This window comes from Candoia aspera, chromosome 3, assembly GCF_035149785.1.
Source record: "Candoia aspera isolate rCanAsp1 chromosome 3, rCanAsp1.hap2, whole genome shotgun sequence".
NCBI lineage: Eukaryota > Metazoa > Chordata > Lepidosauria > Squamata > Boidae > Candoia > Candoia aspera.
The window spans coordinates 29335219-29479394 of record NC_086155.1 but is presented as its reverse complement, the minus strand read 5'-3'; the positions used below and the strand labels follow the sequence as shown (position 1 = coordinate 29479394).

The following is a 144176-nucleotide window of genomic DNA, read 5'->3' as shown; positions in this document are numbered from 1 at the left end:
GGTTCAACATGTAAGTCTACCATATTCTAAAAAAATGCTCTTCATCTTTCCTTGATTCACAACCAACTACTACAATGAGCAGAAGCCAAAAGTAGCCTAATCAAGGGTGAACTACCTACGCAGAGGTCTTCTGTGGTCTTTCATGGAGCTTGGGCCAACTCTTCGATTAAGCAGCGTGAGATGTTGAGAGAGAGGGAAAGACTGAAAAGTGCATACTGTCTGGCACTGTGTGCACTGCTTAAGACTACTACCTCCAGGGGCAGTGCGCTCTGTTACCTGTTGCTATGGGTGAAGTCAGCATTCAACATCTACATATAGGATGACCAGAATCATAGTTTGTCCTTCATCCCAGGGAGCAAAAAATATATTGAACTTGCTTTGCACACAGTTAATATCTGTATGAAACATTTCTTGTCTGTTTCTATACTCTCACAAGGGGGGACTGTAAGGGAAAAATGATTGTTTTAAAAAGGAGCTTGTATTTAGACTGAAAGTACCTATCAGGTAGATTTGCATTTTGTATTAAGCCTCCATGTGGTTTGTGACTGAGTTTGACTTAGTGTGGTGTCCAAACCCTGCCATTACGATTTCTTCAAACCCATACTTAAAACCAACTAAACACAAATGTGAACCCAAGAGATTCTAACTGCTAGGAAGTGTTATTCATTGTGGTCTCCACATCACCTTTGTGGAAAATGTGGGAGACCACTCTTATTGTACAACTATTGCTTTTTCAATAGTATCTTCTGGGCAGCAAAAACATATTAACTTAGAAGTAAGTTGTCCTGATTCATCAGGCTTGTTCTTAGGAAGGAGTCCAAAGGATTGCAACAATGGGTTCCTATGTGCATGCACTCAAAAATAAACCCCATTGAGTTCAATGGACTAATGTTCTTGTAATGTATAATACATGAATGCAGTTTCCTGAATTTTTCATTAAGAATTAAACTGCAGTGATCTTTTGCTAGGATTATAGTAGATCAGTTGTCCCTGACCTGGTACCCCCAGATGTCTCAGGACTGCACTTGGCCAACATGGGGAAGGCTATGCTTGACACTGCCCTAGAATATGAGAGTAATATAAGTACTTGTCTAGCAGGACAACAGTCCAACATAGCTTACCTGATGAAAAATTAAACTTGGTTTTATCTATTTTATCTATTTTCTACCATGTCCATCTACCCCCTCCCAGCATGCGTTACAAAGAAGAGAGAAAATTAAATTATTAACAAAATGGATGTGGGTGGAGAAAAACCTCCTTTGAAAGAAAATCAGGGAATATTTAATTCATTACATTAAGAAACAAGTGCTGCAAATGATGCTTGTAAGGTATGGTGTATCTGCTTCCTGCCTAGAGGCCTAACCAGTTTTATCAGATACTCAAAGCCTTCCTTAATTATCAGGAACTGACAATGAAATAGGATTGCTACCCTTTATCCTCAAGCTCAGCAAACTAAAACACGAGCTGGGCTTATATATTGTACTGTATTAAGCTAAAGTGCACTTAGTTTTTAGCTTGCTGTGTCCCTGGAACTTTACCCAGCATATGACAAAAAGAAATAGGTAGTTTCATGGGAATTCCAGGGCAGTAGGGAAATCAATAGAAGTTTGCCAACTATTCCTTTGCTCAGTTCCTGTGCCTTTTATAGCAGAATGGCAAGCAGAAATTAAACAACTGCCATTTCCCCCTCCTCATTCCGAGGTGTAACAGTATACCTGTTGAAATTCTGAGTGATATGCAGCTGTAAAAGATAAAGAAATGGGGCGGGCATAATGTAAACCAGGATCTGCCGGCAAAGCTTTTTGAGTGATTTCTAGTACATTAACAAGGATTTCTGATTCACAATTACATACCAATAACAAAGTCTCTCCACCTTCCCAACTTCAATTGGAAAAGAAAGGTAAAATAAAATCCAAGGTTTAGGAGCTTTTTCTGTGACTCAGTTCCTGAAACAAAGATATTTCTAAGCTAAGCATCTGCTCCACAGGCAGGCTGGGTTCACATATCACATGTGATTTGTAAATATGGATTAAGTGGTTGTAGTTAAGGTTAACAAGCCACAATTTCACAGGACATGAATCTGGGGCAAACTTGTTCCTTAACTCTAAGCATATATATTCTTTGTTGGGGATCTTGGGAGTTTTAGTTAAAACTCTGTTCACAACAATCTTCAAAGCCACATTATTTACTGAATAAGCCACGTAGCTGGGTCCTCACCACATGCTAAGAGAGAAATTAGCAAATTGCATTTTGGCTTGGTGTGTCCAGAGAACCCAGCTGCCAAGGGAATCCCAGAAGTCTGATCAGAAGCTGCTTTCAGAAAGCTAGTCTGATCCTAGGATTATTCTCTAGGAGAATCTGAGCATGGAAGGAGTTCTTCCTTTGAAGACGACATCCTCCTCACTGATTTGTTTATCAAGGACCCCTGAGGCAAAAGGTTGTGCCCAGGGCTGCTGACTCATCAGCCTGTAGTGGATGGAGGGAGGATTCTTGTCTTTTTGAACTAGTGTTTTGGGTATGTAAGAAACCAAGTCTTCTCCTAAAACTCCTCATTGGATTAAGATGGATTTTTAGGTTGTTTCAGAGCTGTTGTGCTATTTGGCTCAGTTTAAAACTCCGGCACCCTTATCCTAATACCTCATAATGGTAACCATGTGCCCTGGTGGAGGCTCAGCTGCTATCTAGAATAAATATTGAACACCACTGATGGCCAGAGAAAGGGATACATCCAAGGATTCTTCCCTTTCAGAAACTTACAGGAACACACCTGGATTAACCTCAGAGTTCAGCTGCAATTTGCTGACCATGAATGGATAAAGAGAATGCAGCATTATCCAAAGAACTGAAAATCAAGGCAAGTGACAATAGTTTCAAACTTTTTTTTCTCTTTTGAAACTGAAATTTATGTAGGCATGGCTGATAGGGAAGTACAGAGTTAATTAGGTGCAGCAACTGGATTCTGTTTCTAAAACTAAAATGGGTATGTGTGGAATAAAGTTTTGACTTGAATTTACTTGCAAAAACGTTATTTTTACTAAACTAGATGGAATGTGCAGAACTTTGCAAGCTGGTGCTTGGTGTGTATGTCCATGCATCTAATTATATTTAAGTTTTACTATTATAAATGCATCTTTTGATAACTGGTTGCCTAGAAGTTTGAAATTTCAGAGCCAAAGTTGGCTACATTCCAAAATTCAACTCATTATCCTAACCTGTATCTCTGTTAGCCTCTAAGCATGTGATAGTGAAATAATGTTATGATCATGGAGAAAATCTATGTAGTCACCAGGAGTGGAAAATGACTTGAAGGCACATATCAATCACTGCAAATGAAGAAATAATAAATATTGCAGAGACTCATGTGTGGATGAATTAGCTTTTCCCTGGGTTCAGTTCAGTGCTTCTAAAATTTGAATAGTTAATTTGCTGAAGGAAGGATATTAGCTGAAGTAAGATGTAAATGGACTGACACTCTTTTGTTAAACTTTGCATAAGACCTTTATCTTCAAACCATCAGTCCTGAAGCAGGTGATAGGATTAATGCACAGTAAGGAATTTGAAGCTAATTGAACTTAAATGGGTGTGTGAGGCAAAAGACTGAAACACTTTTAAATGGCCATTGGGAAAAAATAGTGTTAGGATGATTGTTATTGAAATTCATGTTTGGATTGTTAGATTGGGTAATGACAAGATCCAGATTGTGTCATTTGAAAGTGGTAGGATAATTATTATTGTTACACCTGACTTACTTTGTTATCTTAACCCTAAAGCAGCTCCAATTTTGAGCCTCACAACTGTGGAACTGAACTTCCTAAAATTCCCACTTAGCCATGGCCATCTTCACTTCAGTACTCTGGGTAGCACAGAGAGATTTAGTTTCTTGAATTTCACTAACACTACTTTATATACTAGTTATCTCAGCATCACTATTTCAACCGTTGGGTAAAATGGACAAACCAATTAACCAACAAACATCCACAAGTATATCCTCCTTCAGCTTAGTGTCCTGGACTACAACTCCCATTATCCAGCTGGGAACAGTGATATAAATTTTAGCCTAACAGTTCTTTAGGTTACCAGATTGGGAGAGGCACGCAGACATCATGGTTGTTTCGTATTTGCCCAATTTGAACTAGTGTTAATTTGAAAGGCAACCACTACAATTGTCCAGCATCATTAACCACAAAGAAGCCATCAGCTGAAGTTGAAGTAGGATGGATGTAAAGAAGAAGTATGTATATACCTTAGGTCCTCTGTTTGCTCAAACAGGAGATTGGAGCATCCCTATGTTGGTTTTTTTATTACAATACTGCTTCAGCACAAATTTGCTAAGGGATGCTGCCAAAACTTCACACTTCAGTGGTGAAAGAATTCTGTTCTAATATGCAGAGTGCCATGAGTTCATCTTCCTTATATTTTAATGTCTATAGCTTCCCAATGAGTTAACTGGAACATATGAGATTCTGGAGCTAGGTTGGAATCACAAACCACAGAAACATACATATACAAAAGACAATACATGTATTCCTGTTATTATCTGGCCACCTCCTCATATCTTCCAATTCTTTAATCGGGTGTATAACTTGAAGCCTTAGGCTGCATGTAGATCATCAAAGTCTTGGGTTTGGCCCCCAGAGTTCCTTCAAGAGTGTCACTGAATTGTATTTTTAAAGTGGTAGAAGGAGGGATTATGAAATACACTAGAGATGTTATGTTAACTAAGTTTAATTTAACTGAAATTAAACTGAAATTTGTTTTTGACTTGACCCATTGTGTTATGTCTGCACCCATTTTTTTGAAGTGTGGCTTTTGACAGGCAACTGAGGTCCAGGATCAGCCCTTGGCAGCGAAAGGTTGTGAATCTCAGCGTTAAATGCTAATTTCCTTCACTTCCTGCAGCCAATTTGCTTCCAATCTGTTTTGACTGTAGCCCCTTATGTAATCTTATTTTTTGCCTATTAATTTCCTTTGAAAATCCATGGGTGTCCTATATGTAGAATAATCAAAGAATCTCTGCAAACCTTGAATTTCTTTTGTCTCAACCCTTTAATTCTCTTTTTTAACACTTTGCCTTACATCTATAGCTCAGAGTCACTGATTAACTGGTAACCCTGCTATCTCTGTCACCCAATACCCTGTTAGTTACAAGAGGTCAGAAAGCAAACAGATTTTAGAGGCTGACTTATCTACCAGCTTGATTGGAGAGAAAAAAGCAAATGAGCAAACACAACATGGCAGTGGTGGCAAAACCAGATCAATACTCCCATAAGTCTGTTCTCAGACTAGCAGTAGGGCAGGACTTATAAAAAGCCCATTTTTCTGTCCCCAGGTATTTCTTTTAAATTATCAAGATTGACATGAAGGTAGATATTTTGAGGAAATTTTACTACCCTTTGTTACCTTCTAAATTAAAGAACTTTCTTAAGTTAGTGAGGGGAATTAGCAGCAACACAAACACAGTAGAAGTTATACTCAGAGTTAGATGCTTTAACACGTGCACCCCTTTGAGACTTAAATTCTAGCATCTGAAGTATGGTTCCCCACCCCAGGCAAATGAAATGTTTACCACCTGGGTATACTTGTAGAACCAAAACGGGGGGGGGAACCCTTTATGATGTAAATTAGTTTTTTTCTTTAGTGTTTTCTACAAATTCTGAAGGAAAATTAAGAGTTGATAAACTAAACAGGCTAAGAAACCTTGGAGTGAATTGACCAAGCTTACTGATGAGCAGCAGTAGAACTTATTGGAACAATGTCTTAAAGAAGACAAAAATGTGCAAAAAGGAAAGGAGTTTTCTTTCGTTCCTGCCTTTCTAGGTTCAGGCTGCAGTTTTATACTCGTCTTCTTCAGCCTAGCAGCTTTCAGATGTAAAAGGCATCAGATTGAAGAAAGTGGCTACACACATTTATATAGAAGGAAGTCCCGTTAAAATGAATAAGAGTTCTGAAGAGGCATGAAAAGAACCTCACTGTTAAAATTCATGGTAGGTAAATAATATGGCCAACTCTCAGTCAAGATGCCTAAATGTTTTATGTGTACCAACAATGTATGGTATGTCTCTATGGGTAAATTACTATAACATTTCCTAGTTCATCTGGGGAAAGCTGTTTATGCTGGTTTATAATGGTGGGAGATATCATCCTAAACTGGGCACAGTTAACATCTCCCATGTTATGTAAAAAAGGAACCAAATGGTGGGAAAAGCAGGTCTTATTAAGCAGCCCCCCCTCCCCTTTTAGTTTTTAGAGAATCCAAACAATGCCCCCACCCCCATTTTCAGCACAGTCCATTATCAAGGCACCATTTTTTCCCTCTTCTTCCCATTTGGGTCTTAAAACTCAGATATCCCTTTGATAATTTTCGTAGCATGAAAGGGTAGTGAGCATGTGTATAAAAGCTGCGTTTTTAATGTTGGCATCCTCTCCAACTCTTGGAGGCTTAAGGAGCATTGATCAGGGAGACCTTGCAGCTTTGCAAACCATTTTTACGATCCAACAAATTTCCTTTTGCAGAGGATGGATTGATAGAGATTCTCCTCTGAACTGTTTTGTAAATTCCTGGAGTTGGATCATTAGCAAGTGAATAAAGGCTGTTCGTTGTGTTACGGTTAGCTTTAACAACCTTGCAGTAAGCATGGTGTGTGTAATTTGAGGTGGTCTTGAGCAGCAAAGATATAGTAGCGAATTACCCTTGAAACAAATCCATCATGGGCTGAAGGTCCATCTCATTGAGGATTTCCTCCTCTCCAGTTGGCAACTCTTAGAATTTTCAACTAGCATTGAGGGTACCAATACTGACAAAAACAGATGGAGGACTCTTCTGTGTTTCCTTGGGGCCATTCTAGAATGTTGTTACACTTCTGATTCAAGGCATGTTTATGTTTTGTTTAATTCTGTTTTTGTCACAGCAGACATACACCGTTCCTCCTTGTCTTTTTTCTTCCTCTCTTTTTCTGGGGAGCTGATAAACAAACAAAAAAATATTAGTATAGTTTTTCACTGGAGAATAATTACTGTCTGAATATAATGCTAATTAAAAAGATACTTATGACTGGGTTATCTGTTAAGCCAAAGTTACTCAAGCTGCATTATGTCTCAACATATTCTGTAAACCAAGCCACTATGATTTGTAAGCCATGATTTATGGCAGAACATGTGTGAACTGAAGCATTTGTAGTTCATCCAACAAACCACCTTCAAGCAAACCTTGGCTTACTGCAATGCAGTAGCCCATTCTAACTCTTGGGGATGTTATACCCATTTAATATTGATTTTCTACAGCTGCTTTAAATGAAATTTGATCATTGACCATCTAGCTCAATAATGAAAGCTGTAAACTCTACAGCATCTTGGATTGGGTCTGCTTTCTCAACTTTTCTCCTAATTTTAATTTCCATTTTTGTGGTGTTGGGATGGAAACCTGGATTCATCTCTAGGGATCCAAGTGCATAGTTTATTCCAGAGAACAATCCCTGCCAGTTCACCATTTGAACAAGGTAACGTCTAAATCTGGAAGGGCAGATTTCATACTAATCAGAATTACTTCATTGCTTTAAGGTCCTTCAGCATGAACCAGGTTCAGATTACCTACCCTCACAGAGCAAGCCTCTTCATATTTATGGACCTTTAGTGGTGGTGAATCCGTTGGGTGACTGACTTTATTCTGAGTATAACAAAGCCAGACTCTGCAGTATCAATGTGTCTTGTGCCTCTATATTCTCTGCAATTCAGTTCTAAATGCAGCACTCAAAGACAGCTATGGACTGCATGTAAAAACACTAGTGCCATAAATCTAATAAATTAATAGACTGTAAATGTAATGAATTGTTCAATATCGCAGGGAGCAGCAACTATGTATATGTTATTGCTTCAAACCTTTGTTAAATTTTGAGCTAGAAGTAAGAGCTGTCATGACAAGGAGGAAGAATAGAAAAGTGTGCTGACAATGCTGTGGCTGGATTTTTTGGCCCAGAATCCACTCTGGATTGAACTGACTAAATTCAAATTAATCCGTGCAGTCACTCTTTCCCCGCCACCCTCATCTCAAAAGAGAGACCCTCTTTTTTTCTGCCTCACTGAGGACAGTTCAGCTGCTTTAGTGACAACAGGTGTGCAACCTAGTTCAGTGAAAGGAAGCTTAGACAGGATTGTGGCCCCTTTCAGCACAATGAGGCTTCTTCCAAGCAAACTTGCACAGGATCAGACTACTTTGAAAGGCCTTGGAGTACCATCACAGCTATGTTTCTTATTAGTAGTCTTTACTTCAACAATTGAAAGCTCTTGAGTCTGTTTAGGTCACTTGCTGCTGAAAAGATGAAGTACCTGAAATCTACTTCATCTTCACTGGGCATTATCCAGTCCATTCAGCTCCGGTTTTCCTACTAAAATGATGGGAGGAGCATAAGAAGGTGTGTGTCTCCCCTTAACTAGATCTCTGCCTCTTTCAAGTCTTTCCTAGACTTGGGCTAATTATGTACCATCCTCCCTCTAGTTTTGCCTAGATTTATCAGCTTCCACAATGAAGTTAATTAACTCAGTTCACACACCCCAGGAAGATGAAGGCAGAATCTAATCCAGTTCCCAGACCAGCCAATGTCTTTTCCCCAAAATAATTACAAGACAAGATGAGCCAGGATTCAAGAATTGTGTTTTCATCTGTTTTCCCTCCCCAAAAAGTGATTGGTGGGCTTGATTCTCCTGGGACTTCAACCTGCAAGTAAGTGATATTGTGATTTTTAAAAGTTCTATAGGTAAAGAGTCCCTTGAATTGTGTTGAATTCCTTGTGACCACATAAATTCATCTAGGTACTTTTCTTAGCAACAATACAAAAATGGTTTGCAATGGCCTTCTGGAATATTTCTTTGACCTCCCAGTCTAGCCTATAAGGATGGCATTTCCACAGGTGACATGTGCTTTGTTTTCTATCTATTCTTTCACTGTTTTAGTTTTGCTTGTCTCTTTTTAGTTTTGTATTCCATCTGTTCTGTATTCTATATTTGATATTTTAATTATACTTTGAAAAATTAATTAAAGCTTTAATAATAAAAAAAGGATGACATTTCCCAGTGGTCTCCCAACCAAATGCTAAGAGGGTCCAAACCTGCTCACGTACATACAGATCGAAGGAGGAGCAAGACTGGAGAATATGATTCCATATGGTCTAACTCATCATTTAAGAATTAATCCTAATCCTGAAATTGAAGAATATTATATGATTTTAATAGATTTTATTTATTATTTATAGATTTATAATGGCTAGAGTCACCATTATCCTGGGAATTGAGGACAATCAGCTAGTCCACGTGCGAGGTATGCAGTCTGCAAAGCAACTTTGGGACGCTTTGAGAGACTTGTATGTAAAGGCAACAGCAGGGAGTAAAATTACCCTGACAAAAAAGCTGTACAAAGCCTACCTTGCAGAAGGAGATAGCCTTCCTGAGCACCTGCATCATATTCAGCAGCTGTTCAGTTGCAGGAGAGAGGAATGGAATTTACACCTCTCACAAAATCCTATATCCTCCTGTCCTCACTGAATGAAACGTGGGACACTGATTTGTACCCTGGAGGCTATGCCTGAAGCAGACCTCACCCCATCGTATGTTACACAGCGCTTACTCGCTGAATGGGAGAAGAGAGAGGAAAGATCCCCCCCCCATCTCTTCTGGAAAGCTGCAGTACCAGAAAACAAGGGAAAAGAAGGGAAAGGAAGCTGAGGCCACAGCGCTAGCCAGCCAGTGATGCTTCACTTGTGGTTCAGCTGGACATTTGCAGAAAGACTGTGCCTTGAGACCCAAGAGTAGAAAGAGAAGAAGAACACAAGGGCAACACAGAAGAAGGCTCTTCAGACAACCCAAATTGCACAGGTTGCTGAGAAGGGTAATTCTGATGTATGGGTGTTAGATTCTGGGGCCAATTGTCATTTATGTAATTGTAAAAGCTCTTTTGTGTTACTGTCTAAAACTGAAAGACAAAGTGTATCTTTGGCTGATGGGTCTGTGACCAAAATTATGGGACAAGGTGACTTGTATTTATCCTGCTTGGGAGAAACTGTAAAAGGTGTGTTGTATGTGCCAAATTTACAATCAAACCTTTTATCTGTGGCACAATTGGCTGCAACAGGGTATGTCATAACATTTAAGAAAAATGGTGGTGAGATACGTAAAAATGGAAAATTGTGTGCTACTGGTATATTAAAAGACTCCTTGTACATTGTGCGTGGGACGCGGTGGCGCTGCGGGTTAAACCACTGAGCTGTCGATCGGAAGGTCGGCGGTTCGAAACCGCGCGGTGGGGTGAGCTCCCGTTGCTCGTCCCAGCTCCTGCTCACCTAGCAGTTCGAAAACATGCAAATGTGAGTAGATCAATAGGTACCGCTTCGGCGGGAAGGTAACGGCGTTCCGAGTCGTCATGCTGGCCACATGACCCGGAAGTGTCTATGACAATGCCGGCTCCAAGGCTTAGAAACGGAGATGAGCACCGCCCCCTAGAGTCGGATTCGACTGGACTTTACGTCAAGGGAAACCTTTACCTTTACTGTACATTGTGCAAAATGCAAGGAAGCCAAGCTGCAAGGCTGCAGTTGGCAACACACCATATCATGACCAATGTGTACACCTGATGCACAGGAGATTTGGTCATGCTAATTTCAAGTATATAGCACAAATGCCACAGCTGTGTGCTGACCTAAAGATAAAACCCTGTGATAAATACTTAGACTGTGTAGTTTGCAAAGAATGCAAAACACTAAAAGCTCCTGTGAGTAAGCACAGTGACAGAGTTACAACTAGACCTTTGGAAATTGTACACTCTGACATTATTGGTCCTTTTGCTCCAAGTCTTGGACAAGCAAGGTATGCAATGACCATCATTGATGATTTCTCAAGATACACATTTATCTACATCTTAAAACATAAAGATGAGGCATTTGAGAAATTTAAGTTTTGTGACATGGGTAAATGGAAAATTCCCTAGGCCTGTATCTGCACTCCAATGTGATAGAGGAGGAGAGTACCTTTCTCACAAATTCAAAAAGTTCCTAGTGGAAAAGGGGATAGAACAAATTCTTTCTAACCCTTACACCCCTCAGCAAAATGGTGTTGCTGAAAGAAAGGGCAGAACCTTGCAAAATGCGATGGAATGCATGCTTAAAGATTCTCATTTATCTTTTAAGTATTGGGGAGAGGCAATATCTACTGCCTGTTATGTACAAAACAGATTGTATAACTCTGTGATTCAGGACACTCCATTCCATTTGTTTTATGGTGTGAAACCAAAGCTAAACCATCTTAGAGTGTTTGGTGGTACTGCTTGGGTTCATATTCCAAAACAACGGAGAAGGAAAGGAGGCCCCACAACAAAGAAAGCCATCTTTGTTAGCTATGAACAAAGCCAGAGGAGCTACAGGTTCATAATGGGAGAGAAATTAATAATTAGCAAAAGCGCTTCTTTTGCTGAACAAAACTCGGGGAGATTAAATTCTAGCTCTCCAGTTGATCTGACCACCACAAGAGAACAGCAAGGACTTGCTGATGGTGATCTTTTGCCTGATGAGGACATTAAACCAGAAAAGCAAACTGAAGATCTGTCTGATGAGACAGATGCTTCTCAGGAAAGTGATAGGAGTCAAAATTTAAGCCCTGTATTACCTCGCAGATCTCAGAGAAGTAATGAAGGCATTCCTCCACGTTTTCAGGCTGAAACAGTAAAGGCTTTTCACATATTCACAGAACCTGAGTCTTTAGAACAAGTGAATGCTTTACCACCTGAGATTGCACAAAATTGGCATTCTGCCATGCAACAGGAGTTAGCATCCTTGAAAGAAAATAAAACATGGAAACTGGTAAATCTACCTCCCAATGAACGCTGTCTAGGTTGCAGGTGGGTTTTCAAACTGAATAGGGATGCTGATGGCAAAATCCAAAAATATAAAGCAAGGTTAGTTGCAAAAGGGTTCACTCAAAGGAAAGATTTAGACTTTGACAAGACTTTTGCACCAGTTACTAAAGGTGAATCAATTAGATTACTGTTAAAAATTGCTGCACTCAAAGGAATGTCAGTTCACCACTATGACATTCAGACTGCATTTCTCTATGGTGATTTAGATCACAAATTATACATGCAGCAACCCCCTGGCTATGAAAAAGGGGAGAATCTAGTCTGTGAACTGCAGTTCTATGGGTTTTAACTTGTTTTAACTATGGGTTAAAACAAGCTGCTAGATCCTGGAACCAAAAATTAGATGAAAAACTGCAGAATTTTGGTTTTGAAAAAGGAAAAGCAGATCCATGTGTATATATAAAGAAAGACAAACAAGGCTGTATGTATCTCTGCATTTATGTTGATGATTTGCTGCTGTTCACACCAACAGAAAAACAAAGGCTTGATTTTGAAGCCTGCATGAAATGCCATTTCACATTAAAAAGCCTTGGAACTGTAACAAATTACCTAGGTTTGGAAATAGGAAGAAGGATGGTAGCTTTCTGTTAAACCAAAGGGGAGATAATGTTAAAATATTGTGAATGGAAAGACATACAGAGTTGACAAAGCAAATTGGTTTGCATCTTATTCTGTAGTATAAAAAGGGGAGTGTTAATATGTTTTCTGCTACAGATTAAAGTTACTATGGTAACTAATTTTGGGGTGAAGAGGTTGAATTTAATTGTCCCCTTTTCACGTGTTAATGGTTGCATTGCCTAAGGGAGGAACTTGCCTGGACTTGTTTTAGTTTCAGTTTCCCTTCTGTGTAGGCTTGCAGAGAATATGCAGCTGAGAGAAATCTCTCCTCTCAGCAAACAGCCTTTAAATATGTTTGTTTTCTATAAATAAAATTATTTTTATAGAAATGCCTGGTGTGTGACTTTTCTGATCTCTCCTGGGCCAAATGCTTTCTAGCACTCTGCCAACAATATTCAATCATTAAATATTAATATTTAACATTAAATGATATTTAATAATTTAATTCTATTTTTTTGTTTCTTCTTTAAATAGGCTATTTTTATATATACCTAGAATTAGTTACAATTTAGGTAATTTTTTTTAGTTTGGTTTAGTTTTTTTAAAATATGTTAAAAGTTTTTTTTGTTTCTTTTCTGGGGGGCAGTTGTCTTTTTTTCCTTTGTCTTTCTTCCTCCTTAGGCAATTTAACATACAGGGTTTTTTTCTTTTTCTTAAAAAAATCCTTTCCATTTTTTTTCACTGTTTAATGTTTTTCAAAGTGTATAGTTCTTTATACAATAGTTATATAGTTACATTGCTATTTAATTTATATATAATATAAAGTAATAACTAAGATTCTAAAAGAAATGTTAATTGTAACATTTTAAAGGTAATATATATACAGAGTAGAATCCTAAGTTGGAAGGGGAGAACTTAGTCCATCAAATCTTTTCCTTGTTCAGTGTAGAAATCCAAAATGAAGCAATGCTGATAGACGGCTGCTTAGCTTCTCTTGAAGGAGAATCTTCCACTGCTTTTCAGGATAACTAGTTCTATCATCAAACTGTTCTTAAGATTTTTCTAAGTTTTTGCCACACTCTTGTGCTGAAACTTAAATCCATTAATTTTTGTCCTGCACACTCCAACAAGAAACCAGGTCTTGACCTTCTATGGGATAGATCTCCTTTCAGGCATTTGAACTGTGCTGCTGTACTCCCTTTGAGCCTTCATTTCTCAAGGCTAAATATTGTCAACTTAGACCTTAGTCTCTAGATCATCTTTGCTGACCTTCTCTGAATCTACATACTACTAAAACTCTTGCATCTGTCTGTCTGTCTGTAACCTTCAACTGGGCGAAACGGTGCATCAAATGGGCTAACTTACAGAATGCATTTACAGAATGCATCCAAAATCCCATCCCCAAATTTGGCGAAGTTGTGGCCATTTCAGTGCCACTGCACTTCTGCGGTCAGCCACAGCCACGTGATCGTCCTTTCCAATGCTCCCTGACAGCTTCCCACAGGTCAATGAGGAAGCCAGCAGGAAGACTGAACTTGATCATGATTTCTGACACTTCTTGCCATGGGGAGAGGGAAGGAAGGAAGAGGAGGGAGGGGGGAAGGAGGGAATAGGGAGGTAGGGAAGGAAGGATGGAAGGGAGGAAGGAAGGAACAGGGAGGGAAGGAAGAGGAAGGAAGGGAAGGAGGAAGAAAGATTTCCAATGCTCCCTGCCAGCTTCCCACAAGGAAACTCAATGGGGAAGCCAGTAGGAAGTTGGAAGTCGCTTGTGTTCCCATTGCTTTTTTCCATCTGTGGTCATTCTGTTTCTCTGTTTAGATGAGGAAATATCTCTGAAACGATAACCTAACAGGTTATGAGTTGTCTAGTCCTTCTTAAAATGGGGTGCCCAGAACTGGAAACAGAATTCACAGAGGGGCCTGACCAAAGTAGAACAATGTGGAACATTGCATCCTGGGATTTGAAATAGATGCTTATATTTGCTTGGCTTAAAATTGCATTTCCTTCCTTTGCAGCCCCATTACACTGCTGGCTCATATTCATTTTTCAATTAATTATCTCCCAAAGTCTTTTTCACGGTAATAGTTGTCAAGCCAGGCATTTTCTCATTTTATACATGTGCATTTGATTTCTGTTTCTTAAGTGAAGATCTTTACTCTGCAAAAAATTATTATTTTCAGCCCATTTCTCCAGCCTATCAAGAAGTTTATTTCTGTCTTCTAGGGTATTAGCTATACCGCTCAGTTTTGTATAATGTACAGTTGTGACAAGCATTCCCTCTACCTCTTCATCTAAATAGTGAAACTACTAATGATTAGAGAACACAGATTAGAGCACCTTGTGGCATTCCACTTAGACCGATGAAATACCATAGATGAATACTATTTGAATACCTCTCTCTCTCTCTCTCTCTCTCTCTCTCTCTCTCTCTCTCTCTCTCTCTCACACACACACACACACACGCACAGTAATGGCCATTATAAGCAAATTGTATTACCAGTACCACTCTGTTAGCTTTTTAGCCCCATTCTTAGAATATTGAGTATAGTTTTCTCCATCCAAAAACCTTCCATTTATATTTGGACTAAACTTTCATAAATTTCATCATTATGGCAAACTGATGGGAATTGTGGGATTTACAAGCTAACACTTGAAAGAGCACCATAATGGAAAAGACTGAGTTCAGACAACATATTATACCATAGTATGGTTTTTTTCTTTGACAGTATGTTGGATTCATCAATCCTGGTTATTTGAACTCTGCTAGTTGTGGTTTCTTGAATAAATCTTGGTTAATCAAACTGATTTGGTATGTTAGTAGTTTTTTTCAGTGGGCCTAATATAGCAAAAGGGATTGCAAATCTTGCATCTTGCATTTCCCTTTGAGCTTCAACAAAATGGTTGGATACCTTCTTTGATGCAGACAGTGAGAATTCCCAAGTGGGGTTGTCAGCTGTTATGTGAAACTTGAAATGGCCCAAGAACTTTATATGATTAATTTTCTACATACTAGCAAGTTGCATTTCTACACACATGCTACAAGTGGGTTACTGTATCGTGAATACAAAGTAGCACCCATCAAGAAATTAGCCCTAACACAGGAATGTTAGAAGGGTAAAACTAATTCACATGTAGTGAGTTTTATATACTTTCTGTTTGGATTCAAAACTTTACTGAACCCAGATTTGTTTAATCATGGTTGACTAAATAAACCATAATTGGTTTATACAACATAGCTAGTCCATAAACCTACTGTTTATAAGCCATTATGGCCAAGGAAGCCAAGTCCATAGATGGTTTGGTTAATATAGTATGCCAAGCCAATATGTTTTGATTTTGGCTTAAATGATGTGTGAACCCAGCCATTGTTTATGGTCTAACTTGTATGGACTGCTACAATTTATTCAAAATGGTTAAATCATAACTTAGAACAATGCATGAACAGCCTTTGAAGTAATCTAGTCAATAAACTAGAGATCTTTGTTAAAATCAGAAATGGCAAGAGCTTACTTCTTAATACTCTGATTATTTGTCTTGACTTTATGGGATTATGGAAGAACTTACCTACGTACTCCTTGCTACAGATTTCAGATAGTTTAATCAAAGCCTGTCTGAAAATGCATTTAGGTTTATAGTATTCTTTGAAATGTTTATAGGGAAAACATTTGTTTATAATAATTTTTATTAAAGTCTAAAGATACAAAGAAAAAAAAGTAATATAAACTAAGAAAAATATAAGACTAAAAAGAATAAAGTGCAAACAAAAAGATTTTAAAAAGATAGCAAAAAAAGAAAAGAAAAGAAAAAAGATATATAAAGAAATGACTTCCCCCTTCATCAAGACAAGTACAAACAATTCCTGTAACTTACCACCACCTTTAATACTACCACAAAACTCTTCTTCCCATATTTCATCGCTAATTCTTAAAGCCCCATCATTCAGAACTCAGTCGCTCAGCAAAAGTCCATTAAGAGTTACTAGAAACAACAACATATCTATTTTAACCTCAGTCAAATAAAACAACTTTAAATTTCTCTCCTTTACTTTTAACACAGTAACTTTCGCTAAACATACTACACAATATCTCTTCCCATATCTCATCTCTTATCTAAAAACAAATCTTTAAAGCCTTGTCATTTGGTCCTGGTCAGCAAAAATCCAATAAGGGTTACAGAAACAACAACATATATATTTTAATCTTGATCAAATAAACCTACTTTATATTCCTTCCCTTTGCTTTTAACAATCTTGATCTTTAATCTTTTTAAATAGTATCCCAAAACTTGATTTCTTTTCATTTTTTCTTTGTCTCTTCTCAGAAACTCCTTCAAAACTTTAACACATCTCTTTTGTAAATCCAAAATAAGAAAGTTATGCAAGTCACTCTTCTGGTTTGTTATTTGTATAACCCTTTTAATTATTAAGACAACAGTTGGCTTCATTTGCAAATTCAGTGTGACATCTTTTTCCATATAATTCTTGTAGCCTGTCATTTTAAAATTCACTGTGAGGTTTCAGCTGACTCTTTCTGAGTCAGAAGGGGAAACAGAAACTTACCAGGTAGAAACCAGGAAAGCAAAACCCAGAAGTGACTCAGCAGTGCGGGAGAAGTTACAGATGCTGATTGGCCAGTCTTCGGAGGAGGATTTGAATCCTCCAGTCAGCATGCAGGAAAGGTGTGCAGAAAAGCATGTGAAGAAGGCAGCCTGATTGGCTGCAGAGGGTAACAGATGCGCAAGAGATTGCCATAAAAGGCAGACACACGAAGAGCAAGCTGTGGGAGACAACCAATCTTTTGAGCTTGCAGCCCCAGCAGAAGAGTCCTTACCTGCATCAGAAACCTCATCTGTAGCTGGAGGGGAATCAGTGCCTGCATTTCCTATCATGGAGGACCTGTATTCTGTACCCGCTGCCACAGAGGATCTTTTCCCTGCCAATTCTAACAACCTCAGCCTTGCGTTCAGTTCCAGACCTCACTGTCACCATTCAGTGCATTCAAATGCATTCTCAGCCTTGTTCCTAGCTCTCAGCCTAGTCCAGGATCTCTAGTCCAGTTTTGTCATGCTCCAAGCTTCCAGTCTTGCCCAGAATCTCCAGTCCAGTGTCATCGTGCTTCCAGCTTCCACCCTTGCCCAGGATCTCCAGTCCAGTCTAGTCGTCCCTTAATCATCCAGCCTTGCCCAGGAGGTCCAGTCCAGTCTTGCCATGCTCTGGGTTCTCAGACTTGCCCAGGACCTGCAGTCCATTCTAGTCATGTTTCCAGCTCTCAGTCTAGTCCAGAGTCTCCAGTCCATTCTAGTCATGCACCAAGCTCCCAGTCTAGCCCGGAGTCTCCAGTCCAGTCTTGTTTCAAGCTCTCAGCCTTGTCTTGAGTCTCCAGCCCAGTGCATTCTGGCTTCCAGTATCCGGTCTAGCCTGGATTATCCAGTTCAGTCTAGTTTTGCCTCCAGAGCCAAGCCTTGCCCAATAGTTCCAGCTCGATCTTGCCTAGCTTCCCTCTGTCAGCCTAGTTCGGGTGGTGTTCCAGATCGTGGATACTGGCCTCCAGTTCCAGTTTTGCCACATGCCCTAGCCTCTTCCAGTTTCCCAGCTCGGGTCAGTGAATCCTGCCTAGCTGTTTTGCCAGTCTCCTCCTGCAACCTTGCTGGTTCTCCCGTCGTTGCCTGGGTGGTCTTGATCAGAATCAGCCTACCTCGTTAATCACTTGGACTTATTATTATAAATAGTTGTATTAATAAAGAGTGGTTTTTGATAATAACCCTGTGTGGCTGCCTCATAGTCTGAACAGGACATCCACATTTGAATCAGCCTCAGTCTCTATTGTGTCCAGTAAAATCTGTTCCTCTTCTATAACCTCTTTTAAATCTATTTTTAAAAGAGACAATCTTAAGAATAATTTCTGAGTGCATTGTTCCCAAATATCCTTGAATTCTTCCAAAGTTAGATTATTTTGCTCCATTCTGTATTAGTGGTTCTCTTCTCCTTTAATTATAATATTTAGTTCTTTCTGGTACCTTCTAGTGTCCAGCCTTCAAAGTCCCATCTTACATTTTTTTCTAAACAGCAGCATTTTCCCACAGGAAGGTTTCTTAATTTTAAACTCTTCATTTTTTAAATAAAATTCTAAACAACCCACAGGAAGGATTCCTGTAATTAATTTCAAACTCTTATTTCAAATCCACCTGGCCCCCTTAGTCTGATTATAACTTTCCAAAATCAACATTCTAATCACCCTTTTGCTGTTTATTTCAAAATAAGAACTTTTTAAGTCCTTAAACTTGCATAAAACTTCTTTTGCCAAGGATTGAAGGAAACTCACTCAGTGTAATGAAACTTGTTTTTCTGAAGGTTCTTAATATCCCAAAAAACATTAACAAGCAATTTCCCAAAGTGATTAAGAAAGGAAGTATGCGAATCCAGTGTCCTTTTGAAAGTGCCAACCATGGCTTAGGCAAAGATGGCGATCCCCCAGCTCCCAGAGCTCTAAACCCACCAGAGACTGCTGTCTTACAGTCTCCTTGCAAGGAGCTGCTATATGGAGCATGCGTGGGCAATCCCGAGTCCTCTCCTTGTCTGGAGAGGAATTCTGAGGAGCAGGTCCATTCACTGGCTCCTCAATCCACCACAGTTGTCAGCTCTACTCTCAGTGGAGCTGTCTTCAGTTCACCATTCTCAGGAAAACATTAAATTTTAAAGGATGCTTTAGTAGCATCCTTGCTTACTAGGGAAATGAAGCAAAACTGTGTTTGTTCTGTAAATACTATTCTAAAAGCATACCATAGTATTTTACAGAAGTGAGTGAACAGATCAATTGTGGATAAAGCTGTTACTTTTTTCATGGATAAAGGGAGCATGCTTAATTGTTTATTTATTTTTTCCATTACAGGATTTCCACATTAGACATAAGTCTGCAGGCTTTCAGTCAAAAGGGGAATAACTGAAAGTCTTTAAAAAAAACTTTGATGTAATCCTAAATGTACATATTTCAATCAACGTCCTGTTCTCTGCCCTTGAGGATATCCTGGATGGCTTTATACAACATGCTAAGCCAAAACCAAACAACTCATATTATAGTTTAATATGATGTGTTAACTCAGCTGATTATGGATTATTCAGTAAATTGTGTTTAAACAAATAATGGCTCAGTATGTTATGTGAATCCAAACACTTTATGGATGGTGTCTATCCAGGCTTTTAAACAGCTACTCCTCTTATCTCCCAGCCACAAGTAGAACCACATATTAGGCTGATGGCTGCATTCATACTGGCCCTTATAAGTGGTACAGACCTCATTACTTTTCAGCCTAGCCTTAAAAAAAGGCTTGTAGTGAAAATCAAATAGGCAAATCTCAGGTTCTTGAAAGAAAGTTGAGATAAAATTTAAGAACTAATACAAGGGCCTACTCTGCAACTTATAAATACAGACCCTCCCCAGTCCTGTCCTTACATAAAGTCACTTTTATGCATATATTTCATAAGTACCTCTAAATTATTAAAGGTGTGAATGCAAAGTGTGCACTGATGAATACCCATCTTATGCAAAAATTGGTTATTCAAGGCTTTTCAGAACAAAACAAATACCTAAGTTCTGTAGTGCCAGAGAAATTCTGCATTTTAACCAGTTTTCACAGTTAAATTTGATGAAAGAGAATTTGCCTTAGTCATTTTTTTTCAAATAAAAAATATTTCAGAGAAATTATTTTGGGTGGAATATGGTAGTCTTGTTCTTGTTTAGCTAAGACAGTGTTTCTCAACCCTGGGAACTTGAAGATGTGTGGACTTCCAACTCCCAGAATTCCCCAGCCAGTAAGCTGAAGATGTGTGGAGTGTGGAGTTGAAGTCCACACATCTTCAAGCTGCCAAGGCTGAGAAACACTGAGCTAAGAGGTAGCTAAGAAGTATGTTTGACTGCCCCACCGTTCATTACTCAACAATCTATATCTATCTATCTTTATTTATTTTATTATTCTTATCTTTATTTATTTTTATCCCACTTTTATGTATTTTTATAAATACCTCAAGGAGGCTAACATACCTAATACTCCTTCCTCCTCCTATTTTCCCCACAACAACCCTGTGAGGTGAGTGTCATGCTCCCCAATCAAACGTTCCTGGAGCATCTGATTGAACTTTCATGAATGAAATCAACACATGTCGAAACTTGTGAGTCGCTGGAAGTGGGAGGGGGGCGAGCCAGGAGTGTTAAACCATCTTGTTTGGACTATCTCTGGTATTCAGGGTCAGGCTGCTGGGAGCCGTTGGAGACATCTGCATGGAGTTGAACGAACTGGCACAAGAAAGGGGGGCTACATACCAAAAGGGGGAGCAGTTGGGTTCATTAGACTGTTTAACCTGGGGAAAGCACAGGAATTCCTATTTGCAACATTTTCACTGTACTGCGCACTACGCTCCATTAAAGAGATTTCTACTTTTACCATGTATGAATCGAATTTAATAGGACGCTGAGTAGGGCAGTCATCACATAAAGTTGCGAATATCAGTTCGACTCTACCTGGAAACGTACATGCTCAGAAGAGAGTCCGGATTCTATAACCATGTCAAAAGCTACATCTGAGAGCAGATTCCATCAATGGAGATAGAAGGGACAATGCTTCAGTTGATGGCACCGGAGGTGGTGGCGGAATCGATGGTGAGATTGGATGGGCATTTGGAAACAGAAAGAGCTGTGGGAATCTCCCTACTGCTGCAGAGCCGTACTGAGGAGCTAGACACAGAACTTATAACTCTGGATGTCACTCAAGACTCCAAGGTGACCACATCCTGGCTGCAGCCATCAGGCCACCCAGATCTCAAGGGACTGGAATGGATGCCACCTAGAGATCAACAACGGAGCACTTGAAACTGGGAAGAAGAGACAGAGGGTGAAGTCACACCGGCTATTCGCCTGTCAAGGGATGTGTGGCCAAAGACCACAAGATCCAGTTCTAAGGACTCTGAACCTGGACAAGGAGAAGCCCCGGATTGAATACAGCACTTAGAAGCTCGGGTAGCCTCCATGGAAACCGTACTTCGAAACATCTCGTCACTAGATCAGGCACTAAATCTGCTGGAGGTGAAATCCATCATGTCATCTAGAAGATCAACACTGGAGCCAGGTCCGCCACCAAGACAACTCTCTCCAACCCCAGAGACCAGGAAAAGCAACGGACCCTCGGTGCCATGGGGAGAACCACTGACTGGACATCTTCATTCCCCTAAGGGTGGGCACCGCGAGCTGCATGTGAAGTTTAATGGGGACCCCCAGCAATTATCCTTCTTCATTACTAATGTGGGAACTTATATGGAAGAGTTTGGGGACACCTTCCCAACAGAATACTCTAGAGTAAATTTAGTGGGGTCCAGATTGAAGGGGCCAGTGGCAGACTGGCTAGTGAAATTGCACAATGCAGCGGCCCCTGAACTCTGCAACTTAGATGACTTTATGAGAGCACTGAGAGGACGCTTCAAAGACCCATTAGCAAAGCTATGAACTAAAACAACTCTCCAACAACTCAGGCAAGGATCCAAAACTGTGCCTGAATATGCAATGGAATTTAAAGCCTTAGCCAGGAAGGTGACTGACTGGTTGGAATCTATTAAGGTGGATTACTTCAAAGGCGGACTGCAGCTGGAGCTGCTGTACTGGGCATTGGGTTGTGGAGACCCCAGCATGGTGAAAGAATGGATTTGCTTAGCCGGAGAAGTAGAAAACACTCAATTCCAAGTCAGATGGCAACTGTGAGCTCAAGTGATGGAAAGGAACACCCAAACCCCAGCCAGCTTATCGACGGCAACGAGAAAGCAAAATCGCCCGTGGGAAGAAGAAAGAGAATGGTGAATTAAGAAAGGACTTCGTTTCAAGTGTGGGAAAGATGGCCATTGAGCCTTGGATTGTCCTCGGGCGGGTTTGACCATGACAGCGAAGCCTGGGACCAAAGTGGCAAAGGCCCCGCCTGTCAAGTGCAAAAGCGCCATGGCCAGTGCAACTGCTTGCAAAGAAGAATCCTTGCTGTTTTTGGAGGATTCCAGGAGGGATTCTGAAGATGAGACCCCCCAGCCAGCAGGAAATGAGGCACACCTGCTCTGAAGAGCTCTGACAGACAGATGGAGGATGATGGGTATGAGGACCAACTGGTAAGTGATGATTGTTGCACATTGTTGGTAGGGGTTCAATTAAAAAATTTAAGGACTAGATGCAAAGCTGACTTAATGGCCATGCTAGACTTGGGGTGCACAAGATGCTTAATTCATCTGGTGATATTAAAGAGACTAGACCTCAATGTGTGGAAACTAAAGCAACCCATAATATTTATACAACTAGATGGCTCAGAAGCCCACGGGGGCCCCATGGAATATTATACGGAGACTGAGCCATGCGGATAGATACAGAGACTTTACAATTCATTGTGGCACCTATTGCTAACTATGCCATGATTTTGGGATTGCCCTGGTTACTGAGCTGAAAACCCCAGGTGGATTGGGAAGTGGGAAGCGTGCAATTTAAAGATGGCTTTTATCTAGGACTGCTGTGAGAGGTTCTATCCATGAGAAGTTCTATCCATGAAAAGTGAGTCTGCTGGTATCATGGTAAAGGAGAGAACCTCTCCTTCCATCAACCCCAGTCTATTGATTCTGTCATGAGTAAGGATGGCGAGCAGGGGGCTCCCACCCAGATTGTCAAGCGCATGCGTAGCACTGAGGAACTGTTCAGCCATTCAAAGAGACACAGATCGGGACCGCCTTAACCTTTGGGGTTTATATGGCTGGGTTTTCCCACGCCTTCTCAGTTTGTTAGGATTCTTGTTAAGTACTACTAATAAATATTAGAGACCAAGTCCTCGTCTCAGTGTGTTTCCTGGTAATCAGGACAGATTCCAAGCCAATACAAGGAATTCACAGATCTGTTTGATAAAAGAGAATCAGACCAATTGCCCCCCACCCCACCCCCAGAAAGACAGACTGTGGAATTGAAATTGATCTGAACGCCAAGTTCCCTAAACCCAAAATGTAAGCAATGTCTGAAAAGGAAAAGGAAGTCCTTAGAGAGTTCATTGACAGAAACCTAGCATGGGGGTTCACTGAGCCTGCCAATTCACCAATGGCTGTGCCTGTCTTATTTCGCACCAAAAAGGATGGCTCTTTAAGATTATGCACAGATTAAAAGGTAAAGGTTTCCCTTGACGTAAAGTCCAGTCGAGTCCGACTCTAGGGGGCGGTGCTCATCTCCGTTTCTAAGCCTTGGAGCCGGCGTTGTCCATAGGACACTTCCGGGTCATGTGGCCAGCATGACTCACGGAACGCCGTTACCTTCCCGCCGAAGCGGTACCAATTAATCTACTCACATTTGCATGTTTTCGAACTGCTTGGTGTGCAGGAGCTGGGATTAACAACGGGAGCTCACCCCGCCGCGCGGTTTCGAACCGCCGACCTTCCGATCGACAGCTCAGCGGTTTAACCCGCAGCGCCACCGCACAGATTACAGGGGACTAAATGCTGTCTCCACCATGAATCAGTATCCCCTCCCATTAATGAAAGACATGCTGGCGCATCTTTCCAAGAGAAATTTCTTTTACCAAATTAGATTTGAGGGAAGCTTATTTCCGAATTCGCATTCAGGAAGGGGATGAGTGGAAAACTGCCTTCAATTGCCCTTTGGGGTTGTACCAGTACAAGGTCATGCCCTTCGGATTTTCTGGGGGTCCTGAAGTATTCATGCAATTTATAAATGAGACCTTATGTGAACACCTGTACAAAGGAGTTTTAGTGTATTTGGATGATATCTTAATCTATTCGCAAAATGAACAAGAACATGTTAGATTGGTTAGGAAGGTGTTAACCAATCTTCATGAGGCTCAGTGATATGCCAAACTGTCAAAATGTGAATTCCACAAAAAAGTACTGGACTATTTGGGCTATAGAGCATCTAGTAAGGGGATCAAAATGGATCTTGCCAAAGTTCAAGACATTGTTGCATGGGAACCCCCTTGCACCCGTCACCAATTGCAAAGTTTCTTGGGATTTGCAAATTTCTATCACCAGTTCATCCCTAACTTTGCCCAAATTTCCCTACTTTTGATTGATTTGTTGAGGACAAAAGGGAAAGGAGAAACGCGAAAGGTTACAAGTCCTGAGGCAAAATTGAATTGGACGGCCGAATGCCAAACTGCTTTTGAGCGTCTAAAGACACTTTTTACAGCCGAGCCCATATTAAAACATCCTGATCCTGAACAACCATTCATAGTTCAGGCAGACGCTTCAGATATGGCAGTGGGGGAAATACTTCTCTAAAGGGACCAAGTCGTCTTGTGCCCTTGTGCTTATTTGTCTCGTAAATTTACTGACACTGAGCGCAGATGGCATGTGTGGGAGAAAGAAGCATTCACAGTAAAAACAGCCCTGGTAGCTTGGTGACACCTTTTAGAGGAAGCCCAACACCCATTTGAAGTATGGACTGATCATAAAAATTTGGAAGCTTTATGCACCCCCCAGGAAATTAAATGCTAAGCAGCTTTGATGGGCTCAATTTTTCAGTCCACCTGAAAAAAAATGCTTAAAATATGAGAATTAGTAAAAGGAAAAACAATATTAAAATGAGAAAGGGTTTTGATGAGTTAGTAAACTAAGAAGCAGGCTTGTTGGGGTATTTCTCATGGAATCTTTTAAGCAAAAGAGGTGCATTAACAGGATAACTGTTCACAGTATAAAACTGGTTGCTTTCTTTGTTCAGAGCCTTCCATTTTTCAATTCCATTTGAATATTATGAAAGATGTTTCCCACCAATCTTTGCTCAACATTTTTCAGAATCAGGAAACTCCACATGTCATCTTTGTAGGCCATATAGTTTCCAATGAAGATTTAAAGTCCAGTATGTGAGCTCAACTTTTTTTTTGCCATAGTTTTTGCTTGAAATGGCAATATTACTTCCAAATTATGTGCATCCACTGCAATATTCTAGTCATGGAAGCCTGGGATCAAGTGACTGGAGGATTAGAGTAGAGAAAGGATCATGACTTTACTAACATATAAATGTTTGTTCAATTTAATTCTAAAGCAAGTTGTCCATGTAAGTAGGCCTGCTACTTATTAAATAATAGCTCAGGGTTGAACTGTGGAGTGCTTGGTGCTTTCTGAGCTTGGTTGCTTGGTCTCACCTTTGTGGAGACACACCTCCCCTCCTTTGGTGGTAGTGGGGAATCTGGAGGAAGATCTCACTGGAATATTGTTTGAATATTTTGTTAAAAGCACAGAACTATAGTAACCTGATGAAACTTTAATTCACGTATCAGATTCATACAAAGACTCCTTGATCTAGTACAGAAATAATGCTAACCGTACTTAAGGCTACAGTCCCAAATTACTTAGTGTGAATAAGATCCCATCAAGTTTAATGGGACCTATTTCTTACTGAATACACCAAGAATTAACATTACTATTCATGCAGTTGTGACCATGGGCAAGCTTTGTAGTTTTCCATTGCTGCTGCTGCTGTTAGATCCATCTTTTTGATTTGGGACTTCATCTTAATGGAGAATTTTAAAATCCCCTCTGTGCAATATTCCTTTAAATAGTATTTATTTCAATTTCTTCAATTCATTTTACCATTATTTCTGAAAATCACAATTTACCCGTCCTTCACCGCTAGGCTAAAATGTGGTTAGTTTGTGGTTCAGTGTGTCTCTTGAGTGGGTTCTGCACAGGACTACAACCTTGGCGAACAGGATAGGAAGTTAAGATACTCCATTTCTTACATGGTGAAGGAAGAGCATCTTTTAAAGAAATGCTGGATTGATGTGGAAAAATCAGTGGATGGAAACTTAGAGACGAATTTTCTTTTTGATTACATGACGAAAACCCTCCTTTTTATTATACCGTTCTGATCACCAATCCGCCCCTGCGCAAATCATTCTCGAAAAGCAAGCGGGGGGGAGGGGTGTCCGTTTGTACGTGTGTGTCTGTTTAAAATGCAAACTTTCTTTGAATAAAAGTTTTTCAGGCGTGCAACTTGTACCTCCTTTTCCAGGAGTTGCAGCTTCTGTTTTTGTTTCTGCCCTGCCGAGTCCCACCTTCCGCCCGCGACCCCTCCCCCGCATTTCAGATTATCTTGGGGAGGGGGAGGGACCCGCGCCCTCCTTAAACGGGTGCCCCCGCGCTGCACTCTGGATGCGCGGAGCCGAGCAGTCACTGGAAGAGGCGATCTGACGTCAGCCGGAGAGGTAGTTTCCAGACTGAGCTGTCAGACCGTGTAGCAGGTTAGGTATTAAAGGCACATCTAACAGCCCCGAGACCCCTCCTCTTGCGCGGCCTGCGCGCACACAAAGAAGCCCCATCTCCTCGTCCAGCGAGGACCGCGCAGCATCAGCAACTAGTGCTCGCGCCGGTCGAGCCTCGGAGACAAACGCCGCCGGGAGCGCGGCCAGGAGGGGAAGGGGGGAGTGGGAAGCAGCGCAAGAAAGAAAATGAAACCGTCGAGGAAAAGTAAGTGGCCGGGACGTTTCTCGAGTGTTGGGGATTTCTCCCTCTCCTTCCCTCCTCTGGCTAGGTGAAGCCAGATTTTGTTTTGATCGTCAAAGCGTGCAGGAAGCGCTGGCAGGCTGAAAGCGCCGGGCAGAGAGTCGGGGGCGTGCAGCCCGCCTCTGTTTTGCCAAAGGCACGCGGGGGAAGTTTCGCGTGCGTGTGGGCGTAGAGAATGGAGCACCTCCTGGAGAAACCGGGTGTGTTTTTGTGTGCGCGACCTTCTCCGGCGCTTGCAAAAGCTACTCAACTTTGCCAAAAGTGGCGCTGGGGAACAAGCAGAGATTGAAAAGCACGAGGGGAGAGGGGTGGAGGAGGAGGGCGACGGAAAAAATGCCTTCCAAGCACTCAACTGTGCCGGGGGGGCGAGGGAGCGAGGAAGGGAATCTTTTGTTCGGTCCCCTTTAGTGCAACGGTGAGGGAGGAAAGGCAAAGCAGACCCAACTTTGGAATCGCAGAAAGAGAAAGGCAAGATCCTGCGACCACCTGAACCTCATTGATATCTTTAAAATACTTTCAGAGGTTCTTTTTCTTGACTTTTACGTGCTTTTCTTCTCTCCCAGTCCCAAAATGGCAACTTTCCCAATTTTCTATTTGGCAAACTCCTCCTCCTCCGCCCCCATTCGTATTTTGCTCCCTCTCAACTCACGAGTTTGGGGATATAATTTTATTTTCCAGAAAATTTGTTTTTTTTTCCCCTCGCCGATTTGCCGAGCTTGTAAAATGACAGCTGGGGAGGGGAGATGTGTTTGGTGCAAAACCGGGGTAACGCGTGCGGGGGGAGGGGGTGCAAGTTCCTGTTTCTTTTGGAACAAAGAGAACTCTGTCTCGGCATCTGTCACTCAGGGCAAGAGACTCCGGAGGAAACTTTTTGTGTGCGCCTTCCTCGGTCCGTTCTTCGCGTCCAGTCCCCGGGGGCCCGGGAACTCTTTTATCCCGGAGGGGAAGGTCTCGGCTAGCCCCCAGCCCTACCCCTTGGTCCCTCCATGGAAGGGCTTCGGAGGAGGAGAGTTGGGGGTAAGAGCGGCGATGTAACAGGCAGAAAACATGGAGTCCCGGTTGTGCGTGCGTGCGTGCCTGCTGAGACGGGTAGGGGTTTAAAGAAAGAGATGGGGGCAGGGTTGAGCTGAGGTTATCTTTGCCCTCCACTTTACTTTCTTTTCTCTTTTGGAAACTCTTGCGCCGAGTCCTTGGTCGAGCCGCTGCTGGTACGGGAAACCCGGGAGTTCTATCGTGTTTGAAAAGCGTGCGCTTCTTACTCTGTAGCAAACTTCTGACATCTTGAATTCAAACGGAAAGGGAAAAAAATGTTATCGGTCTCCCCACCCCCCCACCGTTCCTTTCCGCCCCTGTTCGGGGCTGGTTTCAATGGCATTCCCTTTGTGTAGGAATGGACACGGCGACTGCCGCTTGTTGCCGTTTCAACTTCCTTTCTGCTCGCTTTTGGTATTGGTGGGTTGTCCTGTTTTGTTTTGGGTTGAAAGTAGGCGGTTTGGCGGAAATATAAGCCGATCAAAAAACAGGGCTTTCGACCCGAGCCTCCTCTGTCCTTCCTGTATTGTTTGCATTTTTAATGGCTCCCCCCCCGCGCTTTTTTTCTTTCTGTGGGCTGGATTGTGCCGTTCCCATGTGCAGCTGGTGGTGGGTAGCTCGCGGCTAGGAGGAAACGGCAGCAAAAAAGGAAAGAAAAGGCACCTCCTCCTCCTCCATCATCCTGATGAGTTACAGACTTAAAACAGAACGGAGAATGCCTCCCTCACGTACCCAGCCGCTCCTCTAAGCCCCGTGGCGCTCGGTTGCCTGCAGGAGCAGGACGAGGATCCATTTGCTTTTTTAATTAGGCACAAAGTCTTGCCATTTTCTCTTGTTGTTGGGGGGGGGGGAGAGGAAGAGCGAGAGGGAATCGGGTTTGCATTTCAATGGACTTGAATTTGCCTGCTGTTTGTATGCCTGCTTGCTGGGGGTGGATCCCGACGTGTTGATCTTTGAATGCCTTCCTAGAAACAACTCAACCGCGTGTCTGGAAAAGGGCAGTAAGCTAGCCTTGAGCAAACTGAAAGTCGATTGTTTCTGCAGACCATTTTTTTTTAGTTTTACATGTATAGGTTCTCTCTGTCCTTCCCTCCCTTTTTCCTTTTGAAGTGGTGGAGAATGCTCGGAAATGTAACAATCTGTACTTAGGGGAAGAAACTTTAAGAACAGAATGTGTTCAGTCTTCAACACCCTCCAGAAGCAATGTGCCCTTTAACATCTTAACATTTGGGCTATGTTTCATCTGAGGAGCTAAAAACTCCAGTGCATGTTGGGCTGTTCCTCTTTCTTTAAAAAGTTTTAATGAATGCATTTTAGTTTTATGCATTTTATCAACTCCAGTGATAAATACAAGCATACACTCCATGCCATAAAAGGATCCAGTCATCCCACTGTGGAGAGATGGTTAGCTGTGTCAAGAGTTTGCTATAGAAGAAATGGGCCATATTTGGAAAAGAATAGTTATTAGCTTGCTGTAAAACTTTAATTTCTAAGCAAAGAAACTGCTGCTGTTGCTTCTTGGAGTGTCCTTTATAACAGAAGGTGAGATTTCAAAACTGAGGAACACAAAGCATTATGTGTGTTTGACAGAGTGACTGGATAGATCTAGTCATGATGGCTAATGGTTCCTTGACCTCATTAATGTGAAGTTTTATGCCCTATTTTATTAGAACGCAAGGCTGTCAAGAAAAAGTAGGAAATTAATACACCCTCTCCCCTTTGCTCTCTACATCTGCAGAAACTGGTCACATAAGGATGTTGCATGTAACGTACACTTCTGTTGCTTCCAGGTTTGAACCAAGACAAATCTGCCAACAGTTCCACAATGTCTGACAGTGACTTTGGGGAAGATGATGGGAGCATTTCTCAGGACCCATCCCAGCCGGGCAAGAGGAAACGAAGGGGCAATCTCCCCAAAGAGTCTGTGAAGATTCTGCGGGAATGGCTGTATGAACACCGGTTCAACGCGTACCCTTCTGAGCAAGAGAAACTCAGCCTTTCAGGGCAAACAAGCCTTTCTGTTCTGCAAGTAAGAAACGTCGGGGTATGCTTTCCCAGAAGGTGGCCCTGAAATTAAGGTGGGGGGGTTGATGAGGAGGAGGAAGGTGGCACAGTGGGGAAGTTCCCATATAACAGCCTGGGTTATATGCTTTCAGATTCCTGATACTAGTTGGCTTCTATTTACAGAGTTTAACACTAAAAGTTAAACTGCAGGATTTCCTTATAGACTTTTTTGTCCTGCTTACTTTCTTAAAAGGTACACAGGTTCTTATTACTGGCATCAGGTCTGCAAAACTCCTACACCTTGTGTATTCTGAAGGGAAAAGCAATATTTTTCTGCCTCAGTAATGTTTGGTATGTCCTAAAATGTGTTCTATCCAGCTTGATCTTTCCTAATTAAATTAAAGTTGGAGTTTTTCATTACTATCAACAGATATTCAGTGTAAACTTGTTTAGGATATAAATAGCAAAGCATGCTTTTATAGTATTTGGTGCTTAGGTCTAGTACTTAACAGCTTTCCCTCATTGAATTGAATTGACTGGTTTGTTGTCCAAAAGAAATCTAAGTATGGTGCTGGTAATGAATTTATGATTGGGATGGTACAATATCTAAGACTCATTAGCAATCCTGTGCTATAGCAATGATATCACTGGTGGAGTTGACTTCTGTCCTGTGCTTGTAGTAATGTAGTTGTGATGGGATGCTAATACAGAATGTGGTTGAATATTCAGGGATATTTCAAACGATAGCTTCTGTAGCCAGACTGTTCAGTGACTCATTAAATAATCAAACATCTGAGGCCCAGTTCTCCATGAGGTGGGATATTTCAAGCACATGTCAAGATCTAGTATATAAGATGCATCCATTCTTTAACGCTGGCTAGGATTTCATGGCACAGTCATCCATCACAGATCCTCTACTAGACTAGAAGAGAGTAAAGTGCTATAGGGCAAAAATATAGGCATTGATTGGGCTGTCTTTGCAGAACCAGAGACACTGTTAAACTCTCCTGTTAATGTTACCTTTAAAAATGACTTTTTAATGATCTTTATGACTGGAACACAAAACAGTGGGGGGAATAGATGTCTGTGATGAGATTTTTTGACCAAGTAATTACAAGGAATTTCTGGAACCTAGATAAGCAGATTTTATATCTAACTGTATTTAAGGTGTGACTTAGCCAGCCAAAGCCACATTAAGGCTGTACGGTGCTTCAGTTTTGAAGGCGAAAAGGTACATTCACAGTGGTGTGAATGTAGCACCTGCCTGCAACATGTGTGGGGCTGTGTGGCAGCTGCAGAGAGCAGATATGCAATGCATGGAAAAGGATGTCTGCTTTAAGGAGTTGTAGAAAGGTGCTGGGTGTGTGCCCTTGCAAGCTCTGAACCACAACTTTTTCTTCACATCTGAAGTACAGCCTTACTTTTTGTGTGCTTTCAAGTCAGTCTTGACTCCTGGTGACTGGATGGATCCATGAAGTTTTCTTGGCAATATTTTCGGAAGCGGTTTGCCATTACCTTCTTTCTAGGACTGAGGGAGAATGACTGGCCCAAAGTCACTCAGCTGGGTTCGTGACTAAGGCAGGACCCAGTGCTTTCAGCACCAACCTGGCTTTTAGAGCCTTTCTATCAGGATACAGTTCAAGCAAATAAAATGGCAGTCTTGCACTTTGAAGTGGCCGTTTTTTTGCTTGTCCTCTTCCTTTTCTCCTCTTTCAGCTACACTGTGGCCTGAGATTTAGGGTGGCAGGGTATGGGCCTAAATAACTGTGGGCTCAGTTCTGGGAACCAAATGGTCTAAAGATAATTCATTTTATTTCTTCGTTGTAAATTTTTCTCTGTGTGTCTGTGGTTACGGTGGGGGAGGAAGGTATGTAACTTAGAAATGAAGGGAGAATGCCCTTATCAAATCAAACCCAGATGCAAGCAATTTCAACTTAAATGCAGGGAGTGACACCCCCTGAACACCTGATCTGAATTTAGCTACTACTTTTTCTGAAAACTAGCATCCTGAGACAGTTCTAATATGCTGCCTGCTTCTGCTTGTCACCTTATATTTTAGCAACTATGTGCTGATCTTCAGTCTCTACAAAATAAACCTCAAAATAAGCCTAACTTTCTTGAGTAGTAAGGCCCTTTCAAGGCTGTTCTAAGCTTGTTTTTGAGGAGTTGGTCATCATAAAAAACAGTAAATACTGTGGCGGCTTCAGTCTAGGGATATGAAGATAAGAAGGCATGAATTCTGCCTTGTAGTACAGGTGGGAGCTGGCAAAATAATAAGTGTACAGTTAAATTTTCTCTGCTATAGTACAACTTTTTAAAAAATAAAGCTAAAGAAATACATTTAAACTCTGAACATAAGCCTGGAAATTATTTTAAAGGCATTTTTTCCATGTACATGGACATTTAAATTTTTGGGTTTGCACTAGGGAAAGTATCTTAATGCCTCATGAATTAACATTTGCTTGATCCAACAAAGTAGAGACTGCCCCAAATTAATTTTGATGCTTAATGGTTATGTGGATGCATCCATGTAGATTTTTTGGCAACAATGCAGAAGTGGTTTTGTTTTGTATTTTTTTTTTTAACTTCTCAGCCCAGTCCTGGGATTTTCAGCTGATTCTTGGTCCCCTTTTGTGCTTGACTGGTTCAGAATCCAATGTTGTTGCAAGAAATAATTATTTCACTTGTTTTATGCTCCAAAGCAGTAATTGTTAAGTTTTCCAGAACAGAGTGGACAATAACGTGGTTTTCTTTTCTCTGAGCAGAATGTAATGGTGTGGAAAAGCAAGTTCCATTGATGGAGGAGGAAGGGGGCAATTTCTGCTCTTCCTTAAAACACTCTTATCCTCTGTGTTGTATAAAATAACTTTGCTGTTGTTGAATGTTACAGAGTAGATTTTGAGAGTGCAGTGATGGCTTGGCAGGAGGAACAGGAGTGAAAATCCTGCTATGGGAGCAGACTTAGGATTCTTCAGCGTTGGATTCAATCTTTGGTGTTCAACAAACATGTTACCATTTTGGATTGTAGATGAGATGGCAGAATTGAGTTTGTCCGTAATTCTTGTGAGCCATCCAGCCAACAACTGTATTTATTTTAATTTGCACCCTGCCTTTCTATCAACCATTGTGGCTAAAAGAGGAAATAAATTGAGCTAAAACCCTCAATCCAGCTTAAGCATGGCTGAACAGAAAGGTTCAGGCTCCTTTCTTAAAAAGGGAGAGAGTGGGGAGGCTAAGTGAAACTCCTAAGGGAGAGCATTCCAAAGATTGGGAGTGACAGAGGGGAAAGATGGCTTCTTCATGCCCCCGGAATGGTTTCTGAAATCTGGACAGATTCATACCAAGATAGGAGATCTGTCAAGATAGTCAGGCCCTAAGCTTCAGAAGACTTCAGAGGTTAAAACCAATGTTTTGAATTATGCCTTGAAAGCACTCATCCAAAAGAGATATTTCCATAGGGGTATAATGTGATCCCCAATTCATGCAATCTACTAGCAGCCTGGCAGCTGTATTTTGTACCCACTGAAGTTTCTGGGCACTTTTCAAGGTAACTCACTGCAGGCACTGAAAATTACTTAATGGAGCCACACAAACTAAAATGCTTCAGGCATGGACTGGTATATTACTAGGGCAAAAGCCAGATTTTATTTCTTACTCTGCAGTAAAACTACCCCCCCCCAAGAGAAGCTGACTAGATCATGGTTTAAAGTGCTAGCACTTCCTAATGGGTTATTGCAGGAATCCAGTATTTAATCCTGTTCTGCCAGTACTAGTCATATTATACTGGATTACAGAAACTTGTGGTTGTATAAAATAAAAGGTGGCCTAATTTGTTCATGATACAGATTTTTAGGGTGGCTGAAGGACTATGAAGAGCTTTAAAGTTGCTTTCCAGACTGGTGGAATACATATAAAAATGGCAAGTGCAGTTCACAGGAAGCAGTGCTTTACATTCTCATATATATTCTGATAGGATGTGAAATGGAGTGCTTGACCAGAAAATAAATGTGGTCGTTGTGGTAAGCATCTCAATAAAAAATCAGCCTGGGAAAGGAATTAAAAATGAAAATACATCATCATAATTTTGTTCAACAGAACTGCATGCAGCACCACTTACGTTGGTTGGAATTACCGTGTTTCATTGCAAAACAGGTTGTTGGGGAGCTGCAAAAGATAGCATGAAGGACAATCAAAATGAGCAGCTCTCTAGAACGCCAAGAGAGAGAATTTTAGTTTTCTCCTGCAATGTTACCTTAACTAAAAAAAAACCTTAATTGTAATTCATGTGATATATTTCTGTTTGGGATGTCCAAGTACAAAGAACCCTCTTCAACAAATAGTTTGGTGGTAGTCCATCTTAAGTTGACTATCTTTGAAAGTCACAGCAAGTTTCAGGCTTGACTTAATAAATGAAAGTGGGTACAAGCATGCTAGTAGGATATATGCGCAGCACACAGAACACTCTCCCTTGTTACGCAAATGGGTAAAAAATGATGCCCTTAATTATACTATCCTATAGGTTCTCAAAGTGTAGGTTGTGGTTAATTGCTACTAAATAAATTGGAATCTCTATGCCAACTTTTAACTCTGATTTAAATTGGCTTTCTGTAATGACATGCCTGGAAGCTGTTAGCTACAGTCCCCAATCCAGCTGCAATGTGGATTTCATATGACAGTAAAACTTACGAAGGTTTTCTCTAGCTTTTGGCATTTTGTGATGAATAACCTCTAGAATGAAGCTTTTTAAAGCTGTTATCCTCTCTGCTAGTTGCGAAGTGGAATCTTAGCCTTTGGCATTTGCTTTCTTGTTCTCAGTCTCTGGTTCAATGAAAAGTATCCATCGGAACTGCAAATAAATAAATGCAGGTAGAATTGGGGTTAGGTATAGATATAATGCTATAATTTGGTTTATTTGGGCTTGATTTCACAAAATGTATGAAGCCAGCTATTGGATTTTGCAAATTATATTTCATGGCAAATTTATTATATGATCCCAACCAATTGTAACCTGTTTCATAAACCATAGCTTAGAATAATGTGCAATTACGGCTAAATTGGCTGTTTCATGATGTACAATTTATATTGGAGACTTAAAATGGACAATGAGCTACTTATGCAGACTATATGACAAAATTGTTAGCTTCAGGCAAGACAAGCAAGAGCTAGCATGTTTAACTTGTATTGATTTACCACTTTTGCCTAGAATAATACAATTAATGGTTTATGCTGCTTGGTTTGCTAGGAAAAAATAACAGCTATCATTCCAAGGAGCTTACAGTTCCTCAGTGAACAGTAAGAAAAAACACAAGGTACAGACAAAGAGAAGACACATGAATGTGGGCAAATTCTGTTACGCTTATTTAAAACTTAGCTACTCTGAGAATATGAAATAAAAAGGGTAAGTCAAAGGTTACATGAACAAGGTATGTTTTGAGATGAAACTTGAAAGGGAAATATGACTTCTTTAAATCTTGCTGTATCGATTTAACTTTTAGCTTCCATCCTGTCTGGCAGATCTTTCTGCGATCTCTGTATTCCCTCACTTGCTTTCTATTTAATTTAGATCAGCAGGGTTTAGAATAACTTCGGAGCTGCAGTAAGAAAAATGAGCTGGCCATCATGATAATGTACCTTTAGTAAAAACAGTCACTTTGTGTAAGATATAAACTCAGATTCAGAGTATGACAAAGCCTGGTCCTGGTTGGCCTGCCTTGTTTAAAAGCTCTTCTGAGATGGTTGGGAGAGATGTCCTATGGACCTCATCCTCCTCTTCCTGGTCATGTCCCAGCCAGCATCCTTTTGCACATATACAAGGCAGTCTGACAAGAAGGTTCCCACTTTTTTGCTCATTCACACCTATATGGGTAAACACTGAAAATAAGCTGCTGCTTCTGTCAGGGCATGGACCGTTTCCATTGGCCAAAAGGGGAACAGCAGTCAGTCAAACCATCCTAGTTGAACAGCATAAAAAGATGCCATTTGTTCTTGTTACTCTCCTCCCCCATTAACCCACTGGACCAAATTAAATCAATCCATAAGATGCTTTCAGTCAAGAATCATGCAAACTTCATTGGATGACAGTATTACCTGTATATAAATCTAACGACCAAATTTCTGATACAGAAAAAAAAATTATCCAGTAAATCTTTGCTCACAGTTGGATTAATGGATGTGATGTGCTTTTCGTGCCTCTTCACGTGCCAACTTTGGCAAAGGAAGTGGGGGAAAAGGCAACACTTTTTGCTTTTGGAAAGAGAAAGAAATCTCGGAGATGGGATGAAGCAGGTATTTCTACCTATGGGAAGTCAGATTGCACCTTCCAAGGGAGACTGCTGTTAACGCAGAGTTTCTTCTGAGCAAAAATCCAACCACTTAACTTGTGGAGTTAAGAGATAATTGGCATGACTTTCCAAGGTAGCCAGGAGCCCCACAATGTTATAGGAACACACAAGGGTAGAGCAGATCTCAGTTCGTGTGTGTGTTTAACTAGTTTTGCCTCGTCCCTGAGCAACTTGGTATCTCAGCGTCTTGGAGACTTCCCTAGCCTAGGCATAGGAAGAAAGGGGTTGCAGCCATATCTGAGTCTTAAAATCCCACATTTATCGGCAAATAGTGCGAGGTGAATGGATGGAGGAGAAACATTCTTTTTCTTTTAAAATTGTTTTTCTAAATGTTCATGGGTATTAAGGTGATTTTCTAAGGCTTGTGTTCGCCTACACTCCGTGGCCAAAGTCGGGGACCTGACAGGCTGTCTTTCATGTAAACCTCGTTGTGTCTACTTCTTTAGTTCAAAACATTTTTGTATTTGAATATGTTCCTAATAACAGCCCTATTAGGTTTCAGATAGTTGTTAGCCTTAATTGTTGTTAGTGATGAATGCTAAACAAATACAGTTCTACTTAAGAGGGAGTACAAAGAAAGGGATGTGAAGGCCAGGGGGAAAAGTGGAAAATATAATTTCAATTTTTTTTCCATCCCAGGGGGGAGAGTGTTTCATTTCTCCCCATTTTTTTCTACCTTGGTGTTCATGACTCTAGAGAAAATGAAAAAAAAAATAAAAAGGCAAAGAATGTTGTGATCGAATGAAGAGAGATACTCAGATTGTTTTCGGTTGCTGACCCTTGTGAAAAGCACACAGTGTCCCTTAAAAATGCTTATGATCTGCACTGTTTGCACACGCTCTCTTTTGCAGCAGACAGCTCTCTCCATATAACGTGGTTGCTTGGGGGTCTGACCTGCTGAGTAGCCAGCAGTGTTCCTGATGGTGTCCTGAGCTTCCTTTGACAGTTTGTTCCCACCTTTACCCACTGACCAAATCTCAGCTGGGATCTGACTGCACAGGAATGCTTATTCCAGTGTCTCAATCTTAGCCACTTTAAGATGTGTGGATTTCAACACCCAGAATTCCCAAACCAGCATGGCTGGGTGGGGAATTCTGGGAGCTGAAGTCTACACATCTCAAAGTGGCCAAGGTTGAGAAACACTGCTTACTCTGTTCTGCTTGGCTTGGTGGGAGTACAGATACTCTGATAACAAGTTGCAGATCTTGCTTGTAGGCAGAAAAAAGAGTTTGCTTGCCGCAAACTATTGAGATAGTCAAGGTCACTTTTTGTAATTCTAAAAGCAGCATAGCTGGATCTCTCTCTCACTTGGTACAGTAGATATGTGTGGGTGGGACTGAACATAACAGTAACTAAAAATTCCACGTAGTGGGATGGCCCCTTTATTTCATGCCACAGTTTGGATTTCAAGAATATACCACCTTGCAGTTTGTTTAGCTATGTAGATTGAGAAATTGACCTCCAGATTTGCCGCTACTGCTAAGCCTTTGGAAAGTAAAATAACTCCTATTTATTTTGGAAGCCTTGTAACTTTAAGAGTGCTACAATAGGAGGGTTGGGTGAGGGGTGCCTGAAATATGTGAGAAAAAATGTATGGTGGATAGCATGGGAAGATTCTACTTTGGCATAACATTTCATTGGCAGTCCCATCGTAGCGACGTCTTCCATGGTCACCTTACATGAAATACTGATCTAATGCTACTAAGAAGAGATAAAATATATAGGCAATTGGCCACTTTTCTTATAGTGTACTGTCAGCCTTTAATTTCCTGCCAAATGTTGCTGGTTCATTGTCTCTAAAGCAAGATGCCTCAGGAGCCAAAATTTACAGGGATCTAGATTTGCGATTCAAAAAATTCTCCTTCCATGTATATAGAGGCTTAAAAGAAAAAAAAAAAAGAATTCCCTCTTCTTTAAAAGTCTGTCTTCCAGATGTGTTGGGCTACAACTCCCAGAATTCTAAGGGAAAATGGCTAATAACTTGGAATTCTGGGAAATGTACTGCCAGCCTTTGGTAGGCCCTTCTTTGGGGAAAGCTTGAGCATGTGCATGCTAGGGTCCTGATTTCTCTAAATCATTTTTTAAGATTGAGGGAAATAAGTTTTTTTTCCTCTGTAGCATGTGGGTGGGTATGTGGAGTAAGGGGGAGAATCAACCATGGGCAGCTGATGACTGCATTGATGGCTTCTTGGCAATAAAGGAAGGGGGACCTGGGAAGAGAACTCAATTTTGTTACCATAAAAGTTGTGGCATTTTCTAAAAACACAAGCACGTATTTGGAACCTAGAAGAAATGAACTGATATAAACTTGCCAATTCTTGAACTGACATAAACTTGCCAATTTTTAAAGCATGCACAACCCTAGCAAATGTGGCCAGTACTCAAAATAAGAAATTTCTTATTTTGAGTATTGGCCACATTTGCTAGGGTTGTGCATGCTTTAAAAATGATGTAGAATTTTGGGTTTTATGTGAGTAAAGCACCTTTTTGCTATTCATAAAGTAGCCTAATTTTTTTCAAGCTTCTGGGGAAAAAGAGGTACTTGCTTTAAGAATTAGAGTATTTTAATGAGTGGATTCCTTGTGGGGAAGCTTGAAAAAAAATGGGCTGCTTCAGTGAACAGCAGGGAGGTGCTGCGCTTGTCAAGCCATGTGCCTGGAACTCAGAATGACCAGTTCATCTTCAAAACGGTATAGTTTTGAAAGTTTATGTCTTTGCGGCTGCATAATATAATGATACAAGAGGTGAAAGGGAATTTTGTGGTAACATGTGCCCCTGAGGGAATATTTTACAGAGCTGTTGATTTGCAAAAGATAAGTCAATCTGCTTGATTTATATTTCCATAATTGCTTTCTTTGAAGCATGCATGCATTTCCATTCTGCTTTCAAGAGGAGAAAAATTTGTATTGCACCCAAACATATGTATGAAACAAATTGCATAACTAGCTGCTTTGCCTCCCAAGATACTGTAATTCACTTCCTATGGCATTACATAGGACTTCCTGCTGACTTCTTGGCAATTGATCCATAATTTTACTAGCTGGCTAGATTGAACTATGATTGATTGTTTCAAAGGATACAGTTGTGCATGCTTCTGCTGTTCAAATTTATATGTAGGTAGTTCACCACTGTAAGCAAATACAGGGATTCTGTAGGAGCTTGTTCCAATCTGAGATAGCTTTGGCAGTACATAAGGAGCTGTACCATGGTTTCTGGTACAGTCAGGTTTAGTATGTTGGAAAAAAATAGAAAATCACAGCAATTCTCATAGAAATGATATCATGCCTTTTTATATTTGCAGCCTGGGAGCTGCAGTCCCAATACATTTGAAGAATGCCAAGTTGGGGAAGGTAAAAATGAGTGTGAGCTTCAATTTGGTGGGCTGATACTCTGTATCTACCCTAGCTTTTCCTCTGACTTTTTTTATTATTTTTTGCAGAAGTAACTCAGATTCTTGAAAAAAATGTCCATTGTTCATATTGTAAATATTCATGACTCTGAAAGAAACAGTATGAAAACTAATATTCCATCTCACAGGGGAATTGATGCTTGGGTCTCTTTGCTTTTGGAGAGTCTTGGCCTTTTATCCATTTGCTGTCCACTTGGATGGGTTTAATGGACTGATGTCCTGCCATCTGCCATTGGCTGGTACTCAGGTGGCTCAGAATTCTGTGATGTGAAAGAGGCTTTGAGCCAGGAACATACTTGTAATTTTGGGAGCCTGTGGTGAGCACTCACAAAATGGCTGCAATGGATGATTCAGCTGTTCACAAAATGGTGGCAGGATGGCAGACCAGTCACAAACAATGCATTTACCAGGGGGTGAAATACCACTGAGCCCAAGTATACTGTATATACATGAAATTAAAGTGAGAATAGCTCTCAACTCAGGATTTTCAAATATATATAGAAAACCCACATAAGCACGCTGAGAGTAAAACTAGTGTATACAGCAAATTCAACATGATCTGCTGACAAGAGAAAGGAAGGACTCAGCTCAAACATATATTAAGATTCTGCATGCTCTGCCAGTGGGACCATAGTCAGGCCCATGGGATTGATGCAAAGAAAGATGATGCTAGAAACTGTTGTTTTGCTTTGCAGCCTGCCAGCTTCCTCTTTGATGGCCTCTTTAAACAAACCCCTTTAAAAAGTTAGATGGGCAGAGAACATGGTGGGAGCTTCAGGGAAGGAGTTTGGAGGCATGTTGATGACCCAGATAAAATGTGTGATGAGTAATGTTGAAGTCTTCCAGAAACTAATACCATTGATTTATATCAGCCAGTTAGCACACTTTAACCCTGTTTTGTCTCCCTGTAATAATTTAAACTGGCTTTACTTACATCAAATTACCCTCTTGGGAGGGAAACCACCCAGGAATGTGACATCAAGAATATGACATCTGTAGCCTTTCTCAATCTATCTCTGAGAATTTGGGGAATGGAGATCCCATTACATGAGGAGGGGCCTATCTTGGGGAATGCTGGTCTTACATACAAGACAGAATATACAAAAATATCCTGCTGTTGAGTGGGTGGATGTAAAATAATCTAGTTAGCAGCATTTTTATTATATGCCCGAATAAGAACTATTCTGGTTCAGTTTGGTAAGAATAAACTTTGCTCCAACTAGCGACAGTTGTAGTTTCATAGTACAGTGCTCTTTCTATCAAACGAAAACTGGGCTTTACTCATAAGAGCATAAATATCTTAGTGGATCTGCAAATGGTACACCAGTCTATGTACTCTGTGTCTTACAGTGGCCAGTCAGATGTCTTCAGGAAGTTCATAGGTCTGGACTGGAGGATGATAGCACTTTTTCACTATTACTACCTAGCAGCTGGTATTTAAGATATGCAAGAGTTAGTTTTGGTGGCTGTTTACTAATAGACATTGGTGCCAGATTCTTTCCTGTATCTGTATAGTCCATGTTTAAAATATCTAAATAGGTGTCTGTCACCCATCTGATGTTATATCACACTTTATGCATTCTGTAACAAACTACATTGTCTTATCAGTCCTGAATTACTCCAGTTTTAGTTGCACTGAATGAACATGAATTCTAAAAAAAACCCTTTTCACTATTTACACTTCCCACGCCATACACGATCTTACATCATTCTTATATATCCCCTTGCCCACCCTTATTCCAAGCTCAAACCCCCTAATTTCTGTAGTCTTTCACATCAAGCTGACCTTGACTGATCTCAAAAGCTTACCAAGGCAGACTTACCTCTCCCAAGAATTTCCACCAGGAAATGCCAAGACTGTTGGCTAGTTTGGCTAGATGGAAACAATAATCTGGAAGCAGAGTAGACCACCTGCAAATTGCTTAGATGCGTCCATGAAGTCACCTGGCATTGGGCTTGATTTGAAGAAGGATTTACCATTGAAAAAAGGAATTGCCCTACAAGTTCCTTTGATCTTGAACCAATTAAGGAATAATAATCTCTCTGCAGAGAAATTTTATGAAGCAAACTTTGGGTAGGCAGTTTTTGTTCTTACAAAACCAGCCTTTGCCTGAAAGTAATAAATAAAAAAGTTGCCAGATTGGAACTAAAAAGAAGTAGACTGGAACTTTGAAGGTGTGTGATCATAAGCTAGAACATTCTGGCCAATACAAAGGAAACAACCGACATACTTTCTGTTCACTTTTCAACATATCTGGCATGAGAAAAGGTATGCCAGGAATCTTGGAAGAAATCTTCTGTACTTTACCCTGTGCAGGCTGGGCAGATCCCAGCTTGTAACACAGAAAGGAAAAATCCAGATGACAACTGAATAGCCCTATTCTTGCCCCTCAAAGTGAAAACAGGTGGAAGGAATGCAGGATGTTTTTAAACCTGCATGGTTTGCCTTAGAAGCATAACTGTGATGTTGTAAACATAAAGCCTATTTCTGCCCCGAGCTTCACCTGAACTGAAGCATTTTGCATTTTCTTTTGCAAAATTTCTTTCTGTTATAAGCAATCATGAAGCTGAGTTCCTAAAGCTTTCTTGGATAAAAGATAAATTGTAAATGGCTCTTGTCAGTTAAATGTCTTTTTTGGAACTGATGGAGTTTTATGTATCCTTGCTTTGAATGTGCGCATTTCAATTTTCTTTGCCACTTTTTGAAAGGGCCTTGAAAATGTTCAGTAGTGGCTCCCTTTTGGGGATGGGATGAAGGGAGAATGGCATGCATGAAATAGGGAAGACCAGTCGCCAAGTGATAGTTGGACACGGGTACCTCTGTCATGGTTTTGAAACTGACTTTTTGTGTAGTTCTGGCCAGAACGGATTGGCAAGGAAGGGGGGTGGTGTTTGAGAGAGAAGGACCCTGTCAACATCTGTATTCAAGTAAGCTTTTAAACAAAATTTGATTTACTTTTAATTAAAAATTGCATGAATTAAATATGGTTAAGTTGATCATTTCATATAGACTTAATAAGTTCTGGATTTTTATCCCAATAAAACATTTCTAGGCTGAAGGCCACACTTGTTGTGAAGGTGGTTGCATGTCAAAAATAATGAATGGGTCCAGGGTAAAAATGAATACAGTAGGGTTTAACTTACCTGTTCTTATAAACAGATAATATTAAATAATTGTCCATTTCTGTCTCAATTTTACCTGCCTCAGAGGGCTGTTGTAATACAAGAAAGAAAAATAATCCAGTGCTGCTGAATTCTCTCTACCCTTTCCCTTAATTTTTAAACCTCTCTCTCAACTATAGTAGTTAATTGTTTTACTTTAATTTCTCTGTACAGCTGGTAATGTTTGCTCCCATTCTATTGGTAGAAAGGAGAGAGAGAGAGAGAAGAGAGGTCATCTCCCCACCACTACCCAAGATTTGTGTTCACATGGGTCTTCATCCAGCTTCAGATACATCTAATGCCACCCTTTTGATATTTCTCTTCCAGATCTGCAATTGGTTCATCAATGCCAGGCGCAGACTTCTCCCCGATATGCTGCTAAAGGATGGCAAAGACCCAAACCAGTTCACGATTTCTCGCCGAGGCACCAAAGCCAGTGATGTAGCACTTTCCCGTGGAGCTGCTGCAGGTTCTGGACTTTTGATGGTGCCTCCTGCTGCTGCGGCCACTACGTCCAAGGTGCTCTCCATGTCCGTGTGCCCCCCCGTGATCTGCCAGACTGCTCGGCCTCTGGCTGGCAACTTGACTGTGATGACCGGTGACCTGGAGAAACAGCCCATGCTCCAGAGTGCCACAGGCAACACGCTGGCTCTTCTCACCCGGGCGGATGCAGCCAGTCCCACCAGCGGACTCTTCAACACACCCCCTCCAACACCACCTGAGCTCTTTGGGGAGGACTTCAGCAGCTTCCAGTTGCTGGTAGAAGTGGCTCTGCAAAGGGCAGCTGAGCTTGACTCACAGAAGCTGAGTGGGCAACTGCCTCCATCACCACAGAGAGAATCTTCTGCTCCTTCCAGAAAAAACAAGTAGCTTCCTGCAGCCTCTGGCTTCCTGTTGGAGGCAGTCCTTTCTTTTTTCCAGGATTTCTTTTCTGTTGGCCTTTGCAGTGAGAGCTCCCCTGTTAGAAGTTAATGCTGTGATACGGTTTCTTCTCAACCAGGAACCATAATGGTGGAAGCTTCCATTGTTTTGGCTTTATGCTGCCAGCTCACCTTGGAAACAAGGCACCCTCAACTTTATCTAAACACACTCTTCCCTCAAAGGAGGGCACACTACATCATCCTTTGGATTAGCATCATGCTATGGAGCCAGTCAGCATCTCTCTCAAGCTACCTGGAGGAGGTTGTCTGTTCAGGGATTCCTGACTCCAGAGTGCTCTTGAAAGGGCCCAAAACTTGAACATCTTCTGAGAAGATGTAATTGCTGGTTGATGTTTTTATGACACTTGACTCTTTTTTAAAAAAAATGCTGTGGAGGATTTAGGCAGTAGTTCTTACCTACTTCCCCTCCCACCAAATTTTCAAAGCTCACTGACGTGGACTAGGATAAGAAAGCAGTTCAAGGGAATTTATCAGAAACAAATACTTTCTTTTTTCTTTTGGTAACTGAAGACAAGCAAAAAGTGATTTCACCACCATTGGCTTTCTTATACATATTTTTAATTTTTTTGGAGGGGGCAGGGAAATGTCCCCCCCCTTTTTTTTAAGTTGTACCATGTTGTAGCATATTGTTGATCTGGTGTGAATAAGTGGCTGGTCCTTGCATCACACCTGATGGGAGTCTCCCATAATGAACAAATGAACTGGCAGCCTTTAAAATACATGGCATTCTTCTTTCTGTTGGGCAGGAGGACCCATGAGCATCACCTTGTGAATGCTGGTGCCAGTAAAAGAAACAAAAACGTATGGTGCTGTTGGACGATCTACTTCAGGTGCTGGCAAGAATTTAGCTGGCTTTGTGATGCAGTGCATTCTTCTGCCTACTCTTTCTTACATTTGTCCTGATAAGTACAATGACAGAAGAGAGAGAGGACTATGCTGGCAGAAGGCTAGCCATAAGCCGTGGAGAGGGCATTTCAAGTAAGAAACTAAAAAATTTCGACTGTGAAGTTGCTTTAAACAATGCTTCCTCCTTTTTAATTTTGGATGTGAACCGTATCTCTGTAACTTTGGAAATTTTACAGCATCTCTTACGGATGTGCTGACAAAACTACCTATGCGAACAAACGAGTGCATTCTGAGTTGGGTATGCTTGTATCCTTGCTTTCATCATGCTGAATGTAGTTGCTCCTTTGCTGATGGAGCAAGGGTGCCCTCTCATGGCCAAGAAGGGAAGTCAAGCAGAATCAGGGCTTCCATTCTACATGCTATTCTGATATCACTCCCATGTGTGATGTTCATGTGTCCCATATATCTGTAGTCTTGATGGACCCAATAATAGTTTATTATTCAAAATTAGAGAAAAGGGGTACACCTTGGATTTAGGTGGAGGGAAACCAAGGCTTGTCTGTTGATCAGTTAGAATGCAGATCTTTCATTCCTCTTTTGTCCTGAGATCAAGACCTCGCAGAAGAATGGCGTACCCTGGATGATAGGATCATCCACCTCTTTTTGAATAGTGCTGTTTCACTGTAAATGTAAGTTAAATAGTGATCTATTATATACACCTATATATCTATCTTGAGAAACACTAATTTTAGAGGGTGTTAGCCTAATTGTTATGTTGCATGAATAGTAAAGATAAAGCCCAGCAGAACACAACCTTTCTCAGATATCTTTGAGCCAGGCGTAGAAGCCGGTGGTTGATTTCATGGGAGATTTTGGGAGGAGAGTAAATGGTTTGTAGGAAAACTGGAACCCAAGTGGGAGGCCTTAATTGCTTTTACCAATGTTGAGAGTGCCTTCCCCCTCAACCTTCTCCCCCCCCCCCCAGGAAAGTGCAACTAAGATGAGTGAAACCCACAATTGCTGCTGGACACAGTCTTGTCCATTCCCTTCTCTTTTTGGTGCTCTTTGACCATTAGTCCCATGTCACTGATGGGATGTAGTGAATTGTGCCTAGAGAGCTGCCATTTCAATCCAAAGTCATCTTTAAACTAACCCAAAGGTACTTTTTTCCCTCTGTTAAAAAGCCCACAGAGCTGCCTTGGAAAGACCTTAAGCTGTTCATTTTTTTGCTATTTTGTCTGAGGGCATTCATCAGTCATGTGTCCAGTTCTCATCCGTATTGAATTCTGGATGGTGAACATATTGGTCCTTTTATCTTTTTCAAACCATTTAAAAGGAAACCACTCAAGGTTTTCTAGAATGTGACGGCAAGATTTCATTTTGTTATTCTGTTTGGAATTGAGCATTATTTTAGTGTACTATTGAAATGGAAATTCCTTGAACAGCTGTATTCCAGGTCCCTCTTAAATGTATCTTCCGCTAGTAACTTACTTGACTTTAATGGTACATAACATCACTGATTTCCTTTAGAGTGGGACCAGTGTGATTAAATAATACACAGGATATCTAATGGGCTGTAGAAAGTGCCTAAGCAGATCTGAAACTTTAGCATAAAAGAAAATGTAAAAATCCAGTTCCTGCAATGCACTGCTCTTGCTATACTGCTGTACTTTGTCCTTAATGATGCAAAGATATTGTTTCAGGTGGGATGGGAACTTTGCAAGAGAGAAAATATTCTTTTGCCTGAAGTTTATGGAGCAGAACTACTGTAAATAACTTTTGGATTTTTTTTAATCAATAAAGTTTTTTTTAAAAAGTTACTGTGCCCAGCATGTGCTTCAGTACTGAAACTAATGTCTGAATTGGATGCTATGAAATTGGATGGCATGAAAAGATTTAATTTTAGCACCATTTTCCTTTTGTTTAATAGACTTTAAAGAGATAGGAGTACCACCACAGTAAGATCCAGCAGGCTAATCACAGCTACACTTCTGGGGTCTATAAAATACTTTTGAGTGTTTCTCAAAATTCTAGTGGTTGCAATATTAAAGAGGCTGTACCTGGAAACCTTTTGTCTTCATAGCTGGGAGGAAACTGACTTCTACAATTTGAAATTTCTGTGAAATTAGCTATCCTGGTGATTATTTTTCCAAAGAAGGACAGTTCCCTAAAACAGGAACAAGCATTGCTTTTTACAACCACTTCTTCCAATTTGTCAGGACAAGCCATCCAACTTGACTTACTTTGTGGTCTGGTGTATTAAGAATTCAGAAAACACATCTGTTCACTTTGGTGGGTGGAAGAACATCTGGTGCTACCAAATGAGCACTGAAAAGATTAGTTCTGTATGAGCAGACTAGTTGAGCTGGAGACTTGTTATCCAAACCGGCTCTTTCCAGATTAACTTTTAAATTACATAATTTATTATGTGATTTCACTGAGATTCCAGACAGCTTTCATCATTTGGTTGGTGACTAACATTTTCTCTCATATTCATGTTTTTTCTTAATGGGGATAATCTTATTGTACAGGCAGTCCCAGATCAAAAGTACAAGTGTCAGAAAATGTACATGTTCCATAGCACTTGATATTTTTCTACCTGAGGTGATCTCATGAATGTTGGCATTAAAGTTCTACTTGGAATAGTTTCTTTCACTGTAGCAAAAACCAGGAATATTGATAATACTTGGAGTACTCAGAAAGGAGCATGACCAAGTAGGTCTACTTTGTGTTTCTAGAATTCTGGTGTAAAAGTGTAGTTGAAAAAAATGCATCTGTGCATGTACAGTATTTGTAATTAATTGTGTTTTAGGGAAAGCAAAAAATGTGGACAGAAGAAAGGTTGTACAAGGCAAGATAAATTAGGTGTCCATGTGTTATGAGTGTTATAATTCACTCACTATTGAGGATGGGATATAGTAGGGATAGATTCAGAAGCAAACATGGGTGTCAAATAGGTTGTTCTGCAAGCTGAAAAAAGTGGGAAAGCTCCAATGATGCAAAGAAGAGTTACATCTGCAAATAGCCAAAATGGAAGCTGGCTCTGAAATGTTTCAAAAAGCCAATGCTAATTTTTCTATTAGCAAGGTAAGGTAGGCAGCAAAATTCAGGAACAAGGCATTCAAAATTTAGAAAATTTTTAAATTTCTCACAAAATAGTGTCACTTGTACAAAGGTGTGTCACACCAGGACTTCCTGGGAGAGGGTTCTTTGGGAAAATGAACTGTGCTTTGGTTCACATATTTACAAGAGACACTATTTTTCCAGGTCAGCCATTGAAAAAGTTCTCAAACTTTTGAACATTAACACACAAGAGGCAGGCATAATTTAGCTGTACATGGAAAGACTTAATACCAGCTGCTTGTATTACCTTCAGTTGATTATATTCATTTCATCTCAATGCGTATTCCCGTTGGGCTTGATCTGCAACTCATGCTGCATTGCAATTAATCGTATTTATGCCATTTGCAGACATGAATGTGTTTTCTACCTACCATTTAGCATGAAGATCATGGTAATCAGTATTTATCAAGAAGCATTTCCCAGAAAATGGTTTACCACCTTGATAGCTAGCTCCCTGGAGACAGGAAGGATTTTAATGTTGGATAAAATAATGTGTACAAAGACAATCACAAATAGCACAACTATTTTACTTATTTATCTTACAGAACATAGGTGGAATAGGTCTGCAGCTTTTTAACCTATGAGAAAAGGTGGCAAGGCCTTCTTGAGCCTATTCAAGTTACAGATTAACACTATCATTTAATCTCCATGAGAACAAAAGGCTCCTTACTGGAGCCTTGGCATTCTAGTCAGCAGCTTATTTCTAGATCAGTACTTTTCAGTTATGAGGGGGTAGATACTCTCAGGCATAAATCTTCCCTATTGCCTGCTACGTTCACTAGGACCTTTCCAAGGTAATCACTCTACTTGCATTGACTTTCCACCCCTGATGTACTCGGTTGTATAAGCTAAAAATATGCAGATAATTACGGTGAAAAAGCTTTAAATCAGGCAACCCTCTCCTTTCTGCATTCTCACTGATACCAGCAAGAAAGCCCACACCACATCCTATTTCTGACCATGAAATTGGGACTGTTAAGCTGTGAGCTTGACTCATTTCAACAAGAAAACCATTTGCAAGATTAATTCAAATGAAGCAAAAAATCTGGATGTTATTTGAGCTTTTATCATACCTGAAAAAACATTTACTAAAGTAACTTTGGGAGTGGGGGGAGAGTGGTAATTCCACCAAGTGAACCTGAGCAAATGAAGTTGACGCATGAGCCAAACTCTACAAAATAGGATTGGATGTATTTTTAAATGGAAGGGGGGGGGGTAGAGGTATTCACTGACCTTCTGCCCTTCCTTTTAGCCACCCACAACATAGACACATTCAAACTTCGTGCCATTTGTTTTCAAGGTAAACATTATGCAATGTTTACAGCTTCTAGTTTATAACAAGACGGTTCATACTTCTCCCTGCCTTTCTGATCTGGAAAGCTATCCTTCCACCATGCCCGCACACCTCTTCACACGTTTTTTAAGACTGCTCATCTTTCTCATCAGCTCCATCCAACCTTTCTCAGTCTTCCCCTATTTACTCCTTAAATCTTTGATTTACAATTCAATCCACCTTTATTATCAAACAAACACTGCTTGATTTATATCCCTTACTTTTTTTCAGGAGCTCAAGAGCAACAAACAGTACTTCCTCCTTCCCCACAACTCCATGAGGTAGGCTAGGCTGTGTGTGACTGGCCCAAAGCCATCCAGTGAGCTGCTGTGGCAGAAGATGGACTTGAACCTGTGTCTCCCCAATGCCAGTCCAGCACCTTAACCACTACTGGCTGTACCTTCATATTGGCCACTCATGTTTGCAGTCAATGCATATTTATTCTTGACCTTATCTCGTTTTACTGCAACGGAATAATAAGGGATGAGCATTTATGTATTTATTCATTTGTTTCAGAAGCCCTAATAAGAGAAAGTCAAACTTAATCTCATACCACCACGGGTCTGTCCAAAGGAAAATGCAGTTGGACAAGACAATAGTTTGACATTTATCTATCCCCATGAAGATTGTTTGTTCTGGTGGATAAGGTGCTAGACTAGGAGCAGGGGAATCAATGCAATGGCAAACCACTTCTGAAAAAGTGCCTAGAAAACTGCATAGAATTGTCCATGTAGTTTCCAGGAGTTGAATAGCATATATGTAGTTATCTACTATTTCCATGGCTTTTCAGAATCCCCCTGCCCCAATTGTTACCATTGGTTTCAGAACATTGTCTGGGCCTCATAAATTAAATTCCACAGAACGCACACGCTCAACATGGTGAGAGAAAACTAACCGGCAGAGAAAAAAATGTTCCAGAGTGAGTAATACTGAACACTACCAGGGACAAGCCAGCCCACTAATTATGGAGTTAGTGTCTGGCTGTGGGACTTCTGCATGGTGGTCCATAACAATTTGATACAGCTCAAAATAGAATTCAGGATGTGGAAGTCAACTGGTCTAGTAATCAATAGGACAATAAGAGTAGGTGATTTCCTTTTTTTTTTCCTAGACATTCTTTTGGAAAGAACATTGATAAGAGGATACTGCTGCTAGTAGGTAGTAATGCATATGTCAAACGGGTGTGTTGCATCTACAGCATAAGTAGGAAGCTGTATCAGATGTTGGATTCTACATGGGATGGGAGTTGTACTTCAGTAATATTTGGACAGCCCTTTCTTCCCTAATCTAATCTGCATGTTTTCTACCCATTGTACTAGTATGCAACACTATAATTTAAAAATCTTTTGCTGTAATTTAAAAAGCAAATATATAACAGGCGCATTTAATTTAAAGAGTCTTTCTATACAGGTATAATCTCTTCAGTCTGTATAATATTGTGCAATTAGCCTGGAAAGAGGTATGGAGCCTAAATTAATGAGAATAGAAAAAAATCAGGTATAAGATGTCTGCAAGAACAGAGTTTGAAATTCAAGCTTAACCTGATAGAGAATGTTGCTCACCTATCCCCAGATCTAAAACATTTGCTATTCTATTTTAGAAGTAGCATGAAACTAGAAAGGGATGGAATAGGTTGCTCAGCCCTCTACTGAACCATCTTGTTCATGTCAGTACCATACAATTTTATATTAAGGGCTGGGAGAAAATACAATTCTTCCATTTAATTGCTCAATACTATTTCTTTGGGCCACTAATGCTTGTAGGAACATCACTATTTGAAGCAGAGGAGTATTTATTCAGAAAAGTTAATGGCAGAGACCAAATGGTCAAGATACAGATCTATCAACCAAGTGACTCATTAGTAAGCTAACATTCAGCTGCTAAATGATATCAAAGCAATATAAAAAGACTGCAAATGTTTGACTGTGGAAGCATCTCATTTTGTGGCTAAACTTCAAAGGAAAAACCACCATTCCCAGGCAATAAATAAACATGGATTTGGAAAATGTTCTTGCATATTTTTGTTCATTTATTAAAGACAAATTTGGTCACTCTCTAATGGATGACAAAAAAATTACTCTAAATTAAATGTCTTGGTTGTTTTCAGATACACTTTCCCTAATCTCACCGATTTTAGTTTTTAGGTCTGATTGCTGGATCCAGAACCTGGAGCTCATAAAGATCAGAGATTGCAAGGAGACAGGCATAAGAGCACCAAATAGATCCTTTTGTTAGTATATTTTACAATGGCAGCAAAGCTCACATTACAAACTGTTGGGCCACAGGTCTGGTACAAGACTTTCATTTCCTTTTTCCTAAAAAAAAAAAAAAACCACCCAAGCCTGTCATGAATTTATCAATCACAGTCCTAAGCAATCTCCCCCCTCCCCCCGCTTTATTTCCCCTGCCATAAAACTAAGAAATATCACTTAGGAGGACAGATTACTATTACTCTTCATGGTTGGGAGGAAAAACGGGTTATCAAAGTAGTAGGTACATTGCTTTTCAAATCACACAATTAGGTAAATACAACTAGGCAAGCATATATGGAGCACAGTTCCACCAAATGGATTTTTCAGAGCAACTTTATCTCCGGCTCTGCTGTTGAGTTCTCTGTTGAAAATCAATGAAACTAGATAGCATAATCAAAATACAAGGAGCAGGAAAACAAGCATAAGGCATCCTGTTTGTTCCACAGAATTATTGCTATTAAGAAATTAAGTCACCTAAGCACTTGTAGCTCTGCCACTAGGTTCAGATCTATTGGGTGTTTCCTTGAATTGCATGAGAGAAAAGTTGAACTTGGCCAATTTTATAAATTCAGTCAATTTATAGCTGAAGTAGACTATTTAAAACTGTAAGGGATTTACAGTGAACAAGACTCAGTGAATGGAAGTCAAGAGTAGATATTGGATGTATTTCCATTACATGAACGCAGATGTCCTTAAATTCCATTTAATCCATCCCAAAACATTCAGGGCCCAGAGAGGCACAAATAAAATGTCCTTTAGATCAATGTTTCTCATCCTTAGCAATTCCCAAGATGTGTGGACTTCAACTCGCAGAATTCTGTGAGTTGCCAAGGTTGCTTTAGATGTTTGTTGCCAAGGTTGCTTTAGATGTTTGTAAAATGCAGTTATGTCATCCCTACAAGATGACATACAAGATCTGGATTACAAAGAGGCACAGCACTGTGATGAACTATGGATGCTTCATGAAGAAGCAAGCTGTTCGCTACCTTATCACTAACATGGACCTATAGATGGAATAAGTCATTTTTGTGAAGAAACCTCTGGTACAGCTGGAGGAGATACCGAAGCAAGGGTGACCAACATTTCAACCCCTGAAGTATGCATACTTCAGCTAGTGTGTCATTTCATTCAAGTGACACCTATGGAAACTATTCTCAGTGCTCTTTTGAGGATCAAGAAGTTCCCACCAAGGAGGCCTTTAAAACAAAGACTGGGGAAGAAAGGTCAGTGCTGTCAGTTTGAAGCAGGGCTTCTGACATTCCCTTGCTTTTAAACCAGCTGATTGTGTCTTGCTTTGATCTCTCCAACCAAGTATGATAGCCCATAATTACCTCCCAACAGTGGTTAGCAATGCTTGAGGCATGCTGAAGACAGGTCCTTGTGCTCATGACCCCAAGCATCTTTCAGGACTGTTTCAGAACCCATGGTCTTTACTGTTTTTATTGCAACAAACTAATGAAGCCAGTTCACACAGGGGTACATATCAGCTAAAAAAGCCCCTTTGTAAATACACCTAAGATGTAAATGGATAAATATATTCAGTGTATATAGCATGTAAGTACATAGACCAGAGAAAAGCATGTCTACCTTTTCTCTATGTGTAATTTGGAAACAAACCTTTCTCTAAAACTGAGAGACCTGTTTTGCTGAATTCACATATATTTAAGATTTAATCCTATTGACAAACTGCACGCCGAAACACGTACCACTGAAACTGAGTCCATCAAACAAGTGCCCTAATTGCTGACACTGCTGCTTTTGGAAATGCAAGTAAAAAAAGTCACATTCCAAGCATTTCAAATTTTAATAGGAAGAACTGTGAAAGTCAGCCACTTGTTTCAAAAGTTAGTCAAGCACCCTCTAGCATCAAAGTAAAGTTATTGGAGAGGGGGAGGAAAATAGAATAAATCAAGTCTCTTTTGAAGCCATACTCTATATGGCCAAGCTTTCACAGATTACAAAATTGTACATTAAGTGGGCAGGTAGGAATCTAACACTCCCTATGCATGGACACCATATACAGCATTCACTGATGTGATCTTCAATTCATTAATATACCAATATAAAACTTCTTTTGGGTTCTGGTCACCTTAGGCTATTCACTGAATACCTTTTCTCATTCTCCCCAAATACAGTGCACAGCTTTCAGAGAAATGTACAAGTGGAAAACAGGGCAGTGCGGAGGGCAGAGGAGAAACTTAGATTTAGCTATTTGATTCCTGGCTCCACCAATTAGTTCAAAATAGGTGTGCAGGGGGAAAGAGGAAGGTCAAAGTGTAATTTCGTGATGGTTCCTCCAAAAATATGGGACACAAGGGGCCAGAATGGCTGAGAGAATATGCAGGGTATATATTTTTGCACACACTTTTACACACAACTAGCTATAGTACATGTAAAAATATATGCTATACATATACCCACCCTCTTGGAGGTGCTTTTTTAAAGACACCATCTGAATGTGTGTATGTGTGATTGGCTATGTATGCACTGGTATGTGTTAAATTTACATATTCTACTAAGTGTATATGTGCATATGTACACATACATACAGGTAGGCAAACTGCCAACCATCTAGTATCTCTCTTTTTCAGTACAAAAACCATTGTCTTTCACTGTAGAACACATACCTACAACTTTGAAATAGTTTCCCCCCACCCTTTGTATAGCAGCTGGTTTCTTACACATTGATCTTTGCACACAAAATCACATACAAAAAATTGCAAAAGGGGAGAGAGTGTGGGAAAAATAAAAGTGTGTGTAGCAACACGTGAATCCACCTTGCTGTGTTTCTTTCTGGGTGCCCTGGATGGGAAATCCTCCTTTTGCAGCACTTTTCATGGGGGTGTGCAGACAAAATACTTCTCTTATTGCACATTTTTTGCTTCCAGGCTATTATAACCAAACACATTGTTTATATCCCACAGATCGTGCCCTCTGTTTACATCATTGGACTACAAGATATATTAACTCCAAAGCCTTACTGCCTCCCCCAACCCAACCCTGGCCACCCGCTCCCAACCCATCTATAACAAAAATAATACATAAGAAAACCAAAGGCTGCTCATTAGCAGAGTGCAAGAGTACACACTGAGTACACAGGTGTCTTCTTCTGGAGCACTGTAGAAGAGTTTACCTTTAACACAGTAAATGATGCCATGCAGAGAAAAGGATGGCAAAGAGAAGAACTATAAAATACAAGAAAGAACAATGAGGGTGGAGAGAAAGAGGCTCTCTGGAGCAGAAGACAGAACGGATACCCGAGGGCGAGGGCGGGGGGAGCACAGCATGGCAAGTGCTGAAGGCGGGTGGAAGGGGGCCGTTTGTTTCAATTTAGTCTATTTCATGTAAACAAGCTAATAATTCTCATTAGATTGACGAGTAAAAAGGCTGCAGTTCCAAGTGTAAAGGACTGTGTTTCCAAAAGTTTGTTCAGCCACACCACAGCCAGCGTGAAAGATGGGGAGGAGAAAAACCAAACCACAGAACCAGGAAAGGTCTAATTGGGAGCCCTTAGCAGGGTTGGCTCTGGTGTCTCTAGACCAAAGAAATCACACTACTGTTTAGTGAACCTTTTTTTTCTTTTAATGGCGTGAAAAAAGTGTTTTCTTCCTCTTCTCTTTGCTCAAAGACGGGTCTGCGCTTCAGGAACATAGATTTCAATGCTGTCCGCGCTCTCCGTGGCAGAGTTCTGTCGAACAGAGGCAGCACGCTTGGCTGCCATGAGGCGTTTGCGAGCTTCCTGGCGCTGTTTGTCTACCGAGTCAGATGCCTTATCCCGGTTTAGCTGAGATTTCAGTTTAGCTGGCTTCTTTGGCACAGGAGGGGGAGGTTTCTTTTCTTCCTTCAGGGAGGAACAATAGCAAAGCATGTAGAAAAACAGAAAGGCCTTGTATGCATAACTCTCATTATTCCACAGCACAGGCAGAAGAGTAGTTTTAAAAATGCTGTTGCTTGTACATCTATGTATCAAAAATCCCATTCCTGCCTCATTTATTTTATTTCCTTTCCCCTTATCTTTGGTGAGTTTTCATACACCAAGTGTAAACTAAGGAATGCAAACTATTAATTAAAAAAGCTAACAGTTTTGCTTCTCCCCAAATAACTTACAATCTACTTTGCGTGACTAGATTTCAACCCTGCTCTAAAATTGCTTTCAATGATTACAATGTGAGAAAGAATTTTTTTAAACAAAATAGAACAAAACATTATTTTCTTGTCAAAACACCATCACTATTAAACTGGCTTAAGCCAATAAAATTCAGGCTCTCTTGAGCCAAATTTGAAATAAACTAACTAGCTTGAGCTCCAGTTACATTATTCAAAGCGACAGAATCAGCATATAACATTTACAAGCATCAGAGTTAAATTTAATCCAGTAATACAGAGGCACGCCAATGGATTGGACTAAAATGAGGAGCCATGGATTGTCCATACGCTGTATTACCTTTTATTAGGGATATACAAACTTGTGAATTTAGGAACAGAGAATCAACAGTTTTAGGAAGTAACTCCTCCAAATCAAAAGTGTTGCAAAATGCCATGACTTTGGGACATGGCTTCTGGACAAAAGAAAACTTTGTTTTGGAGTGAACCACTCCCAGGACATCTTGAATTGCTTCCAGATCAGAAAATTTATTTGTGAAAATCATCAGCCCCACAACAGAAAGGTTCTGTGCAGTCTGTGGATGGGAAATAGAATATTCAAAGCTTCTCAGGAATATTCTGTTTCCAAAATGGAGTGTTTTCCACATCCCTACCTTCAATTTTAAATCTAGCAGAGAGAAAAAAATAGTTGAAGTCAGTGGTGTTCACAGCGGGAGTAAAAAAAAATCAAGATGGTGATTGTGACTGTGTGGTCATATACCAAATGGAATCAATTTTCCAGGGCAAACTACCTGTTTGACTTGATAATTTGAATTGAATCAGATGGAAGTGATTCACACTCAGGGAACACATCAAGCTATTTATAATATACAACATGGGTAAGAGCAGAGTAATTATACCAAGGTCTCTCCAAGTTTTACTAACTATCTAACTGTTGTTATACCTTTTTGAAAAATAAAGTAATATTGGGGGAATAATTGAAGGACCCCACATTTTATGTTAAACATTATTATGAATGATCAGAATAACATAACTGCTGTAAACAAAACCTTGTCAAATTCAAGCATAACAGGTGGTCATTTGAGTTACCCTGAGAACTGCTGGGAAAAGCAACATTTCAAAAGAGTGGTGGGCGGAGGACTCCTAAACTTGAAATTACTGTACTGTATGTGTGGCTGCTTTTGAAGACATTAAAAGACATGCTAAAAGAGAGTAGCTGTTACAGTGCAGCAGGTCATTTTGAACCATTCACTCTGGCTCTTGAAAGAACGGCACAAGCTTCCAGTCCTTGCAAAGCACAATTTGAACTGTGCTGGTATGAAAAGCTAAGTAGGATCAGACCTGGTTAGTACTTAGAAAGGAGATTCCCCAAGAAATACCAGAGCTGTAGGCTAACCTTGGGGTTGGTCATACCTCTGCACTGTTGCCAAAAAGCCCCATAGACATGTCCATGAAGTCAGCTGGAATCGAGCTTGATTTGAAGGTGTATTTATTTACATGAAGTTCTGCACAGTTTAAGATCAAGAGCCTATTTTTGCTTCTGAATCAACCTGTGTTTTAGGTCACCTTTAGAAAGGCTCCTTCTCTATCCAATGTAAAGCAAATGACAAAGTGGTGCCCTGTTTATGGAATTCCCATTACAGAGATGTTTGACTTGCCCCAATATGCTAACTTCTCAGTGACAAGCAGGGTTTTTACTCTTGTAACCTTTTAAATATACAATGATTTTAATAAGTTATAAAATATCGTATTGTATATTGATTTCTATAGGATACTCTGGAAGCATGGCGTAGGGTTAGGGTTAAGGTTAGTATTTGTGCATATTTGGATATAATTTCACCAGATAACTAAATCTTATTTCCCTACATTTAGGATCAAGCTGTAAGTTGTTTAATATGGACAAGAGACATTCAATATACATCCATAAAAACTACATAACCCATACTACAGGAATTTGGCTTTGGTATTCCTGATGCTTACCTTCTTCTCCAATGGCTCTGTCACCTGCCAACCATTTGCTTTTAGGTGGTACAACTCATCAAATTTCATGCTGATGTCTTCAATGGACAACTGTAAGAGATCCCAAAACCCTGCAAGGTCCTGTGCTGTGGGCCTAGGGTTGGAACTGGGGTTCTGCAGTGAACAAATAAAGCATATTAAGTTATCCTAAAATGTTGCAGTTAATTTAGAATTAACAATTTAAGATTTGAATTGCAGATGGGTTTAAAGTTCATGCTAACAGAACTTTCTGTTTAGGTCCATTTACATGCATGTTTTGCATGCCACTAGCATGTGCAATTTGTTGAAATGAACTTTATCTCTTTTATATCAATGTTTTAATACGTAAGACAGTAGGCTGCTGTTATTGTCAATACTATTTGATTGACCCTGCATTTGCCAAGCAAACAAAGTTCTCTGAGAGCAACATGGCAATACCATTGTAGCCTATTTTGAGTAAGGAACAAGGTTTGTTCCTTATCTTTCAAGGGTAACTATTCATAGCAGTAGCAGCAAATAATCTAATACAGTTTTGTCTTCAATTCCTTACCCAAAATTCTTCAGGAAGAAGATATCAAAGGCAGTCTTAGATTGTCAGGTGGCACCTGGCAGTGGCACGAAAATAAACATCCTACAGATAAGCCCCAAACAATAGTAACTATATATTTAAAAATCGTTCTCAAGGAGTTTAGTGCTTCCAGCATTAGACACTGCTAACTTCTATAGTGGAGGGAAAGGTCAGATATATTGTCCTTGGCTGCTTTGCTGGGAAGTTACAAAAAAGATTGCTTTATATCAGTGCACCCCTTGTGGGGATGCAGAACTACATGCCTCTTTTCCACTCTTTTTACAGGGCATCCCCAATTATTTCCATCCTTCTCATTCTGATGAAATTCCCAGGTAGAAAGCATGACTTCTATCTGTTACTTCCTTCTATCTGATCTGGATTCAGATATAGCCTCTAAGATTGCCTCTATACTTTTTGTTGTGACTAAAGAATTGTAATAATTTTTACCTTCTACTTTTTGCTTTATTTTATACCTTTTTATTCTTTGTATTCTCAGTGTGTGTGCGCGTGCGCGCGCGCACGCACATGCATTTCATGGTATTTGACTTCTGGTCTATGGCCATAAATAATACAGATTTGATTTGATAATGGAGGGAAAGTATCTTGTGTCACCATAATGAGGAGATCTCATGGAAAGAGAGGTCTAAAAGACCCCAAAACCCCTAAAGAGCTCGGCTGCTCTCCACTCACTCCCGCTTTATTAAGTGCATTTCTATAAACTATGTTTCTTATTCTGCGATGGAATCCCCAAACAGGCCTGTTATCTAATTAAAGAGTATTTGTTCATGTGTCTATGCATTTTACTCAGTTATATTTATTTTTATTTATTTATCAAATTTTTATCACCGCCCATCTACCCCACACGGGGGACCCTGGGCAGTTCACAATAAAAACTTCAGTTTCAGTTTCATATTCAGTTACATTTCAGCAGCTCAGAAATTGTCTATACACTGTATTTTGTGTCCTTTAATAATTTTAGCAGACCCAGTTTTTTGCACATGTGAGAGAGACAGTCAGACAAAGGAAGAAATTCCTTAGAGTAGTACGTGCCCTTAATACAAATGATCAATTACTTGTACTCAAAATAATATGTTGAATCCTACTTTATTTTTTTCTCTTTGCATTTTCTGATTATCTACCACCTTCTCAGAGTGGTATAATTTTCTTAATGTTTTTGAGTGTATTCATTGTTGTGAGGTGTTGGGAAGGTGCTACAGCCATTCCCTTGTTCATTGCATATCTTTCCATAAATTTATTTATTTGTTTATCGACTTTATATGGCTACCCATCTCACACAATGTGACTCTGGGTGGCATACAATAAAACAAACAATTATAACATATTATAAAACCATTTAAAACTTAAACATAAATAAATTAAACATAAATAATTAAACAAATAAAAACAAGATTGCAAGAGGGTTAAAATCAGAATGTTATACATGGTGTAGCCAATGTGCAGGCTCCCTGCTGACAGGGGATCCCCAGGTCTGATGAAGAAAAACCATGTTTTGAGAGCTTTCTGGGAGGCCATAAGGGTTGGGGCCAACCTCACTTCAGGAGGGATGATGTTCCAAAGGGTGGGTGCCACGACAGAAGAGGCTTGTCTCCTGGGTCTCGTCAGACGGAACTCCTTAGGAGATGGGACCTGCAACATGCCCCTCCTGCCAGATCTGATAGACAGGTAGATGTAATTGGGGAGAGACTGTCCCTCAAATAGCGATGCCTTGTAGGGCTTTAAAGGTCAAAAACAGCACCTTGAATTGCACCCAGAAACAAACTAGTAACCAGTGCAGCTCACAGAGCAGAGGTGTGATGTAAGTCCTCCTAGGGGCACATGTAACTGCCCATGCTACTGAATTTGCACCTGCTGAAGCTTCTGGATATTTTTCAAGGGCAGCACCATGTACAGTGCATTATAGTAGTCCATTCAGGAGGAGACCGGGGTATGAGTAACTGTGAGCAGAGCCTCATGATCCAGGAATGGGCATAACTGGCACATAACAAAGTTGTGCAAAGGCCCTCCTAGCCATGACTGCCACCTGCTCCTTGAGCAGCAGTCATAAGTCCAGAAGGACCGCCAGATTGCACACAGGGTCTACTTGGGGCAGTGCCACCCTATCCAGCACCAAAGATAGTAAAGTCCCAGAAGGCCCTAAGACCCAAAGCCATTCAGTCATGCCAGGGTTCACTTGAAGACTGTTGTTCCCCATTCAGACTCCCGCAGCCTCCAAGCACTGGGACAAGACATCAACAACATCACTTAGTTTGCCAGGGGTGGAGATGTATAATTGGATATCATCAGCATACTGATGATACCTCACCCTATGGTGATGAATGATCTCACCCAGCAGTTTCATGTAGATGTTAAATAGGAGCGGAGAGAGTACTGAACTCTGTGGGACGCCACACAGTAGGGGCCGAGGGTGGGACCTTTCACTCCCAATCAACACTGACTGATACCGGCCCCATAGGAAGGAAGAGAACCAGCCCAATACTGTACTGCCCGCTCCCAATCCACAGAGCCCATCCAGAAGGATAACATGGTTGATGTTACCAAAAGCTGCCAAGAGGTCAAGAACAGCCAGGATGGATGCACTACCCCCATCCCACTCCTACCAGAGATCATCCAAAAGTGCAACCAATGCTAATTCTGTCCCATGTTGAGGCCTGAATCCTGGCTGAAAAGGGTCCAGATAATCTGCTTCATCCAGGGTCCACTGAAGCTGCTGCATGACCACCTTCTCCACAACCCTCCTAAAAATGGGAGGCTGGACCTGGACACAAGTTGTCCATTGTGGTGGGATCCAGCGATGCCTTCTTGAGAAGGGGGAGAACAATGCCTCCTTAAGAGGAGAAGGAACAACCCCCTCTTCTCAAGGATGAATTCACCACCATTAGAACCCACCCACATGTCACCCCCTGGGCAGCCTTAGTCAACCAGGAGGGGCATAAGTCTAATGAACAAGTGGCTGAGCTCAGTCATAAGGAACCTGTTCACTTCCTCAGGCCCAACCAGTTCAAACCATTCCCAATAACAGGGCAAGACTACCTGAGGCATATCCACGGGACCTGCACCAAGGCTGGCATCTAACTGGAAATGAATTCGAGCAATTTTATCTGACAAATGCCCTGAAAATTCCTCCACAAAGCCTTGTAGGTGAATCTCTGGTCCCCCCCCACCCACCCCAGAAGGTCTCAGGTTACCCAGAACAAGGCTGCCGTGTGGCAATCTGTGGATGCAGTAAGGGCGGAGAAGTATTGTTGCTGCTTTGCTGCCCTTACCACCACAAGGTAGGCCTTGATAGCGGCTCTCACCCATCTTTGGTCAAGTTCATCCTTTGTTGACTTCCAGCAGCACTCTAGGTGTTTTTTTTCCCATTTCATCTTCCTTACCTCTTCTGTAAGCCATGGAGTGTGGCAGGAACCACAGGGAGAGGTCACATTGGCACAAACTGATCCAAGGCCACAGCCACCCTCTAGTTCCAAGTGGTGACTAAGGCCTCAGTTGGACCGTGCAACAAACCATCAGGAACAACCTCCAGCTCCCTCTGGAACCCTTCCGGGTCCATCAGTCACTGGGGCAGATTGATATTATCTGCACTCTTCCTGAATCCAATTAAATAACCATCCCAAAATGGGGGTGGGTGGTGTAAAACTATATACCATGCTGGGGGAAGGAGGTTTATACAAACAACAGAGACTTGCATACTCACCAAATTTTGGTCACAAAGGCCACGGAATTGCTGGAATTTCTGTGACATTAGTAGTTGTGCACTGCCCACTGCACTGAGGACTTTGCCTAAGACTGAATATGAGAAAAAGAAAACTTAAGCAGTCAAGCAAGAGGAAGTATTTAAAAACAGAACATGCAAGGAGATTTAAGGTAAAAAGACCTCCTTTTGGCCTTTGTGCGTATTTATCTTTTTTCCCCCCTCCAAGAACAGAACTGTTTTTTGCTCAGAGCCATTAATGGCAAGACATTACAAATGACTTCTGGCTTCTTTGTCAGTGCGTGTTTGGTTAGCCCTTGTACTTTCTACTGGCAGCATTAACTGCCTGTACAGAAATGGCAGGCAGCCACGCTGCTGCAAGACTTTTCGTTTATTACAGAGTGCCAGTGAAGACTTCAAGGGAGGTGGAGAAAATTGATTTCCAATGCTATTTCCTCCTCAAGCTTCTTCATAGTATTTGAGGCTACAAAGTGAACATTCAAGAATCCAACTTTCTAAGCACAAGTTTGTGACTGAGGGCTTCTAATCATCATGGATTTCTCAACCTTGAAATGTGGATCGAGTCCAACAGCCTATATTCCATAACAAGTAAATATTTTAGAAATTGGTATGTTGCCAAAAAGAGCTTTAGAACTTCCCTACCTATTCTCTTTCCAATTACACAGAAAGATCTCAGAAAAAAGATTCCTATTTAAAACTCCATGTACTGCACATTTAACTTTCTTTAGAATTATAGAGTACTGATGGTACCACTGTCCTGGACTGGTCCTAAACAAAGGAAAGATGCAACATTTCTGTCCAGAGTATCAGTGAAAGCAAAGAAGTGGCACACCATATCACATAGGAACAACTGTTTTGCTGCACTTACTATGGTTAATCACAATTGAAGTCTGAGGGGAAAAAGGGGAATCAGATATAAGGAGTTCTGCTGTTTTCTGCATGATCCCTAGAGTACAGGAGTAGCCCTCCTTCCCATAACTAGCTTTTGGGCCCAGATTTGTACTCATTCACATGCTAGAGGCATGGAAAGAGTTTGCCCATTTCAAGCTTCAAATCTCACCAAGGCTCGGGTATCATCCATACTCACCTTCTTCAGATAGATTGTTCTCTTTAGTCTCTTGGTCCATCTGTCGACACCACCCTTCCAACCTTTCCGTCTCTGCCTGCAGTAGTTTCTGAAACCAGTACCCATCCCTTCGGCAAGCTCCTGGCTGCGTTGGTTCTGATGGAGTGTTGGTGGACGTTTCAAGCCAAGGATCAGGAGGAGGGAGAGAGGAAGGTTCCAGGGCTGGGTCATTGCTATCTCCATAGGAGAGGTTTTTCTTGATCTCAGAGGGCATGGCTGTTTGCCTCGTGTTGGCATCAAGGTTGTTGGAGTTGTTACAGGGGGAGCAATCAGCAAGGCTTCTTTCAGATGATTTACAGGTAGAATTATTCAGCTCCTGTGAGTCAGAATCTGTATCCTGTTTGTTGGACATGCTGTGAGAGTGGCTGTTGCTATAAAGTGAAAGAGGGGCAAGAGAACATCAGGAAAGGCAGCCCTAGCAGAGGGCTGGATCTATCCCACAGCACACAAAGACAGCAATGTGTATTTTTTATGCATCTGCAGCTGAACTGCATTTCCTTGCCCGTCTTTCTCTGCACACAAATACACACACCACACATGCAGACAGACAAAATTATAAGGTTGCCTGCTTACTGCAGTAGGCCATCCAAACAAAAACTGGCACGCATCTGTAATTACATCTCCTGTTCTATTGTTCAGTTCAGACTCCCAATGATTCTCTTACATGACTAATCCTCTTTGTTTTGGAGAGAGCACTTGCTGTTGAGAAAGGGTTTCACTACGTAGCAGTGATTTGAAATAGGAAAAAAAGAAACTAAACTATAAATTGGGAGATTGCAACTGCATGGTTTTTTTTTCTTTAAAAAAAAAAAACCTGTGTCTTCCACTTACCGCCACTCGTCCTCTACCTGTACCCCGATGGACTGGAATTTGGTGGCTGATGGAGGGAGCTCCTCTTTTGCCACTGGTTGAAGGCAGTCAACCTTATTAACAGAAAGATACAAACAAAAAAAAACAAAAACAAAAACACAAAAACTTGCTGCTAGAATTCACATTAGAAGGGAAGAGGCATGCATGCACACACACACACACATAGTGATCATGCAGACACCACACACCAAAAGGCAGCAAAATTTCTTTGTTAAGATCAGGAAGAGTCTGCAATGGAGTCAGTCAGGAATTTAATACCCAACATTGACTCAGAACAGCTAAAAGTTCTGAATGGAGGTAGGGAAAGAAGAAAAATCAGGCTGTCGGCTTCGTAGCCAAAGTTACCCTCATCCTATTAAAAGATAACTTTAAAAGGCAGTTTTCATTCACTTTAGGTTCTGCTTACTAGGTTGGTTTTTAACTGAACAATTAGGTACCTGTAATTTGAAATTTTGTCTTTAAAAGTCAAAGGTCAGATATACTGTTAAGTAAAATGATCCTACAAGAAATTTTAGAGGTACGAGAACTGAAATGCAACCAAAGTAGACCACTGAGTGGGAATACACCTATTTACTTAATATGACCTGAATTTAGAGTCGAGCTTTACTATTGCAATAAGACACCTAAAAAGGAAATCACTTCAGCCTAAATGTTATTTAGATTGCTCAACAGGCCTTAGTACAATTGGTTTTGAGGCAGATTTGACTGTTCGTAATTGGTACTTTAACATTTTTAAAATTGTTACCCATGAATCCGCTAAATCTTTCAGAATGGGGGCAGGAACTCAGACTGAATCAGTTCTCGGCTTGCATAAGAAAAGCCAGTGTTGTAGTATCAAAAGCTAATGTAGATCTGCTCAACAAAGCTTGTAGCCCCCTTTAAAGCCTTTTGGTGAAGGCATATCAGGCGCACCAAGGGCAGTGCAGCTAATTCAAACACGCCACAGCTTGTTACTCAACATGGAGAGTCTTTAGTACTATTAAACCCAGCAAACCTATCCTTCAGAGCTATCTTTGTGACAATGTAGCACCAGGATAAAAATATTACATAGAATAGCAGAATGGCATGATGTCAAAGGGAATACAGGCATTCTCTGAATATGCTTTTTTAAGCAAGGGGAAATAAATAGTAGAGGAGAAGTAATAGCTAAACTACCAGTTAAATTTTATCCAACCTTTCCTCCCATACTAGTCCCTTTTAGAGGGCATGAAAAAGAAACAGCCCTGCTAGTGTTCCTTATTATATCCTTTCATTTTAAAGAGTAATACAAATGGTTCTAAAATTGTGATGCAACAAAGGGAAAATTAACTTCTAGACACTTTTTTAAAAACATAAACACTGTAAAGTCTCCCTCAAGCCGTGTTCAATTCTGGGTGACTTGATGAATTTCTCTGGAAGAGGTTTAATGCTGCCTTCTTCTGGGATGTCTTTTGACTTCCCCATCTAGTCTTCAGAAATGGAAAACTCTTGTGCCACAAAAAGAGGCACTTATTGTAAAGAGGTTGGCAACCTAAAGCTGAACTATAGTTCCCTGCATGCTGCATCCTCTAGTCATGCTAGGTGGGGGGGGGGGGCTGCTGGGGGTTAATTCTGCAAACACCCCAGGCTGCTCACTCACACGAGAAACCTGTCCCTGTTTGCGATTACAGCATTCCTATTTGCATCCAGATCCTTCCAAAGTGCTGCTACTCCAGCAGGAAAATGTGAACACAAAACTTCCTATAAAGTAGCAAGTATTAATTTATTGAAAGTTCCCAAATTAATCCTCTTTTCACTGCTGGACAGTGCAATATTATTATCATGTTCACTAGATTGCCTAGAAATTTCCATGGTGTTAAGTGACTGCATTCCTTGCAAAATATAAATGATTCTTTGATAGAAAACTGTATCAAACATGGCAGAATGCTATGCTGAACAGTTTCAATAGTTCATGTTAAGTATCGTTTTCAAAAGTCCTGAATAGCATATCTGCAAAGGCAAAGCCCAAACTAAGTGACATTTTATTGACTGACAAGCAAGAAGCAAGTGATGATGTTCATGATGTGAAAAGCAGAATAACTGGGTTATTTCAAAGATCTTACTTCAGAAGCAAGCTGGTTAGATTTCGTAAAGCACATGCACTCTCTACAGCATTTTGGGAGAGCTGAAATGGAAGTCACACATATACACACACCTTTGATTCAGGAGCTTCCTTTTATCACTATTTCTCCCATCAAAAAGGAAGGCTAAATATTTGGTTACTCTTCAGTTTATTTATCCCATAAATTATTTTCTCTCAGGGGCTCACAAGTGGATATTTACTTCCAAATATTGTGCTTTTCCATGCTTCCATGTGGTCTAATTAGTAGGGAAGTTTCTTAAAAGCCTGACTAGGTAGTGATGCTTGCTTCCTCTCCTGCTTTAGACTTCCATTCATGTATGGCCTATGTCTTATTCTGCAGAAGCATGGCCAAACTTTATGGCAGCAATGCTCAAATAAAATAGTTATCTGCATTTTACATTTACCGTACCAAAACAGAGAGGTATCCTGCTTCTGTTTGAGACTACTATATGCCTCTGCTAATGATTCCATGGGCCAGAAATTATCTACCCTTGTTTTAGGACAGTTTTTTTTCCAAGCTAAAACTCTCTTAAGTATTTTGAACTATAACCCCTATAACTGCTGACCATTGTAGGAAATATTCTAGAAACACCTTAAGGGTTGACCTTAGTTCTATGTGCTGTCTTTCTCTGTGGCATCCTATACATCAGACTGAGTATAGTCCACATGATTCCACCTAGGTGTGGTGATCTAAAGGGAATATTTGAGTGTGAAATAACTTCCTCAAAGACAGAATTTGCACACTTTTATCAAATCCTTCCTTAAAGTCCTGATTAATTTACCCAATGGCCTTTCTCCTCAAATGGCCCCCAGGGTTTTATAAAGCCAAATCGCTCCAGAAACATGCAGTAGGCATAGACCCCAGTGCAGTTAAACAGGTATGCACATTTACATAAATGGTTACAGTAAGATCATCTTCTAGTACTAATGAGAACAAACAAGTCCATACTTGTATTCCTATAGATGACAGCTTCCTTTTGGGGATGTTCTCCACCTTTGGTTCTTCGTTAGTCAACGTTCCTTTGTCACTCTTCAAGGATGCATTTTTCTGGGGTAATTCAGGAGGCTCATTGGCTGGAGTGATGATGTTTCCTCTTGTTACGCTAGGCGGCCTAGTACTGTCTAAGCTATCTGAGGAATTACTCAGTCCTGACTGGCTGTTGACTTCACTCTTGTGGTCCTGGTTGTCCAGATAGTTGTCCTGTGCCGATTCAGTGCTGCTCTGCACTGTGACAGAGATGAACGGCTTTGAGGTGGTCCGAGGTGGGACTGGTGGTGGTGTCTTTTTATAGCCCACTAGGCATGCCGAACCTGCGACAGTGGAGGCAAGGAAGTATGAAGGGACAGAATGGTCAGGAAGAAAGAAGAAAAAGCAGCAAAAGGTCTAGTGAATAGAGATAAAATGCAAAAATCTGTGTTAAGAGAAGCTTACAAGCACCACTGCAGAATGCCCCAGTCTAACCAGCAACAAAGCACAGAGCAGCCCAAACCAAAGCACACTATTAGCCAGCACTATCTTGCTGTGAAAATCAAGAGGAACATCACAACACAGACTGGAAGATAATGAAGGAAGTGAAGAAGACTCTTCTAGAAAGCTAGAAAGCAAGACAGGCTTGCTACAGAGACACCATGGCAGCCTGCAGTTTTAATTTTGCATTTAAGCTCCTGGTTAGGCCACCTCTTGGTATTTGAACCGATCAGTTGACAAGCCTCAGTATCTTGACTAAGCTGATACTCACACCTAAAAGAGGAGAAATGCCACAAAATGATTCTTTCAGAGAATATCCATACCCTTCATGATTTATTTGTTAATAAAGTTACTGAACATTAAAACTCCAAGTCTGTTGATGGCTACCTGGATTCTGGAGCTAGAATCAAGAGGAATTCCGCATTTTTCTTCATGCATAACAGAATGTGTAATACTGTATATTCCAGAGATGTAGTCATAGTCATCTGCCATAGCAAAGACAGACTCACTGGAGGGGTGCCCAAACTTTTCCACCTGCCATATTCACTGTTTTTGTATTTTGAATCAGTAAATAACTGCACTTAAATATTAAGTAAGTATTCAGATATTCAGAGATGTTGGGTTAAACTTTGTACATGTACAGGTTGTTCCAGCTTCTGTTCATAAGGAATTCATTGAAGCATACAACTTGATCAAAGGTGCCTAAACTTTTCTGTAGATGTCGGCTACTTTCTTTTGATGCATATAGCATTTAGGTTTCAAGCATCTTTTTGGCTACAGCTATTTTTAGAAAATAACATTTCAAAGTTGGCATTTTCTATGAGTAACCATCAATTGATTCCAGACAAGTATTTGTTCCCTCTAATCTTGGCCAATACCCAATGGCTTGCTGACTGTCAGCCAAGATTCTTTAATTTTTTCATGATTTTTTTTAAGGTACACTTTTGGCAGGATCCCATATTAATAAATCAACACAAGAGCCAAGAACTAGTTTTCATATGTATCTTACTTCTTCCTTTTCCCCCCCTAAGCCTTATTCTTCAAACACTACAGCTTATATTTTTACGGTTTAATTTCTTGAAGAATTTTATTGTAGCAGGTTTTTTCAAAATGATTTTTACTGTAGCAGAGAACAACCATTATGGTAAAAGATGTTTGTTGAAAGGATGACAACACTGCTGACACTTTGGAGCCCAAAGTGCCAGCATATGTATTTATGAGCTTTTAATATATTTACTAAGAAAACTTGGACTGAAATTGAACACATTCCCCAGTTGCTTGCTATCTGAAAAGGAAGGTAGGTGTACATGTTCTGATACAAGATGGAAGAGTTGTGTATGGGGCAAGAAGTATCTTAAACCAGCTTGAGTAAACTGACCAGTATTACTCAATTCTACCCAGCATGATAAAGCCTCCTGTCTGTAATGGGAAATCTTTAACCCTTTAATCCAAGTGGAAAACTTGGGATTAAAAAACCCACACAAGTTCCAATATTCCACCTTCACTGGACAGTGCTACTATTATGATTCATAATAATTTGTTTCTACACTTTCATTCTTTTTAAAAATCAAAACTTTGTATTAAGAATCTTACACATCCAGTAGATATACCTGCAAGAGAAATCTATCTAGCTGTATCTGCATACACAGGAGTTACCAGAAAAAAAAAAGATGGGTTTTGAAGTGTTGACACATTTGTACTCAGCACTGGAAAGAGAAAATCTAGAGTAGTTTGTAAATTTAGGGCTAATTGCTAGAGTGCAAAGGAGGACAGATTCAAGCTGGAGCAGTTTTTTTTTTAAAACCCAGATAATTAAGGGGATAGATTGAGAGCCAAGTCATTTATAGTAGTGAACAAAACACATATGGAAAAAGCACAAGTTTAATATAAGGAAAAGTAACTTTTACATCAGTCAAGGGCTAATTCACTTATCTTTGTTAACAGCAGCCAATACCTTACTGTTTAATCATGCTCACTTTGGCAGCACATCTACTACTTATTTAATCAAACCCAGCTGAGAGGGGGAATCTACTCCATCCAAAAAAAAACCCCTGATGTAGTATGGCTCCTGATTACACTTTACACTTAAAAGTAATTCCATTTGCATGTTACCAACTTGCCAGATATGTTTTCAATACTGCTATACTTAATGGATTGCACTCTTAAAAAGAAATAAAGAAAGGGAAACAGGGAAGTAGCGGACACAATAATTAAGTACCTACTAAGTGAGAAAACTGTAGCTAGAATAATTTTAAAATATTAGAATTGTTGACCAATGAGCACACATTTTGAGAGTATATTTTAGGTGTTCTGATAAAATGGCTGCTGCGGTGGATATGGCCAATAATAAAATACCCATTTACTGGAAGGCAAACAGCTGAGGTTGTCCCTCACCACTCCTCCCAGCCTCTCACATTGGTCTCCAATATTTTGGCTTGTGTCTTTCAAGACAGGTGTTACGGTGTTGGATTCGGCTGGGGAGACCCAAGTTCATGTCCTTCCTATGGAACTCAATTGTTGACTTTGGGTCTGTCATTCTCTCTAAGCCCAACCAAATTCACAGGGTTCTTAAAGGGCTGTAAAGATAAAATGAAAGGTGATTCCATATACACCACCTTCAGTTCCTTAAGGAAAAGTTGTAAAAAATAAATGTGTAGCCCAGAAGCCTTCTTGTAAATTAAGGTAATATTTAAGGATGGCACTTCATTTTTCATCATAATAGCTTCCCATGTAAAATAAAATCAATAGGGTATGGAGGGCTGGTAGGTGTCATTTGATTCCATGAAATGGGTCTTGCATAATCAGGTATGTTTATCAAGTTAGGTATAACTTAAGCATGCCAAACCCATTCGCCTTTCATCCTGAAGGATCACACTGCTTTCATACAATGTTTTCTTATTTCATCCTCCAAAAGTAATCAGCAGTATAACACATACTCTAAAGCACATGGTTCTAAGAATTTCAAACAAAGACGAGTGCAAATAATTTCTCTCAATGATCACACAAAGGCAGGGTTTACACGTAATGCAGCTTAGCCATAATACGGTTTTTTGGGAGGGGGGGTTGCTTATGTAAACTTAGCCAACTGTGGCTTATTCACCAACTATAATTAAGCAAACCATAGCTTATAAACAATGTGAAGCTAAGTCAGATAATGTTAGTATGTGTTCTTCTTTATATCCTTACTGGTTAAACTATGAACCTAATCACAACTATCAGGCAATAAATTCAATCAAAATTTACCTCTGATTGTTAACATGTGTTTGATATCAATGATACCTCCTGGATAAAATATAGGTCTGCCAGTGATAAATTGCTCCTTTCCTAAATTTTCTTGGCACAAAATAAGGAATATAACATGCAGATTATTTAAAATGAAAAAAAGACCATTAAAATAAGTTACATGGCAGTTCACATTGGTAACTTTTCATTTTTCTTAGGACACTGAATGATATTCTTCATGCTGAATGGACATGATCTCAGGGGATCCAAGCATTTAATCATGTGAACTATGCAATAACCTCACAATCATATCTGGTGATTCCTGCTATCTTCCAGTTATCTTAGGTATTCCTTTCTGTACTTGCTGCTTCTTTCTAAGCATACAGGATGTAATTATTTGAAGTACAATACTTCACTTTAAAGAGAATTGCAACTATAGGTATATAGGTAGGGATATGGAACCATAATTCATTGTTAATCCACATTTTAATCCAAAATCTCCTATTTTTATCACAAGTATGGTTATTGTTGTTTCACATGTAATTTGCCAATATGGAATACACAGCCAGCTTCTCATTTAAATAATGCAATATAGTGAAAACACTTTGAAATTACGTTAATCTTTCAGTGACTACTGACTCCAACACAGAGTTTTCTTGGCAACAGTTCAGAAGTGGTTTCCCACTGCCTTATATTGGAAGGTTTTTTTTACTTCCTGGTCTAGCCTAAAGGCCTGGTATAGACTCAAAAAATACTAGAGCCTTGAGTATAAAATTGATCAAAGTGAATGTATATGATTCTATATGACTCAACAAAGATTTTGAAATCTATTTCAGAAGGCATGAATGAGACTTAGTTTAGATTTCAAGACGTCTTCCCATGGTAATCTCTTAAAATAATGCTTCACTGCTCACTAAAACCAAATAAATGAATGTAATTTTCTAAATTTAGATTGTGGAGACAGTTAATTGATTTCACTTCAGATGAAAACCTACAATTCTCAGCTAAGCAAAGTGTCTGCCTGAGTCTCTAATTACCTGCCATTACCAATACTAAGAGAGAACTGATTCAAACCCTTCTTGATCATCTTTGATTATCTGCAATCTGCAAGATTTTTTTAATGGGCCAGAAGGAAGTCCTTGTTTCCCAAACTAGGTAAGAAAGATGTAGAAGTGGTAGAGTTTGATCCAGGGCAAAGCTACAGAAAAAGCCCCTAACCCTGTTTGTTTATGATGCTTCAGTCTTAAAAGAAGGAGCTCTAATCAGTACACGGTGCAAGATATTTCTATTTCCCATCAGAAACCGAAGCAGCTTCAGAAAGAGTGAGAACAGCAATTACATACCAACATATTTCTGTGAGGAGCTACACCTAAGAAATATGGATTGGATCTGAAGATTTAGAAAGCAGAGTTCAACTCACTGGAAATATATTCTTGGTGCCAGCTAACAAAAGAGGGAGGGGACTACTACCAATTCCCTCTCCCTAATATACATCACTTCCCAAGTTCTCAACTTCACAGCTCATATTTAGGGGAAAGGGATATAGGGGTGCAGAAAGAAATTGGTGAACAATACCTCTGAAATATCTCTAGATCCAATCCATAGTTCTAGGTTTGGTCTTTCCTTTTCACCTCACCATTTATTTAGAGACCACCTTTTACAATAAAACTCTCCCAATATTAACAGTACATGCCAAACCATTAAAATAAAGTTAAAGTAATTTTAAAGAGTTAAACAGAAGAGCACTCAACAAGGAGTTATAGATTCAAATCTTTCCCCAAGCCTCTCTTTCTTCTCAGAGAGAACACAGGTTTTTCCTGAGAATTCCCATAATAATTACATCAAATATTTAGTGATGTTGCTACTGTTTGAGGGTATAGAAGCTATCCATTTTGTGTTACAAGAAAGGGCTCTGCAACACAAGATTTTTTTTCCTGTAGCCCAGAAATAGCATTAATCACAAAGAGGGAAAATGAATATAGAGGCAGTGGATTAGTAGTTAGCAAGTTTTACTAGGACTGAGGAATTCCAAGTTTAAATTCCCACTCAGATATAGGCATGAACCTCCCTTAACATATGATTATGGGTTGTTATCTGTCAGCTAACCTACTTTACAGGGTGTCTTTGAGGATAATGGAGAGTGGGAAAACCATCAACCTGAAGGAAGAACAGAACACACACACACACAGAGAGAACTTTTTAGACCAAGTTAATCCAAGCCAGAGAATGAAATATAAAAATTAAATTAAACACCTGGCAAAGAGGATGTGATCTACAAAACCTTATATAAAATGAAGGGGTTAATGTTTAAAGTGCAACAAAACAGTTGTAATTGCAGAAAATAAGTTTAAAAAGTAAGCCCTCAGAATTATAAACTAATCAGAAACCAAATTGCACTTGTTAATCACCTATCCATCAAGGCTGCAGTTTGATGACACTTTCATTAAAGATCACTGTATCAATTATTTACAAATTGCTTTATGATTTCTTCCTTCCCTGATACCAAAAGAGAAGTAGGAGGGAAAAAAAACGGGGAGGGAGGATGTTGTATTCTGTTTTTTCACCTGTTGGTAAAAAAAAAATGAAATGCTTCAGAGGTGAGGGACATTGAGGACATTATTTGTTACCCTTAAACTGCAACTAACTCTTTCTCCATCACTGGTTACAGATATCAGTGATTATTTAATTCATAGCACCAGTGAACTGGCTTTCTCCCAACTACGATTCACCCTAAGCACAGGATCAGAGAAGCCTTCTTTGGATACTTTGAGAAAAACTGCTGGAGGGGCTGAAACAGTTACCTGGAGGCTATAAATTCTCACTCAGTGATCTTGTCTGATCAGCTCTAAGTCCTCAAGTTAAATGTTTCTATAGAAGTAATGCATACTCTATAGCAGTGTTTTTCAACCCTGGCAACTTTAAGATGTGTGGACTTCAACTCCCAGAATTCCCCAGCCAGCAAAGTTGCCAAGGTTGAGAAACACTGCTCTATAGCCACCTTGCTACATTCTGCAACCTGGTATAGTCTGAAAATTCTGCCACTTGTGTACAATTGTACAGATTACTAAAGACTCTGCAATTACATTTTCTGTCTTTAAGTCACTGCTTTCTCAATCTTTTAACTGGTTTTAAATTTTGTTCTATGTTGGTGAAAAATTTAAAATATTATTCTGCCCTGATAACAGGAAGCTAAAGAGCTATGTAGAAGCCTAACTCATAAACCTCAATTCTCACATCATCATCTCAATTCTGGCATTTCAGCCAGGCACTGTCCATACAGACTGAAACCAAAGTCTAATTTTTTCAAAAGAAAAAGCAGATAACCTCAAGAATTCCAACTAAATCTGTTGTTTTAGTGAATGCTGCTGTCCTGGATGCAATCCTTGTTTTTTATTTACGTTTAATTGTTTTAAGTGTTGGTTTTATTGTACCACTCCCAGAGTTCCTTTGTGTGTGATGACAGCCATATATATTTGATACATAAAGAAATACAGTAAATAAATCCATATTTCAAAGGAAACTGTAACAGTAGATTCTGGTTCCTGTATTTTAAAATGTTTCCAGCTGGCAAGGTGCCAAAGTTTTAAAAACATTGCTAACATGGCTTGGAAACTAAAGTCCAAGAATAATTAATTGAAGCACCTATACAAAATTGCCAGTTTTGACTTTAGTGTTGTCAAAAGATTGAATAAGCCAATATTTTTGAATAGCGTGGTTATAATCATGTATCCCCATCACACTATTTCCTTTCAGGATAAGCAACATTATACAGAGAGGAGAAAGAAGAAAAAGTATGCCAAAGAAATTAAAACATGAGATAAGAAAAGTCAGAGTTATCACTAGCTTACATTAACACTGTTCACTGTACCTCTCCATACCCCTTCTATACTTGCAAACCAACTTTGTTTTCACCATGCCCATGCACCACTTCATATATTGTCTTTTGTTCTTTAAACTTCTCGCTACTCTCCTTTTGAGAATCTCACCAACTCCATCCACCCACATTTTTTTAGTCATCACCTTCCTATCAATCCATTCACTCTTCCTTCACATATTTGCAATTTGATCCCTGTTCTTTCTCTCTCTGTACCTGATCCACCTCAGTGTACTTCTGAACTGGCCATTCAATCCATGTTGATTCAGTACATTCATTCTAGACCCTATTTGTTCTTGTTTCATCAAACTTTTAAGTAGCCCAACTTATTTTAATGTTTCTCCTAACACCCCTAATTCTCATTTCCATACAACAAAGCATACTCTAATACACATTTTCAATTTTTTCAATAAATATTCATTTGCAACAAATCACATTATCTATTACATTTCTACCAGCATTTGCACATTTCAAAATTTCTCTATTCAGCTCCCTTTAGTAAATATTCTACCAGGGTATACAAATTCACCTACTTTGTCTAGTTTTTCACTGTTTATCTATGATCTGAAATAATTTACTCCTTTTCCTTGTCAACCTTGGGTTTTGACATATTAATTTTCAGATTTATATTCCTCATTACATCATACGTCATTCAGGTTCTCACCCAACAGGTCATCATAATCTGCATGCAAAAACACATATACATTCCCAGCCAATAAACCTCTGATGCCAAATGTATAAGCTTTCCTTATACATTTACCCAGAAATACATTAAACAATCAAGGGGACAGCACACATTTTGCCTTACTCTCTTTTCAGTACTTGAACCATTTGCTAACCATTCCATTTATTCTCATTCATGATTTATTTCCATCATATACTTTTAACACAAACAGCAAAGATCCTTCAATTCCATATTTGCGCAAAACATTCTGTAATTAAGCCTATTAATTCTAAATCAACAAATGTACAATAAACCTTACAGTCACACATTTTCAATTACATTGGCTTTCAATGTAGCCTCCAAAGAAAATTTATTTATTTATTTAATATAGTTGCCCATCTCATATGTGTGAGATCCAAGTTTGAAAAGAATAGGTAAGCATGATTGTGGTAAAACTGGGTTTTGGTTGCACTTGTGGCTTACTGGCCAAAATGGACTGGCACTGTCATTGCCATTAGCAAGGAATCTGGCACAGATATTACTGACATGATAACCTATTCAATACTTTCTCCTAATAAAACAGTGTTATATGAAAGCATAGTTAATCCAGCCTTTATAGAGACTGACTAGGTTTACATACCACACTAAGCCATAATGTGATGCATTCAGTCTTCATTTAGCATATAGTATGAACTTGGCCATTATAACATATTCACTAGGGCTATGTGGAGAGCCAGAATCAAAGTGATAATCTGATTCAGAAAAATACATAAGTGTACATGTAATACCTATCAGGAACTACTTAAAGGAACCTTGCCTTTTCCTAAACTCCCGTGGCTGCCTTCTACAGCTGATGCATAATCCCAGGAAAAGGTGTATTTAGTTTAAGGTGTTCCTGACAGGTGGGACATATACACAGGACTCTCTTTTTGTCCTTAGGATCCAGATATCTGCACAGCTCTAACAGTTATTAACCCATAACTTAAAAAAAATGTTTAGCATAACATCTGAACCAAGTCACAGTCTAGTTGGATACATCACTGGAATAGCTTAAAGAACATAAGGCTATGGAGATCCCAGCAAAAGTGGAGGGTCTGTTCACATATTACTTGCTATTCAGGAATTACAGGCTTCAGGAATGCTGGGATCTTTTCTTCACCACTGAAAGAAACGATGAAAGGGAATTCACTTGTCATGAATCAATCTGAGCTGGTATTTCTTTAATCACCACCTTCTTTAAATGCCTCCTCTTTTTCAGTTCTTCTGATCTCCTTGATGTATTCCAGTGGGAGCAAATCAGCCACACAAGCAGAACATACTGCATTTATTTCTTGTTCTCAATAGGAGATATGGCTGAGAGCTAACTTTCTCATTTGAAAAATCTGTTCTAAAGCTGGGAGAGATACTAGAACCCATCAGCAACCTCATGTGCTTTATCTACTTTTGAGTTGCATAGGGGAGAAACTGAGCTGAAATGTATAAATGCTTTCTACAAAAAATCAAACTAGCATGTCAAGTGAAAAGCAGTGTGCAGGACATTTTTATATTTTATAAACCAAGGAAGCTTATATGAGGATCCTCTTTCATTTTACTCCCACAACAAACATCATGCAAGGAAGGTTGGGCAGAGAGACAGTGACCTGGACCAAAGTTTCCATGGTTAAGTGTGGATGTCAAATGTCGTCTTCCCAGTACTATTCTAACACCCAACTCTACATCATGCTGGACATTCCCACCTGCTTTCTGAAGAAACTTAGTCCCTTGAGGCTTCCAACTGCAATTTATGACTTAACAGATTAATTCAACAAAGTGCACATTACAGTATTCTAGAAAATTAAGATCAAATATAAATGTTTAGGAATTGCTTAATCTTGCCTATGGCAATACTTACAGGAACACTTCATATAACCACAAGCATCATCCAAAATTCTGATTAGCATTGTATTAGCACAGCATGTAACAATGTATGAGATTTCGGATGCTAGTTTCTGGGCAGTGCAAGTCTTCATTTAATATATTAAAGCTGCAACACCACCTGACAGAAATCTACTGGAGCTTATGTCTGAGTAAGCACATACAGAGGTATACAGCATACAGACATAAAGTAGCTGAAAGTAGCTTTCTAAACCATGCATGTATATAGATAGCACTGGCAGCATTATACTTTGCTGAGACCACAGCAAAGAAATTATATTAATGAGACTGTTACTTTTCCTGCAGCTTGATACATTCTATTTCTATTTGGAAAAAATGGTAGTTTTTCTTCAATATCCAGCACACAGAGAAAATTTGTAGAGCTTTTCCAGAGTAATTTCACACAGGTCTGCAGAATTATACTTCAGGCTGAAATGCATGTTCCCAAATGCAATTATTAAATGTTTATGGAATAACAATGATCTACTTTACAAAATGAAGTCCTCTAAGTATTGTAGAGGGTTGGATCCAGAGCAGCATTTAGTGGAGTTCTGCTGAGCTGAAATAAATTAATATTTGAGATTCTGCCTTTACAGCCTCCAAAAAACCTGCTCAGGCAGTAGACGGTACATCCAAAGCAAAATTATTGGGGGAGGGAAAAAGGAAAGGTTTATACTTGTATGCTACCCAAAGTCACAAATTATGAGTTGGGCAACTGTATAAATCCTTTAAATCAATAAATCTTGCAAAGTCTGCATTAAATATTTCAGTAATATCCTGTGGTTATGCCTTCTAATTAATTTTTTTAGTTGGAAAAGGTGCTTCCAGACTGTTTTGCTGTTTTTACCACCATAGACTAACAGAGCTCTTCTCCACCATAGACTCCTACATGTCTCCAATTAGGAAGCAAGGACACCTTGCCTTAATAGACCCCGTTAACATAGCTTAAGGCCTTTGGAAATGTTTGTGACAGCCTTTCCCAGCCTGGGCCCCTTCTAGTTTTCTCCACTTCAGCTCCCCAAATTCCCCAGCTAGTATAATTAGTGCTGAGAGTTCGGGAAACTGAAATCCACTTCAAATCCAGAGGATCACTGATTTGAAGAAAATTGATCTATGTTTTAGCATGTTACAAGACCCCACCTAAATGTGGTGCATTCATAATTAAGCAAACCTTGTCTTAGCATGATCTGCATATCAGTTGAATTAATATTAATAGCTTTCTTTAGGGCAACAGATTTTTCCTAATTTGAGACTTGCAGATGGAAAGAGGCCAAGGAACACTATTGTACAATGGAATGTTTTGAAGCAATAGACCCTTGTTGTTTTGCAGAAGACAGACCACATGTTCAGCCCTGTATCCCATCCCATCCATATAAATACAGTGAATGCTTTGTATGCAGTAGAGAAATATCCAGCAAGAAATATACGAATCACACACACCAAACAGATTGGCAATGGCACTTTATAAAGCAACACTCATTTGGATGAGAAAAAAAAAACACAACATCCCACAAATGACTGATTGTGTGAACATCTTCCTGTTCTCTGTTTTATTTTAAATCATGACTATCCTGTATCTCTCTCTATAATCAGCACAGGATACATGAAATTATAGATATACCACCAAACATTCTGGTCAGTAATATAGACTGGGTAATAGTAAAAAAAAAAAGGAATCTATTTTCTTGAGCGTTCATAACTTAATAGGAGGTTGAACGTTCATTTAGCCGAAGAGAAGGACCAGGTAAAAAGATTTTTTTCCAAGAATTGCCATGACTTTAACTACCTTTCAAAATCAAGCAGCACCAAACCAATCACATCTTTACAGCCTTGCACCTACTTCACCCTTAAGAAAGTTATTTGCTTACAGGCTCTAGACAAGAGAGTTTATAGCAGTCAGAATTAATTTGTGTATGTGCTTTGCTAATCAAGAACGTTTAATACTACAGCAACAACTTTAGAGCTGTACAACATGCAGTACGTACCTGCAGCTGTTTTTGAAAAAGTGACACTGAACAGTCAAAGGCTGATAGCAAGAGAAAGTTAAATGTTTTTATTGCTTCAGTCGATTTAAGAAATCCAGTTAAGTAGGAAATCGAATGGAAAGGCCATTTCCTCAGTGCAAAATTCCTAAGACAATTCTGTGCCTGCTTTTTTAATTTCAAAGGCCTCTCAACTTCCCCGCCCACCCCCTTCTGGGATAATAGGATTGGACTCAGCCATTATGAATTTGGACTCTTACTTTTTAATTCCCAGTGGAAAAAATTCTAAGGCTTGCTGTAATTCAATTGTTAATCCAGTTTTTTCCTTTGAGAAATGAGAAGGAGGTATGCATGTTATCATCTTCACCATTTTCTATTGCCAAACACAAACTCATTTGATTAGACTACAGTCATTCCAAGCTTATTTACAGAGCAATGCACCAATACTTCTTGAGGCTCAGTCTGAGAAGCAGCACAGAACTTGTTACACACCACTTTAAAGCTGACACACCTTGTTCCTTCATGTTTAAATTTTAAGCAGGTTAACCCCCTCTATTCCTTTAGAATAGCTTTTCCCAACTTCACATTCTCCAGATGTGTTTGGACTAACCATTTTTCATAACAGCCAGCAACACTAAGAAATATAGTAGCACATTCAGAGGGCACCCACTTAGAGGAATGCTCTTCCAATAGGTTGGAACACTCAGGAGAAAGTATTTCTGCAAAGTTCTGTGTTCAACAGATATTCTTAAAAATAATCTATTTTCTCCTAATGGGGATTTTTAAAAAATGGTGTACATACCAAGATGTCTGTTCTAGAGCTACTAACGTTCTCTAGCATTCCAAACAGACATTGTTGAAGAAGTTGTTCATTTAACCAAAATCAAAATAACCCCTAAAATTAAAACCACAAAGAAAAAACAGGGGGAGTGGGTGTCTGTTTTGATACTTGGTAAAACACAGAAACAAGATTCAATCAAACTATAGTGTCATAAAGCCTTGACAACTGAACTGAAGCTCACCTGATTTGAGAATATACTGAAGCCAGACACTAGTGGCAGGAAAGAAAAGTCTACAAAACTTGAGCCATGTAAACAGGTAGCCTGGTATCTCCAAGGAGACCATTAGTTAACACAATAACATAATAATGAGACTCCAGTGAACAGCTGTGATGTTTCCTAAAAAAATGAGGGGGAGGGGAAGATGTTTGCTGTTTTGCTCTCAGCTTATCAGAAGCTAGAAGCCTGTCCCCCCGCAAAATAAATAAAAAATAAGTATCAACATTTGTATTTCATGTACCATTTCCACCACTGAGGAAAATGCAGTTACCAAGTGAAATATAGATGTTTCTTCATTTCTTTGGGGACAAGGAGCAGCTCAGCTGATTCCCAAAGAGTGTAAGGCCTGTTGCCAAATGCCTTCGCCATGGGATAACATGCTATGGCACATTCACTGTGGTTGGCAAGAAATGCCTATTTCTGCCAACAGTTGCTCCTCCATGGCAAGCAGCCTACCATACCCTAATTGAAGACTTTTATTTATTTGGATTTTTAAAAATCCCTTTATTATTTTTATAAATAACTCAAGGCAGGGAACATACCTAATACTCCTTCCTCCTATTTTCCCCACAACAACAACCCTGTGAGGTGAGTTGGGCTGACAGTGACTGGCCCAAAGTCACCCAGCTGGCTTTCATCCCTAAGGCAGGACTAGAACTCACAGTCTCCTGCTTTCTAGCCTGGAGCCTTCTGAATGACCAGGCACTCATTTAGATCTTCTCCAAAATATGACATGGGTTGAACAATTTTTTCTGGCCAGGGGTTATACTTTATTAATGTATTGGAAGCTTCCAAGGATCACAGGAGGCACATCAGGTGATGTAGAGATGGCGCTGGAAATGCGGCTGAAGACACCCCCCTTCCCCCTTTCTGAGTGCTTGGGAGGAAGCAGAAGTGCAAGCTAAGTCCATTAAACTTCTCAGACATTTACACTGAGATAATACACCTATTTTTCCTGATTTCAGAACAAAAAAAGTTGAAAAATGGATATTTTGCTGCCAAATTGCAGAAGCGCAATTTCAGAGTACTATGGGCATGCGTGTGTCATCAAACAGGATGCATATGTCCTGTGGGTTGATGACTCCTTCCTTACAGTAACAACTGTTCCAAGCGAATCAATTCCTAATGGCATGTTTATACCACATTAATCTTTAATATCCCATTCTAATTAGTTGTTCTCCAGCACAATTCATAGAGCACTGTTGCAGAATTTTTCATCTGAAGATTCCATTAGTATTTTAGATTGAATGGTTTGAACAAAATACATGTAACAATTTCCTGTAGTACTCAGAGCATCAATGTTCTAAAATAAGCTCAAAGTTAACCTTAAGCTAAACACATTTCTGAAGAAGCACAGGAATACTAACAACTCTTCTTGGGTTTGTGTGGGTTTGTGTTTTCTTGTTCACACCAGAAAAAGGCTTGTAAAAGGCAAGCCAGATTCAATTGCATTGCAGGATACTTACATTTTTTTTAAAAAAGTGATTTAGACCATGCAGGGGCAGACTGCAGCACTTGCCTATAACTCTTTAAAGCAGCTCTGTCTTTTTCTGTGGTCATGTGACAGCTGTAGATTCTAGAAAAAGATATTGCTGCTTTAAAGAGCTGTGGGCAGCTGCTATATTTGCCCAGCCCTACCTTAAAAATGCTTTGGTATACTTACTGAATACATGTAATGAAATTAATGGATAATAGTAAATGTGAAGAAATACAATTCTAATATAGGATTGTTCAGAAGAGACAATGAAAGCTGCATCTGGAGTGAATACAGGACACTGGCTAACTGAACACATGCCTTGGCATGTGGTAGACACAATGACTTGTGGAGGATGAGAGAAAATAACAAGCACCTTCTGAAAAATGACTGAAAATTGTGAGTAGCTGTACAGAAACATAAGTTACTTGGAGCTCAAAAGACAGAAAAAAACAATTAGTTTTAGGCTTATTAAGATTTAAAATAGAGTATGGATGTATTGAAAAGGGGGAAAGAAAGGATTTCCTCAAGCTGAGCTCAGTTCCTGGTAACTACTTAGACACATTAGCATACAGTTGTAGCTGGGAGTTGGAAAGACGGTTCAAGAGATTTCTCCCATAACAGCTACAGCTACAACTGTATGCTAATATCCAGGCCAGCCAAATGGCTGGTACATTCCAAGAAATATAAACTGGGTTCCAGATGGCTGTTGCTTAGCAGCATCCCACATACTTGGTTGCTTAGAGAACAGGTTCCCTGCATTCTCATTAGACAGCTGCCTCCTGGAATTGCCATTCCTGTTGGGGAAGATTTCTCACTGCCTACAACTAAGACCATGGGTTTAGCCAGAACAAGTTATGGAATAATATTGTAGCTGCAGCTAACAAGAGGATTGCGGTGATCCTTCCAACCACAAAATGAATTTAAATCCTGGAGTAGGGTGTGTTCTATTTCATCTCAAAAAGAACACAGAATGAATTTTCCCAATCATATTTAAATCTTATACAAGCAAGAATGAGACTATGTTCACCTGTAACAATGTATTACAAAACTGAATTATGCTGTACCAGTAACATACTTGACCGTAGTTATAAGCAAGTGTGTAAATTGGAACCACCGTAAATGAGGAAGGATATTTGACCTTACCCCAACAGCTTGCTTGTCAAACTTTGCTACTTCCTCTTGACAGCCTGATCTTGAAAAGCTAAGTAAGACTGGACCTGGTTAGTACTTGGATGAGAGATTACAGGGAGATGCTAGGACTATAGACAAGACTGGGAATTTTTTAAAAAATCACAATGACAGAGCAATGTGAAATCACTTCTGTACTGTCTACCAGAAAACTACATGGATGAAGTTAGCATGAATTTAACATATTAATACAACATGTAGTTAGGAGGAGTCAAACACAAATTGACAAAGGGTTGTTTTTACATGTAGCAGCTCAACAATTCTCTATTAGCTTTTTTTTTTTTTTTAATCTCACGTATGGGGAGAGTTGAAAAAAGAAGCTGCTGTGGGAACTTCTTCAATCTTTTCATTCTTGCATGCTGTGGCCTTGGTCTTAATCATGATTCCATACTCTTAGAAACAACAAAGTCAGCTGCATACTATATTTGTATCACTGCATGTAGTTTGAGCTGTGAGAATATAGGTATTAAGAAGCTAAGGAACATAGAAATAGAACATTCTCAGAAGCATTTGGCAACCAACTTTGCCACACTGTATCAATAAGTAATATTTTAATTGATCTTCATAACTTTCAGTATTATATTACTATAGGACTGCTGAAATACTCAGTGGAATGCAACAAAAACACCTGAATCTTAGAATTCCAGATTGATTCCCTAATTCATGTGAATCTTGTGGAAAGATAGATGCTGAGCATCCTTCAATAACATAGTAATAATCATGCTTTTTTGAGGCCAAAAGCATAACACATTGCTAGTAAGGTAATTAAGGTGCCAAATATAGCTTAACCATTCAGAGTAACATTCAGTAATTCTAAGGATGAGGAACTCTCCAGAGTTCCCTTTGGTGAACAGTTTAACATACATAAAGCATAGGATTAATTTTTTTTTCACTGCTAACAGGCTTTTCCTGCATAAAAGGGTCACAAATCAAAGTGACAAGCACCTTTTGATCTGAAAAAAAAAACATTTCAGAATTGAGTTTTAACTTTCTGAGTCTCACTGTCATCCTAAGGAATGCAGGTTACTGCTTGAGTAGTTCTATGTAACAAATATTATGGAACCAGAATTTTGGGAGAACCACAGGAAGAGACAAAAGGAAGAGCACAAGTCTGATTCTGATGTCATCAAGGGCTTTCTTACTAAATGAAGCCTTTAAAAAAATAGGCTACTTACTTATTCCCAAATCCTATTTCCAGTTACACGGAAATAATATCTCAGTGGCCGGATTCCCACATTACTCCAGGAAATAATGAGGTTCATTTTGTTTTGGCTTAGCATGAACCAAACATCTGTTCCACTGTCGTTTATTCAATAATCTTAGTTAAGTAAACCAAAGTTTAGTGCAATGTGTTCACCACATGAATAGGACTTTCTTATTTGAATAAAAATACAAGAGCACTGTTTCTCAACCTCAGCAACTTTTAAGATGTCTGGACTTCTTAAAGTTGCTAAGGTTGAGAAACACTGTACAAGAGCATACTGTTAATTTATTCTGTTCACTCTCCGGCATCTCACCTTGCTTCTGTTCAGAAGAAGAAGAAGCCTGGAAAAATATCTCTCTGTTGCAGACCTAAGGACAACTAGGCCAGGAAGCCATCTTCTAACATTTGTAAATTCACACATGTGCATGTAACATGAGAAGCCAGGTGCAGGTAAGCTACTGCATGCATATTCCCCCAATCCCATTTTGAAAATTCAGTGGCCAAACTGATTTGGAGTAGCATGTTTTATATTTTTTTGTGAAAGATGCAGAGTGGATTTATAATGTTTCTGAAAGGCTAATATACCTTTTGAATAATATATGCCCCAAGATGCTAGCACCCAAACCCTCACTTGCTTATTCACTACTGCTTTCTTTCAGCCGGCCCTGGTGTTCCCTAAATGTACCAGTAATGAAAAGTACTGCATTTTAGTGACCTGAGTGGGTTTGTTTTCAGTGTTCTTTACAATTATTTGAGGACGTATGCTTCCTCTTCCCTGCAGCAAATACTGATGTTACATAGCGGCGCCAAATTTATGTTGGATTGGGTCATGCATTATGGAAGGACAATAGCTGATAAAACTTGTGATCTATAAATCTCATTCCCAAAGAAGTGCAAGGAGAAGTATTTCCTATATCAAAGGGGACAGTGTTCTTTTCAATGTACAATACTTGTGTGAATAGCACTTAGTCAACTTTACTACCTTACTCCCTCCTTCCCCAACCTCACACCCCACTGGACATACTGCAGGAGATTACTGAAGTTACGGGCCAACACGTTTGCAGGAAACAATTGGTACTGTTTGTCTGTCAAACCTGGCCTACTTTCTAGATCTTAAACAATATGAAAACCATTGTTAAACGGAGTGACATTTAGCAATGATTCACTTAATTCTACAAGCCACTTGTATGGAGGCATCATTTCTATATGATCTCACTCCAGAAAGACATAAGGTGCTATGTCCAAATTCACCCTGAAAATACTGGTGCCCAGGGAATAGACTAGAGGAGTGGTATCTGCATTTTTCCCACTGCATAGCACACAAACTACCACTGGCCCACTGGCAAACAATTAAGATAAGGAAGGGATCACAAGAAAAACATTGAGAGCTAATAGCACATTTGTTATTCTGTCTTTTGTTTTTTAAAAGGAATGAGCAATCTGTTATTTATACCAATAATTTCTCTTTACCCTATGTGAAGCAATGCGATTTTTAATTTCTTTATATATTCAGCCATGTTATACAAATCAGGCTGCAGGGTTTTCCTATGTTAGACTGGAATAACCAGAAAAAAAAGTAATGTTCACATCAAAATAAAATTGCTATGCCCTACAAACACATCACCTGCTAGACTGTTACCAAGGTAGTTTCACAATCAAACACCAGCCAAACCCAAGTTTTGTTTGCTACTGCTAAGATAGCTGCACCTTGTAGGTATAGGTGGAATCAACTACCTCACAGACTTTCACTGAGAATACATGATAGTTGATATGATACAGAATGTAAAACACATAGTTATTTAATTTCAGTGGGAAGAGATGGAAAGGAATAACACGTATACAATTATAAGCACAGGATCTGTAGGTATTGGCTCAGGGATCTAATTCTCAATAGACAGCTGCACAGACACTGGAAAGCCAGCTCCTGAATTCAGAAGACCCTTTGAGAGGTTACCCTAATTCTATGAGCTACTTGTATCATTAAAAAATACCATGGGCTGCAGAATCTACTACACCGGACTGGAAGAGTTAGATCAGCATTCCCCATTCTGGCGTATAAGGCCAAGTCCTAGTATCCTTAGCTGTAGCACTGGCCATGTTGGCTAGGGATTCTGGTAGTTGAAATCCAAAACATGTGGAGACACCAAATTGGGAAATGCTAGATTAGATACACAGCAGGATTCTCTCAGAAATACACTAAACTACAGCTCTAATAAAATCCATAATATCACCTTCCAGCTCTGTAGAAAATAAAGACATGGCTAGAATACTTTCATACAACTTTACTCTTCTAAATTTCCTCAAGACTGAAGAATTGCATAAGCAACTATTTTTACTATTTATTTCATCCTTTAAGACATGTGGCAAGTCAAGTCACATTACTGTTGATGATCTCACCACTTTACACAGGTTTTGGCAGAGAGTCCAATTCATCATGTGAGCAAACATAATGATTACAGACTCCAGGATACTGGTACAGGAGGACTACTAAAAGAAAATAAAGTGAAAGTGTTTTTACTGCACTTACTGCCCTTCAAGTATTGGAGAATGGAAACTGCTACTTTTCTGTATGGAGGCCAAAGTCAAGCATGCATCGGATGCTGCTACTGAAATGCAGCCTAACAGATAGTAATGTAACTCACAATAAACTTTTGTTAGCAGAGTCAAAACTGTAATAGCTCTCTTTCCAAGGATGTAGTGCAGGAATCTCCACCCAGTGCAAATCCCAGAAGCCAAGACTTCATAAATACTTCAACAACTCAGAGCAATGCCAAATTCAGCTCAGCTTAAGGTAGAGAATACACCTGCTAGAGAGTTATATTTGAACTTCATTCCTTCTTCTGAAAGAACAATTCATAGCTCTTTAGGTAAACTCCTAGTATTAATGATTCTATTCTTTGCCTTTTTTATTTTTTATACGTGTGTGTGTGTGTGTGTGTGTGTGTGTGAACCATTTGAGCATTTTACAAGCAGAAGAGCAGGACAGATATTAAATAACATTCTCTTCAATTCTGCACTGTCCAGCAATACAGGGATCAAAAAATGAGTAGAAGTCTGTTTGCAGGATCAGACTCTCCCTGTCCTTCTCAGTCAGTGACATCACAAACTGTTTCTACGGTAACTACTGCTACTGTTAAAAGGTTTGAATCAGCCAAAGAGGTGACCAATTAGACAGCAATAGAACTGGCTTTACAGGCACACATAGACTTGCCACCAAAAGGACTAGGAAGGCAAATGAGAAAGAGAGAAAGTACAATTTAATAACCTCAATAATCTCAGCATAATGAGTTTCAGCAATACCACCTACATTTAGATTTACCTAAAATAAAAATACTGCTTTATAATGGAAATGGAAATTTAGCCATTAGCACCTTAAGAGTTTATGCACTTACACTATTACAAAATACTGAAGAATTCAAAAGATGTTTATGATCAAGAAACCAAAGAACACCAGCTCCTTAACCACACTGAATATTTTTTTTAAAAAGTAGGTATATGTGTGCATACACTACCATACACATCACTCAATCTCTCTCACACACACACTTAATCTGAAAAACATTAAATATCAAAACAAGAAATAACATATAATAAACTCATAGCATCCACCAAGATGATAGAAATACATTGAAAAGGACCTTTGCCCATGTGCAGACGACCTTTTTAGCATCCAGATCAAAATGGCGCAGGTATTCAGACACAGTGTGTTGGTGCAGGCATGGCTTTGATCCAGGATGCTGCTTTGAAGAGGCACTTCAGTCAAAGCTTTGTTGAAGTGAAGCACCCTTTCAAAGATCTTCTCCTAAATATTACTTGGAAACAGATTCTTTTAATGCTCATGCCTTGCTTGTAAGTTTCCTATAAAAATCTATCTGGAGGCTGAGAGAAGACAATAAAAACTAAAAAGGTCTTTGATTAAGCAAGTGTGATTATCAAGCTTTTTGACTAGAACTGAGTGAACAGTCACCCTCCATCCTGAAGCTCACTGGGTGACTTTGGGCTGGTTACCCCCCCTTGGCCCAACCTACCTCACAGAATTGTTATTGTGGGCAAAAATGGGAGGAGGAAGTGCTATGCCTTGAGCTCCTGAAAGAAAGACAGAATATACATTAACAATAAATAACTAAAACAGTTGATGTTCTAAAGGAAGGAGAGAAATGCAACTGTGCTCCTATGGACTTGGCAGAGCAGACATGAAGGCTTTGGAAAAGCTATTCAAATGCTATGATGTGACTATACTTACAAAGATCAGAATAGTGCAGGGAATGGTATTCCCTGTGACACTCTATGGAAGTGAAAGTTGGCCCTTGAAGAAGCAGGATATTGGGAAGAATATTGACACCTTTGAACTTTGGTGGTGGTGAAGACTCCCAAGAATACCACGGACAGCCAAGAAAATAAAACAAATGGATCATCAAAAAACTCAACCCAGAGTTCTCATTCAAGGTACAAATGACCAGCTTCAAATTATCATACTTTGGACACATTATGCAAAGACCTAGCTCTCTGGAGAAGACTCTAATGCTGGGAAAGGTGGGAGAAAAAAGAAGAGGATGTCTAGTAGAAGGCTGGATGGATTCAGTTACAGAGGCAATGAGTGCACCATTGGAAGACCATGGAGAAAATGTCCGACTGAGCAGCTGTGTCTGCAGTTCTGAGGGCAGAGCTAGCAATGTGTGCTTTTGGGGGGGGGGCTTGACAGGCTTTTTCCTGGAGCCCAGAGCTATTTAATATGAAGAAAAAGCTTGGAATCATCCCATCTGCTCTCCTAAATGCCCTCTTGCAGCCAGAGAATTGCAGCGTTCGCGACAATCTGGTAAGAGACAACGGGAGGTGGGGATGCCATCATTTCCAAGCTATGTTTGTAGCCTTAAAGGGACAGTAGGTCAAGACACCCATTTCTAAATCACCCAGTTTATATTCTTTTTTAAGTTTATGTACCTTAAGAGAGGCTTTCTACAGCAAGAAGAAGCAGAATCTCTTGATGCTTGTCGTTATTTCTGGATTAAACTCTTAATTTTTTTTAATGTTTTGGCTTGTCTTCCTGTTTAGAGATTAAGGAGGACTGAGAATAAATGTTTGCCTTCCCGCTTTTTTTTTCTGTACTGAATTTGAAGGATTTAATATTCTCCTACACTTGAATCTGCAGTTTAGAATCTCAGTTTTCTGTTCAATTTCACTGGGACTTGCTTGTTAATGCACATTCTCCTGTCAATTTCACTGGGATCTTTTCTATTAACTCATTAACTCCTATCTGCCAAGTGAAGTATCTAGGGGGCACCATAATCTATTGCCTGTAAAATGGAGGATTGCAAGGAGATTCTTTCAGAGTTCCATTGTGAGCTTGTGCAGACCTGCAAACAGACCATCAAACAGATCTTGTCAGATTCCTGCCAAGCTATTTTGCAAGATATTTGGGACATTATGGAAAACATCTGCTTTAAAATGTGTCATCTGGCTGAGGATGTTTTAAAAGTAGATGAAGATTTTACCAGAATGTTTCTACTGAAGATTACCTGGTGGTGAAGGGGTTCAAGGGACAGCAAATTACTAACAGAGTTGTTTTGCTGTGGGATTGTTATGGGAAAGCACAGGTCTTGTTCTGTGGGAGGTTTCTTGTTGAGAGTTTTTAAGGGGGGCAGTTGGGCTGTTTGATTTCTCTATGAAAAATGCCTTATGTGTAAAATGTAGTTATGTAAATGTTTTGGTTTATTTTAAAGTGGGGTAAAAATTTAAACATGTTTAATTAAATTGATAATGAGGTTTTTATGAATTCAGTTATTTTTAATGACTTGGATTAAGATTTATTGGTCTTTTTAGGTTTGTTTGATTTTTAAGATTTATAAGGTAGTTATAAGGTATAATAATAATCATTTGGTTTTAGGTTTAATAAGGTTGAGATTGTTGTAGTATTAGTTATAAAAGTAGACAATCTATATAATTTTATAATTTGATTTTTATTATAGTGGACAGAAATATATTAAACTGTTAGGAAAGGAATTGTTAAATACATGTTTTTTGGGGGAGGGAAGTTGTTTTAGAAGTTTATATATTTTCTTTTTTTATTAGTATAAGGGGAAGGAGCAATTACATGTAATGATTTATATATGTGCTAATGGAATGATTTATAGAAATAATGTGATTTGATTTAGAAAAGGGTTTATGTAAATTGCTGTATATTCTTGTTGAAAGTTGGAAGTCACTTTATGTAATTCTAAAAAAATCTTTTTCTTGTGTTCTGCACTTTTCTTTTTTCTTTTCCTTTTGTAGTTTTTATCTTTGCTTTAAACTCAGTAAAATTATTTATATAAAAAAAGAAAATCTATCTATGTGGTCATTAATGACTTGATGGCACATAATCCATCATAATCAAATCCAGAACATTTCATACAAGCAATAATTAGGATGTGAAGCTCACAGGGTGCAGTAGCTACTTTAAGGCTTCATTGTAGCTTTGAGCAAGAAAAAGCTTCATATTTTATTCTTTGCAGAATAAACACCACAAGCAATCATTTGAGTTCTTGCAACTCAGGCTGCCAAGGAGTTGAGCCCACCTGACAGGAGATGACTTGCTTGCTTCAGTTCACATTGTCTGAAGAGCTAAAGCTTTCCTGAATCTTTCAGGAAATCCTTGGGGATGGCAAATCTATCATTCACTATTCCTTTTTCCTGAAAGTTGGTAAGCAAGTTAGTTGACTTAAAATACACAGCTGACTTTTTTCAGCAGCATCAAAGCTAACTGAAAACATCTGCAGGAAAAAGGTTATGGTTATAATAAATTCCAGAGTGAACAGCACTTCTCTACATGCAAAATGATTCTGAGTTATAGTCTATAATCTCAGAGATAATATCTTATAGTATGAAAAGTGACACAGTGGGGAGCAGTTCAGGTAATATATAAAAGTAACAAAAAACAAAGAGGATAACTTACATACAAGACAATCTTAATTATCCTTGTTTGTTCTATCTGGTGACAAAAGAGAGTGTTTCTATACCCCTTTAGTATTTTATCTTATTCATGAGCTATGCACATGCACTTAATTAACAGCAAATCAGACAAAAACAGTACAAGAAAGCTGTCTCTATAGCGGTGATTTTGAGAAGCCACTTAAGTCTATAAGTTTAAACACAGCCATCATAAAACAGCCTAATTCTGTCTTTGCTTTCAATCATCTCTCAAAGCTTGGTCTAATAAGGTATGGGATACCACTATATGTGTGGCAATATATTGACTTTCTTATAAAGAACAGGATTGTAAGATCTGCCAGCATTAGGGCTGGGAAAATGAGGTTCTGTAGTCAAGATTTCACATTAAATATTTTAAGAATGGGACAAGATAACCTGTTAACAGTCCTGAGTTAACTTAAGCTTCATCATGTTATCCATTACACAGTACATTAAGATACAATTCCTGTAACTCAGCCTGTAATATACGTAACTGAGATAATCATATATTGCTTTCATTTATCCTACTTTCCCTTCCTTCTCCCCAGCACTTGTTTTTAGACTATTTTGGATTCTTATTTTCAGTTATGGTCCTTGTATACCCTGAATTGCCATACACATAATGGCACTGTACAAAAATAACAGTTAGGAGTGTAGTTCTATGCATATTATCAGGAAACACAGTTTAATACTTCATGCATATATCTGACAAACCACATAGCAAAGGAACATAATAAAATAAATATAATATACACTAACATATTTTGTTTGTAACTAACATTGCAGTGGGAGACAGCTGTGACTGGGTTCTCACACTGCAGTAAGCATGATTTACTAAATAAATCACATCCTATGTTCATGAAACTAGTTAAGCCAAAATCATACAATGACTTAGAGTGATGCAGGATACAGAAGAATTTAATGTAAAACACAAACCTAGATTAGATATGAGTTAGAAACAGCAATAAGATCAAAAGCTACTTGAATGTCAGATTGACAGGATCATCTGAAACCATAACTGGGGACACAGAACTAAATGAAATACATAAAACAGTGCCTTTTAATCTCTAAACTTATCTACACCTAGATCAGTGTTTCTCAACCTTGGCCGCTTGAAGATGTGTGGACTTCAACTACCAGAATTCTGAGAGTTGAAGTCCACACTTCAAGTGGCCAAGGTAGAGAAACACTGATCTAGACTGTAGTTTCATATATTAATGTGGAACCAGCATGGTGTAGCAGTTAATGAGCTGGATTGCACTGAGGAGGCCCAGGTTCAAGTCCACCTCAGACAGAGATGCTCACTGGGTAACTCTGGGCCAGTCCCTCTCTCTCAGTCCCATTTACCTTAAAGCACTACTGTTGTGCTGGGACATCCATGTAGCCCCCTCTTGAGCTCCTGAAGGAAAGGCAGGATATAAATCAACAAATAAATAAAAAAATAAGTTTAGCAAGAGATCATTTACTTGCATGAGACAAAGTTTTCTCCAAATTGTCTCAGCATCATAAGAATGACAGGATGGCGATACAGCTCTTAACAACATACTAAACAACCATGCAAGCTGGGTCAGTCATGACACCCTCAACTCATAGAGCAGGTCACTAGTTCCAACTGGGTGAAGCAGGAAACTAAGCTGCCTAAGTACTCTTGAGTGATAGAAGGAAGACTGAAATGATCACCTCAATTCTGTTTTACTTTCAGTTTTGCCAAGGCCTTAACTCTTCAATTCAAACTTTTTCCACTGTCTCTAACTTCATTTGTACTAGAACAAACAGTACACTCAAATGATAATTAAATTCCAAGAGAGCAACATCACCAATGAATCAACACAATCTGTACAAAAGACCAAAATCCTGACCCTTAGCATCTTTACTGCCATCTAGGGGCAGTAAACCTTTACTCTATACTGCCATCTAGGGGTCGTGCCGATACAGTAACCCGACGAACAGGGCAAGCTGAGAAATCATCATCTTCCCTCGGGGCGTGAAGGCATTTACAGTCGAAAACGACATCCCAAGTTAGCAATAAAAGCCTTACAAAGTCACCATTTGTGATGCATATGGCATCCATCTCCAGCTCATAAAGAGAAGAGTCGTTAGTTCCGTTTCACTTAAATCGCCCCATCTTCAATCACACCTCGATTAATTGCTACGAGTCCTCGAACCAAGGTGAGGGGAAGAGAAAAAGACGAGGCAAATACAGCGGCACCTCCGCGATTATTCTCCTCTCTATCTTACGTCCCGTACGGCTACTTTTAAGGACATTCAAGGGACAACCACCTCTGCCAAGAAAGGCTGCATCTGCTGCCGGCTACCCTGGAAAGTCTACTCACAAGCCACAGCCACGCGGTCCGCTTGCCTGCTTTTTGCCTTCGTACGAGGTAAGCTGAGAACGGAATCCGGCTGAGCCGCTTGAGAGTGTCTCAGTCAGCCAGCCGGCGAAGGGGTGGAGAGAGGGGGCAGAGCAGCCACCGCCAGAGGCTCGGGGAAAACTTTCGTCCTCCCAGCTGGAACCCAATTGACTCACAAGCGCTGCCTCACCCCTGGGAGGGCGAGGAAGGCGCTGGCATCCACCGCCGCATGCTCACAACTCTTCTTCCTCCTCCACACGCGGTGGGGCCGCCGCCGCCGCCGCGAGGGATTCCCACACTCAGCCGGCTTTGCCTTGCTCCGCCTCCTCTGCAACACCTCGCCGGGGCAGAAGCGCCTCTCGGGCGAAAGTCACTTTTCCCCACGCTGAACGAGCGAAACGTTCCCACATCACAAACTTTCATCGGCAAGACAGGAAGTCAGGTTCCCTCCGCTGCAGAGAGAAGGGGCGTAACGCTGCCCTGGCTGCTTTGCGGCCTGCTGAAAATTTCTTCTCTACCCCCTTGAAGTCGCGTTAACTTGCTCCTAAAAAAAGCTTGGTCTCCTTTTGAGCCGGGTTCGAGGCTAGTCTAGTCTCAGAACGGTCAGCATACGCAACGCCCCCCCCCCCCCAAGTCCCGTATTTGTTTTCCCCTTCCCTAAGGCACTCATGGGCCAATTTCCCTGGCCACCTTGGACTGGTTCCATGACAGGCTTACCCCCACTCTACCCAACCTGTTGGCTCATTTGTGATTTAACAGCTATTGTGGTAACTGCTGGGATTATGAAGAATGTTGAGCCTGATGGTGGTAGGTCCTCCAAGATGCTGCTTTTGTTTGTTGGACCTCATCAACACCCACAGCACAAAAAGGTGGAAACTGGAGGAAGGGTGGAATGCAGAGATTAATCTTTCCTGGAGGGAAGGTGGGGTATAAGTATCTCTTAATAATAAAATGGTCTGCCTTATGCAGGTAGCCAACACTGTGTTGACTACTTGCCTGCAAAAATTCTCTGCAAGCATTAAAAGCCTAGGGTTAACAGGTAATTAGAAATCACTGTTTATCGCAGTTCACCAGTTGCTCTATTTTTTATTTGCACAGATTCCTCCCACATCTAGATATTTATGTTCACAAACCTCCCTGCTTACTGTTGGAATACTTCTCATTCTATCGCACTGTGAGCCCTGTGCATCACTTTAATGTCCAAAAGGTGCTTTATAGCATGCAGGAGTGTGAACGTAGCGCCTGTCTGCTACGTCTCAAAATGCCATGCTTTTTTCCAGAATCACATGAAAAGTACAGCTGTGTTATATTTGTGCTTCTGGGCATTCTGAAGCACCTTTTGGAGATGAACTCTGAAACGTTGCACAGACCTATTCTACCACTTTGTACTCCAGACTGGAGTAAGTGTACATGAATGCAAAATGGATTATGTCTTCATTCTGATGACATTCTGAGCAGCTTTCCTTGCATTCTAAAGTCTGGTTCATAAATGTTAAGTCATAGTTTCACTTGTTGCATACACCACAATTGGCCAGGCTCATACAAATGCCAAGGCAAAATCAAGCCACATCAGTGAGGGGGCCCAAGTTTGCTGATGATACCAAACTATTCAGGTTAGTAAATTTAAAAGGAATTGTGAAGAATTTTCTAGAACAGTGTTTCTCAACCTTGGCAACTTTAAGATGTGGACTTCAACTCCCAGAATTCCCCAGCCAGCCACGTCCCTTACATAAGAAGTGAATACTGGTTAGGGAATTCAGGGAGTTGAAGTCCACACATCTTAAAGTTGCCTAGGTTGAGAAACACTGCTCTAGAGGGAGTGAATAGGCCTCACATCAGCATTTTAATATAATCAAGTATGAAGTGATAGATAATAGCACCAAAACAATCCAACATTCCTGTATTTGTTAATATGGCGGCGTGAAGATGGCATGTGATGTGATCTTGATGTTATAGTGGGCAGTAGGGGTGTGGAGCACTTCAGATTTCATCTCCCAAGGCACTTCCCTCCAACACCTGAAAGCATCTGCATCTTTTCACAGGAATGTGTGGCTGTCCCTTGCAGCTACTAAGTGAGCCCAGGAAAAGACAAGACTGCAGACAGGTGTTACATATATGTCTCTGCATGCTCAGAAACACTTTTTTGGAATCAAATGTGAAGCACGTCCAGCACTAGTGGAGAGCCAACAGAAGAGAATATATGTAGCTCACGGTTGAACTGTGGAGTCCTTGGTATTCTCTGAGCTACATACATTCTGAGGAATTATTAAGAAAACAGAATAAAACTGCCAATATAGATGTAAAAATCTATGGTGAGACCTGACTGGGAATATTAGAATATAGTTCTGCTGTTCTGGTCAAAACACCTCATAAAGTATATTGTACAACCTGGGAAAGGTTAAAATAAAAATCACAATCAAAATATTACAGTGACTGGGATTTTTAAACTTGGAGCAAAAGCAGGTAAGGAAACCATACAAAGCTCTGTAAAATCATGCACAACATGGAAAACATGGATCAATATTTCACAATGCTGGGGTCAAAACTGAAACTAAATGCAGGAGATTCAGGAACAAGAAAAGGAAGAGGTTTTTCACACAATACACAATTAACTCTGAAATTTGCTACTATTGGGTCATGGTAACAGACAACAATTGTCTTAAAGGGTCCTGGACAAATTCACACAGATCGGGCTGTCAATATATAACAATCAAGACTATTCACCCCTATCTTCTGTCAGACTCAGCATACTTAAAAGGCAGCTTAAAGGACCAACAGAGGAAGACGACAGGTCTGGGGTTTCTTGATGGATCTGATATTAGATACTGGGTGACACAGAATACTGGACTAGATGACCATGGCCTGATCTAGCAGGGGTGTGCTTACTGATGCTTAGCACTGCAGCTGAACCCAGGCCAAGTTTAACTACTGATGGGTTGTAGGGATTTTAGATTTGAATAATGTGGATAATGCATGATCAGTATATAGTCACCTAGGAGTCCAACTAGTTACCATTTCCATTCAAATAGTAATGAATTGCATTACCTCTGCCCAAAGCCCAAGTTAATAATTTTTAATTTTATTCTATAGAATGCATATCCTCTAAGGTGGCCAAGAAATTCAGGTGCTTCAGGTTTTAACACATTTTACCTTCACATTGCACAGATTTGTTTGGAATAAAGAGAGACTTTAAATCAGAATTTTGGGCTAATTATTCATTTGAATATCATCACAAGATAATGTTTACAATATTGCTGAAGGATTCAAACAAGTTAGTAATTTCAGTTGATCAGGAAAGTAACCAATGAACATTTTAGTTCTCATTCTTAAAGGTATTTGGAGAATAGCTTTACAGTTAGGACAGCTGCTACATTCTTGTTCAAGTGTATCAAAGGCAGGCCTATTTCTAAAACATGTAGTTTAGAGAAATACATATTTTCACTTATCAAAAATAACAGTTGCAATTAATAGATATTTGGATGTGGCACAGTTCAATGTGATCACCAAAGCATCTTACAATAACTAGCTCTTTAAATACGTTATTTGTGATTTACTATTTGTGATCTGTCATTCAAAAATAAATCAATGGACTTGTTTCCCACTCAGTGTGATTAAGGCTGCAACCTTAAATTATTTTGTTTGTTGCTGTTTATAGTATTTTAGAATTATTTCATAAAAGCCACATTGAACATGTCTGAAAGGCAGAGTAGCACTGCCTGTAATAACTTAAGATGAAAAAGCACCCCCCTGAAGTTACCTTTTTAAAAGAAAAAGATTGATGTGCATACTTCCTAAACACAAGCACATTTAAGCACATTTAAAGGTCTCACAAAACTTGCACCAATTATTTATTTCAGTGTAAGGAGAACTTAGATGACCCAATTTAACTTGACAGTTTAATGATGCAGTGCTTCCTGGTTGGCATGTGAATCTGAATGCTGCAAGCCACAGAGCTTTTTTTATCATTTAGCTGAGCTTTTGGAAAATATATAGGCACATTTATTCATTAGTAGGTCTTGAACATCAGTCTGCCTGACTCTTGAAGTGCAAATCCTGCACTGCAAAGTCAACACACATCTCACAAAACAGAGTATGAAAAACTTAGAACTTAAAAGCCTCATGCTCAGAAAACCTTGCTTCATGCAAACACACTAAATCTCCATCTGTTATGTGAACTAAGCAATTTTGATGTGTTAAAGAAATCAGTGGCTTAAAGGCCTTCCGTATATGAATTATTCTGAAAACGAACAGCTATAGCAAAAGCCAGAAACGTTTCTTTGGCCAGAGATTTCAGCATATGTGCATGGTTAGAAGCCTATCACCTTTTAGGGCTGTTTAGTGCTCTGAAAATACTTCATGAAACATGCTTTGGAATGCAAACTCTGCCCTCACTCTGTCTTTCCTGGGATTGGAGAGATGTCTTCTGCAACTGTCATGTGATTCCAGGAAAAGAAGTGACTGCTTTGAAAAGCTGAAGACAAATGGTACATTCATGCCTCCATGACCTCTAAAGCACCCTTTTCAATCAGAAGCACTGACTTGCCCTATTCTCTGTAGGTGGTCAACCAGAATAATAGCCCAAACAAAAATACCAGTTGCACCATGTTCATTTTCTTGGTTTGCAGCTTTCATGGTAGCAGGTTTGAGTTGTAAAAGATTACACAGAAACATTTCCAAAATTTTCTTGGGACTGTTTTGACCAGTTCTAAGCATATGTTTTAGAGTTCTTATTTAAAGATGCAAAGCCCCAAAAGAAAATGTTTTTCTCCATATTTTCCCTGTGGGCATTCACAGAGTACGAGTGTGTATCATAAGGAAACCTGCTCCATTTATAATCTGATCCTTAAGGCCTTTAGATCTTTTTACTAATGAGACTTCAGATGTTGCTGAAAATCTGGACAATTAATTCCTTAAGGTCAACTAAACTCAAGTTCTAACTAGTATTTTTATATAACTTATAGGGTTTAGACATGAACACTTTTCAAATTTAATCTGAAGATTAAACCTACCATACCTCTGCTATTCTCTGGCTATTATATAATGTAACATTAATGCACAATAAAAATTGCACTTTGAACTGCATAGCACAAGCAGCAGCAATACTTTCTTACCACTTAAAAAAAACTGTTAGAAAGTATCTGAAGTACAATTTTATTTGTGAGACAAGGCCACCTTTTTTCCCCACAAGAAACCCCCCCCAGACTGCTGTCTCTGTAAATCTGAATACATTTATATACTGAGCAACTGATACATGTAGCAGAGCCTAAACCAAAAATGTAAGCATTTAAAACTATACAGTACTTCTGTTCATGTAGTAAGATAAACAACACTTGCCCTATAGGCAGATGACTCAAAATGCAGAAATCAACACGTCTGCTTGTTCACCAGTGCCCAAGCAACTGTCCTAATATCTCAAGTCAGTTGAGCAAGATATTTTGCTGATATAAAATAGACTTACTTTAATCATAATTATTTGTAATGTATTCACTGTGCAATATTTACTGTTCTTCAGGTACAAATAGGCACCGGATTTGAATAAAGCCTTACCCCAAAGCAGAGTGGAGTAATTTGCACATATGATTCATTCATTCATTCATTCATTCGGGTTTCTTCACAAATTTGTTGTGAAGAATGACATGATATTTATATTAAGCATGGTGGGAGAGAACATTGAATTCAATAATGGACAATTCTGTTCTCAAATCAGAGTGACTCTTGCAATCATTAGCCCCAGATCAGAGCATCATGTAAGCTAGAGTGACTCTACAGCTGAAGAGGTTCTTAGTTTTACTACCTGCTCGTCTCACTGTTGCCCAGTCTTTCATCCTGAGCAGTTGTGTGACTATTTTCTGGGAGCTGCATTAGTTAGCTGAACCGGCTTAATGACCAATTTCGGAAAATAACAATGAGTTAATCCCTTATTCTTCAACTTCGGCCCTCAATAATCAATTCCACTGCATTAATGAATGGGAAGTGTCATTCCTACTGAACACGCCTTTGATTTTCACAACCCTCCCTTAACTTACGTGTCCAAAAACTGGGAAAGTTAGTTCCCATCAGCAGAGTTATCATTACAAATGTAATCACATTCTGCTTCCAGTTACAGCTAATTAAAATTAAGAATCTGAAGGAGTGCAGCTAGAAAATGCCTGCATTGATTTTTTTTTCTTAAAGATATTTGATACATTTTACCCTTTTGTAAAGGTTGAGCATGCCTGCAAATTTCAACCCATTCTGCTGAAAGCATAACAAAGTTACAGATGTTTCGATTTTTTTCCATGTAAACTTATGAATAGAATTCCACTTCTCCAAAGAGCACCTCAGATCCAAACACTGAGACAGTTAGGCTTTTTCTGGAGTTTTCTGAAGCATGTGGACTATTTCCAGAGCTCAAGTTGAGATGGTAGTCTGTACACACCCATAACAATAAATGCTTCAACTTTACAGCTAAGTTGTCATATAGCAGAAAAGCTCTAACTTGCACATATCATTTGAAGCTATGGATTTCTGTGAAGTGCATAGTTACTCTTATCTAGGACGGAAGGAATTCCCAGAGTGTGGAAGCATTGATTATAATTTTGTGCAAAGTTCATTACCAGCTGAGAGATGGCAAAGGGAAACCCTCACAAAGATCTCAAAACAAGCAATCCTGAAAGCATCTGTGCCTTTTGGAGTTATGCACCCATGAAAAAGTGAATCTAGGGAAGGAGCTGCACATTGTTTTTCCAGCCTTAAATTAGATGACAAATTAAGTAAAATTTCTTTTTCAGAGAATTTTTACAGAATTCTTATGTTTGTTCATCTGTTTTAAATTATACACATTAGAAAACAGATTTTTCTAATGTAATACTATTTTAAAAACAGTTTGAGATCAGCTATGTGTAGTAGTCAGCAAACTATTTAGAACAAAGGAGATAAAGTTAGTTTACGGAGAGGTTAATGGAATCCTAAAAATTACATCCAGAATTATACTAGATCAGATGGATGGGCCTGTGACAAGATTTCAGATACACCACTTTTCAAATGTCACATTTTAAACCAGTTTTAAATAGGACTGTTTTTCCCTGTGTATGATAAAATGAACTTTAGATCAATGTTTCTCAACCTTGGCAACTTTAAGGTGCATGGACTTCTACTTTCAGAATGCTGGCTGGGGAATTCTGGGAGTTGAAGTCCAACATCTTAAAGTTGCCAGGGTTGAAGAACATTGATCTAGAGCATTGGCTCTTAAAAAGCACACACTGGGGCCACAGCAAGATTATTCAGTAATGGGACTGTTCTCTCTTTGCTTTAGAACTGAGTGCTTTTAAATTTCAGTCATATAAACAAAGTATACTGTTCACAGAGACTGGAGGAAATGTACACCATTACAGGTATCTACTACTGAGCAGAATAGAACATATTGAAAGCTCATTTTTACAAGCATTTAAATGGGTTTATAACCCATTTATAGTAGATCAATCTTAATTGAGCCAGAACTATACATGGATTGGGTTAAGAGCAGAAGCTGTGACAAAAATCTCTTGGCAAATCAGGAATATTTATTGTATGATTGTTGTTTTAATTGCTTATTGTAAACTGCCCAGAGTCCCCCAATGGGAGGAGATGAGTGGGGACAAACTGGATAAATGAATGAATGAACGAACTCTGGCACTAGACAGCCAAGTAAGTATCCTGGCGTGGCTTCAGTAATGCAGTACAACTGTAGAATCAACGTGCTTCAGTAATGCAAAAATACTTCAGCCTTGTGCCAGCTCTGGTTAAAGTTAAGGCAATGTGCTAGAAACCAGGAGTCTGTGAGTTCTAGTCCTGCCTTAGGCATGAAAGCCGGCTGGGTGATCTTGGGCCAGTCACTCTCTCCCAGCCCAACCCACCTCACAGGGTTGTTGTTGTGGAGAAAATAGGAGGAGGAAGGAGTATTAGGTACTGTCGCCACCTTGAGTTATTTATAAAAACAATAAAGGCAGGATAGAAAATAAATAAATAATAATAATAATTGCTGCAAAGGACCCATTCTCTTCTTTGTATCTCACTACATCTGCCTTTGCTGATTAAAAATTACACTACAAGAATCCTTTGCAGTGCATCTCTGTACATAACTAATTCAAAACAAGCCCCGTTGATTTAATTTCAGAAGAGTTGCAGCATTCACTTGCTGTCTGGCAGGTTACTTTCTTGCTATCTAGTCTTATAAGACCCAACACATAGTTCCTAAATGGTAGCAAAAAGAGGACAAATGAAAAAAAAATCTGATATACTATACAACAATCAAATGAAGTTTTATTTTTAAAAAAAGTGGTAAGATATTTTAAATCTAATATAAAAATTATTCAAATGCATGCTTATAGTCTCAGACTGAAATCTCAAGACCTGTATTATACAAACAAAATGTAAACTAAATATTTTATGTACAAAAAATGAGTTTACTTATAAGTGACACAACAAACCATGTACTGTTATTGCCACCTCCTACTGGATTTAAGAATTCATCAACCACAAGAGGTGCTTGAACCTCCAAGATACTAATCTCACTCAGATCATTTGCATATATATCTGTTTAATACCCTGCAAAATGTTCAGAACTCAAGTTCAGGATGTTTTTCACTTTGCAGAAGGACATTATATATTGAGAAAACTCTGCCCTGCCCCAAAACTTTTAACCGTTTCTGTTATATTTTAAGCACTTAAGATTCAATGCCCTTCATAGAATAGTCCTGCTCTATTCTTTGTCAGCTACTAACACAGCTAAGCCCCAACATTCATGCCAAGAGTCTATTCCAGTGTTTTTCAATCTTGGCAACTTTAAGATGTCTGGATTTCAACTCCCAGAATTCCCCAGCCAGCACTGAAACTCCTCCCATGCACAAGTTAATCCCATGTGATCTTGGTACATTTCATCTTATTCTATAGCACAGAGACAGGAGCACTGATGCAGCTTCCAGGCTACTGAGTTCAAATAAGAACAACAGTTAAATACTAATATACAAATTAAAGCTGCGCAAAGCATTTGAAGGGATGCACTGCAAAGGACACAGGCAGTGAGGAGACTTTCATTTTCAATCTATTTTGCATACAGTACAAAACGGCTGACATTTTCTTGCAGACTGATTGGAAAGAGGAAACAAGGGATCAGAGTTCCTCAGTTTATAACAAAACAACCTGTTCTCCATGTCTGTTTTTGCTTTCTCTCAGTGATGTATAAGGAACTGCTACGGTTAGCCCAAAAAGCATAAGTAAGGCAATGAGTGTAATTATATTCTTCTATGCACTGTTTGATGTGAAGAAACAGCTGCCAAGCAAGGCAAAATACTCAGGCTAACATAGGTTCAACAGTTCATCCTTCAACTTCACAGCAAGGACCACAGTAAGATTTCACAAATCACAGCCCATTACTACACAACTCCAGCAGAGAACAAACTTAAAAACTAGTTTGTAGGAGAACAGAAATTCCTTTGGCAAATTCATCCTGGTAATAGCCCCTGAATTATTTATTGTGCATAAGGGGTGGGAAGTAAGAAATGCAACTCCAGTACAACATAGCAGGACAAGCTCTGCTTACCTCTTCAAAACCGTAAAACCCAACCTGTTCAGCCCAACATATTTTAATGCCCAAGATGAAGGTCAAGATAATAGAATTCCCTCCTCCATTGTCCTAGACTTACGACTGACTTTTATTTCATTAGTGGTAAGGCGGCAGTGTTCTTCCCACTTTACCTGAGGGCAGCAGACTAGCTAGAGGGGAAGGTGTGCAGGACAGGCCAAGTGAAGCATAAATTGTTACGTTCCAACAGAGCGGAACAGCCAGAGAACTGCCAACACCACCTCTTCTACACCACCCAAGACAGCCACCTCACTCTGTGCAGTGAAAAGGCCAGGCTGATGGTCACTAGAAACTTTTTTCTCTTTTATGTAGTGGAGAACAGCGAACAGTTATGTGGTTGCTAATTTCATTTATTTAGTTAATCACACAAGGCTTGGTTAGTTTGATAAATTTCTATTGACCAGAATTCTATTCCCCTCTAAAATACTCAATAGGACACAGCAGAATCCATGAAGAGATGAATAATCAACACAGGTATTTCTTCTATTTGCTTTAAAAAGTGCCTACACTCTTGTGTGCTTCCTACTAAACAGAAGTTAAAACATTTCTGCTGATCTACTATGAAGGACTTGGAAATTCACTGTATTATAAGCGTTCTGAAATGTTCTTTAGTTGAATCACTTTAACTTCCCAAATTTATTAATTTAAACAATAACTGTTTTTCTCTCCCAATCACCTTTGCATCCCAGATCACTCTAGTCTATAGGATTATGCTGTTCTTCTCTCCTAATAAAGACTACTCTGAGATGTCATTTAGATATAACTAGACTGATTAAATATGCCACTCATCAGGGACAAAGTGCTCATTATTTATTAAAAATGCATGATTAATGGATCAGAGAAAATTCCCAGTCTCCTTGTTAACTGGCACATTCACAAACACTACTTAAGAATATACTTAAACAAAAGAAATTAATGGTACTTAATGTTTTCCTTGAACACCTAATAGTCATAGTGTTAATGGCAAACCACTTCTGTATCTTAAAAAAAACCCAAAAAACCCCCTACATACATGTGCCCATGAAATCACCAAGAATTAAGCTCAATTTGATGGAGATTTTATTTAATATCAACACTGTCAACAGTTATGGGCAGAAAGCTCATTTTATAACTAGCAGGAAAAGTTCGATGCAAAAATTTGAGATGCATTTGTGCTTTGGAAAACTACCTTTGTTCATTCTTCTTTCCAGAAAGCAAAAATCTAAGTTTGTTGCCAGGGGGGAGAAAAAAAATCAAGCATCAAAAATATTACTCTGGTAGGGAAGTTGAGCATTGTTTTATATCTGTCCAGTTTTGTTTGCTTTGTTTTAGTGTTAATATCTATCATCTATTTACTGGTTTGGTTGTTAAAGCTGTTATATTTTCCTGGGTAGAATTTTTTAACAACTGTGTTTTTCTTATTTGTTCTAAAGTTTACCATGCATTAGACATGGACTTGTATTAAAGCCAACCAATATCTGAACCTGTGTACAAATTTGTAGCACTGTGCTGAATGGAATTTAATATTTCAACCCACAGGGCTGGGGAATGTCAAAATGCTGCTATGATGCTGCTAGGAAAGGAAGAGGGGAAAACCAGTATACATTACTTTCTGTAATTTGATTAAAAATATGTCAGCTCAGGGCACAGGAATGTGAATGATCAAAGAGTTGTCTGCTATGTTTCTGATGGTGACATAAAATTGTCCTTTTTTAAAACTTGTATATAGTTTCTTGGTGAACATGAAAGCCAGCACATGCATAGCTGTTGAAAAAGGTATCTCTGTAAATGGGGCATAGGTTAGGAGTAGGCAAGTTGTAGCCCTTGGATTTGTTTCATGAAACTCATGGCCTAATTTCAGAAGTCCTTTTTCTTTGCTACAGACAGCTGCTTAAGGGAGAGAGAAGAATGTGTCAAAGCCAACCTGTAGTTAGGCTGGGAATGGGAAAAAGCAATCCTGGTCCTGCCTAATCATTTCTTTTAACACATTGGAATCCTGGAAGGTGCAAGTTGCCTTAAGACCAGATAAGTTGCCTCCTACTTTTTTAAAGGGCTCCTCAGTACTTTTAGGTCTATGCTAGCAAAGGTGTCTTTTTTCCCCTTTGGCTCTGGCTGCATCTTAGTTGCTTCAGCACCAAGAGGACAGCAGCAAGCTCTGTCGCAGCTAAATCAGGAGGCCTCACTCTTTCTGCCTATGAAACAGCCTTTCTTGAACAGAAGTTCCTCAGATCGCAAACAGTGGAAGCAGTGGTAACCTTGTACCTAATTCCTAGTTGATCTGCTGGGATCAGCACTGGGTGCAAGACCAGGGTCCTGGAGCTCAAGACACCTTCAAATTTAATATCTTTCCCCTCCCAAATCAGCAAAGGCTCTTCTCTGTCCCCTCTTATTGTCCCTTTTCTAGAAGCCCATTGGCAAAATAAAGATTTGGGCTCCAAATACATTTTATTCTGTAGCAGCCCACTCAAAAAAATAAGGGAGAGAAAAAGAGGTATCTGTCCCTGGTGAAAAAAGAGCAGGGGGGAGGGTATGCATTGCTGGGAGAGCTGGTACAGACAAAAAGGAGGGACTCAGGAGAAACCTGGGTATACATTAAAAGTGCTCCAGGGTATCCTGCTCTATGGTCCCAGTACCCAGGCAAACCCCAGAATTAATAAAACAGAACGTCCTCCCATACAATGTCTCCAGAGATACTAGGAAAAAGAGAACTAACCTAGTTGTCCCTTCTCGCTCATTTTTCTGTTCTATATGCAGCATTTTGCTTTGCTGGCAAAGGAAGGCATAGGAAGGCAAATTCAATCACATGATGAATCAGGTTGTATGCACAAGGGCAACACTACCAGGTGTGTGATTTATTAAATTAGAATGGTTTGGGAGAGGTTCTCTTTTAATTATGATTCACTATTCAGATCAATAAGCAGAAATGCCTAAGGTATACAGTTAAGCTTCTTCACTCTTCTGTGGAGGCAATAGGATCCTGGCAGAGGTTCACTTTTCTCTTCCAAAGGAAAAAGACATTAGACTTTATGAAGACAACTTGTCTACTCATCATTTTAGTAAAGCTAACACTTGCATTGTGTTTTAGATAACAAAGTACACTTCATGTACTTTAAATTTTTAAAATAGTTCTTTAAAATAGCCCATTATTATTATTACAGCTGTGACTGTGATGGAAGTTTGTCTAAAACTAATAAAATTGTGAGGTGATATTTCAACCAAAAGCTACATAGATCACAGTCATTGTAATTATTTTCATTTTGCTGTTTAATATCAAAAAGGTACCCTTTACTCTAGGGAAAGGTACAGATACCACAAATCAATTCCAATCATCCTGTATCAAGAGTTTAGAATGACAATTACATGTAGTCCTCGCTTAACAATCATTTTAGTGACAGTTCAGACTTAGTACAGTGCTGAAAAAAGGACTTATGACCAGTCCTCATGCTTACAACTGTCGCAGTGTCCCCGTGGTCACATGTGACCAGTTCACATTTATGACTGTTGTAGCATCCTGTGGTCATGTGATTGCCATTTTCGACCTTCCCAGCTGGCTTCTGGCAAGCAAAATCAATGGGGAACCATGTGATTCACTTAATGACCACATGGTTTGCTTAATGCCTGCAGTGATTCACTTAATGACCACCACAAAAAGGACATAAAATTGGGTCAAATTTGCTTAATGACTGCTTTGCTTAGCAACCAAAATTCCAGTCCAGTTGTGGTCATTACGCAAGAACTACCTGTGCTATGTAATTAATTTTTTGAAAAGAATATTGTGAAAACTAAACATGGGACTTTGTGGATTTTAGATTCTTCTCCGTCTTCTGAATTATCCTATATTAGTTTTCTCAACTAGATGCCTTCCACAAAACATTCAAGCAGCTGTAACCCCCAACGCACCTGACTAAAAGAAAGGTTAGTTAATAATGCAGGGAGTTCCATTCCAAAGACATGATGACATTGGCATTAATAGAGACATCTGCTTAAACACTTTCTTTCTTGAAATAGTCTGTATTTTTGGAAAAAATTATCCTTACCCCATGCCTTTCTCAAAAGAGCCATAAATACAGTAAGTTACACACAATCATATCTACTTCTCCAAGAACCCAAGTTGACCAAACATGACCCAGCCAGAGAAAGAAACATATCATTAGTTTAAAAGCACACACACCAGTTAGAAAACAAATGAAAAATACCAGGCATTGAATCTCAAATTGGATCTGTTAATCTCTAAGAAAAGATATTTGTATTAGTTAAAGCAGTGTCAAGTATTCTGAACTTTTGGATAGACATGTAATGCAGCATTCCCAACTTTATTTAGGGCAAAAATAGGAGATCTATCAATGGCATGAGGCTGAGTTTGATGTAATACTGATATGCTACATGATCAGCCTTTGAAATGCTAAATTACAAATTTGGACCAAGTGAGCTAGCAAAAGATTACATTTAGCTACAGTTCTACTAATTTGTGTATTACTTACACCAGATGTCTGAACTTTGGCAACTATTTTAAAAATCCCAATACCTTCAGGAACCTGATATTTAGCATTTCTGCATTTAAGACATAAAAGCTGAATACTATCTACATATATCAAAGAAATGCATTCACCCTTGCAATCACCATTTCTTAGTAAACAAGGTGATTCTGTAAATAAGATAATTTTTGGTTCAGATTTCAGATACAGATGTTGAACATCAGAGTAAATTCAACAAGAGGGGACAGAACAGGGATCACCCCAATAAACAAATACCTCCCCTCTGTTAATGTTCTCTGACCAGCTGGAATTTTTCCTTACACAGGAACACTTAAGCTTTTGCCTGGTCACACTTGTGATACAAGAGAGTTCTAGAACTGTAGTGCCCCCGTTAGCTTATACGGACATGCATTCATTATCTGGAATTACCATGCCTTAAGAATTACTTGCCAATTCATGCTCACTGCCTGGTTTCCTCTTTTTTAGAATGAAAATAAACTCCTCATTCCCTGAAATTTTTGTTTGGTTCATACCACATTCTAAAATTACTCCTTGCAGGGTAGTTTTACTCCCCAAAGGCCCATTTCACATGTAGCAATTTGTTCCCTGTGGTAAACTTCTCATGAGGAAAAACTAGCCCAGGAATTGCTAAGCAACACAGGATTCTGGCCAATTAAAGGCTCATTTGTTCAGAGGATGCAGTACTTCAGACATTCTCCCTGTAAACACAGCAGATCATTACTATTCCTTCAGTTGTAGTTGTCAAGAACTAGTTCGTATATACTAGCCTTTGGGATGAAAATAACTTTTTAAAAGGGCTAATTGGAAGATAAGGTTAGGGTTCCTTTAGTAACTGAAATAGATCAGATTTTAAAAAAAAAATCCCAAAGAAGTACATGTGACACCTTAAAGACTAACCAATTTATTATAGTCTTAGTTTTCATGGACTGGGGTCCAGTTCATGAGATACATGAAGAAATAGCCCAAGGCATTTTTATCTCATTCTAAACTGGATAGAGATGCCAAAAAGCAGCTTTGTGTAAGGATCATTTACGTCCTCAGAATTATTCATGGAGAGTAATACCTGGCAGCAGAGCAAGGGAGAAGCAAAAAGCAGTATTTGAAAACTAAATTTGAATAGTTTGTTCACATCCAATTTAATAAATCTATACATTCTTATAAATGGAATTCTACTAGCTATTTATCAATGAACACTTAGAATCTGAGCAAAAGGCTTAAAGACAACATCATAGTCAAACAGATTAGAAAACTATATTATTTTGCGTTTAGGCAATAGTGCATTTTTCAGGCTCTAATGTTGTTTTACATTTGCTTAGTGTATTAACACTCAAGGAGGAATCTCCAATGCAGTCCTGGTCAGTTCAACCAGAAAAAAGTTACGGACTTTTACCACCTTCCTATTTCATAGCTTTAAGCAAAGTGTAAGGTGAAAGGATTCAAGAATCAACAAGGCTTATTTAAAAACAACAACAACTGCCGTCCACCTTTTCTGGCAGCTTTCAGCAACAATCCCTAAGAGGGCATTTTTCATAATCATGACTACACAGATTTGTTGTATAGATTTTTGGGGCAAGAGAAATTGTCACCCTGTAGAAAGCAGGTGGCTGAAACTTTACAGCTTCACCTAGCAGTTGCCTTTCAAGGCAAATCTAGATGGTTAGCCCCCAATCTGTGTCATTTCATTACTCAAAGCAGAGACAAATGCACACACAACCGATGCTCCATATGGTACAGCATAAATATAGGAAAATGATATCATATCCTGCCATGATCTGGAATGCCAATAGTAGGCTAAATATACCAGAGTCCAAAGTGACAACATTCTCATTCAAGCACAGAGCCATGCACTGAGGAAGAGAGGACATATATGCCCCCGCCCCGCCGAAGCAAGCCCCTCAAGCTCGGGATTTAGCTGGAAGTGCAACAGAATCGGCAGGAAGGGGGTGGGGAAAAGCAGTACAAAAAGAACCCTTCCCTACGTACAGGCGAGCTCCCTACCACGCCCGCCCACTTACTCCCAGCAGTTTTGTATCTAAAGCCATTCATTTCCAACAGGAAACGGGGAATTTTCTTTGGTACTTAAAGACACAGCTAGCGTATTGTATTGTATCTGCGCACGCACGGAAAGCACTGAAATGACAGCTCGAAAAACTGAGAAAAGGGGATACAGACAATTTAACTAAAAGCACAACCTTGAGCAGTGCATGGTCGCTTGCGCAGCCAATCCTTATTTTTGCATGCCATAAGGGGAAAAAACCGACAAAATTCTGTACACTCACATTGTTTAAATAGTTCCAGACACAAAGCCATGGGAGACACAAAGAGGATGGGGGACTAGAAAGAGAAAAGGGGGAGAGAGAGAGAGAGAGAGAAAAACGAAAGAAACCGGCCTTCTTTTCGCCTTGGAAGGAAAAAGAGAGGAATGGCGCTACGGCAGAAGGGCAAAGTCGGATTCCACTCTGCTCATTGAGAAAACAACAAACAGGTCCCGGTCGAGGAAGGAAGAATGGGGCGGAGGACGGGCGGGAGGCAGAGCTGGGCCTGCCCGGTGGCGCTTCAGACCGTGGCGAGGGGAAGGAGCGGCAGCTGCGGCCGCCGAGAACGACGATCTGACCGGTGCTGAAAAAAAGATACAAAGTAAGAGAAAAACGCCGCGATACACGACAGGCTTCGCAAGCGCACACTCACCCTCCTCCCTCACTCACTCAGCCAGCCCCTCCGCTCCCGTTATGTACTTTCAATGGGAGGAGCATCGGGGTTGTTAAAGCCCAGCGCTGGCCACGCCCACCGCCCCAGGCCGCGCCCGGCGGCAGCAGGAGAAGGGGAGCGGGCGCTGGCTGTGGAAGCGTCGGGCAAAGCAGAGCGGGATGGGAAGAAGGCCGGGCGAAAACGGCAGCCCCCGACGGCTGCCAATGGATGCGAGGGGGCGGGCGCTCTGCAGCACCGAGCCCCGTCGGTTGTTGCAAAGGAAGGCAGGCAGGCCGGCCGGCCGAGCTGCTGCACCAGCTGCAAGCGTCCTCCGACTTCGCGTGCGCTACTAAACCAGTTCTAACTAGTATTCCGCACATGCTCACAAAGCCCGTTCCCCCTTCTGTCTCTGCCTGCTTTACTCAAAGCAAAGGGAGGGAGCGTAAAGGTCAGCTAAGTCTGGCGTGAAAACGGCGGCGTGCAACGCGGAAACCCGCAGCTGTAACGGGGGAAGGCTCCGTCAACCTCTCCACTCCGCAAGGTTCCTCCCTTCCCCACCCCGGGTACAGCAGCTCCATCCGCAGACAGATGGATAACAGCTGTGCTCGCCTCCGCGGAAGGGGGCGCTCGCTCAGGGCGAGGGCGGTGCGGATGGTGGGAAGTCGCGTGTTCGGAGGAGTGCTGAAACACCAAGGGAGGAAGGCATTTTGAAGGTGCGGATGGCTCGATTGCTCCAAGGCCAGGCCGCCAAAGGAATGCTCTTTGGGCTCTTCTACGTCCCCGACTTCCCACCTTGGCTTCGCCCCATCTAAGTGGCAGTGCCGCCAGCTTAACTCTTCCCGGAGCATCAGTCAGTGTGTGAATTCTGAATTGTTTCGACTGCCGCTGGATCCTGTTTCAGAGTGCGGCCAACTTGAGAGACAGCTTTGAAATAGAAGAGGATCTTTCTCAAGACACTCATGCCTTGGTTGTGACAACTATTACCCCCAGCCAGTCTGCTCTATTCATCCCAGCTGGGGATGAGGAAAATTGATGTTCAAAGTGGTGCTTCTCAACCTCAGCATGCTGGCTGGGGAATTCTGGGAGTTGAAGTCCACACAACTTCCAAGTTGCTGAGGTTGAGAAACACTGGTCTAGAGCATTAAATAGTGAGGTGTGTGTGTGTGCCTAGCAGAAAAAAACAATACAAATGGGATTTTGACACTAGAGACCAGAGTGGACTCCCCCTGCCTGACATTTCAGTTGGGAATTCTTGTGGGGTTTTGGATTCAACCTCTGCCCATGAAGAAAGAGAAGGATAAAAATAGAATGAAAATGATGCTTACTTCCTTAGTTCCTTGACCATATCTGATACCAGTAGACAAATCCATAAGCAATGAGGCTACAGGAGTCCTAACAGTTGATTCCTGCCTTCTGACTCAGGGTGCATCCCTCAAGCACTAACTGTTGCTGAATGGCAAGAGACAGCTAACACCCAGCTGTCCATCCTTGCAAGCTTCCCACGTGCATATGGCTGGCAGTGGTGACTCAGAATGCTGATTTATTTTCCCCTTTCTGAGCAGGTGGACACATTTCTAATCAAAGCCTTAATCTGCAGTCACCTTAAAAGGGCCAGTGTTTGACCCAGGGGCATTTTTAGAAATAAAGATGAAGCTGGTGCTTTGTTTTGCAGCATCCCACTTCCCTATTTAAATGAATTCTCTTAAAAGTCAGGGTTAAAATTATGTACTTTCAGATATAGTATGCTATTATGTAAGCACTCTGCCTTATTCACAGATTTTTATGGGAAACCCAGGCAATGTTATTTGTAAACTTCCCTTGGTGCTTCTGCCTTCTTTCCTTTCCCTTTATGAAGGAAAGGAAAAACACAGTTACTTTTCACTGATAGCTCCAAGAGCTGCACATCTGGAAACACCCTTGCTGAATGGGACACCCATACTTGCATACAGACAATCACCCAACCTGAAACAGGTTCTCATAAGAAACAAGCAACAGAACAATAATGCTTACATGGGAACCAGATCCTGCAACAAGCCCAGATGTCTGCTTTGCCCCCACATTTATACCAATAACACCATTACAGGCCCCAACAATTTACATACAAGATTAGAGAGGCCTTCACATGCTCTTCCTTTAATGTGAAATATGCCATGATCTGCCACTGGTACCTCTCCAGATTCTACATAGGACAAAAAGCCAGACTTTATGCAAAAGAGTTAATGGACACAAATTTGGCATCAGGATTCAAAACAAGAACGAAGTAATTGAGCATTTCAGTGTCCTAGGACACTCCATTACAGATTTCAAAATAGCTGTTTTAAATTGAAAAAAAAATCACTAGCATAATTGAGGGAAAGACTGCTAAACTCACATACATCAGTCTCGGGCCATCTCAAAAGGTCTCAACAAACACAATGGATTTTAATCATTAACTGACAAGGTATTAGTAATTTGTCTCACTTGTAACCTGCATCTGCATAATCACCTGTATTTCCTTCCCTCCTCTCCATCCTAATTTAAATCCTATAGTTTAGCCACTTTGTGCATCTGATGAAGTGAACTATAGTTCCTGAAAACTTAGTCCTTCAATAAAATTGGTTGGTCTGAAAAGGTGCTACCCAACTCCTCCTGACTTCAAACTGGGGAAAACAGACCTAAAGGGTGCCTTGCTCAATCTAATGCTTATACTGCCTAACAGTGTTTTGTCCAGGCTTCCAGATTAGGGCTGTGGAAAAAAAAACAGTTTGGATATTTGATTCAAAGGTTATTTGACTGATTTTCTGAATCAAATTGACTTTCTGAAATGGGTTGTTGATTCAGATTAACTGTTGATCCAATTCAGAAGTCTGTGAATTGTTCCAACGATTTGATAGCTTTTGGCATATGTGCAGAAAGGCCTTTTCCCCAAGTAGAACTGACTTTCCAAATGGAATCTGTGATATGACAATTTTATCCAGTTCTGAAAAAAGTATATCCATTTTTAATAGTCGTCAATGTTTTGCCATCACACCTCCCTTTAGTGTAATCTTAATGTACACACCTCCCCTAAAAATCCAAACGCTAAAATGAACACAAATGAACATTGAAAACAATACAATGTGTTTATCACATTAAAGAACAGCACAGTTATAAAATTCTAGAAGAACACATTGTAAAACAATACATTGGAAGAAGGAAATGCACAAGGGAAAATTTTATTTAGCAGGAATGTGGCTAATGACCTTTCAGCTCTCAATAATCTGAATGTACCACAGGGTTTCAGGTAAAGCATATAATTATACATTCTGCTACATTTAATTGATTCCATGCTTTTATTTAGGCTGAAATACTTCACTGGGACAACACTGTGGAGGCCATAGCATTCAGTGGATTTCACCTCCTGAATTTAATGAGTTCTGACTTCAGAGGGCAAATCTGACACAGAAAAATTATCCTAGAACTCCAAACTAGAGACATGCAAGTGACTAAATTCTAACCTTTCTCAATCATCCTTCATACCCCACCAAAGAAAAATTTAGACCACTCCAGCTTTTTTTTTTTTAATGTCTCCAAAGAAAGACAAAAAGTCAAACACAAAAACATATTTGCACCTTTATTTTTATTGGTCTGTTCTAGCAACCATCCTTAAACCTCTGAGGTTTAAGTATTCTGCAAGAGGATTTAGAAATGTCCAAGCATTTTTATTCAAGCATTTCATTTCAAGTACACCTACTTCAGGGAAAAGCTCTCCCAAATCAACTTACACAAGATATTTATAATGTCATAAAACAGTAATAATTTGCTAATAAAACAGTCACAAAGATAAAGATATTTAAAGCAACTCAGGACTTGTAACAAATATATTGGCTTTTGCAAAGCATTTGATTTCATGCAGCTTTCCATGTTGTTTGTGCATACATGCACAAACACATCTGCTGAGACTGCCAACAAAGCACTTGGGCCCACATATGCATGTGGAAACAGCTGGGGGAAGATTTTGAAGCAGCAGCGCTGAACTTTCCAGAGTAAACAGCTGCTTTAACACTGAGAAGAGATGCTTTGCTGGTGGCAACTTACTTAAAATAGTGCCTCTTATAAATGCTTTGCCCAGCCCTACAGATGCATAGTAATTAATTGCTGCAGGGCCCATTGAGCGGAAGACGAATGTGTTTATTTTATATTTTACAGAAAGAGAATCTATCGTGATTAGACAATCTTTTGCTTTTAGAATAGATTTCTGTGATGCATTTTGAGGATTGGTTTAAAAAAATAAATGAGTCATGAGCATATTTTTAGAGGTCTGTTTGGAAGCAAGATTAACGTTTTTGATACTTAGTCCACTGTTGCAAGATTTTTTTTTAGACAACACCGTCTGCCTAAGTTTATAATTGGCATTTTATGTGTTTTCAATGTAACTGCACATATAATACAATCATCGGGAAGGAGCCCAGAATGGTTTACAAAGGAATAAAAACAATTTTAAATAAAATAATTAATGGCAAACCAATGGTTCTTAAAAGCAATTAATAAAAATTTTAAACATAGGCTGCTTGGAGACATTTTGCTTGAAACAGAGCTATTTGGCTCAAGGTCACTCATGTCCTTGTGACCTCCAGATTGGACTATTGCAACATGCTCCACATGGGGCTGTCCTTGAGGATTCAGAAGCTTCAGCTGGTGCAGAATGCAGCAGCACGGGCAATTAATGATGTTGTTTGATGGTGCATGTGATACCACTGTTCTGCAAGTTGCGTTGGCTGCCAGTGTGCTTTCAGGTACAATTCAAGCTGCTAGTAGTTACCTTTAAAGCCATTAATGGCTTGGGATTGGGCTACTTAGGGGACCTTCTCTCCCTGGTTGTTTCTACCTGTCTCACCTGGTCTGGCAGGAGGGGCATGCTTCTGTTGTCATCAGCTAAGGAAAGTCAGCTGGTAGGGCCCAGGAGGAGCGCCTTTTCTGCTGTGGCGCCCACCCCATGGAACATCATTCCACCTGAGATTAGGTTAGCCCCATCCTGCTAGCCTTTTGCATGGCCCTAAAAACTTGGTTTGGGGCCTGGGCTTGGGGCCCCAGGAGTGCGATAGAGCCTATCTATTGGCTTTTGTTGATGGTTATTTATGAAGCTTGGCAGCAATTTCATTAAAAAAATATATGTTTTTTATTGTTTTTAATCTGTTTTATTGTAGAGCATCCAGAGTCACTTATGTGAGATGGGCAGCTATATAAATCAAACAAACGAACAAAATCCAGCTTGAAATCCTTCCAAAATGATAAAATAGCCCGTTTTGCACTTAAAATAGCTACTTTGTGCTCAAAAGATGGTGTTTCAGACTTGACATAGGATGTTTCAAATTCATGATGGTTTGAATTTGGAACATTTTACACACCCCTAATAAAGACCAATATCTTTCCGTAAAGCAATTAGCAACCAATGTAGATCTTTTAATATTGGCACCATATGATCCTGGTATCTTGTACCAGTTAATAGCTTTATTTTCCACATTAAACACCAGTTGGAGTTTCAAGGCTTCTTTGCAAGGATAGCTCTACATGAAGCACACTGTAACAGGCAAGTTGTGATATAGCAAAGATATAGAAAACTGTTAACGAATCAGGAGCAGGCTGGAGCATGGAACAACGACTAGCATTTTCTCCTCTGAAAACTTTTCTTTTCCTAGTTTCTCTTTCTCCTTCCTTTTCCCCTTGCACAGGAGAGGCGACAGAACCTGAATTGCTGAAAAATACTCTTCAATTTGAGACATGGGTTTCATCTGGCCTTAAGGCTTCCAATCGCTCATTGATTGATTGATTATGTGTCATCAAGTCAGGGTCAGGTTGCTCATACTTACTGGAAAGTAATAATTTTCTTCTAACATTTTATGGAGCAGGACTGAAACTCTCAGAGTGAAACACACCCCTTTCAATATGTTTTCAAGAAAACCGAGATAGACTTTGTGGATTGGCAGGCAGTTTTATTGTGGGAAGCAAAGGTATTTTTGTTTGAATTACTTGCTGTCAAAAAGCTTTTTTAGTGTTGTGACTTATTTATGAACTGTGGTGATCACAGTATTGCTCTGCAGAGAAGTGCTGTCATGAGTAAGGATGGCGAGCAGGGGGCTCCCATCCAGACTGTTAAGCGCATGCGTAGCACTGAGGAATTGGGCAGCCATTCAAAGAGACACAGATCGGGACCGCCTTAACCCTTGGGGGTTATATGTCTGGGTTTTCCCCACGCTGCTTCAGTTTGTTAGGACTGATGTCCTAACAGCCAGGAAACACGCTGAGACAAGGAACTGGTCTCTAATGTTTTATTGCTAGTACATAACAGGAATCCTAACAAACTGAAGAAGCGTGGGAAAAACCCAGCCATATAAACCCCAAAGGTTAAGGCGGTCCCAATCTGTGTCTCTTTGAATGGCTGACCAATTCCTCAGTGCTACGCATGCGCTTAACAGTCTGGATGGGAGCCCCCTGCTCGCCATCCTTACTCATGACAAGTGCAAAGCTTGGCTTTAAAACATAGCAAATGGAAAAGCTATCTGATCTCTTGCAAAGCAAATACTCATGTTTTGCTCTGTGGACATTCTCTGGCCTCATCATCAGAACTAACAGATATTCATCAATCTAATCTAGTATTAAAAAATTGAAAAGTAAGATAATAGGTTCTGGTAAGTCCAGTTGTGTCCGACTCTAGGGGGCGGTGCTCATCTCTGTTTCAAAGCCAAAGAGCCGGCATTTGTCCGTAGACACTTCCGTGGTCATGTGGCCAGCATGACTAAACGGAACGCCGTTACCTGCCCGCCGAAGCGGTACCTATTAATCTAATCACATTTGCATGTTTTCGAACTGCTAGGTTGGCAGGAGCTGGGACTAGCAATGGGAGCTCACCCCGTCACGCGGATTCGAACCGCCGACCTTCCAATCAGCAAGCTCAGCAGCTCAGCAGTTTAACCTACAGTGCCGCCGCGTCCCTTCTGGTAGCTACTCAAAAACCCTTTTATCAATATGGACCAGAATGCAGCAGCTTGGAATATAGGATTATTAAGATTTTTTTTTAGGGCAGCCTTTCCCAGCCTGTTGCCAACAGACATGTTGGACTTTAAGCCAGTTTGGTCTAGTGGTTAAGGCAACGGGCTAGCAACCAGGAGTCTGTGAATTCTAGTGCCACCTTAGGCATGCAAGCCGGCTGGGTAACCTTGAGCCACTCACTCTCTCTCAGCCCAACTAACCTCACAGGGTTGTTGTTGTGGGGGAAATAGGAGGAGGAAGGAGTATTAGGTATGTTTGCTGCCTTGAGTTATTATAAAAATAATAAAGGTGGGACAAAAATTAAATAAATAAATAAATAAAGTTGGCTGGGAATTTTGGAAGTCATAGTCCAATAGATCTGGTGGGTCCCCAGATTAAGAAGTTTGCCTTAAATCCTACTGAAGGGAAATAAAAGAAGCAAGTTTAGTTTGTTTTAAAAAATAGTAATCACAGATGTTGATTTGCCTTCCATACAGATATTTAAAGGAGGATGAATATACCACAATATAGGGAACAGTAATACTAGTGTTTCCTGTGGCTAAAGAAGGGTATATATGTATTTGAAAAATTGATGCTTGCTTTTGTAGATTCTTAGTTTTTATAATTCAAGCAGGCACTCTTGATTTTGGGTAGTTTCCTGACTATGTATGGCGGCTCATTGCATATTTTTAACATGTGCATTTAAGAAGGATTTGAATATAGTTCTGAATTAAGCTGTATTATATTGGAGGGTAATATCTTAGGATGTCAATACAGATTGACAGTGGCTCAGTGTGAGAGACAAGCCTCTGGCAATAACACATTAGATGAGTACATTGAAAGACCTTGAGATGAAATGCAAGGAAGTGGAAGTGATACTTGATAGACAACCCTGATGGAAAAGCTGATTAATGCTTTCACATTTCACAGACCTGTAAAAATGTCTGTAAAGAGTTGTTTTGCTGAAGGATTCTGTGGTTCATTCCTGGTACATTTCTATGTTAAATACTGTGGTACATTGTCTTCTAAATTGACCAAATAGGAAGACAGAACAGATGATGCAAAAACACAAGGCTGTTCAGGTTTCATTACATAAAAACCACTCAGAGACTGAAGTTATTGATTTATAGTCAGGAATATCTCTAGCAAATCACAGTTTGCCTCAGTTCAGCAACAGGGATGTACAGTAGATGAAATGTTGTGCAATACAATTATTAGAGGTGGTATTTTCAATATGCTCTCACATGTAACCTGTAGCTCTTTTTAAATATAAGACATGATGATTTTACTCTGTTCCCTGCTTTCTTTTGCATAAGTCCCAGAAGACAATAACAATCATATGCATTATATGTAGATGTTCATATAACTACAAACCATACCACACAAATTGCATTATCCCCTGCCTCCTTCCAGAGAAAGCTATTTCTGAAGACTGAATCTAGGTCAAAAGAAGACAATCTTAAATGGAATACTTATTGCAGCCACAGTATGAAAGGTAAGGTCATTGCTGGATGATATAATTAGCAATGGGCCTCGGTGGGATTCCAGCTCTTCACATACCAGCCTCTGACTGGTGAACTTCAGTAATGGATGATTATTTGCTTCCTTTCTGGAAATTTTTCAGGAGGGGACTTGTCCTGATGTTTCTTTTGCTGCCCAGCCTAATTACGTTCCTTTGCTTAAGAACAAAAGCCCCATCAAAAGACATCCCATCCCCAATACAGAAACTCAGGCAAGAGAAGGTTAGCTTTCTTTATTCAAGGAAACCCTCTGCCACTTTCTCCATTTCACCCTGCTTTCCATTGCCTTTTTTTCTTGGCAGGTGGGCACACTTAGAAAGAAAGCAGTGGACTCTATCCATTAGGATAGAGTCATTCCTGGATATGAAAGGGATTTTGGAGGATGATCTGTTGCTTTGCAGCAAGCAAGATCGTTCTCTCTTCTTTTTCTTTTTACAATAGAGTCAGAGGGGGCTGAAAACCTAGTGAGCATCAATATGTGTGCACCTTGGCATTTGTGGGTGCCATGTTAGAGACCCTGTATATGAGCATAATTAAAGGTAGGCAGTCTTCTACATTTCTAGGTAAGTTAACTTTCATATATATTTGCTTAGTAAATTCTGTAATATATACACACATACACACACACACTTTGATTCCTAGCATATATGAGATACACAATTCATAAGACAAAAAGTAAGAGAAATGTTCTTAATGAGAGCAATGTTTGTATCAGAACTGTAGCACTTCTTTTGCAGAGATGCACTTGGAATAAAGTGTCCCACTGATCTGTTTTAAAATTGTGCTATTCCCATCTTTTAGCATGAACAAGCTTCACCATAAAGTGTTATAGAGTTTAAAGCCAACCTTTTCAAAAAAACAGCTTTGGATTTCTTAAACAAATCAACAATCTTCCATCCAAGCAAACCTATTCAGCTAGTTGTTATTTGCTCCTTTTGCTTTATTTTCCACAATCTATAATCCCAAAGTCCTCATTTTTCTGAACAGATTTTCATTAACTCAGATCAACAGGAATAGTCTTCATTCAGAAATAGTGCCTTCTGTGTGAAAATCTCCATTCAAGGGGAGCCTACTACCTCCCTTGGATTTATTACGATCCAGGACCAGCAACACAATTACTAATACATAAATGCATGAAATACAATTTCAGAGTATATAGTGCATTTAGAAATAATAAGCAAGGGCACAATGGTCTCTTTGTGGACTTTATAGGCTAGCGCACAAAATCTAGCTACCTTGTAAATTGTATCAGTTGGAATATCCACCCCAAAGTAAGAAGCATAACAATTATCTGAACAACTATGATGAGGTGATAAAAGAAGGCAAATTAACTCACTGTATAATCTCTATAAAAAGCACACAGTCAGTAAAAACATAACTATTTCAATGCTTCCAGAACCATACAGGCAAATACATTTATTTAAAAAGGTACTCTTCCATCAGCTAAAAATGCCAATAAACCAGGGTTTCTCAACCAGGGTTCTGTAGAAACTTGGGGTTCCATGAGAGGTCCCTAGGGATTTTCCTGGGAGATCACAATTTATTTAAAAAATTATTTCAAATTTGGGCAAGTTCACATTAAAGAGGTAAGTTTCATTCTTTATTTTTTGTTTAAGAACACTGTTAATGCATATATACAGGCCTACACATGAACAAATAATTTTGTAACTTCTGGCCTATATTTGAGCATGAATGTGCAGGTGTTCCCTGAGGCCTGAAAAATATTTCAAGGGTTCCTCCAGGGTCAAAAGGTTGAGAAAGGCTGCAATAGGTTAACCTTAAATGTGCCATGGGAAATGTTCTGATATTTGGGCTCAGTTAAGGTGGTAATCAGCTTGTTCCTGGCTAGAATTCAGCCTCTAGGGATTCAAATCCTTTCTAGGTAATTATTTCTACTGTTGAGCAGCTCTTACTGTTAGTTGAACTATAATATGCCTTCTTGTAATTTTAAGATTATTAAATCTTGCACTCGGGGATGGTAGAACAGATTGTGGCTCCAATCTAAGAGATTATGGCCTTCCTCTGTTGACACCTCTCCAAGTACTTTGTATTCTTTCTAAATTGTCTTTTCTCAAAGTTTTATAATACCCAGTTCCTACAAACTCTCCTCACTGTTAGAGGTCCTGGCAAATCCAGCATGCCTCATTAGCATATGCATTAGCATGTAAATTGAGTTTGTCCCATGATGCTTGCTAGAGGAAGCTGTTTGTTGCCACTCCCACTTCCTCTCTCTCTCTCCTTCCTTCTTCCACAGACTGAACAAACAGCATGGATACTGCTCTCTTCATCAGGGCCATGTGCTTTGGCCTTGATGAAGAATTCTGCCCCTATCTTCCACACAGCTCTTAGCAGCTGTAGGTCTAAGGATGAATTATGTTTAGGGAGAAAAGAAGAACAAAGATTTCATCTTTTCCACCAAAATGGATGTAACTGAACCAAGAATAAAGTCAGTAAGATATTCTTTTTTACTTCTCAGTTGTGTTAAGCTCTGCTCCATTTCAGTGGTTCTAGCAGGCCACTAAATGGCTTCACTCACAGGACTTAAATTCCAGGCCTCAGTCAAAATTTGATCACAATCATCCACAGCTGTGACTTTCCTCCTGAGATGTCTTAGCCATATTTCATTCCTTTGCCTCTCTATGGTGCAATTAAGTAATTTTAGACTTACAACTCAAAGGGTGTTGTATTGCTTTGTATATCACTTCATTTGTTTCAAAATGATAAGCATGTGGAACCCTCCTGATAAATTGTTCTGAGTGTGTTTATGGACTTCTCCCCATAGTGCTGTCCTATCATGACAACTCTCTTGGCTCTAAAAGTGGAGCTGATTCATGTACACCAGAAATTGTGGGAGACTCTCTTTTTCCATATCTAGGATAGGATCCTGAGATAAACACTTCAACTGACTTGGGGCTGCTGTAATCAATGAAGTCAACAGAAAAGTAGTAGCTGTGGGTGTGGTCCCACCCATCTGTGGGGGAAAGTCTTTAGCAATGAGTAAGAGGATTAAGGGTGGAAGAAAAGAGACTTGGCAGTGCACTGTGCTTAGACAGCTGTTTTGAGAACACTTAGTGTCCCTTGTCATAACTAGCTTAGCCACATGACAAGATTTTGTTATCGACCAAGAAATGGGAATAGGATCTCCTAAGGACCTAACATTATTAACTAGTCTATTGCTCCATAATACTGTAAACTTGATACTCAGGAACATAATTCTTGTGGATAGAAAATATGGAAATAATTAAAAGCACTGCTGCTGACTTGTTTTTAATACCAAATAACTGAAGAGCAAAAATAGCTAAATAGAATATAGTTACAGTCTAGCAACTCCATTTCCTTTAGTGCTTGGTACAGAAAGTCTCCTGCAGGTTTTTTTTTTTCTTTCAAATTTCCAGTTCTCATGAAGTTTGATGAAACAGAATTTCATCAGTTCCAGTTCTTATTCATTTTGATGAAAGGGATCTTACTTTAGAAATACTTTCAGAGGAAAAGACAATCGTAGTAGAATGTGATATTCTTATACTTGCTTAAATTTGCCCTAGCCAAGAGGTATGTTTGATGTCCTGGCTGTCACTATGCTGTCATCCTTTTAGCACCCTTCCTAATTTCCATACTTCAGTGAAATCCCAAGGAAAACATAATGACAGAAGTCTTCCCATTGGACTTGTTCAGTAGCAATGTTGCTATCACCACTAAGGGTAAGGGGTAATCCTGCCCTTGAGAAGGTTTTTTTCCCCCCAGAGAAATTCAGAGATGCTGTTCGCCTAATTTCTCTGTTCACAACCCAACTCCATGTATGGATGCAGTGGGCTTGTTTTCTTTATTCTTGATGCTGAGTAGCAGTTCCTTGTGTTTCAGCAGGGTAAGCAGTTCTTCACCAAGGAAAGGGAGTAGAAAGGACATTACACACATACATACACACAGCACATTCTACACATAACTCGCACCTTCAAACTTTCCAGATTACACCCTCTCTCTTTAATATCCATGCATAGCAGTAACCCATCCCAGTAGTGCTTTTCTTCACTTATTTGTTCATAGAATTCCTTCAACTATTACCCCAGACATGCCAAAATTTACAATGAAATCAGCCTTCCTATAGGAGTTGTGCTTGGTCAGTATCTTGGTTTGGATGGAATCTGCCTGGTTTGTCACTGAACAAGCTCACCTGGTGTACAAAATTCAAGACTTGCTGGGAGAGTAATAATAGTTGAGCTTTCAAAGAACATAGTATTAGGCCAATCTATTATTTGTTTACACAAGGTGTGCTCTAATCTCTGAATTTATGTAGAGAAAAGAAACTAGATTTCCATGCCACCCCCTCCTTTGGTCCTGCAGTCTCTCTCCCAGTGCTAATTTTTTCCAGTCCAGTCTCAAATACTGGACTTGAGTCCAGCTAAGAGAAAAACAGTAAGATGAGTGGAGAGGCTATTGCAAGGGGAGTGGGAGGTGAGAAGTGTTACTACATGCAATGAATATGCTGTATTAAACTTGAGTTGCCCCTCAGTGCTAACACGGAGCTTCAGTGAAGCACTGTCAGCAAGTCGCAGAGCTTTGCAAAGAGCTCCCCCAGAGAAACAAGGTTTTTTCAGGAGGGGAAGTGGTTCCTCCAGTTCACAGCCAGAAGTAAATCTTTGCTTGCAGCCTGTTCCCAATCTTTGCCTGGTGATTGAAAGGATGTGGTCTACTGGCTGACTGCCTTGCCTTCAGTTTTCCACAGCAGCTAGATTCCTTTCAAAGATTGCGAGTTGAGACCTTCCTATAGGGTAAGCAACACAGTTCTGCTCTCCCTAAGAGATGGCTGTATGGCAGAACCCAAGGGGAGAGTTCAGCTTTTCTTGCCAGATTGCTTATGGTGAAGTTTACCATCCCCTGCTTCATTCAGCAAGATTGAAATAAATGGTCTGCCATTTACAGTAATCTGATAGTAATTATAAGGCAGAGTTAATATCTGAGATCACAGTTACAAAACAATATGCTTGTAGTTATTATAGTTTAAGCAAATTGGAAGAAAAGAGCTGGTATGATTATTATTATAGTTTATAATATAATAATGAAGCACTAGACCCACTAATGTCAATGGGAGAGTTAAAAGTGTGCTAAACTTTCTCACTGAAGACAAGGTGTCTTACTGTCCATCCTAAAATAATCTGATACATATGATTAGGATTGTAGCCATAAGGCCTGTTGATTCATAACTATCACTGTGTTCAGTGGCACTTACTCCCACCAAAGGATGACTTGGATTGCAGCCATAAAAATATTTTATTTTGTCTGGATAAAACTGAGTATTATGAGTCACATCATCCCCTGCAGTGTGGACACACAGACACCCACACACTCTCTCTCTTACACACACACACACACACAAACCCACACACACACACAAATATGGAATACAAGAGAGATGGAAGAATACTTTAACTCAGGTATGTCTAACCTGCAGCCCACGGGCCGCATGCAGCCCTGAACAGCTAGTAATGAGGCCCCAAGGATAAAGCACATGAAGAGTAAAATTAGAATTAAAATTTCTGACGAGCACCTTGAGAACTCACTGAGAATTGCAACCACTTTCATCAAACCAGACACTGATGCATTAGTTTCACAAAAACAAGGTCAAATATCCTACTAGTTTTATGATGCCCTCTTTTTTGAAATTTTATAATAAAAATATTAAAAAATAAATGAAGTTTTATTACTTATATACATTAACTATATTATATATTTTATGTGTGGCGAAGACAATCCCTCTTCACTCAATATGGCCCAGGGAAGCCAAAAGGTTGGACACCAATGCTTTAACTGATTCTGAATATTTCCTTTGTGGCAGCCTCAAGGAATGGCAAAGTCCAGAATTCCTGGCCAGCGTGGCCAATGGGAATTCTAGAAGTTAAAGTTGCAACAGAACAGGATGGCACCATGTTGGGAAAGACTGCATTGAAAAGCCATGGCTTAGTATGTAAGAATAAGAGTGAGCCCTTTAAAGGCAATTCTAATTCTGGAAAATCAGTTTACCATTCTGTCTCATTCTGTTCTGAGCTACTCTCCCCTACAAATTTCTGTTAAGTTCTTTTCAAAATTCTCTTTCCAGGCTCATCACACACTTCCCAAGCCATGCCAGATAAATTTCTTAGCTACTTATTCTCCAAGGACAGTAAAAATAAATAAATAAATCTGACTTACTGTTGTTGCTGGGAAGGGTCTGGCTGCCACTGATGGTGCTGGCTGGAGGTGGCGAGAGGGACTGAACAGAGACTGTGTCTTCTTCTTGGGAGCAACCTGCCTGGATAGCTCGGAGGTAGCTGTGGCTCCGGGAACGGAAGTAGCTGGGAAGAGGCAGGTCCAATACTTCCACAGCAGCTGATTCTGCTTCACTGTAAGCCGATTCACACATACCTTCATATTGATCATTCAGCTCTTCTTCTGTTGCCTGCAAGAACACATAGCTGGTCATCCTTTATCAAAAGTTCCACCAGCTTGCTATATTTCACCAGCTCCCTTTAGTTTAAATATATTTCTTATATTTATTTCATATGAACTTTTCATTGGCAAGGGGCTGCCTTGCTTTTATTATTTATTAATGTGGGGCAGCTGAAGGCCACAGTAGGCAAGGCTATAGCATAATGACATCTTCAATGACAGCAGTCCTGGGATTTGAGGGTTTTGTCCTGTTGAAGGAACAGGAAGGGATGTATATTTCACCAGCTCCCTTTAGTTTAAATATATTTCTTATATTTATTTCATATGAACTTTTCATTGGCAAGGGGCTGCCTTGCTTTTATTATTTATTAATGTGGGGCAGCTGAAGGCCACAGTAGGCAAGGCTATAGCATAATGACATCTTCAATGACAGCAGTCCTGGGATTTGAGGGTTTTGTCCTGTTGAAGGAACAGGAAGGGATGTATTAGCTCACAGCTATTAAAACATGATTTGACGTTCTCAGTAGATGGATCCATGAAATGATCATAACAGAGAATGTTAAGGCAATGACATGGAAAAAAGAGATTTTACCAGGAATTTAAAACTCTTAAGTTTTCATCTTTAATCTCTAGTGAGAAAATACAAATCTTCCAATTCTGGGTCATGTCTGTACTTAGAAATGACAGATTCTATCCATTTTACTAAAGCCTATATTTTTAACCTCTAAATGTTCAATATTTTTAGACTCTTCAAATTATTTGTTGTGCTGCTACAAGCTAGGGCTAACATTTCCCACCCTATTCTAACTGGTCTTTACCCTACATTCTTTTCAAATGTAATTCTGTCTCTCAGAGATGGCTATTTGGGTATGATATTTCTCATTCAAACTTGGCATTGATCTGCAATAATATTACGTAAACTGAAGCAATACAGTTGCTCTCTTAACCTTCCTTGCCACCTTTCTCTTTTCTTTCCTGGCTTCCTGATGACTTTGTCTCCTTCTCATACTTCATAAGTTGTCATTCAAATGTATTGATCTTTAGTCATATCAAGCCATACTATGAAAAGATTCTGCTGGGGCTTCATTGAAAGGGAAAGGGCAAAGGCATTAGAGCTGAAAAGGCAACAGGGAATGTCAGAACTTTATATAATGGAAGGATGGAGGAATAAATCTACATTTTAGTTTTTGTAAATTCCACATTTTTTTCAAGCTCAAGTTCATCCAACTCCATTGTCTTTTCTTAAAGTGCATGAAAATAGACCAGAATCTTCCAACTCATTTGCACAATTTTTCATGCCTTTCCTTTACCCTATACTTTCTTCTATGACTTATTGCACATAATCTTCCTAACATATGCATTTTAAAATAGAAATTTGGAAAAATGTGAATACTGAAAAGAACTGCATCTTGATTTTTGTTTTTGCTCTCATCCCTAGCATAAGGTAGCTTAAATATATCATGTAAAGGGGCAGTAGAAGATTGTCAGATGGACGGTACCTGCTCTTCTTGTGTAAATATCTGTGGAATAAATGAGGATTGTCCAAATATCTGGAAGAAAGAGTTGGAGAAGATTAAAGCATAAGGGACTGGGATTTCACTGCTTCACTACAGAAGCATTCGACAGGACCACAGAGTGACAATGGTAACCACGGGACAGTTTTGACCTGTGACATCCACATCCAGAAGAATGATCTGCTCTTCTGACAACTAATCAAGCACAGCAAGACAAAACTAAACAGAGCCAAAAAGACTACATTTCAACAAAATCTAGTCTACATAAGGCAATTAGCCTACTCTCTAATTTCTGCTAATCTGATAGGGAATAATATTAAATCTAAATGAAAATAGTATTCTGGAATTTTGGGAACACAACCAAGATATTTGACTCCACAATATTGGTGCAGAATTTCTTCTACACAGAACTTTTATGTTCTAGATCTGCCTTTCCCAATTTTATATTCTACAGCTCCAACTGTCTCCAGCCAAATGGCACCAGGATAATACAGTTTGGAGATCAACACATCTGGAGGACATCAGATTAGGGAAGCTGCCCTGGAATGGATCAATTGAGAAATCAGAGCAAGTGCAAATCAATTCTACATTTAGAATGGATGTTTTTGCATCATGGTGTCATTTTTCCACCTTTAATGTACTGATGGTCATCAAACCACCATTGGTTCAATTTTCTGAATCTAAACTGAAAGGAAAGACTGAGTAGAGATATTAAAGATGGTAACCATTTTAGCTGATACTTCTACCATATTTTGAGTAGGGTTGTCAAGGCAGACAACACATGGAGTCCAATATAAGACAATATGGACTATAATCCCAGTTATGATTGATCTCTCCACTCTCTACTTAACTATCTGGCTACTGTTAGCACATGTTTCCTTTCCTTCTTTTTTCCTTTTTTTCTAACTATAAGGTAAAGGTTTCCCTTGACGTAAAGTCCAGTCGAATCCGACTCTAGGGGGCGGTGCTCATCTCCATTTCTAAGCCTTGGAGCCGGCGTTGTCATAGACACTTCCGGGTCATGTGGCCAGCATGACGACTCGGAACGCCGTTACCTTCCCGCCAAAGCGGTACCTATTGATCTACTCACATTTGCATGTTTTCGAACTGCTAGGTGAGCAGGAGCTGGGATTAACAACGGGAGCTCACCCCGCCGCGCGGTTTCGAACCGCCGACCTTCCGATCGACAGCTCAGCGGTTTAACCCGCAGCGCCACCGCGTCCCTCTTTTATAACTATACCCTAATAGAATTAACCACACATATCTATGAAGAAAGATGAAAGTAGCAAAACAGAATCTAACTAGAATATCTTGTTTTCCAAATTGTTTATTTTTACAAACTGATTCTGTGCATCTAAGTTGCCTAGCACTGAAATCTTAGATTGATTACAGACCTCAGATGGATTTGGCAGAAGTATTTGTATGTTGAGAATGTGGGAATTTAAAGATCATATAACAAACAGCGCCCTCCAGTTATTAAAATGATGGATCAGATAAGCTGATCTTCTCTCTTCAGCTTCCCTTAGAATTCAGGGATAGACCTTTCTACCTATACATTTGAAAAGGCCTATCAGTACTTTGACAAGAAATAAATGCAATCTAACAGCTTTATAGCATTTCCATCAACTCTACAATCATGGCCTCAGCCAAGGTCAATCCTAACTATCTTTAAGTGAAGAGGTGTTCATATAAAATCCTGCATGTTTTCAACCAGGAGTGGAGTCTATAGTTCAGCAATGGGTGATGTTAGTTTACCTAACCCTATGGAATAACAAAATATGTAATGAGATCTGTATGTACCCCTCCTAAAGAGTTCTATGTGATTTCTCAATGACTATTTATTTTCAAATTCTGGAAACTTATGTTTGAGGAAATTTTTAAAGTAAAAATGTTGTTTGTTGTTTATTCATTCAGTCGCTTCCGACTCTTCGTGACTTCATGGAACAGCCCACGCCAGACCTTCCTGTCGGTCGTCAACATCCCCAGCTCCCCCAGGGACGAGTCTGTCACCTCTAGAATATCATCTATCCACCTTGCCCTTGGTCAGCCCCTCTTCCTTTTGCCTTCCACTCTTCCTAGCACCAGCATCTTCTCCAGGGTGTCCTGTCTTCTCATTATGTGGCCAAAGTATTTCAGTTTTGCCTTTAATATCATTCCCTCAAGTGAGCAGTCTGGCTTGATTTCCTGGAGGATGGACTGGTTTGATCTTCTTGCAGTCCAAGGCACTCTCAGAATTTTCCTCCAACACCACAGTTCAAAAGCATCGATCTTCCTTCACTCAGCCTTCCGTATGGTCCAGCTCTCGCAGCCATATGTTACTATGGGGAATACCACTGCTTTAACTATGCAGACCTTTGTTGTCAGTGTAAAAATACCCTACCTATTTTCCTTTTCTGCTTTTGGTACATTTAAACCTACTTTTGGCAATGTGCCTATAATGCATTAAGTGGAAAAATAGTTGCTGGATTTAAAACTTGTCAACTGTTGTTTTTACTAATGGGTCTTCCAATTAGTTAATACCTTTTAAATCTTTTTTAATACCTACATAATCTCATCTTCTTATAATCAGCATCTTATAAGAGATAGTCTTGCTTGGCCCAGAGGATCTTGTCAATTGTATTGGTATGCCCCACTTGGACATTAAGTCTGATTATTTTGACAAGCTGTATATCCCTATCAATGAAAAAAGGACAATTGCAGTTTATGACTCTTTGTGTTATCACTGCAGGCCCTATACTTGAGATAAGCTTCAAATAAGTTAGATTAAAACAGGGAAACTGGCACATAAAAGATGGATGGAAAATGATGAGGGAGATGTGCTTGTTCGAAGGCTCCTTTCCAGTTTTAACAACTTGGGAACAAGCATTGGACCCAAACACAATTTATGAAGATGAGAAATACAGCCTCAGTAAAGTACTGGGGTCAAACCAAGTTCTTCTTAGGGCTATGTTAATCAGATTGTGATAGAAAACTCCCTGCTATTCATTGTCTTTTCAGTAGAAAAACTATTTTCAGAGGCTTGTGTGGAAGATAAGATGGTTCTCAAGTGAAAGCTGATTTATACATATGGTAAACATCTTTTTCCAAATTCCAAAATTTACCTTACATTTTGAAACAGCCTAAGAATCTTCTTGTTTAAAATGAGGAAGTTTAATGTGGGTAGTTTGAAGCTCCTTATCACTTTTATAAAGGTCATATTTCATGACTGGATCATTTGAATTTAAGCATTTTCCTAGGAAATGTCTTTCACTTTTTTAGTTGGGCATAGTTTGTAGAATATTAACCGAACCTCCTTTTTTTTAAGAGGGCTTCTATAGTCTTCTCATTGGATGGGGCCAGGACAAACACTAAATCTATTTCACTTTCATTTACAGTAAAAACTTAACACATATTTTGTTTGATTACATTCCAAACAGTTTCTCTCTCTCTCTCTCTCTCTGATCCTGAATATTATATTTTGGAGTATATTTTGATCTTAAGAGCTAGATCCAAGGCTTCTGGGGACAACCAAGCACTACAGGTTGTGTCCCTCTACCATAAGCAAGTTCACAATGTTTCAATAAAGGTAGAAGCGGAACATCTGTGTAAAAATTTAAAACCCTACCTCATGAGTTATCAGGAAGCCTCTCTATCGTTTATCAAGTTTACTGCAAAATACATTAGAACACTATTGATGTTATTATATCAACAGTGATAAATTTATAACAAGCAAAACAACTCAATTACAAGTGTAAATGCAGAGCTAGCTCCAGACTTGAAAAGGCTCTTGAAGTGCATCCTGGTGGATTTTACTTACACTGGTTCTCCCATGGGACTCTGCAGACTCACCTTGAATTGGCAGCAGAAGGCAGCAACAGTATTCTAATTCTCACTAGATAGTAGTCACCATTTTAATTTCCCACAATGCTATGACATACTTAATGTCATATTACTCCATGGTAGGTTCCTATCTATAGTCAGGCACCACAGCATAGTAGGCCCAAGAATAATGTATTAGTAGAACAGGTAGACAGTTTAAAGAAAAATATTTATTTTTACGAGCTTATCCAAATTTTAGTGAAAAGCCTGAAAAGATACATAATTTGGGAAGTACTTTGACACCATTGTTTGGAGGAGTAAGCAGGTGGCAAGACTATCACCTGAATCCTAGGTGAGACCAACATAACTATTAATCTTAAAGGAGAGTAAATACAAAGAAATCTATTTGTGAAATGAGTTGGATGTTCTTCATTGAAATCATCCAGGACATAGACAACATTTACTTCTCACTGGATAAAAGTAATATGGCCTTTCTTCAGGATTCTAAGAAACTTCACAAAATATTTTATAGAAAGAATAATTTGAGAAACGGACAAATGAAAGTTTTGGACAAACATCACAGATACAAGAAATGCATTCATAAGTCATATTTGAATCTTACCATGAGATCTTATTTTGCTGTCCATCACCCACTGAATCTCCAGCACAGTTGAGACAATGCTGGTCTCTCAGTTCTATGCATGAATAACTACTCTTTGATGATGTCCTTCCTCAGCATGTGATGAAGTATAAGTTTCTTTATATTCAGCAAGATTGTTATCTGGTTACTGGTCTTGTGAAAGTTCTGAGCCAACTGAGAGATCACCATGACCAGACTCAATATTCCCTTCCTAGGTCTTCTTCTTTTCATAAGCTCAGTATAAACTAAATATTACAAACCTAATAATCATGCTCAAAATCTCACCCAGAGCCAGCCCTATCTTTAGGCAGAATAATGTAGTTGCCTCAGATGGCAAATGCTGAAGGAGGAAAACAAGTGGATAGGGGGAAATGTTAGAGGACATGGTATGTGTCATGCAAATGCAGTGGAGAGCACTGTCTCCACAGAGGTATTAAAACAAGATTTGACAGCCAAAACAGTAATTTCTATGGTTTCTTCCCCAGGGCTCATTTAAAGTGCTATCTATTTATTTCTGAGCTGGCAGAAACTGTGCCAGGCTAATATTTGCTGCACTTACTTCTAATCCATAGCCTGGCACAGGAAGGAAGATACTAAATGATCATATCCTCTTTTATTGGGTACAGGGCAAATTATGGAAAGAGATCAGTGGATTTCCATGGCTTTGTTTTCCTCCCCATCAAATGTTACCAGCTGTTAGCAAAATATCAGTTGTTTCAATGGGCTGGGCAGGTAGCAAGTTTTGACAGATGGCTAGATGGGAGGATTTAGCCAACTGACAAAAGTCACTTCAGGCTTTGCACAAGTTTCTGATATTTGATCACGAACTGAGAGGCGTGGCAGGAGAAGCAAGGAGACCTGACTCTTTATACACCAAATCCCACGGAGCTGATTCATGGGATTGTCTTGCTTCTTCCTTCTTTCTGTGAAAATGGCTTTTGTTGTGGTTGTGGATAGCTGTTGCATGTTGGCTCTCACCTGGTTGATGCAACTGGACTCATTCAGGTTTTCTGAGATCTGATTGTATTCTTCCTCCCAGCTTGGGAATTTTGGAGGCAAAAGGATCTCAACAGAATCAAGACGATCCAGGCTTCTGTGGAATGAAAAAAAAGAGTTTGAGATAAGAAGAGTGATCTCGTCAACAGTCCTGGATATGGTATTGTCAGACCATTGCTCCTTGCACCAGGTTTTGGGAACTCTTGAATAAAATTCAACCGCTGTGTTTCTTGCATGAGTGAGTTCATTTCTTCCTCCTTCTCCTCCTTACTTCTCCTCCTTACTTCTGTCCCATTATCTATTATCACTGGGAGAAATTCATTCAGTTTTCATTTGAGTGCAATCTTTTCTAATTAAATATTTTCACAGCAAAACATGAACTGAAACTCAGCTATCTTTCAAAATGCATACTTCAATTATTTAAACAATATATGCAAATTACATACAAAGATGTGTTGATCTCAAGCTTAGTTTGGCCCTCTTTTATGGCATGGGAGGTCCTACTAGAAAAGAATGGAACCAACCAAGCCAGAACAAAGCATCCAGTGGCCACTGAGTGGCAGTCTTGTTCTACATACAGGCTGCACATCACTGAACAACTTGCATTTGTCAAGTCAAAGAATGAAGCTGCAGGGGAGCATTTGCTTCCACAAACTCATTTGGATAAGTATGTCTCTAAGACTCTAGCAAACTCTGTTTAAAACCAATATTCCTGAATTGCAGGAAACATTGTAGAAATGGCCCTCACTTAGAGAACATGGTTTGTATGAAGAAAGTTCTAGATTCAACCTCCAGAACTGAATCTCCTGTAGGGCTACTGCTAGTCAATATAATAGGCAATACTGAACTAGGCAGATAATATCTAATAGGCAGCTTTTAATGCCTCCATATCCAAAACACTATGCAGGGATAAGATAACCAACTCATTTTCTCCATTGTACTGTAGCTACCTTTATTTGATTAATCCCAGACACTGCTCTCCCCCACCCCTTTCCCAAGCAAAAATAAGGTAACTGGAGGTTATTATCCAGATATGTTTGTGTAATTTAAGCTTCACATAAAAACTACTAGTCTAGTCTTTTACAAGCCAGAACCTCTACTTTTGAACCTCTTTTTCCTGTCTGTGGTGCTTATGGATGCAATGAGAAACAGGAAGCCTGGGATACAGCTAGTCAATGCATGATTAAGAGGATGCAGGTTCTAGAAACTGCCACTCATATCTGAAATATTTTCCTGAGCATGTTATGTGTGATTCTGAGTTAAAATAATCACTGAGATTTTAAAATTTTTAATTATTGCTTTTGTTATACCTGAGCATACATATCTGGGAGAGGTTGTATATTTTTTTATACTTGAGCATACTTATCTGGGAGTGGTTGTATATTCCCTTAGATACAAAAATCAGACAAGTCTATCTGTTGTTCTACCTGCCTGCCTGTATACCTATTGTGCTGTTGTTGGAACCAGGGATAAGATCTGGGATATTCACATATTATAAAACAATTATGAGTGAGAAGAAATACGTGTTGATCTACTCCAAGTCATCCAGTGAGCTACTCACAGGTAAAAGAATAACTGGGTATAGTTTATGATGGGCAGAGCTTGGGATTCTCAGAAGCGAGCAGAAAGGACAAAACATAATAGGCCACACTAGCCATCTTAAATGAGAATTAAGGCCTAATGCATTCAATGGCACTTGCTTCTTTAGGGCTGTGTTCAAACCTGTCTTCAAGCACAACTCCTGGTGACATTATGGACATGCCATATTATTTTCTTCCCCAGAAGTGGTTTGCATTGCCTTCTTCTGGGATTCCATTTTTTTTAAAAAAAAGAAACTCATAGTCTTGTAGTGATGAGCACTTGGGCGGAATGGCTGCAGTTTAGTTTTCTGGTGTCCTGATGTTTTGCCTGCAGCTGTGGCTAGCAGTAAACTAGAGCACGACCATTCAGCCCAAAAGCTCATCACTGCTTGATTGACCCTGGGCATGAAACCCTAAGCCAGTATATAATTCATAGTCTAAGCAATAGCTCAGGAGGGTCTTCCATCCAAGTACTAACCAGATACCTGCTTAACTTTTTCAAAATTTTCAAGGTTGGCTAGCTGCTCTTACCTGCTGTGACATTTAAAATTTTCTGGGTACACACAACCCTTTCAACCATAAACTAACCAAAAAGAATGAGTTTACACATCAGATTAAGTCATGAAAACACTGAGCAAAGTTAAAACAGTTTTTGCTTAGCATGTTGTGTAAATGCACCTGCTAAGCCTTTAACTTGTGAAATCTGTTGTAAAAACAGTGAATACATATGCTTAAGAACGGTAATCATTTGAAACATACATTAGTGTGATGTAAATGAATGGGATCTGAATCAGGTTTATTCAAAAGTAATTCCCACTGTGAAGTTCCATATTGAGATGGAATGAACTGCAGTGTTACTTGTGTTGTATAGGATTCTAAAATTGGGCTCTGGCTCTTTCCAGTTACGGATAGCAAAATATAATGTGTGTGAAGAATTGTGTGCTACTTTTTACAAGCTGGAGCTCTTAAGTATATGTGCTTGCAAAGGCTGCCTATTAAATTTTTTGACAGAAGAAGCTCCGTACATAAAGTAGAGCATGAGAACACAGCATGGCTATGCCACTGTGCATGTATGATAATTTGATTTTTCTGAATTGTCAAATTTATTTGACAACTCAATTTGACTTTCAGAAACTCAGCTTGGTGATGTTATTGAATTGGCTTTGAAGCAAATCCCTCAATCACAGCTTTGGGAAGCCCTTTAAACTAATCTGTTTAAAAACTGAACCAAATGTCCTCCCTGCATGGCCAGCAGATGGCACTGAATTGTGTAGTTCATTTTTCTGCAACAATCAAGACAGGTGAGTTACTTTATTGACTATGCACTGCAACCGTCAACAACTCTCCTGGAACCCTATTGATTGTATTTGGTTTACACAAGCTGTGTTTTGAAACAAGATCTTTTTTTCCCACAGAGTACAAGAGCAGAAGAAAGACTGAAGATGGAAGCTAAGTATAGGACTTTTACTTTCTAATTTTCAAGTCATTGTTCAGTTGTTATACCTGATCTTTGAGTACTTTGCAACCACTCTGTGTATCTTGTGCTGGGAAAATTTGGGGTAAAAATATTCTCTCTCCCTAACTCCATCCCTGTCTTACATATACACATACATGCATATGTATAAACATATACATTATGCCCATCCCTGCTTCATGAGCTGCCACTGGTTGCCAGTTGGCTTCTGAGTGCAATCCATTATTACCTGTAAAGCCTTACATAGTACAGGGCCTGGTTATTTGAAGGACTGTCTATCTGATAGTTTCTGTCACCTAGCGAGATCAAGCAGAATTGGCATGCTCCAAGTCTCTTCAATCAAACAATTTCATCTATCAGGTCCTAGATAGCACACCTTCTCTGTTGTGACATCTGCCCTCTGGAACAACATTTCCCAGAGATTCGTATGACTTTCATCCTAGAGTTGTTCAAAACATGTTGCTGCTCCCAGGCATGGGGTTAGGGTGGATGCCAAGCAGTTGTTAGTTTTTGTCAGGGGATGTTTGGTTGTTTTACTCTTCTGGATGCATATTTTTGTTTGATCTTTTTTTGTGTGCGTATTGTAAACCACCCAGAGTCCTTTGGGAGTTGGGTAGTCTCCAAATCTAATCAATCAATCAGGCTGATTACAGCTGTATTGGGAAATGGCAGCCACAAAAAGGCTGAGTCCAGTACCCTCCATGCAGTAAATATTGTTCATGGAATGGTCATCTGCTCATTTCTGTCTGGTTTCACAATCCATTTTTACTTGTTCTGAGTAAGAGCGGTGTAACTTCATCAAAATTCTGAATCAATGCTTCTCACATTCTCATCCTTCATCAGTGAAAGACAGCTCACCCAGGTTTAACTCAAACTTTGCAAATGCCTACCTGTGAGAAGGAATATGTGTTCCCCCTTGCATTGCTAGATACCCCGAATATCATCCCATTTATCCTGACAAAGCAGGAGTTTTGAGTAATGTTTTGGGATGGAGAGAATGCTGTGAGAATTCAACCATCTCTTTCTGGTAACAGCTGCAGGCTGATCAACTGGGTGGCCAGGAAAAGTGTGCAGGGCTCCTAAAAGTTTGGTGGGTGACAAAAAAGGGACTGCAAGTTGCCCACACGCACTCCAGGAAAAAAAATAGTCATTCTTGCCAGAGCTCAGGACACCTACAAATGTCCATTATTTTCTTCTTCTGTGTCAGAAGTCTGAATCATCACAGAGGCCTCCTGGCTTTCTTCTATCATTCACCAAGTTTTCTTCCCTTGTCTCAAACTTCCTAACTGTTGTAATAGTTTGACATGGAATCAATTAGGCAGAGAGGTAGTGGGATCCTCTGAACTAGAAGTGTTCAGGTGGTTACCAGACATCCAACCAGACATTGGTCAGGAATACTTTAATTTGGATTCTTGCACAGAACAGGGAGTTGGATTAAATGGCCCTTTCCAATTTTAGGTTTCTATGTTTTATCCACTTCTGCCCTCCTTTTCTTCTTCTAGACCCCTTCTTTCTACATGAAATTATGCACATTCCCCTTCTTCTTCAGAAATTCAGTTGAGCCATAGTCACCACATCCAAAAATGTTTTATTACTGAAACCAGGAAATCCTGAAGTTAAAAAGATGTACCTGTGAGTGGTGCTCTGCTCGCCCAATGACTGTTGAGTGGCCTTGAGGTAACTTTGCCTCCGTGCTGCAGTTTTTGGAGATGGCTTGGGGCTGGTTTCTGAGTCCTCACTGTCATCATCACCCATGGCTTTGATGTAACTCCCGCTTCTCATGCGCCGACATGGGATTTCATTGTCTTTGTCCCTAGTCAGCATATTATTCCAGTCTCCCTGAGGCACCTACAAACAACAAAAAGCAGAATATGGTAATCGTCGGTGGCAAAGAAAAGAACAGGGACAGAAAATGTAGCAGTTAAGTTGCTAATGTGTGGTGTAGGGGAGAAGCCCTCTGAAAGTTGCCTTCATTTTCCAAAATCCATTTGTTGGACATGTAGAAGAGGACCTTTTTTATGTCCTTCTCAAGCTATAGAATTACTTTTCTTAGAAGGTACCCTTACCTGTCTCTGTCTGTTTTTTGGAAAGGGGTGAAGACCTTCCACTTTAGTCAGAATGTGTCAGTTTGTGCTAGCTTCTAGTGATTTTAGTGGTTTTCATGATATTTTACGTGTTTGCGTTTTATTTTTATTATGCATTTACTGCCTTATGGCAGCAAGGTGAGATAGAGGCAGAAAATCCTCCTCCACCTTCTCACCATCTGAAAGATAAGAAGAACTACAAAATAGCAGGCTAGCAATTCAGCTTCACCAGAAGTAATGAGTTTCTGATGAAATAAAATCATGCAGGTTCAGACAATTTCATATATAGCAAGCAATTTACAGACACCGCTAAACTATACATGCCTGAAACATTTCCTTCTTAAATTCTGTAGTCTTCAGCTAAAGGCTCACAGACTATACATGTATGTTATTTTCAGGGCAGTGATTAAAAAAAATCATCTGAGGCTAAGACTCATAGACCAAATCTGGCACATGGTCTTCTGATCTGACATTACAGGGCTCTAAGAAAGGCCTCTTTCCTACTTCTCAAGGCATTGCATCTTCAAATGGTGAATGCTTGGTTTTCTAATCAGAAAGGAAAAGCTGATGTTACTGTGTGTATGTGTCTTTTTGGGAGGGGGGCAGAGAGAGGATGTTATATATGTAAGTACATTTATGTAATATAATAATTCCTGACTAGGGAAGCATTTTTAATTTGTTTTTACCATTCTAAATTATCTGGCTACTGGGGCAATGATATAATCATCTTATCAAGCATATAGTTGAAGAAACTGTTTTTCTTTTCCCTTTTTGAGATAACAGATATACCACCCTTCCTTTGCATATTAATGGAACTTCATTTGACCAGAAGAAAGGGGGTTAGAAGAGAAAAGTAAGAGCAACCCTATTCAGGAGGCAGCTTTTTAAAAGAATCCATTCTTCTGAAGTTTCTAAACATTCCACAATATAATAAAGGCTTGGTGTTCCCAAATTTAAATAGCTGTTATCTCTATTAGCTGCTGAAATCTGATAGTGTGACATACTGTTGAAATTCAAAAGCACAGATTTACTCCATGTTGTTAATAATTCTACAAAGAGTTACAAGATCTTAACGTTTATAAAAATTTATCAGTTTTGATCCCAGCTAGTTATTTCTACAACCCTTGCAGAAAACTGCCTAACTTGATTTTCTCTGCTCAGAGCAGCACCCATGGAGGTGGTGTCAGAATCAGCAACATGGAGAATGGAGCATTGCCATGCAAGCGCGGCCCCTTTGGATGCATGTACAAAAGGGGCAGGGCTTGCATGGCAATGCTTGGTCCACCATCTTGATGATTTTGACATCCCTCCTACTGTTACCGCTGCCTCCTTATAGAAGTCGTGTGCACGTTCTCCTTGCAACATACCACCAATGAAATGTATATTCCCACAGCTCTTAAACATGCTACACCCACCAGTGTGTGGAAGCCATGATTGGTCAAAAGAACAAAAATAGCCTGAGGAAAATGGTATTTGTCAGGACAAACAATATCAGGTGGATGGGTGGAGAATGTGTCCTGTGTTATGAGAGTGAGGCAGCTGACACACTGATGAAATGTAGGCCTGAAGATGAAAACTACAATAGCAAAACTGACCTGCCTGGGCTTTTTTTTAAAATGGATTCTTTAAAGCTCACTCCCATATTGATGTGCTTTCTACTTGGCCTTAGTATGGAAGGAAAACATGTTGCTTTGGAAGCTAGTCCCACCAGAAACTGGCCTTTGCCAGGCCTCAGCAGTAAGAAGGAAGCCAGTTTGGTCTTGTGGTTAAGGCACCAGGCTAGAAACCAAGAGACCGTGAGTTCTAGTCCTGCCTTAGGCACAAAGCCAGGTGGGTGATCTTGGGCCAGTCCCTCCCTCTCAGCCTTAGGAGGGAGGCAAGGGCAAACCACTTCTGAAACCTTGCCAAGAAAACTGCAGGGACAACACTGACTTGAAAGGTGCATTTGCGCACGCACGCACACACACACAGAGCAGCAAAGTGTTAGTGTTGCTGCCCTTACAGAAAGTAATGTGGGTTATTTTCAGGGCAGTGATTTAAAAAATTGCAAGATACCTTGGTGGTAGCTGGTTGATTGCTTTCTCTGTGTGCCATAGGCAGCTGCAGCTCAGGCTTGAGGGGAGATGGAGCCTCTCAGCAGTCCCAATCAGTGCCTGTCATCCTGTCCCAGCAAGCGGCTCAGCTCTGTGGCCCAGAGCTGTGTTATTTCACCAGAGATGTTTGGGCAACAGCTCTCAATGTTCACTGCTAACAATGGCAGTCCACCCAATCTATCTGAATCAACTTGTTAGTGTTTGGGACTTGGAATCCCTCCCTCCTAATCCCCTACTGCCACATTAATCAGGAATGGAATCAACCTTTGGACAAGAAGCTGGTCAAAGTTCCAGTCCCAGGGGCTAGAAAAGAATCCCAGGCTGCACTCTGCACACCATATTCACCTTCCATGTGTCCTGTAGTAGTATTGCTACTACAGTAAAGCTGAGTAAGAGAAGCTCCTAGTTACAAATACATTTTTGTATTTCTTAAAATAGCACACTCAGTGTGCAGGGCTCTTTCAGAGTATGGAATACAAGAGGATCAAATCCCTATCCCAAAGAACATATCTAAAATATGATACAGGAGAAATGAGAAAGGAAAAAAATGTTGAAGGAAGGGGTATGTGGTAGTTTTGGTTAGGCTGAGTTACAAACAAAAAAAACATGAATGGGAAACTGTCATGTTCACTGTTTCAATGTGCATTGTACATCGTAACGTTTCGCATGCCAGGGCGCTGACGCGCGTTTCTGGTTGGGAGGGAGCTGCTGAGGGACCTTGCACCAAGCTCTCTATCTGTGTTCGTTAAGATGGAATGTGTTTGGGTTATCTTCTCTGTTCAAGGTCTTTTTCCTGTTGATCAGCAGAACTCGTTAGGAGCACCTGGGATTGTGAATTTGAGACGATTGCAGGGGGTGGGTGGGACTTCATTTGTATCGGGGGTTATTTAGTTTGATTTTAGGTGCGCTTTTCCCATTCTCAGCTTTCTTTGTATTTGCATTCTATTCTATAATAAACCAGATCTTATTTTACCTTATGAGTCTGTGAATATTTGTAGAATAGGCATTCATTACAGAAACAATCCTTTTACGCTGCAATCCTATGAATTCTTAACTGAGTGTTTGCCCCACTCATCTCTTTCCAAGCAAACATGTAAATGATTGTGATGCATGAATCTCAAGCACTTTCCCCTTTTCATTTAAGGCTATCTAAGACATTGGACACTTCCACATAGCACCAAATCTAGTCCTCATACCTCCTGCAACATTTTTGCACTGCCACATGAGCATACTTAGTACCATCCTTGCTATAACCCTTCTTCCCATTTAGGACTCTTCCACACCACAGCCTTAAACGGCTTGAGTTGTGTGCATAAACTGGCTGGAAATTAAGAAATCCCTTTTCCAATTATAGCCTCTTCCTCTACTTTGCCCACTGTAATGGCCTGGTATTCTCTCCAGACCACACATACCATGGTCCCTAGGGGGAAGAGATGAAAAGATTGGCCTGGAAAATACCATATTATTTCTGCATGTTTGAAAAAAGCAGAAAGTAGATTCAAAAGGCATAGTTGTGTGGTCAACTTGGGTGTATCAAAGTAAGAAAAATCTTCTAATGGAAATTAGATCAACTGTATGGATATGTAAAGTAGCAAATGATCCAGCTCAGTGAAGACTTCAGTGTGGGTGGCTAAAAGAGCCAAGCAGGATGTCCCAAGGGTACTATTTTAACAACCATTCTTGTTTTAAATTGGTGGTGAAATGAAGCTCCTTTCTTGGGACCCAGTTTGTAGAGCACTGACCATGAAATTAATTTCTACCACATGAGATTCTGAATTTCTGAACAATACATGTCGCTATAGATAGCTTACTGCAGAAGTTCCAGTCTTTTTATGGTGGTGGATCCATTTGGAATTTTGAAGGGCTCTTGTGGGCATGCTTACAAAATGGGAATGTGGCCAGTCAGAAAATTAGGTTTTAGCATAAAACACCCATTAATCAGAAAACAAACTGGCCATTCAGCCTTACTCTTGAGTTTTTTACCCAGTTTTCCTTTGTTTAACCCTCTGGAAGATGGCCATCCTTCCAAACATTTTTATTTTCCAAGGATGCCTTTGAATACCCATACATTTGATGATGGAGGCTGGTACTTTGCTTTGTTCCATGACACTTTCCCAGTTTTTTAAAAATGCAGGAGGTGGGAAGTGGGGAGGAAAAAGACAACCCTTGAAAACTGAAGTTGGGCAAGAAACTTGGTGGGTGCAAAGGGAGATGTTTGCAGGCAGATTGGTGCCTGCAGGCATTCCACATTCCACAGCCTTCAAAGAACCTTGGATTTAAACACGAGTTTGATTGCCATAGATGAGAAAGAAGTTGCGTTCCATGTAAGTCAGGGAACTCTTCTGAGCCCAGGACAGAAACTGAAACAGCATTGAAACAGGTTGCACATTAGAATAAAAGGTTGCCCCCCTCACTGGTTTTTGCAAGTAGATTTTAGCCTTTTATACAGTGGATGCACACTGTGTTGACATCTTCGTTGAATAAAGCAACAATTTATTTATTTTGTCTGAAAAATCATCTCATTTTCCCTTCTATTTATGATCATTGTTTATAAAGACTTTTATCCAACCTAGTTGCCCTCCAGATGCTTTGGGATGCAACTCCCAAAGTCTCCAAAGTCCCCAGCCTGCAGTGCATAGAACTGTTATTCAAATATATCAGAAGAGCTTTCCCATTTTCTCCTCATTTCTCTAAATTTAAGCCATTCAATTTTATATGAATTAACTTTCCTGCAGAGATCCTGTTCCACGAGGTGTGTCTGCAGGGTATGATAAAAAAATATATATGTGAAGATGGTGGCTGCAACAATGTGATTGAAGCTCCTCTTGTTTTTTGTGTGTATCAAGATGCACTGGGCATTCCACTTTAATTTTGTGGCCACATGATGTGAGAAAAACAAGTGGCAGATATTTTGAACCACAAAAGCCAACTACATTTTTGACTGAGTTCTTACTGTCTTAACAGCCTTGTTTGTATGCCTTTAATATGTGCCCAGCTGACTAATCATCTCTATGAAGATTCAGCTTTATTAGGTATAACTGAATCGTATGCTTCTCTTGCAATTATTATTTACCTATTAGTTACATCTGAGGACAAAAAGGAAGTTGGAGAGGAGAGTTTTTAGGGGCAGAGGGAGCTCTGCCTTGTGCACAGAAGGAACCTCCGCTGGCATAAATGTGCCAAGCATTCTCTGATCCCCTAAAGAAAGGGAAAGGCAAACGAGTGGAAAATCCATCTTGCAGTGTAATGGCACTCACACAAGAGAGATTTAATTAAAAGAGGGAGTTTAAGGACAAGCAATTATCTATATTATACAACTCCCTCTGCTTCTAAAGGCTTAAATACTTATTTCATCTATGTATAGGTATGCATTTATGGACTTGTAAAGAAATATACATAACACCCTAAGTAAGGGCATGGGTGTACATGTGGATAAACATTGCTTATAAATACTTCTATATTTATATAGTTGGAGTATAACTCCAAAAAATGCATATATACCGACAGTGCCCTTGCCAAGCCATACTAAGAAAGCATATGATTAGAACACCTTTCCCTAGCCTGGTATCTTTCATATGCATTGGCTTTCACTTCCTGTAGTCAGTTGCCATAGCAAAGGTGTTGAAGTCGAACATGTGAGTAGGATACCAGGCCTGAATTGAAGACTGAAACCCAAGATAGACATGTGGAGCCTCCACACTAGTGTTTCTCAACCTTAGCAGCTTTAAGATGTGTGGACTTCAACTCCCAGAATTCCCCAGCTAGCATGGCTACCTGGGGAATTCTGGGAATTGAAGTCCACATGTCTTAAAGCTGCTAAGGTTGAGAATCCCTGCTCTACACAGACAAGATATCTACTGGTGCCCAGCAGCTCTTCAAGGGGCCATTTTGCTCTGTGTCATGTTTCCCATTTCAATGTGCTGTTAACATTGTAACGTTTCACATGTCATCTTCTGTTCCGTGTTTCTTCACCCATCCCGGGTTTTTCCATTCCTCCGCCCTCCGTTGTTTTGAGGGCTTGGAATGTATGTTTGGGTTTACGCTCCTGCTCAAGGTTACTTTCCCAGGCACGTCTAACGGTTCCTAGCACCTGGGAGGGGGTGCGCACTGACGAGGGATGGGGGCGGAACTTGCTCACAGGCAATGCTTTTAAGTTGGTATTTGGCGCGCTTTTGCTCATTCTCAGCTTTCTCTGTATTTGCATACTATTCCTTTAATAAATCAGTTATCCTTAAGCCCGAGCTTGTGAGACTGAGTATTTGGGATTAGGCAACCATTACATAAAGCTAAGAATCATTTCAACCATCTTCCGCTAGCCCCATCCAATCGTTGGATAAGAGGGAACGCTAGCGATGACCGACCATCAGCTCCGTGCAAGTGAAGGGAGCGAGGAAGAGCAGGAGGCAGCAAGGATCCGGCCAGCTCTAACCTCGAGAGCGCAAAGAGCGGCACGTCGGGAGATGCGGGATGTCCAATTAGATGAGTTGCTCATATCCATGCAGGAGAGCCTCAGGAGTGAACACAAAACTGTAATGGAAAGAGCACCTGGGAGGGGGTCTCCACAACTATCCTGGGAGCCCGAAATTCCCCTGTCACCGAGGGTGGTGGTAACCAACCAACCCCTGGAAGAGCCGGTCACTCCTGCTTGTATGAGAGCATTAGAGGACAAAATGGATCTAATAGTGACAATCCTTAAGGATCTCCCCAGAGGTGCAGAACCCACCCCGGAAGATTGGGAGGAAGAGCCGTCACAGTACCCAAGGCATAGCACCCTGCCACCCAGGGGGAGAAGCAAGACCTGATCAGCCCATCAGGTGGGGGGGCGAGAGGCAAGACCTCCTAGGGATCGGCCACCCATGGGGGCTTGGCGTACGCTGACATTCGCGGAACCGCCACAGCCAGCTGAGCCGGCAAGAAACTTCCCACCATTTGGAGTGAAGTTCGATGGGGATCCCACTACGCTCTCCTTCTTTATCACTAATGCTAAGCATTATATGGAGGATTGGGGCCGGAACTTTCGGTCAGAACATGGCAAAATCAATTTCATTGC

General features: G+C 39.9%; 3 protein-coding genes across 4 annotated transcripts; 1 reads left to right on the top strand and 2 right to left on the bottom strand.

Annotated features, from left to right (window-relative positions):
* Nucleotides 1-26652: 26652 nt before the first annotated feature.
* TGIF2 (TGFB induced factor homeobox 2) lies at nt 26653-46518 on the top strand. Its single transcript, XM_063297191.1, has 3 exons — nt 26653-26930; nt 29789-30027; nt 43242-46518. Exons 1-3 carry the CDS (start codon nt 26912-26914, stop codon nt 43782-43784), a joined length of 801 nt encoding a protein of 266 aa, XP_063153261.1. The 5' UTR covers nt 26653-26911; the 3' UTR covers nt 43785-46518.
* Nucleotides 46519-53194: 6676 nt separating this feature from the next.
* Nucleotides 53195-124948, bottom strand: LOC134492992 (disks large-associated protein 4-like). 2 transcript variants are annotated; one of them, XM_063297199.1, is made up of 7 exons: nt 124711-124948; nt 66859-67220; nt 63770-63861; nt 62900-63309; nt 61795-61886; nt 57494-57646; nt 53195-55250 (listed from the first exon to the last, which is right to left on the bottom strand). In XM_063297199.1, the coding sequence occupies exons 1-7, from the start codon at nt 124919-124921 to the stop codon at nt 55032-55034; spliced, it is 1539 nt and encodes a 512-aa protein (XP_063153269.1). In that variant the 5' UTR covers nt 124922-124948; the 3' UTR covers nt 53195-55031. The 2 variants fall into 2 exon arrangements, with proteins under 2 accessions (XP_063153269.1, XP_063153270.1); XM_063297200.1 differs by lacking the exon at nt 124711-124948 and adding an exon at nt 109612-109939.
* Nucleotides 124949-126554: 1606 nt separating this feature from the next.
* LOC134494564 (disks large-associated protein 4-like) lies at nt 126555-138437 on the bottom strand. The gene is made up of 4 exons (XM_063299817.1): nt 138354-138437; nt 136580-136797; nt 131878-131992; nt 126555-126656 (listed from the first exon to the last, which is right to left on the bottom strand). The coding sequence occupies exons 1-4, from the start codon at nt 138435-138437 to the stop codon at nt 126555-126557; spliced, it is 519 nt and encodes a 172-aa protein (XP_063155887.1).
* Between the last annotated feature and the right edge of the window lie 5739 nt (nt 138438-144176).

Coding starts and splice junctions, on each gene's coding strand:
- TGIF2 (XM_063297191.1), top strand. Junction 30,028..43,241: donor CAAGCCTTTCTGTTCTGCAA/GTAAGAAACGTC, acceptor TTTCTCTTCCAG/ATCTGCAATTGGTTCATCAA.
- LOC134492992 (XM_063297199.1), bottom strand. CDS start 124,921: ATGTGTGAATCGGCTTACAGTGAAGCAGAATCAGCTGCTGTGGAAGTA. Junction 67,221..124,710: donor GACCCTTCCCAGCAACAACA/GTAAGTCAGATT, acceptor CCACTGTCGCAG/GTTCGGCATGCCTAGTGGGC. Junction 57,647..61,794: donor GCCTTTGTGACCAAAATTTG/GTGAGTATGCAA, acceptor TGTTCACTGCAG/AACCCCAGTTCCAACCCTAG.
- LOC134494564 (XM_063299817.1), bottom strand. CDS start 138,437: ATGTTTAAGAGCTGTGGGAATATACATTTCATTGGTGGTATGTTGCAA. Junction 136,798..138,353: donor ACTTCTATAAGGAGGCAGCG/GTAACAGTAGGA, acceptor TGTTGTTTGTAG/GTGCCTCAGGGAGACTGGAA. Junction 126,657..131,877: donor AGTCCAGTTGCATCAACCAG/GTGAGAGCCAAC, acceptor GTGCTTGATTAG/TTGTCAGAAGAGCAGATCAT.